This window comes from Taudactylus pleione, unplaced genomic scaffold (genome assembly GCF_031769625.1).
Source record: "Taudactylus pleione unplaced genomic scaffold, aTauple2 ptg000377l, whole genome shotgun sequence".
NCBI lineage: Eukaryota > Metazoa > Chordata > Amphibia > Anura > Myobatrachidae > Taudactylus > Taudactylus pleione.
In genome coordinates, this window is record NW_028284778.1 from 2,477,968 (window position 1) to 2,622,146 (window position 144,179).

Genomic DNA, 144,179 nt, shown 5'->3' on the forward strand with positions numbered 1-144,179 from the left:
TGGAAAATAGGGACAGCAATTTGTTGCAATAATTTGTTGAAATAGCCACTTTATTACTTATTATACATTCGTTTATTTAGCAACCTCATGATTGTGCAGCTGTGTTGATATTGCTAAAAACCATAGGCAAGATGGCCGCTGTTCAGACAGACACTAAAGTGTCAGTGACAATCTACTAACAGTAGGATGCAGTTCTAGAGATAGCCACAGGAGACCGCGCATGCGCAGTTACTATATGGGGACTCCTATGCACACTCCAGCGCTTGCTAATACATCAGCGCTGGTATATTGGACTAAAACCTATGACAAAATGGCTGCCGGAGACCGCACATGTTCGGCAAACATATGAGGACACCTATGCACACTCTAGTGCCAGGCATCACAGCAGCACTGATAGACTAGGACGCACGTGCGCGCATGCGCGCACGCATCCAGGAAGTGCACGCAGCACAGACAGAAGCGCCAGACACAGCCACAAATACAGAGCCTATATAAGGAGACTGAACAGGAGGGTGGGCACCCTTGAAAAAGTCCGCGAAAAACGGATGAAACGCGTTGGGACACGCCCCCTATTGACAAGAACTTTCCATGAGAGACTTTCCCTACACATTCCCAGTATTGGGCATGTTCTTAGCCTTATGTTTCCTATGTCAGGAAGCTTTTTTTAGATGTCAATACTGACTGGATTCCTTAATCAGTTATAATAAATCAGTTCAATTTAGACCGGAGTCTGTAGTTGTTTATAGCTTATATTAGTGTGCATCAGCAGTCCTTACCCACCGTAGCCCCTCATACACATCCATACAAGCACCGGGACGAGGAGAACCAGCAGGAGCAACACAGCATACAGGGTAAGTACGATTCCTTCTTACCTACCTGCATGATAGCGTTTTTCAAGATCCCTGATACTATGCCACTGTATTGTATTTGAGGTGGAGAGGAGGTAAAGGCGGTTCTGATACCTTGAAGCACACTGTAAGACCCCCCAGTGCCTTTTGAGGGCAGACAAACAGGATGCTGAGAATCATGTGGGTGGAAGAGAGCTTTCAGTCTAGGGGAGTGGGGGTATACTGGGAAGAGATAAGGAGGGAGGACAGAGGACAGAGGGGCGTAGAGAGTCATGCGGGGCCCTGGTAAAGAGGGGAGCGTGTCCTAATTTCAGAAGTCGTGGCCACGCCCCCTTGAAAAAAAAATATAGTTTTGCAGCGCCGCGAAGCCAGTGGGGGGCGCAATCAGTGTGATCGCTCCCCCCTTCAGGCATAGGAGATTGCTGTGGCTGCTACTTAGCAGCCGCAAGCAATCTCTGTGTGCTGGGCTGCTGCAGAGGGAGGGAGGGAGGAAGTGAGGGGGGGCGGCGCCAGACCCGGGCCCCCGCCGGGCCCCTCTGGAAGCCTGGGCCCGGGTAAACTGTACCCGCTCCCCCCCCCCTCTCGGCGCCCCTGATGACTGTGAGGAGGGATGATGGGCTTTGATGAAAATATGTATCAGGGCACATTTGAAGCCTGGCAGGTTGGCAGAGCAGTGCTGTGCGGTGAGGTAATTGGCTGGGGAGGCATTGGCTAGTATCAGAGACAGATTTACACATATGAACCCGAGGGTTCATGTGGGCATTATGTAAATGTGCAGCTGTATATAGAGCTGGAAACTTGGTGTGTTTAGATCAGGGATGTGCGGAAAAGCAGATAGGGGAGGCAGTGCCTCACCTGCCATACACTATTTACGCCAGAGTTTTGACTATAAATATGAATAGAATAATACAAAGAAGATATTTATAATACTTTCTATGAATTCCTATTAATCTATACACCCTAAATGTCACTATTTAGTGTTGTAAGTCGCACAAGAAATAATTGCTTTCCAGACTTTGAGTGTGATTCCACAGCACAAAAAGTTATTATTCATATAAAAAGCATTTAGTTACATGCTGTGATCTAAATACAATTAGCGCAAAAGATTATACATAAACAAAGTACAGTCGATACATACGCAGGCGCACTGGTCCCAGTTACAGTCATCAATCCTGAGGTCTGTGGTCATCCAAGAGAATGGCTACTAACTGGGACACAGGCTATATACCCTAATGGAGCATACACACGGTCAGATTTGTCAGACTTGTCAGATTTGTCAGATGAACGATTGAACGATTTGAACGATTTTACCAAAGTTTTGAACGATTTGAACGATTGAACGATTTTTGACTGCATTAAAATGAATGGAATCGTCCAAGTCTGACTGCAAACATATCAGATGTCAGATATCGTTATCTGACAAACGGGAACGCGCATTGTAGATCGTCCATCGTTCAGGCGTTTCAGATATGTCAGATTTTCCTTCAGATATGAACGACTGAACGATTTTTAAATCGTTATCGTGTGTCTACGTTCAGCATAAAAGGTGCAGTGTGTGTGTTTCTATTTATAATTGCAATTATATATATATATATGTGTGTGCACGCATTATGGATACCCATGTGATAATTTAAGTGTATATATATATATATATATATTCATATATATATATATTTATATACTTAGCTTCAAACTGGTTATTATTAATATTACTTCTGTGATACCCCATAAGGATCTCATGTATGTGGACTTTTATGTGCTGCCCTGTGCTTGGGGAATGTTCTGGATCTAGAGTGAGGAGGGACTCTAGGACCCAGGAACAGCCAACTGTGAGCAGCACTACACAGCCCAGGATTGAAAGTAAAACCAGGGGAAGAGAGAGAGGAGTGTAACAGGAGCCATAGTGTATGCTGAAGAGTGCTGTGACTGAGGACACAGAGAGCAGGGATCAGCAGCTGATCGGGGTAACTGTGAGGAGACCCCTTCCATGTAAGGCAGCAGGACAAGAGAATCTGACAGGACACAGATCTGTTGAAGCTGCTGCAGCCCAGGGGAGAGGAGAGAGTGTACATGCTGCAAAGACAAGTGCTGGCATCTGCACAGGTACCCCAAGCATTACAGCACATGTCATGTGAGAAGCACCACAGTAAAGATTGAGGGCCTGATTCAGAGCTGGACGCTCTGACCAGAGCATTCGCTCTGAATCAGGGCCCTCCTACCTCTTATTGGAGCGGCCTTTTGGACGCTTGCATAGCTGTGGGTTACCACCCACAGCTTATGCGAGCGTCCATGATGATGGTAGCGATGGTCAAGACCATCATGACCATCGGGCTTGCGACGAGACCCTGCGGTAGGGTCTCGCTGCTGCAAGCCCTGGAGTGATTTTGGCTCTATCAGAGCCAAAATCACTCCCACTGACATCACTAGTGATGTCAGTGGGGCCGGACCCAGACGGTAGGCGTTCCCATGGGTACGCCCCCGTCTGACAGCCACGCCCCCGGGACACCCACCAAAGGGGGCGTGCTGTCACTCACCATCGACAGCATGCCCCCTTTGGTGCGAGACCCATAACGACGGCTACCCCATCGTTATTCGGGTCTCGCGCATGCGCACGACGGAGCTCCCTCCATCGTGCGCATGCGTACTAGGGCACCAGCAACCCGCTTGTGAGCGCTCAGTGCTCGCGAGCGGGTCTGAATCAGGCCCTGAGATCAGTCAGCATACTACTGTATGGTGAGAGAAGCCTGCAGCAGGATATACAGCAGTAGTGTATAACACAGAACTGTGCAGTGGCCCCACAGGCAGAGACAGCAACGCCATTTTGGATACCAGTAGTACAGTTCAGTGTCATCTATAAAGTTTGTGCACCAACGAAAGGCTGTACAGTGAATTCTGAGTACTCCCAGGGACATTGTGCTCTCTATTGAATTTATAGTTGAACCATTAGAGATTCTGCCAACTACAACTGCAACTTGGTATATTTAGTTTAACTACCTCTAACACATAGAGGGAGCAGGTTGGCATTCATATGATTAGCATAAGGTTTTATTAGAAGTATACAGTATCTATAGAGTGAACCTAAGCTTATTAATGTGGTATCCTGTATGTGTACCTTTTGCATTGCAACAATATTGCATGTTCTAATGTTCATTTAGAATTGTCCTAGTAGAATAGTGATTCAGAGTAATAAACCACCATTTCTTTATATTGGTCTGGTTTCTGCGCTGGGTTCTGGGGGTTCTCCTGTCTCTCTGCTGTGATAGGAGGAGTCTGAAAGAGGAACTGCACTGATCCATGCCCAAGCAGGTTCCAGAAGAAAAGCAGGTACGATCCACTCAGTGACATCCCACCAAATTGGGGGTGTTACACTTCTGTCTGAACTAAAAGAATGACAGACAATGGAGTTTGTCCTGTTCATAGATGGAGCAAGCTTTGGCAAACAGTCTGATAATTTTAACAAAAAGCTCTCCTATGTTTATCCAGAATACAACTGTTAGTTCTACTTAACCACATCAGCATTGGATACAAAGCCCACAATTGTTAAACGATAGTTAAACATCTGACCATTGTTTCTAAATCCACTCTCTATGAGCATAACAGTGTCTATGTTATACTTCATTTGCCACAGACATACTGTTTCTATATGCAAAGTAAACACTCACAGTATCTTTGTGTATTCTTAATTATTTGTCACAAACATGTCCACAAGACATGTCTGCCATCACTGAATATATGAAGTCTTTAAAAATATATTTATATGTGTATTCGTGTGTATGGGGTATGATAGGATTTTAAACAGTATGCGATGGCAATGCGATCGCACGATGCTAATAATAGCATATTAGCATCACACACAATGGTTTCATGCTGACAACACAAGATGGCGTCGTCAGGGGCAATCTAAAATGGCGTCACTCGATATTAATTTTAAGATCTGGTCTCAGCCAATCATCCGGCTTTGACATTTCTTACATTTTTTTCTTATTATTTTTATAGTCAAAATTTTGGAGTATACCTAAGTATGACAGGAAAGGCTCTGCCTCACCTGCATCACCTGCCTGCACATCACTCTGGTAAAGAGTCTTATGTGGAACCAGAGAGAGTTCCAGAAAAGGGAGCAGCAATGTAAAAGGCTGGTATTCTGGGAAGGGAGGAGAGGATAAGCGCAGAGTTGAGGTGACAGAAAGAAGAAGAGCAGAGAGGGTGAGAGGGACTGTGGACTGAGATGAGGTCAGAGGTGTAGGAGTGCAGTGTTGGACTGGGGCATGAAAGGCCACCAGAGAAATGCAGTGGCAGGGGCATATGCTTAAGGTGTGTGGTCAGAACCAGAGAGGGTGTGACTGGAACTAGATGGAGTGTGGACAGAACAAGATGGGGTGTGTCTAGAACCAGAGGGAGTATGGCCAGCCACCACAGAGGCTTGGCTGACCCTTATAAAATGCATGGTCTGGGACCCTTTATAAATATATATTTTATATAGTGGCAGTATCACCAGAGATGGCACTGGTGAGCAGCAGATTCTGTGTGGGGCAGGGTAGATCCACCCACACAGAGAAGAAAAGGATTCTGTGAAGATGTTTAAGGGCTGCCTTGTGGAGAAAGCTCAGGTGTGGGCTGATGAGGAGGCAGACCTGTCAGGCTGCTGTTGGAGACAGTCTATGTGGGACTGTGGCAGCCAGAGAGCCCAGTGAAGCTGAGCAAGCCATTGTGGGGGGCCAGGAGGCCTGGATCTGTACCTGCAGGGGAGGACCCCAAACTGTCAGACTGTTTGGCAATAAAGCAGTGAAGCTGCAGACTGAGGAAGCCAGGGCCTATATCTGTAGGATACAGGGAAGGCCACCAAGACGGACTGTGTTTGTGGCTGTGGCAGCCAAGTCAGGCTGGAGCTGGCGATAGACCTGCAGAGAAACAGGCAGAGACTGTGTTGGCGGTGTTAGCTGCACTACGATAGAGAGGGTTCAAGAAGTGAGTTAGATGCCCTGAATAGGGGCTAGGTTGTTTATTATTTTCTTTTTCTGTTTCCTGATTTGCATGCTGGAAGTAAAAAGCACCATTTTCATTTATCTTACTGGAATGCCATGTGTGGATTCTAATTCTGCACCTAATCACTGCACTGCTGACTCCAATCTACCGAGCTGATTACCACAAGTTATCACATATGGTGGAGAATGCGGGCATTAAGATTATACGCGTAAAGATTCTATGCAAGAAGATTCTGCGCATAAAGGTCTATGCAAGACAGGTCTGTGAAAATAAAGTGGACTACAGCAAGTAAATGGACATAAGTAGACTCACTACACCTGCATGGTGGAATGCTCGTCAAGGTGGTGAGTGAAGATAAGTTTGTTGTGAAGTGTTGTTTAAAAAAAAAATTGTCTGCAAGTGTACATCTTTTCCTTGGAGAGGAAGAGAAGTTTGCCAGAAACAGAAGTATTCAAGTGTTTTGCAAAAGAGAAAAGTGCAGGTATATTGTCTGTGAAGAGAAATGTGCACTTCCTCAGCATTGGAAGGGTTAAAATAAATTGTGTGGTTTTTCCTGGTGAATTGCTCAAGCTCATTAAGTCAGGTGTGGCTAATCAAGTGTGGTGTGGAGCATAGATTCCTATTTAAAGGCTATTGAGACTGCTTGATACATGCTGATAATTGTAGTGCAACATGAAGAAAAATGTTTTTGCTGTGTTGAAAATACTTTTGAAGGCAAAATGGGACAAAGTGAAAACAAAACCAAGTTGTTCCTGTGTATTTTGTGCCAAGAATTATGGGAAGTAAAAATAAATATTCTAAAGATAGACCACCTACAAAGGTTCATTCTTGGTCTAGAGAGATGGAAAACCCGGGCTGGAGTTTACAGTCTGAATGTGAAGAAAGTCTGTTATATGGAAGTGATTTAAAGCTGTTTGAAATCCTCTGTGGTGAATCCTTTCAAATTGATGGGTTAAAAAGTGTTATTCCATACAAAGAGACAATGAAAGAGACAGTTAAAAAGCAGAATAAAGATGTCAGTGTGTGTGGTCAGTGTATGGTCCAAGGTTCACTAGGAGAGGACTATGGTCCTGATTCAGACCCACTCACGAGCACACAGCGCTTGCAAGCGGGTCGATGGTTAGGCAGTGCACACGCACGGCTTGCGCACTGCGCATGCGTGAGCCCCGGAGCGAGTGAGAACTTCATTCGCTCAGGGCTTGCAGCAAAACGGGGCAGCTGTTGATGTTGATCGACAGCTCGCCCCATTTTGTAGGTGGGTCAGGGGGGTGGCTGCACAAATGGAGGCATTCCCGAAGGAACACCTGCCATTTGTGGGTGGCCCTACTGACATCACATGTGATGTCAGTAGTGAACTTCCTGCTCTATTAGAGCAGGAAGTTCACTGGGGCTTGCGGTGGATGAGACCCTACCACAAGGGTCTCATCGCAAACCTGATGGTCGCGACAAATGCGACCATCGCCAGGCCACCCGCACAAGCTATTGGTGGCTACCCACAGCTATGCAAGCGGCCCGGAGGCAATTTTTTTTTTTTAAATAGCGAGCACCTCTGAATCAGGCCCTATGTCAGCATGGAAAAAGTTGACTCTGTGTGAAGTTTGGTGTGAAACACTTATGCACTATTGCAACCAGATAAGTGACCTGGAGGACAAGTCTACAAAAGAGACGCTTTTGCATGCGCAAATTGAAAAGACGTTACAAAGTGAGTTGTCATCTTTGAAAATAGCATTGGTGCAAGAAGAAAGAAAAAAGAGATGAAGTTCTTAAAGAGACAGACCTGAAATTAGTGGTTATGTCTTAACGCCTTGAGGAGGCTAATATGTTCCATTGTGTTACAAAGTATGAGAATGATGTGCTCCTAGCAAAGAATGTTGCATTAGACCAAGATATTGTTGAAGTGCAGCAAAAGTGTGTGGTACTTCAGCAGGAAGTAGAACAGTTGAAAGAATGTGTCCAGAGACATCAGAGTGATGCAGAGTGCACGCAAGTAAAAGTGGCGGATCTAGCTCTGGAGTTAAAGAAAAAGACTCTTTAATTGTGTCCACTCAAGTAAAGCTTAAAGATTGTGAATTGGAGAAAAATTCTCAGGCTGAAAAGTTTTCTGAAGTAAAAGGGAAATACAGTATCTCCAGATGCTGCAGACTCGCGCTCAGTGGGAAACTGACCATGAAGGAAAAGAGATGGAGATGGTCCATCTTAAAGTCAGCTATAAGGAGCAAGTACAAACTCTCCACTCCAATTTAGCTGCAGCTAGAGCAGTTTCAGAATGTCTGATGGAAAGAAATGTATTCCTGGAGGAAAGTCTGCATAAAGCCACCAAGGAAAGTGATTCTTTGGAGAGAGAGCTTAACCTTGCTCATGGCAGGGCTTGGAAGTTGCAAGAACAGAGGGCCTGATTCAGACCCGGTCTCAAGCGCTGAGCGCTCGCAACCGGGTCAATTGGTGGCCCACTGGACATGCGCACGACGGAGCCGGCTCCGTCGTGCACATGTGCGGGACCCGGATAGCGACGGGCACTGCGTTGCTCCGGGTCTCGCACCAAAGGGGGCAAGCTGTCAATGGTGAGTGACAGCTCGCCCCATTTGGTAGGCAGGCAGGGGGGGTGGCTGGCCAAACTGAGGCATTCCCGAAGTAACGCCTGCTGTTTGGGGGCGGCACCACTGACATCACCAGTGATGTCAGTGGTAGAGCTCCCGCTCTATTAGAGCTGGAAGCTCTCTGGGGCTTGCGGCCATGAGACCCTACCACAAGGGTCTCGTCGCAAGCCCGATGGTCGCGATGGTCTTGACCATCGCGACCATCATCCTGGCCGCTCGCAATAGCTGTGGGTGATCACCCACGAGCGGCCATGAGGCCGCACCATAAAAAAAAAAAAAAAATGCCCTGATTCATAGCGAGCGCTCTGTCAGAGCGATCGTCTCTGAATCAGGCCCAGAGTGAGAACCTTGAGAAGTGTCTGCTAAGTACACAGAACCAGTTGCAAAGATTCCAAGTGGAGAGGAATACCAAAGAACTGGAGTTGCACAGTGAATTAAACATGGCAGAGTCTGTACAATAATAGAATAATTGTACAAAAGTTGAGACTTGCTGAACATGAAGTTGTGGAGCGCAATCCACTGCAATCGGAGAGCAACTTCACCATGGTGAAAATTGCCCAGCTAGAAGAGCAGCTGTCTGCGGCTCAGAAAAAGTTCCATATGGTAGTGGGAAAATCACAAGAGGAAAAGAAGTTAAATAACATTCTGAAGTTGGATTCTGAACCTAAAATGGCATCCGATATCTTTGCTGAACCCAGTGTGGCAGAAGTACATAAACCCAAGCAGCAATTGTTACAGATTGATCCTGAAAAGGCTGGCACGCAGAGTGATATGCTACCGGTACAGAGTGTCTTGTATGATGAGCAATGGACAAACAGTGAATTGCGGGAACTAAGTAAGATGTTCCAGAATTATGCCTTTCAGCAGCATTAGGACCACAGAGATGTCCCCATTAATGATACCAGTGTACAAGAAGGGACCAAAGTATCAGAGTTGGGAAATTCCCTAAAGGTCTGTCTTGGAAAAGTGGATGAGATTCCTTGCAGTGACTTTCAGCTCACAGTGATAGCGAAGGGTATGAAGTCTTCCAGAAGGGGCACAGGTCCAGATTGTAAAACTGTGTCCGAAGTTGATAATAAAGATTGGACGTATACAGATGGAGATCGCATGACCTGTGAAGTAAACGTACAGGATGTACAGAAGTCTATGGAGATAGTGATGGCTTCAAAGGATGAGACTCTCTTATTGTTGTGTGTTCAGAGTGATGAGAATGTGACTCAATCACACAGTTTTTCAGGGCAAAGCAGAACCTTGGAGAAAGTTAATTCTGAGAGTCTTGTGAAGAATAATACTCATGTATGTGAAACAATGCCTTCATGCAAGCAGGATGGAATTTGCAGTGCTGCTGGATTTATCTATGAGGAAGAGGAGGGGCCTCACATGATAAAGCTTGAAGCAAGTAGTCCAGCTAGACAGTATTTAAAAATGAAGAACTGTGGAGAGTGAACTTCAACCTGTGCTGGTGGAACATGTTAAAATTGTTCATCAGATTTTCAAGGCTCAAAAATCGGGAGCAAAAGAAAGTCCAATAGATCTATGCCTTAATGAAGTGGCAGATAGCCATCAAAAAAGTGAGATAAATTCTGTGGATCAATGGAGTAAATACTCAAGTATCTTATGTGGACATGAGAGACTGGAATCTGAGGGTGGCAGTGCCAGTACATGGTCAGTTGACATAAAGCCAAGGTCCAGAAGTTGTGATGCTGCTGACTCTCAGGATACTGCTGACATCTTGAAAGAAGAGGAGGTATCGGTTAAATATGCCAGTAGCCAATACAGGGTTTTAAGGCTGAAGGTTAAAGATATGACAAGCAGAAGTTGGCCAAAAAGTGTGCCTTTTAGAGGTTTGAGCAACAGGAACCTTTGTTCTATGAAAAATAAACAAAGAAAAAGCTGTTCTCGGTCTGAATCAGAAGATTCTCAGGAAACAACTTGCTGGATTTTGATGTAGGTGGCAAAAGTAAAGATGAAGTATGTCCCTTTGGGAAAAGTAATTTCAAGTTCTTGATGCCTGATGTGGTACCTAGGGATGACCCTCAAGTACTGCATAGAGAAAGCAAGAAGTACCATTGTTACCATAAAATGAGAAAAAAAGTTGGGAGGAAAAAAAATTCTGTAATCTGGAGGATGAGACCCCAGAGATCACAAGAGTTTATATGACCGTGGAATGCGGTGGATTTCCCTCATGATGAGAGTGAAGAGGGACATCATCATGAGAATGCCTCGTCCCATGTCGCTGAACCCAGGGGTTTCAAGCTGGGAAGGGGGATATGTGGCAGTATCACCAGAGATGGCACTGGTGAGCAGCAGATTCTGTGTGGGGCAGGGGAGATCTGCCCACACAGAGAAGAAAAGGATTCTGGAAAGATGTGTAAGGGCTGTCTTGTGGTGAGAGCTCAGGTGTGGTCTGATGAGGAGGCAGACCACTCAGGCTGCTGTTGTAGACAGTCTATGTGAGACTGTGGCAGACAGAGAGCCCAGTGAAGCTGAGCAAGCCATTGGGGGGGCCAGGAGGCCTGGGTCTGTACCTGCAGGAGGCAGGGGGGACCCCAAACTCTCAGAGCATTTTAATAGACTCACTGTTATTTGGAAGAACGGAGTCCTACAATCTTGCTCGCAGACCCCCAAAGCCACAGCACGAATGACATGCTGCAGCATTCGGGGGGCAGAAGGGGTCATGCCTGGGTGCTGTGCCCAGAAACAGGGGCATGTTGCTTCCATATTCTGGGAGGGACGAGGCCAGGGTCTTCATCGGCGATGCAGATTTCTGGTCTCTTGCATGAACAGGCACTGGCTAGGCTGCGGTAAGCTTCAGCTCCCACAGCCTGGCCAAAGGAGAAACCATCACGACCATTATGCATGCACAGACTGCCTAATGACAGTCATCTTTGTAATGTAGAAATGCTTCATGTATAGAGCATCATGGAAGCAGTGCAATATCACAATTCATATGGCAAATACACCCTCACTGCACCCTCACTCCATGTTACAAAAACATATTCATGGCTTATTTGCAGCAACCTGAAAGAAGTAAGAGTTAAACATGTAATATCATAATATATCAATCTTTTCAAGTATAATCAAGTCCACATTTCTGTCGAAAGAAGCCTAACAACTGTGATGTAAGTCCTTTATTCAGCAGTATTATCTTCACTTGCTATATGGACCACAGTAACAGATTCATTTGCAACAAGCTCACAAATAAACTGCTGCCTGATTTCAATGTGTTTGGATCGTCCATGGTTCTTGGTGCTATAGGACACATTCCATGTTGAAGGTGCCATTCTTGCTCACAACAGAGTTCACATAAAGTTTCTTTAGGATGTAATGCTTCCTTGGCTGATTCTGTAAGTGACATATATTCTACCTCAGTGGTAGATAGGGCTACAGTGGGTTGTTTGCTACTTCACCAGTTTACTGCTAAGCCTACCAGTGTAATTATATATACTGTATAAGAATGACAGCCATCCTTATCTGTTCCCCATCGCATAATGATTAGAGTGTAGAATTTACAGACTTTGTAAATTCAAACTTCAAGGATGATTAACCTTTGAAGTTAAGATTTTCTTAACTGCTTTTCAGTGCTGTCTACCAGGATTAATGGCAAATTTACTCTGCTTACTGCATGTGTGATGTCCGGGCGAGTTCCAACACTTGCGTACATAAAATGCTCAATAGCGTCTTGGCTAGGAATGTCTTACAGTACATGTTTTCTGTTTACTCTTCACTCATTAGTGACATAACTTTAGCTAGTTTAATGCATTTGTCAAGGTGAGTGCCTATTGGTTTAGCATCTGGCATGCTATACTTGGTAAGTATATTTTCAATGTAGGTTTGCTGATTTGTGTATATGATCCCAGTCTCTAAACCCTGGGTGATTCTCAGATCTAGCAAGTATCAGGCAGGACCTAGATCCTTCATCTTGAAGTTTTGCTACTTGACATTTGGTGCTGTTCTTGGCCTGCTAGTAACATAATCCACATACACAACAACAATAAAACGTTTCTCTTTTATGTATATGTGGTAGAGAGAATGGGCTTGATTTAGTCTTGTACACAAAAAACATTCTTGTAATACAGCATCCAATTTGATGAACCAATTTTCTGGGCTTTGCATCTTTAGTGTGTAATGCAGTATTCTCAGCATTTTATTCAACTGCTATACATTCTTGGAACTGCAGCAGTTCTGTCCTACTGATAACTATTGCTAGCCTGGCTGTATTAGCTTCTAGAGCTACCAATAGGAAACCAAATTCAGATGCTAAGTTCTGTAGCATTGCCATAGCAACCTACTCATCATAACCTTGGACTACTATAAACAATAACTGCTGAGTTATGGACATCAATGTAGTCACTCATACTTGTTCATTTGCTCAACTTAGCATTATACAGTATGCAGTATTGAAGTAAGTATGGTCAATATTTATAATGTTACTGTGGGATAACAACTTGTAATAGCTAGATGGTCCACTATAGATCTAAAGGTGTGTGAAAAGACAATGGAAATTCAGTGACTAAACACTATAAGATGATCGAGATGATTGGTTACCTAAAGCCCAAGGCCAAAAATTGTGGCCCGTATAGGTCTATATGTGATCGCAGCTGAGAATGTGAAGATATGTATAATGACTGGTGGGCAAAAACTTGAGGCTGGGTGTTCGGGACTGATGTCCAGTATAGTTAGGAAAAATTCAATACAAGTCAACAATGTGCATTCATCCAGATGGAATATGCCCAATGTGAATAATAATGTCCAAATAAAGGTAAGTGTCCCAGGTTGGCAAAAACTGTTGGCAGGGTCTTGTATAGGTGTGTGTAGACCTTGTCCAGAAACTGATTTAAATAGCCACCTCCTCCACTGCTCGCACCACCTCAGGAAAGGAACGCAGTACCAGCGTGATAGGGACATTAGAATGCAGTATCTTAGGTGAGGAATATTGCTTACCTGACCATGATGTCTGCTTGCCCTCCATGTTCCTGCATCTGCATTCACTGTGTGTAAGTGTAAGTAAGGGGCCTATAATGAATTGTCTGATGACTGGACACTTAAATCAAGTAAACCAACTATTTAATGTACAAAAATAAAGTACTGAAGTACCTTTCAAATAGGGATTAATATTTAAAAGTACATGGGTGACAATAGTAATGTTCCAACGCGTTTCATCTCACTTTGAGACTTTTTCAAGGGCAAATGTTGCTTGCAGTGTTCCTTGCAGCTTATATACTGAAACTCCTCATTAATCAGTCCCCGAAAGTGAAGGCGCCGCACTTCCAGTTGTTATTTTTGGATTTCGCAGGTCGCGCACGTGTAGTGGATGTTAGACATTGGGGCTCCTAGTGTCTGGTCTCCGTCCATAGACATCGCTGTCCAATATGCAGCAAGTCAGATCTGTGCGTAGCCTTGTATTGACAGTGGGCTAGGATCATCTCTCTGCTTTTCCCTCTGTCTTCACTAGTGGCAGCGGCCATCTTTGGTTAGATTTAGTAGTGTCTATTATGCAATCCAATTGCTGTCAGTTCATTCTTTACAGCAGCGGCCATAATTGAGTACTATGTATATTAAATATATTAAAGTAATTGATGGTGCGTGACTGGCTATAATTCATCCTAACACATATCTAAAACTTGTAATGCTCATGATATATATCTAAAATACTAATAAGTGAAGTAATAAGAGATATTATAAATTAATTTGAATTAGAGGAATGGAACATATGATTAATACTGGATAATAATCAATGATCATAAGTGAATGATACTAATTCAATATAAAACAGGAATTTGGGATTTTGAAGGCGGATAACTAGCTCAGTGGATTCCAGGGTCATGGGCTAACGCTTGGAAATAATTGTGGTGAAAAATTTGGATATACTAAATGAAAATGGGCATAAATAATTAATTGTTTAGTAATATTGTGATATGGACCCATATAAAATGTGCAACGCATTCTAGAAATTAAACTGCCTAAGGCATAAAGTGGGATTTAATGTATAATATCATAAATATTCTCTAGGCAGGGTATATAGAGATATATATAAAAACTCCTAATGATTAAGGAGTATGGTCAATAGCTAAAAATAATTAGACTCAGGAGTGTGGTATAGGTTGCAATGACAGTGATGGTAGTTTAAGGGTCTATGTTGAGACCTTCAGGATGTAAAGTTTGTAAGTCATATCTCCATCTACTCTCTGCATGGTCTATGCTATCTATCTTATTACCTCCCCTCCAGTTGTAAGTGATTTTTTCAATCCCCGTGAATTTCAAGCCTAGAGTGTTGCAATGATGAATAGTCCTAAAGTGCTCAGAAACACTGTGGTTCTCAAAACCTTTGAGGATATTTCTACAGTGTTTATAAATCCTTAATTTGAGGGCTCTAGTTGTGCATCCCACATATTGTAGCCCACACGGGAATTCTAGAAGGTATATAAAATTGTCACTGTCGCAGGTCATCGCACCTCTGATCCTATACTCCTTATTAGTTTGGTTTGATGTAATTGTGAATGTGGGTCTTGTACTTGTGTAACCCAATTTTTTGCAGTTTGAGCACCTACCACAATGGTAAAATCCTTCTCTAACGTCATTCTCTTCTATAGTTTTTTGTCTCGCTCCCTTATTTACTTTAAGGTGATTGTGTACTAATTTTTTCTTTATGTCAGGGGCTTTACGGAATACCACATCTGGCTTGTCAAGTATTATGTTTTTTAGACTATTATCCAAACCCAGGATATGCCAATTTTTATTGAGTATATTATTCACTTTGTGTGAAGCACCTGTGTATTTGGTTATGAAGTGAACTTTATGAATACCATAATGTCATTACCCCTAAATAATTGCAAGAAGCTATTTTGCGTTACCTGTCGCATAAGGAATAATTGCTTTCCAGCCCAACTGTGTTACCAAAGCACAAAAAGTTCTTATTGCAACAAAAAGTAAGTTACATGCTTTGATCTATCACAATTAGTGCAAAGACAATTAAATACAAATGGTACAGTTTGATACATATGCATGCGCACTGGTCCTAGTAAACAGCCTTCACTCCAGAAGCCTGTGGTCATCCAAGAAGAATGGCTGCTGACTGGGACCGGTGCGCAGGTTATATACCCTACAGATCATGATAACAACAATGTAGACAGACAAACATAATTCCATTGGTGCTTGCTTTTGGTCTTTGCAGTACGCTATAGTTCATAGGATAGTTCACTAGGGGTATGTCCCAATTCTCCACAGTCTCTTGAGATTACATGGTCTTTCTTTAATTGGTTTAAACTAGCTAAAGGCTCTACATTACAGAGTATACATTCTAACCAATAATTTCCTATAATCCATAACCATCGAACGCAAGATGCGACTCCCTCGCTGATATATTCGGATATCTGGAAATAAACAGTGTGTCAGTATAGTACCAAACATGCCATGTCTACCATGTTGTGTACCTCAAAAATATCATATACTTACATTTCACAACATACCGTATATACTCGAGTATAAGTCGACCCGAATATAAGCCGAGGTACCTACTTTTACCCAAAAAAACTGGGAAAACTTACTGACTCGAGTATAAGCCTAGTGTGGGAAATGGCAGCAGCTGGTAGTGCCCCCAGTAGTAATTCCCCCTGGTTGTGCCCCCCAGTAGTAATCCCTCCTGGTAGTGCCCTCTGTGGTAATCCCCCCTTTCAGTGCCTCCAGTAGTAATCCCCCCCTGGTAGTGCCCCCTGTAGTAATCGCCCCCTGATAATGCCCCCTGGTAGTGCCCCCTGTAGTCATTGCCCCCTGGTAGTGCCCCCTGTAGTCCCCCCCCCTAGTAGAGAGAGACGTGAAAAGAATAAAAAAAAAATAAACACTTACCTGAAACTCCCGCTCCTGGTCCCGCCGCTGTCCGCTCCTCCGGCCGCTTTGCATGGGAGAGACGTCGTCATGACGACGTGTCTACCATCACCCACTGCGGGAGCCGGAAGATGGCTCCCGCAGTGGGAGCAGCAGCAGCCGCTGAGAGTCTGACAGACTCTCAGCGGCTGCTGATTACAGCAAACACATAGCTGCCGGCTCCGTCCGGTCAGCGCTACACTTCACTCGAGTATAAGCCGAGGGGGTACTTTTTCAGCACATTTTTTGTGCTGAAAAACTCGGCTTATACTCGAGTATATACGGTAATTATATGCTACTAAAACCTCTAATATTACATTTAATGTGAAGGAACCTATTATGAGTGAGTGTATATTTATGATTATATGTAAGTATGCGTTGTGCGTCTACACGCAGCATAAAATGGTGCACTGTGTGCAGGGGTTGTGTACAGCGCAACTAGCAACTGTGTATATGTGTGCACGCATTGTGGATACACATGCGATCGTTTAAGTGTATGTATATATATATACATATATATGTGTGCAAATGTGCATCAGTGTCATGGATTTATATATATATATATATATATATATATATATATAGCTTTATCCAGTAACTGGTATAATTGATATTACCTAAGTTCAAAAATGACAGACACTGGAGTTGTCCTGATCAGAGATGGCCAGCAGATACTTGATGGAATCACAAAGTGATCAAAGGCCTCTCCAGCCTATTTGGAATGTAAATGCTAGTTCCTTTAGGCATACAATGATAGTCAGACTTAAAGACAATGGTTCATTCAAAACACTCGTCTGCACCTCACAGTATGTGTGTGTTTTTCAATTATCTGCCACAGACATACACAAAACTTGTCTCCTATACACTGGCTAAACTTTGTATTTTTAAATATATATAAAGTCTTTAAATATGTGTATCCGTGCGCATTTATTATGTAAAGACTTTAACAGTGTGCAGTAACACGGCAGATGTACACAGCGCTAAAATAGCGCCGTACACAATGATATTATACTGACTACGCCAGATGGCCTCATGCAGACAACGCAAACATGGCATCTTCAGATATTTTCAAAGATCTCATCTCAGCCAATCATTCAGCTTCGACAACTTTCTCATGTTTTTTGTTGATGGTTGATGGTTCTGTCTTATGAAGTAGTGTGTCTCTAGGTCTCATTTCTTGTTATTTGAAAGCTCCTTCTACTGACTCCATGTTGTAATTCTTTTCTTTAAATTTCTGTTTCAAATTTATACCCTGTTCGATATAGTCTTCTAGTTTAGTACAAATACGTCTTAAACGTGTAAACTGACCTTTGGGAATCCCACTTATCCAACTCGGGTGGTGATTACTCTGTACCAGGATGTAGCTTATGATGAGTCAGTGTGGAGTTTAGTGTCTTGGATGAAAATCTCCAAGTCTAGGAAATTTATCCTCGTCTTGCTGTATGTTGAAGTAAACTTCAGATTCCTATAATTGTCATTAATATATGTCAGCAATTGTTGTAAAGATGTCTCATTCCCTTGCCAGATGCACAGCACATCATCTATGTACCATTTCCAGAGGACCAAGTTCACCCCGAGCCCCGCATTGGACCAGATCTTGTTGTCCTCCCAATGGCTCATGAAGAGATTAGCATAACTCGGAGCGAACCTGGTCCCCATAGCTGTCCATCTACATTGTAAATAAAAGTCACCACCAAACCACATATAATTGTGTGTCAAAATATGTTCCATACCCTGGAGTATGAAGTATGAAATCTCCTTGTTCCTTAGCTATATTTCCGTCTTGATCCAAGAAATATTTGATACAGGCCAGGCCCTGGTTGTGGTTGATTACACTATAGAGTGAAGTGACATCACTGGTTAAGAGCCAGAGATTGTCACTCCACTCTATCTCCTATAATGTGAGGAGTGCTTCAGTCGTGTCTCTGAGGTAGGCTGGTTGTTTTTTTAACATAATCCTGTAGGAAGTAGTCAATGTACTGAGAAAGGGGGGAGGTGATGGAGTTGATGCCAGATGTAATAGGTCTTCCAGGGGGATGGGTGGGGCTTTTATGGATTTTGGGGAGATAATAAAAAACTAGGATTACTGGGTTTGATGTAGTCAGGAAGTTATATTAGTGCTTATTGAGTATCCCTCTTGTTTTTCCTTCATCTAGAAATACATGAAGTTCTTTTTGGAATGTAATAGTGGGGTACCCCTTCAATTTCTGGTAGGTTGTTATGTCATTGAGAATGTTATATGCCTATTCCTCATAGTCCTGCCTATTAAGAATGACTATTCCACCACCTTTTTCGACAGGTTTCACCACTATCTCCTTGTCCCTCTCCAGTGATCTTAAAACCTCCCATTCATCTTTAGATAAATTTCGTCTGTTGCATCCTACCTTGGGGTCTAGTGTCTTAATATCATCTAAGAACGCTTTTTCAAATGTTAGGATGTAACACCCTTTCAGGTGATTTGGATTGAATGTAATTATAGGCATTTGGGGTTTCACAGTGCTGTCATTTTTATTTTTCTTGATCATCTGGGTTTGGGCTGTCATCTAGGTTAATATTAACCTTTTATAGCTTTTCATGCTTAAGTTGCTTTTCCATTGTAAACTTCAATGTGACATAGTTCTCTGAGCCGCTAAGCTTTGTGAAACTCATTAAGGATGCAGCTACTGTATGCATTCTGTGCACTGACATATTTTGCAGCTTCACTGTTAAGATTTTTGACATGCAGGTTCTAAAGCATCTGGGTTGTCTGGTTGCCTGGGCCCATAACCAGTTGACTTAACCAGTAGATTGAGTTTATTGCAGTAAACCAGTTTAGTACAGCTGTACTAACAGTTATTTATGCTTGCAGTGGAAATGAGCGGAGCATTCAGCAGACCATCTAGTTATGTATGTAGGCGGTATAGTGAGCAATAGCAGGTCCCCCACTGAGCTAAGTACTACAAGTCCACGTAGCACTGTGGCGCACAAACACAGTAACCCAAGATGGGGCCACACATATGCAGTCTAAGGTACAGATGCTTTAAATATGGAGTATATAGGAGGTAGCACAGTAGTGCACTCCATATACCAACAGAAGTTACAATAAAAAGCTGTATACACATCCATGTTAATACTGAACAGCAATCAGGAGGAGGCTGGGGGGAGGTTGGGTTGACCATCGAGGGGCTGACTGGATGGGCTGAGGTCAGAAGCTGCTGTAAGATTAGCTTCCAGCAGCCGCCAGCAGGCTCTTCTATTACTATTGCATCAGATGAGACTGTGTTATGGTAAACCAAGCTTGGCGTGGTAGCATCTCATGTGACCATGCCAGGCATTTAAAGGTCCGGCGTGGGGTACAGAGCCACCTGAATGAGATTACTAAATCCATTAACAACCTTACCATTAACACAAAAGTCTGTGTTATCTAGACACAATCCCACACACTGAGCTAGTAAACCAACACACTCAGAGTTACATTATTGCTCTAACTCAGTGATTCCCAAACTGGGTCCTCAAGGCATGCAAACAGTCCAGGTTTTAAGGATATCCATACAGCACAGGTGACTTAATTAGTACCTCAGTCAGGTCAATTAAACCATTATTCACAAGCATGGATATGGTTAATACCTGGACTGTTAAGATGCTTTGAGGAACGAGTTTGGGAAACTTTTCCCTAATTTAACATTGCCCACATTACAGTTGAAATAAGTTACAGCATTCACCATGGATTAGTAGTTTAGTTTTATTAATTGTATGAGTGTTTTATTCCTCTCTCACCCTTGTTGATACTTAGTGACTTATTTTATACAGTTTTGCATGTAATGGACTGTCTGCCTGGATACAGAACTTCATGTAACTGATACATTGGATGGTGGTGCAGAATATGACATCACCTCACCCGCAAGGTACAGATGTATGATACAATAACAGTTACTTGTTTCCTGTGTAATGTTCTTCTACTACACCCATCATGTACATATAATAAAATATGATTTCTTCAATTTCCTGCCTTGTGGTCTCTTTTTTTTACTTCTACAGTACTTAAATTGACCTCTTTATATTTTTCTTCACAGCAAAGTTTGTCAATCTGTCTGTTCTGGGAATCAAAACTTAAAATGAGGTATGCAGACAATGGAATTAATGTATAGAACAATAGGCTGTATAGATGGTTTGTATAACAAAGAAGATCTTACTCTAACATGGATACGAAACTTCAATATGTAGAAATGATTTACTTTTTTTCTTTTATGGTAATGTTCAAAGAGCATTTTAATAGACTCACTGTTATTTGGAAGAACGGGGTCCTACAATCTCGCTCGCAGACCCCCCAAGCTACAGCATGAATGACATGCTGCTGCATTCGGGATGCAGAAGGGGGCATGCCTGGTGCCGTGCCCAGAAAAGGGGGCATGTTGCTTCCATATTCTGGGAGGGACGAGGCCAGGGTCTTCATCGGTGGATGCAGATTCCTGGTCTCTTGCGTGAACAGGCACCGGCCAGGCTGCAGTAAGCTACAGCTCCCGCAGCCTGGCCAAAGGAGAAACCCTTACAACCATTATGAATGCGCAGACTGCCTAATGACAGCCATCTTTGTAATGTAGAAATGCTTCAAGTATAGAGCATCATGGAGGCAGCGCAGTATCGCACTTCATATGGCAAATACACCCTCACTGCACCCTCACTCTATGTTGCAAAAACATTAATGGCTTGTTTGCAGCAACCTGAAAGAAGTAAGAGTTAAACATGTAATAACATAATATATCAATCTTTTCAAGTATAATCAAGTCCACATTTCTGTCGAAAGAAGCCTAACAACTGTGATGTAAGTCCTTTTTTAAGCAGTTTTATCTTCACTTGCTATATGGACCACAGTAACAGATTTATTCGCAACAAGCTCACAAATAAACTGCTGCCTGATTTCAATGTGTTTGGATCGTCCATGGTTCTTGGTGCTATAGGACACATTCCATGTTGAAGGTGCCATTCTTGTTCACAAGAGAGTTCACATAAAGTTTATTTAAGATGTAATGCTTCCTTGGCTGATTCTGTAAGTGACATATATTCTACCTCAGTGGTAGATAGGGCTACTTGACCAGTTTACCGCTGAGCCTACCAGTGTAATTATATATACTGTATAAGAATGACAGCCATCCTCATCTGTTCCCCATCAAAGAATGATTAGAGTGTAGAATTTCCAGACTTCGTAAATTCAAACTTCAAGGATGATTGACCCTTGAAATTAAGATTTTTTTAACTGCTTTTCAGTGCTGTCTACCAGGATTAATGGCAAATTTACTCTGGTTACTGCATATGTGATGTCCGGGTGAGTTCCAACACTTGCGTGCATAAAATGCTCAATAGCGTCTTGGCTAGGAATGTCTTACATACTTTCTGTTTCCTCTTCGCTCATTAGTGACATGACTTTAGTTAGTTTAATGCATTTGTCAAGGTGAGTGCCTATTGGTTTAACATCTGACATGCTATACTTGGTATGTATATTTTCAATGTAGGTTTGCTGATTTGTGTATATGATTCCATTCTCTAAACCCTGGGTGATTCTCAGGCCTAGCAAGTAGTGTGCAGGACCTAGATCCATCATCTTGAACTTTTTGCTACTTGACATTTGGTGCTGTTCATGGCCTGCTATTAACATAATCCACATACACTACAACAACAAAATGTTTCTCTTCTATGTATATGTGGTAGAGAGAATGGGCTTGATTTAGTCTTCTACACAAACCCATTATTCTAGTACAGCATCTAATTTGATGAACCAATTTTCTGTGCTTTGCATTTTTAGAATGTAATGCAGTATTCTCAGCATTTTATTCAACCGTTATACATTCTTGGAACTGCAGAAGTTCTGTCCTACTGATAACTATTGCTATCCTGGCTTTATTAGCTTCTAAAGCTACCACTAGGAAACCAAATTCAGACGCTAAGTTCTGTAGCATCGCCATAGCGATCTTCTCATCATAACTTTGGACTGCTACAAACAATAACTGCTGAGTTATGGACATCAATGTAGTCACTCATACTTGTTCATTTACTCAATTTAGCGTTATACAGTATGCACCTTAGATTAATTGTTCTTATGAGACCCTTATCCTTATACGCCACCTGCAGGGCTGTCCATTTGTCATGCACTGACACTTTCCCATGCACAGTGTGAAAAAATAAACATGTTGCTCAACACATAGGCCTATAGTTCCCATGGCTTTATCTATATCATCTGGGTTTGGGCTGTCACCTGGGTTAATAGTAACCTTTTATAGCTTTTCATGCTTAAGTTGCTTTTCCATTGTGAACTTCAAAGTGATATGGGCCATCATTCAGAGCCACTCGCTATTTGCGGTCGTTTGTTCTAAAACAAGGGGTGGCTATTCAAATGAACCGTTCCCTGTTTGCGGTCTGTTCACGCCTCTAGGTCTGAACGAGCGAACAAAACTTGCGTTCGTTTTTTGAAAAAATATGCCCCCTGGCCGCTCGCATCCTACGTCATGTCTGCTATTTATTAGATTAATCGAGTACATCGACCAGGGTATGAACTGCTCGCTATTCTTGGGGTTGGTGTTTGCTACCACAATTTTGCGAGCAGTTCTGGCTATAAAATAACCCAGTGACATGGTCAATGACGCTGCTGTTTTAATTATCCACACCCATAAAATGCCCGTTTTGACCTTTAAGCACGCCTGCGTTCTGATTTCCACTCCCCGTTTTCAATCACCTTCCCCTGTTACCACCCACATACGCCTCTTTCTGTCAATCAAATTAGCAGGCATTCGCTATTTTGCGAGCACATGAATTTCGGCCGCACTGACTGGTTAGCGCATGCGTATAACGATCCGTACGCATGCGCAGTTGGGAAAACATCGCTCGGAACGAACGAGCGGCCGCTTACGAGCGGCTCTGAATCAGGCCCATAGTTCTCTGAGCCTCTAAGCTTTGTGAAACTCATTAAGGATATGCATGCTGTGCACTGACATATTTTGCAGCTTCACCATTTAGACTTTCTGACATGCAGTGTTTTAAGGCATCTGGGGTCTTTTGGTGCCTTGGCCCATAACTAGTTGACTTAACTAGTTTGAGTTTATTGCAGTAAACCAGTTTAGTACAGCTGTACTAACAGTTATTTATGCTTGCAGCAGAAATGAGAGGAGCATTCAGCAGACAATCTTGTCATGTATGTAGGCGGTATAGTGAGTAATAGCAGGTCCTCCACTGAGCTACTGTAAGTACTACAAGTCCACGTAGCACTGTGGCACACAAAAACAGTAACCCAAGATGGGGCAACACATACACAGACTAAGGTACAGATGCTTTAAATATAGAATATATAGGAGGAAGCACAGTAGTGCATTCCATATACCAACGGAAGCAGTATACACATCCGTGGTAATACTGAACAGCAATCCCAATTAATTATCATGCTGAATCTATACCTATCTGCAATATAAGTATTGTAAATTAAATTATGTAATCAATATAGGCGAGCAATGTGGTGACAGATGTCTTCTAACCAGGAAGTAATAACAAAAACAAAATAATATAATACCTTGAGGCACATATGCATCAGATAGGCAACTTACTGATACTAATCAAAACATGAATAATCTAGGGGGTAATTTACTAACATTTGTGTTTTGTCAAGATTGCAATCTCGGGTGAGTTTAGGCATTTTTTTCAACTCACAAATTTACTAAAGACAAACTCGGGATTTGGGAGAGATTTCTCTATTTACACTGAAAAACTCGGGTGAGATTGCAAACACTATTAAATACACCATTGGCCAAATTCAAAAGTACTTTAATGGAAAAAGATACAACTGAGGAATTTACCAAGAATTGTGATTCCAATTACGGTTGTAATTGTAGCAAACTCTGACCTAAATAGAAGTTTCTAATAGACCACCTAATGAGCTGCGGATTTGGCAGAAGCATACACAGATCTGTGTGATTTGAGTATGTTTCTGCCTGTAAACACTACTTAAAGTGTTAATTTAAAAGAAAATATGACATAGGATCCCCCCAAAAAGCATAACTAGCCTTGAGCGCCTCAGCCAGTCCTGGTTCCTAAAATTGTGGGGGAAAAAACCTGTAAGGTTGCTGGCTGCTGAGCCAGTCCTGGTTTTAAAAATAGGGGGAAAAAATTGTGTAGGGTTCCCCCTATTTTTAAAACCAACACCAGACTCAAATCTGGCTGAGGTGTAATGCTACAGCCAGGGGACCCTTTCACCGGGTCTCCCTGGCCAAAGCATTATCAACCCAAACCGGTCAGCCCATGCTTGGATCTCAGAGGAGGTGGGGACCCCCCCAATAAAGGGGTCCCCCTCTCCCAAACTCCCCAGGCTTAAGTGGAATCCTGGGGCTCTTCCCCGCACCCCTGGGCTGTGGGTGCAGGGGTAACAGTGTTGAAAATAGAATGAAACTATTGTTTTTTACTGTGGAACTACAGGTACCAACGTGCCTGCCCTTTGGCACTTGTGAAACTACAAGTGCCAGCAGGCGGCCAACACCCGTGCCACGCTGTAAATTTTTTTTAAAAAATCCACAAGACACACACACAGTAGTATGTAAAATTTTATTCCATACCTACCACACTCACACAAACTTACCTGCTGTCAGATGTTCTGTCACCTTCTTCAAGTAGAAATCCAATGGGTTACATGTAAAAAAAATCCTATACTCATCTCTGCTGGTCTTCGTAGCATCCAGGGATCTTCTGAAATTAACAAAACGAGACCCGGACCAGCATGGATAGTAGTGATGTATGTGTGACCACATACATCACTACCTGGCTAATGACTGCAAATCCCACATGGAAACTGTCAGCAGTCAGAGCCTCCAGCCAATCAGCGGCCACTCTACAGTTAGCCAATGCTAATTGGCTGGCGTCTCTGGAATCTAACAGTTTCCACGTGGGATCTGCAGTCATTAGCCGGGTACCGATGTATGTGGTCACACATACAGTACATCATTACAGTCCGTTCTAGTCAAGGTCTCGTTTTGTTAATTTTAGATGACCCCTGGAGACCAGCGGAGGTGACCAGCGGAGGTGACCAGCGGAGGTGAGTTTAGGATTTTTTTTACATGTAACCCATTGGATTTGTACTTGAAGAAGGTGACAGAACATCTGACAGCAGGTAAGTTTGTGTGAGTGGTATGGAAAAATGTTTTACGTACTATGGTGTGTGTGTGTGTGTTATTGATTTAAAAAAAAAAATTTCAGCGTGGTACAGGTGCCGGCCACCTGCTGGCACTTGTAGTTCCACAAGTGCCAAAGTAGTCATTAGCCGGGTAGCAATGTATGTGGTCACACATACATCACTACAGTCCGTTCTTGTCTGGGTCTCATTTTGTTATCTTGAGAAGACCGCTGGATGCAGGTACACCCGTGGATTTCTACTGGACAAGGGCAGGGCCAGCAACAGAAATCTTGGGGACCGGTATACTCATGTTTTTGGGGCCCCCTATCCCATCTCCTTGCCCTTATCCTAGCCTGTCACACACACCCCTCTTCGCCAGCCCCTGTGTCTGTTACACACCCCTCTTCCCCAGCCTGTGTCTGTCACACACCCCTCTTCCCCAGCCCGTGTTTCACACCTCCCCCTGATGTAGGGTCTCCCTGTACTCAGTACAACCAGCACTGGGCTATGGGAAGCAGGGCTGGTTCTGGATTTACAGGGAAAAATTTGTGTAGGGTCTCCCTGTAAATCTCAGAACCAGCCCTGGTCCCTTTGTAATGGTGGGCTGATGCCACAACCAGGGGAGCCCTATCACCGGGCTTCCCAGCCGCAGCATCAGCCCTACAGTTAGTCAGCCCAGGCCAGGGATCCCTGGGGAGTTGGAGACCCCTTCAAAAAAAGGCGTCTCCCTCTCCAGGGCACCCCTAGCCTGGGCTGATAGACCGGGGCTATCCCCGCCACCCCTGCGCGGTGGGTGGCGGGTTGATTGTGTCAGTGATGTGTAAAATTAGAAGTGAAAAAAACATTGTCTTTCCAGTAGAATTGCAGGTCCCAGCAAGCCTCCCCCACATGCTGGTACTTGGAGAACCACAAGTACCAGCATGTGGGGCATTAATGGCCCACTGGGACTTGTAGTTCACCTGTAAAGAAAGGTTACAAGAAACACACACACCTTACAAAGTATAAGTTTAATACATACATACACACTCACACATACTCACCTATATTACCTTGAATGGTCCCCTTGTCCAGTAGGCATCCATGGTTAAAATAATAAAATGAAAACCTGACCATCGCATTAAGGAGTAATCATTCGAACCAGAATGATTACTCCTTCCCGAATGAAGCACACAATCGCGGCTTCCTCCTTTGAAGCTCCGTGTATGTGCGTTCATTGGCTGAGAGGTCAGGCCCCGCCTCTCAGCCAATGAACGGCTCCCTCCATTGAAGTCAATGGTGGGAGCCGCAGGATAAACTTTTGTTACCCTGCGGCTCCCACCTTTGGGGCAGGCAAAAACCAAATCCATGATAAGAAGCCATTTTTCTCCCGATTGTGACAGTGAAAATACATAGCTCCGCAACTTTTCGCAGATCCTATGTGTTTTTGTGAGAAGGGTTAATACTTCTTAGCTGAACTTGCATTCCTACCTATCTATCTCACACTCTGCAGACTCTCCTGTGACTGTCTCTGAGTCTGTCCCAATAACCTCTTCCATCATGACCCTCTATCACTTGCTGGTATATCTTCATGCTAAAATGTCCCAATTGTGGGGTGAAACTACAGAGTGCTGACCCATGTTTGGTCACTCCCCTCCAAACAAGACATGCAGGCCCTGGAATTGCAGATCCAGGACTCTCTCCAGACCCAAAAATCCTGGAATTAGACCCCAATGATCCTATTGAATTCAACCACGCACATAGAGCTCTCCGTCCGAAGGGACTGGCGACTGTCCGTCCAAGAAACGTTATTTGCCGGGTTCATTATTTCTCGCAGAAAGAGGTGATTCTCCATAAAGTTCCCAACTTAGAAAGAGTGGAGTTCAATGAAACTCATCTACAGATTTTCCAAGACCACTCCTGGTTTACTTTCCAGCAGCGAAGGCTATTGAACCCCTTGACAGATTCCCTGTGCAAATGAGATCTTAAATATAGGTTTCTGCTCTGCACTGGGTTTGGAGCTTGTCACCCTTCCTGAATGGCAGACCTTTTCACTCCCACTTTCTGTGCCTTCTGGCCGACCAAAGAGAGACTGATGGCAACAAGTACAGCACCTTAAGAAGCCTAGGGGAGCTGACTCTCCGCTAGCACCTGACCTCACTTGATTCATGACCAGGTTATTATGGGGCTATTTCTGGTTGAGACTGTAATCATTATTTAGAGTTACCCTCAACTGGTCACAGAGATAACTAAGGTTCTTCATTAACGTCACCCAAGATTTGGTTTCTGGACAATTTGTTCAAGGTTAAATTATGGGTTGCCATTATGGATAAAGCGGGCTGCTTTTCATATATTTTATTGTTATTTGTTATTTTTAATTTTTCTTATTGTTTGCTCATACGGATACTATAGTTGTCTTTAACTTTTAGCCAGGAGTCATATAGTACTGTTTATTACTATTTGTATTGATGCTATTTTGTGTTTTCTGCTGTATTGTTATTTTTTCCAGGATGGTATGGTTACTACACAGGGGGTGTGCCCCCTACTGCTTAATTTTTTCCATGACATGGGCACCCCTTATTGTCCAGTAGTGGTATTCCAATTTTTCCATTGATGTACTATTGTATTAATGTAATTTATAAGGGGTTTTTTGTGCCTCTTCCCCCTCTCCTTTTCCTTTCCTTCCTCTTTTCTCTTTCTCCCCCAGCTTCTTGCTATCACTGCTCTCACTGCTCCTCCAGTTCCGATGTATATTGCTATGTAGCTTTGTCTCTTCCCCTCATTCATGGCCACTCCACTCTGTATTCTGTATATTAATGCTAGGGGGTTTACAAACCTGAGAAAAGGTATCAGGCCCTCTTCTCTTTTCATGCTGTTGTGGCGGATATAGTTTAAGTACAGGAAACTCATTTTTGCTACTCCTTTTCTGCCCCACGGTTAAGTAACCAATTTTATCCCACAGCATATTATTGTAACTATTCCCAATCGAAATCCAAGGAGTTGCTATTTTATTTGCTAAACATCTGCCGGTTCTGATTTCTGAAGTAGAGGAGGGGAGATGTCTGCTTGTCAAATGCTCTATTTTTAACCAACTTTTCACATTTGTTAATATTTATGCCCCAAACCAGGGTTATCCGACCTTTCTTAAGAGGGTTCTTGATAAAATTGATCTGCTCCAGCAGGGAATCTTGATAGTAGGTGGGGACTTCAATTGGGCCCTGGATCACTTCAGGATACCTCATCGGGTTCTTCAATGGTCCTTGCCGTACGTCGAGCAGGGAAAGATGCTTGCTACATATCCGATGTCTGGCGTATATTTCACCTCTTAGAGAGATTACTCATACTACTCCAGCTCCAACCAGTCATATTCCAGTATAGATTATATATTACTTGGTCATAGACATCTCCACTTGGTACAGGCAACTTCTATAGTAACAACTTGGTCCGACCATGCCCCAGTAAGTCTGGACTTATCCCTCAGGTTTACTGACCCACTATGTAGATCCAGTCCCTTTTGACCAACCTTTATTGTATATCTCAGATGAAAGAGGCTATTGACATCTCTCTAGACCAGTGGTTCTCAAACTCGGTCCTCAGGACCCCACACAGTTCACGTTTTGCAGGTCACCCAGCAGGTGCACAGGTGTATTCATTACACACTGACACATTTTAAAATATCCACAGGTGGAGCAAATATCTCACTTGTGATTCTGTGAGGAGACCTGGAAAACATGCACTGTTTGGGGTCCTGAGGACCAAGTTTGAGAACCTGTGCTCTAGACTGTAACGTCACTCCAGATGTATCTGGCCTCACTATATGGGAAGCTCATAAATGCATCATAAGGGGAGAATGCATTCAACTAGGTTCCTATTTAAAGAAACAATGGGTGGGACAGATAGAAGGCTTACTGCAGAAAATACAGGTTTTGGAGACTACCCACAATTCTTCTTTTTCCTGTGATGTTTATGTGGATCTAGTCCATGCCCGATCAGGATTAAAAAACCTCTTACTGGAACAGGTTAAACATTCTTTTAGGAAATGCCATAGTCATATTATCGTTGGGGTAACAAACTCAGAAATAAGCTGGCTATTGCTCTGCGGGTTCAAAGAGCTTGTTCCTTTATCCCCTCTAGTAAGGATGGGAAGGGTCGGGTATTCCATGACACCCATAAGATTGCAGAAGCTTTTTGCTCCTATTATTTATCACTGTACCTACTCCCTTGGCCTTCCCTGATGCTACTGGGAAACAAACTACTTCAAGCCTACCTTTGTAGAATCAGGTTCCCTAAGCTTGATGACCTTGCCAGTTAGAATTTAGAAAAGCCTTTTACTTTACCTGAACTGGAGGAGGCCATTAAATCTACCCCCTCTGGGAAAAGTCCTGGCCCTGACGGTTTCACTGTTCATTATTATAAGGCCTTCAGGGACAAACTGGCTCCTTTACTTTTAGAGGCCTTCAGTATTGTCTAAGATAAGACTCTATTTTACCACCAATCCTTAGAATCCCATATAACGGTTATTTCCAAAGATGGCAAGAATCCCTCCCTTTGTCCCAGCTACCGCCATATCTCCCTTCTCAACATAGATATAAAACTGCATACGAAGCTTCCCGCAAATAGATTGAGACATTTCCTGCCTTCTCTTATTCATAGCGACCAGGTAGGGTTTGTTCCGGGCCGTGAAGCTAGGGACAATACCTCCCCAGCTATTTTATTGTCTACTGATGATGAGAAGGCATTCAACAGGGTAAATGGACTTTACTGTATGTCTGGGGTACTGTGACACCTGGGACTGGGTCCTGTCTGCTTTCAGCATATCCTTGCCCTTTATCGTTCCTCCTCTGCCTGCATTAGAATCAACAGCTTCCTCTCTGACTCCTTCTCCATTAACAATGGGACTAGACAGTGTTGTCCTCTATCCCCCCTGATTTTTATTATATGTATGGAAGCTCTGGCAAGGTCAATTAGGTTAAATCCGGATGTATCAGGTTTTACGCTGCACAGTGGTGAATATAATCTGGCTCTTTGTTGATGATTTACTGGTCACGATTACAAATCTTGTCATCTCATTACCGAACCTAATAGAGGAATTCAAGAATTTTGGAGACCTCTCTAATTTGAAAGTTAATTACTCTAAGTTGGTTGCCTTGAATATTACAGCACCTCTTCAGATGGCAGCGGGCCTTAAATCAGCATTCTCCTTTACTTGGCACACCTCTCAACTAAAATATCTAGGTGTCATTCTTACTAGAGACCTTTCCTGCTTATTTGAGACCAATTTTACTCCTGTCATCTCATTACCGAACCTATTAGAGGAATTCAAGATTTTTGGAGACCTTTCTAATTTTAAAGTTAATTATTCTAAGTTGGTTGCCTTCAATATTACAGCACTTCCTCAGATCATAGCGGGCCTTAAATCAGCATTCTCCTTTACTTGGCACACCTCTCAACTAAAATATCTGGGAGTCATTCTTACTAGAGATCTTTCCCGTTTATTTGAGACCAATTTGACTCCCCTTTTAGACAAATTACGCTCAGATTTACAGTTGTGGAAGTCCAGACCCTTTTCATGGTTCGGGAGGCTAGGTATTCTCAAAATGAACTCTCTTCCCAAAATCCTTTATCTGTTGCAGATCCTATCAATTAGGTTACCTCCCAGATGGTTTCTGGATGTCCAGGCTCTAATTAGAGAATTTGTCTGGGGAGGTGGTAGACCCCATTTGAAGTTAGACCTTATGTTCCGTCACAAAGACAGACGTGGGTTGCGCCTCCCAAATATTCAGGGTTACTACCAGGCTTGTCTCCTTCACAGAATTTTGGCATGGTCCAGGACAGATACTCCCAAACAGTGGGTGCAAATTGAAAACCAGGCATTAGGGATCCCTATATCAATAGCTACATAGCTTCCCACCCTCCCTAATATCTCTCATTTTAATGAACGATTCTCTCCGGTTATGAATATTAAAGCTTTTCATTCCTGGCATGCGATGGCACTTTTTGAGGTTGGACAGCTGGTGAGTGGCAGTGGCTTTATACTTTTTGCTGAGGTACATGAGAAGTGGCACCTACCATCAAGGGAATATTGGCACTATCTTCAGGTGCATCATTTCCTGCAATCTCTCGGTCCTTCTAAGGCCCTTTATTTGGCTTATACTCCTATTGAACAACTATGTGCTAGCTCTACCTCCCCGATACATACTATGTCTCTGATTTATACCGTGAGCTTGGGGATGACCTAGGTGAAGATAAGTGGGGAAAAATATTTAAATTGAACCATGCCTGTTCCTCCAGTGTTGGTGACATAGAGATCCAATATAAGTTGCTCTCCTGTTGGTACAGATGTCCGGATAACCCTCTCTAAGATGGGGATTGGTGTACCAAATATTTGCTAGCATTCTAAGGCCTCGGGTAACCCATTCCACATCTGATGGCAATGCCCTATCCTCCAACCCTTTTGAAATGCGGTCCTCAACCTTTCTGCAAATATTTTAGATGAATCGGTCCCTATAGATCCTATGTTTTGGGTGTTTCATTTATCATCCAGACCCCTCTCGAAATATAAGAAATCTCTATCATGTCATTTGAACAATGTGGCTAAACCAGTTATCTCAGTAAGATGGTGCTCCTTCTCTCCTCCAATGGTAATGGATTGGTTCACCAGAATAGTTTTCTACATTATATATTCTGCTCTATTTCCATTTCTTCCTTTCTGCCCCCCCCTCTTACCCTACAGTCTCATTGTTTATTTGTTTTTATCTTAATATTTCATTTTTGTGAAACATTTTCATTACATTCGTGGGTCTTTTTACGGATTCATGAAGTCATTGGTGATATCTATTACAGAAATTTATATTTTTTCCAGTGTATTTGTATTTTGATGATGGCCCTGACACAGCTCTCAAATATATGTATTGTTTCTATATTTCCTTGACAAATTTAATAAATTACATTTTGCACTAAAAATCGGGGTTTAATTGGATAGCATGAAAAAACTATCGGCGAAAAAGACCCTAAAATTTGAGAAAAAACCCTGTTTTTTGCGTATGAAATTTTTTTGATGCTAATTAGATGCCGGCCTTAATCTCATGATTTAGCTTTTTGAGATATTTTTGACCCATGGTCTAAATGACCGCTAGAATAGTGTGAATAATTGTTCACCCCAACTTTTTTCATGTACTTTGAAGAACCAACTATACTATCTTGTATTGAGAACATGATATCAAGAAAATTGATAGTGTCATACAGAGGTGTCCTCATACACATTTCCTTTTTTGCATAATTTGGAACGAGATGCTGCCACAGCTAAGATGCACCACGATGAGTAGCAATTAGATAGATCTCAATTTTTTTTTGCCTGCAAAAGTATTCATATAAAGTATCAGATTAAAGTAGCAAATTTTAAGAAAAATCACAAGGCTTGGATAATATGCAGATTCAAAGGCATGGCACATTTGGCCATATGGCTCGATTTTAGGAAAGGTGTATGTGGACACATCTGTAATTAAAAGTGTGAGTAAACTTCAAAGCTATTAGTGTTTAAATAATTAACAAATTCATGTATAAGATCAAGATCTCCTGCCCAAATAATAAACAAATCATCTATGAAGCAGCCATATAGGACCAGGTACTTTCTATATGGGTTACTCCAGATGTCTTGATGTTGGAATCAGCCCATGCAGAGGTTGACAAAGCTAGGAGCAAACATGGTCCCCATGGCCATCCCAAGTGCCTGTAAATAATAAGTGTTAACAAACTAAAAATACTTGTAAGGATAAATAAAATTGCATAAAGTACAAAGTCACGACTGCTGTCTGAGATATTTGGATCTGCCATCAAATAGTATTTGACTGCCTCTATCTCATCTATATGTGGAATATTTATTCAAAGTGCCTTGACAAAGAGGGTCAGGAAACCCCAACCCTTTGTCTATTGTATCCCTAAGGTTTTTTTGTAATATATGTGTAGTAGCCTTAATGTATGAATCTAAACAGGTACCATAAAGTAAGGGTCTCTCAGAGTGTGACGTAAGTGCTTTGTGTATCTTAGGAAGGTGATACTTATATTTTTGTAGATAGGTATAGATTCAAGATAAGGATTAATTGGGATTGTTGTTCATTATTGGCACAGATGTGTATACTGTCTTTTGTGTAAGTAACTATGGACTAATTATGTGTATTGGAGCAAATGATTTAAAAGAATTTAGGACATTTGTGCAGAATGTACTGCAGTATGTTGAAAAAGACCTTAGAAATAGTCTTTTCTAAAAAAAAATATGAGAAAACATATATGCGATATATACACTGATCGCTATTGGATTTTTTTTCTAGATGAACTAATGATTAAAATGTTCATGTACATACTGTAGCATACTGTATATATTTTTGCATATACAGGTTGAGTCTCCCATATCCAAATATTCCGAAATACGGAATATTCCGAAATACGGAATATTTTTTCATGACTGAGATAGTGAAAACTTTGATTTTTGATGATTCAATGCACACAAACTTTGTTTAAGGCACAGAATTATTAAAAATAAAGTATAAAATGACCTATAGGCTGTGTGTTTAAGGTGTATATGACACATAAATTAATTTCATGTAAATACACAAACTTTGTTTGAGCCACAAAATTATTGAAAATATTGTATAAAATTACCTTCAGGCTGTGTGTATAATGTGGATATAAATCATAAATGCATTCTGTGTTTAGATTTGGGCCATATACCTAAGACATTTCAATATGGGATGCAATTATTCCAAAATACGGAATATTCCGATATCCAAAATACCTCTGGTCCCAAGCATTTTGGATATGGGAGACTCAACCTGTATCTATATTTTAATATGTTTATGAAACACGAGGCTCATTTATATAGTATGTGTATTTATTAACACCTAAAAAATAAAGTTGTTGCTTTGTAATGTAAATATATATGATGTTTATTGCAAGTATATAGAATTCAAATATAATTAATTAATTAAGAGACAGACCTTAGATGCAGGATAAATAAGGCACATATTAAGTTAGCCTCCAGTCTTGAAAATGTCTCAGTTACCAAGGAGTTAAAATGCATTGACATCAGTCACCTTGCCTCACAGCATGCAAGAGGCTCCCAGCACCATTGCATCCCTCCCCATGCATTTGGGCTAATTGGATTTATGTGGACATGGTGCCATTCATTGAACTCTGCATTCTGGCCAATATGGACATTTGTGTACCCAGCATTGGTATGAAAGATATTTGCTGTACGGCTCTCCACTAGAGAACCATTAATGGTATTACCACCTCTGCTGGGACACCAACACTCCTTTATTCACTCCTTCTTTGGAAGTTGTAGTGATTTGAACCCCAAGTGATGGACACTAGAGTTAATACAGTTTGAACACCAGAAGGCTGGGACTGAATATTGGGAGTGATCCCTGATTATGCCATAGGTTTTATCTGTGGAACCAACTGTACATATTTTATGGACTTTTGGAGAATTGCATCCATGCTATGACATTTGAAGTAATTTTATATAGAGAGGGCAGCATGATATGACCAGGATTATTGTCACTATGTTTTTATGATACTTTATAAGTTAATATTTCTGTGTTTTTTGACATTTTGAGCCTCAGTACTTGATTACAGTAGGGAGCAGACTTGGGCATTATTATTATTTTTGCTGTTGTTGTTTATTATTATTATTATTATTATTATTATTTTACTGTTGTTATTATTATTATTATTATTATTTTAACTATTATTGTTATTATTAATAGAAAAATTTTGTTCCATCAAGCGCAATGAACTTTTTTGGTTCTTACACAGTTAATGCTGACTAATAATTTTATTGTTTGTGAACTTATCCACCTGGCCATTATTTTTGGCTCCTGGTTAGAAGATATGCGGAGGCTCATTTGGTAACTTATCTTTCATCTACCCCTGACAGAGTGGTGTTGTGCATTCTCCACAGGGACTAACAGGTGACTAACTTCATAATACCTGTAACCATTACTCACTATGCCCTCCATCTCTTGATGTAGACCCTCCTATTGCCATCTCACTCTTATCATGATGGTCTTTTTGGTTTTATCAACAACATTTTTTTTGGCTTCTCTTTTTCTAAATTGGCTGAGTTATTGTAATGTCTGTTCATTGTGTGACCAAATGGCAATTAGACTTTTATTATCGTTTGCAATGCTTCCTTGTCTCTATATTGTTTTATGTGCAAAATTGCCACTGTAACTGTTATCCTTTATATTGAATGTGCAATATAGTGTTATGTACCTTTGCTGTATTTAATGGTGCTTACTGCAAAAATTAACTTTTATAAACGTTTATAAAAATGCATTCGGTCTCCCTTCCTGTTTAAGACTTATTTTGCTGGTACTGACAATTTTACATCCTGTGTTTTGAAGAAGGTGGTTTAATCATACGTATATAAATTATTGTTGGAGGACAGCAAATACAATTGCAACTAGAACAGAATATGTGGTATTAAAAACATTAATTTATACCAGGCAATGTGATATTTTTAATGTTAAAGTTTCAAACACATTTGTAGCCGGTTATAAAAACATTAGGTTTATCCTTTGTTCTGTATATATAAATGTTCCTTACGGGTGTTCTGTATATGTAAGTGTTCCTTTCGGGGGTGCAAAGTACTAATGTTTCTACACCTGCTTACTTCTATTATGTGGAAACTGATATTACAGATCCTGAGAGGAAAACTCATTTTTTGCTATGGCAAGAATACAAGAAAAAATAAATAAAACAACTATAGATTTTAATGCAATTATGTTTATGGTTTAATGTGTGCTATAAAAACCTGCAAGAAATGGAAGCTCACAATAATATGAGAGCCTGGCAGAATCCAAATTAGTCTACAGATTAGAGGGAGATGAGTGAAATTTGGCTCACTGAGTGGGTAGTGCAGAATGAGATATCTGTGTCTAAGTGGAGACTGCAGGATGTTAAGAGATAGAGGGCCTGATTCAGAGCCGCTCGCAAGCGGCCGCTCGTTCGCTCCGGCGATGTTCGCACATCCGCGCATGCGTATGGGTCGTAATGCGCATGCGCCAACCAGTCATTGCGGTCAAAAATCGTGCGCTCGTAAAACAGCGAGGGCCTGCTAATTTGAGTGACAGAATGAGGCGTTTGTGGGTGGTAACAGGGGAAGGTGCTTGAAAACGGGGTGTGGAGATCCGAACGCAGGCGTGCCAAACGGTCAAAACGGGCGTTTAATGGGTGTGCATAATTAACAAAGCAGCGTCATCGGCCACGTCACTTGGTTGTCTTTTAGCCTGAACTGTTCGCAGTGATTGCGGTAGGAAAATCCTACCACAAGAATTGCGAGCAGTTCAGACGCCTTTCGATGTACTCGATTAATCTAATAAATAGCGGAGATGACGTATGATGTGAGCGGCCAAGGGGCATCTTTACAAAATAGCGAGCGCATTTTTCGGACGCTCGCTCAGACATAGAGGCATCAACAGACCGCAAAGAGCGAGCGCTCAATTTAAATATCCGGCCCCTTTTTCTGAACGAACGTCCGCAAATAGCGTCCGGGTCTGAATCAGGCCCAGAGGTCAATCCAAATCTGTCGATGTGAAGATGCATTTCAGATCTTTGGCCTATTCATCAGGTAATATTGGAACGCATTAGAGCAGTCATTTATATAGTTTACAGTATTTCTAAGTATGTAAAACAATACTAGGTGATATAGGTGATATAAAATATGTAATAAATATGATATAAATAATAACAATTCAAATATATGAGGCCAAGAACTGAACAAATAATTTCCTGATACAATCATTGCTGATGTCTGACAGTGACAGCGGGAGCCCATTTCCATTTTGAAATTTGAACAAGGCATCTCTTCCACTCGTAAGTACAAAGGACAAAACTGTTTTGGTCCTACTGAGGCTCAGAAAGCCTGGAAGGCCGATTATAATTATACAGATATATGTATTGTCAGCCTACTTATACCTTTATCAAACTTCAAACACCACCTCAATATTCTTTTTATACCTGTCATAGGCCTCAATATTTTTTAAATGTCAGTTTTATATTAACATTTTATCACCACCTATAATTATGAAGCCCACCCCTTACTCCTATACAGAACCTATGGTGCAGGATTATTTTCACCATTAATAGCCGCCTTTCCTGGAACCACACTGCTCACTGGTACTCGGATGCCACCTGCACTTGATCCCAGAAGTGTATAGTTATTAATCAGCAGGCAGTGATCCAAAAGCAAGGGTCCAGTAATTGTAGCCAAGGATACACTGACAAAAGCAGTAGAAATAAACCAAATGTTCAGAAACAACAGTACAGAAGCTAGTCTAGGAAAACCACCAGCAAGTCAATAATGGCAATGAGTGTATTTATGTAGGTCCTGGCCATTCAGATGCTGGGTAGAAGTCATGTGATCAAAAAGCGTTGCCTGATCAGCTGCTAGGTAAGTGATGAGCCTTGCAAGAGCTGAGAAGTAAGCTGCAATGTGAACTCCTTATTAGCTCATAAAGCACAGAGAGAATAGCTGCTTAGCAACCTCCAGTGCACAGAAACACAAGCCAGCGGAATCTGGAATGGTTTTTGAGACAGACAGAAACACATAACATTATACCCCACTTAAGGAAGGTCACCAACTCTCAACAGGAAGGCTTAAGTGGATTATTTTTATGGAACAACCTCTTTAACTTCTCAACATGGAGATCTTTTAACCCAGGACCTTTCCTCTGGGAGATAATGCTTCCAGTGAACTAAACGTTGGAGCTGGTTTCTGACCCGACTAGCCAGAGGGAGCTTAAGAATATTTCTCTTGTAAAAGGTTTTGGACCAAAACCTGGGTTTCAGCAATAAGATAAGAAAGGCTCTGGGGACACTCACGAACAGAGGCAATCTGCCTCAAGTGCTGGAACAAGAGAAAATGAAAAGGCTTGAGGGTGACAGCCAGTAGTGTAACAGAAGGGACATCTTGGATGCTGAACGAGTGCAAGTATTGCAGGCAAACTCCAGCCTTGGAATGTGGTCAGCCCAGTTTTAATGGAATTTGGCGACATAGCAACAGAGGTACTGCTCCAATACTTGACTGACCCATTCAGTCTGGCCATTCTATCGTGGGTGATATACTGACAAAAATGAAAGCTCAGTTCCTAAGGCTTTATAGAAGGCTCTTCAAAAGGTAGATATGAACTGTGTACCTCTGTCCACCACTGTATTGAGCAGAGACCCATGAAGTCTGAAGACATGCAAAATAAATAGCTCAGAAAAAGTTTTAGCTGAATGAAGTGCCTCCAGAGGGTCAAAGTGAGCCTTTTTACTTAATTATCTACCACCACTGTGTTAAAACCCCTGGGCAAAAGGATATCGACTTTGAAATCCATGGTGTTATGAGTCCATGGAATTTCAGGGATAGGTAGTAGTTTAAAAAGACCCAGAGGTGCTTTTCATGGAGACTTCTCCTGTGCACAGACTGCAAAACCTTTGCAGATTTCTGACCACCAAAGCAATTAGGACACAATTTTTGAGGTCATGAGCTTCTTGAAGAACGTGAGACCTTAGATCCTTAGGTACAAAGGTTTTGGAACTAGGAGCCTGGGGTGGATCACGTCTTTGGTGATGTAGTCATATTACCGGCAGCCGGGATGCCAGCCAACGGAATCCGACCATTGGAAGCCTGACACGGGACTAAAGATAGGCGTCAAAATCCCGACGCCTATCTATAGCCCGACACCAAAAAACCAACAGTCGGTAAGTGGGGCTTCTTAGCTCTTAGCCACAGGGGGAGGGTTAGGTTTAAGAACCCCTGGGGGGAATTAGGGTTAGGCATCCCCCGGGAGGGTTAGGATTAGGGTGTGTGGAGGGGGGTTAGGGCTAGCCACCAAAGAAGGGGTTAGGGTTAGGGACCCCCCTGGAAGGGTTAGGTATAGGGTGCAGGGTTGGGGTTAGGGTTAGGCACCACCAGGGAAGGTTAGGGCTAGGCACAAAGGGGGAGGTTAGGGTTAGGCACCCCCCTGGGATGGTTAGGTATAGGGTGCGGGGAGGGGGGGTTAGGGTTAGGCACCACTGGGGAAGGTTATGGTTAGACACTAAGGAGGTTAGGGTTAGGCACCCCTCTGGGAGGGTTAGATATAGGGTGCGGGGAGGGGGGTTAGGGTTAGGCACCACCGGGGAAGGTTAGGGTTAGGCACTATGGGGACAGGTTAGGTTTAGGCACTACTTAGGGAAGGGAGAGGGGTAGGGATAGCGTACTTAATACCCCTGTCAGGATCTTCCTGTATCAGGATGCTGCTGCCTGGATTCAGCCGTCGTTATTCCATACCCAACCCAGTCTTTGTGCATGTTGTTATCATGTGGATAAATATCTAGACAAGACATCAATAATACTGAAGACAGGTACAATAGGATCCAGCAAATCCTGCTATAAATGACATGGCTTCAGAATGCCCACTATGTCTAAGCGTGTGGTGGCAGTGTGATCGCAAGCCAGTCTAATGATGCCCCCTTTCCCTTTGCAGCACACTTCATCTCCAGGAAGTGTATTTAACAATCGGTAACATCGAGAACCATCGGAGGCATACGCAGCACTTGTGGTTGACCCTACCCTACCGCAAACACTGTGAATGCTTCAGTCTAAAAAACAGCCAGGTAATGTGTAGAATGACGCTTCACTTTAATTATGCATGTAGCGACAAAGCGGATTTTGCATCTGCATGGGCATAACTGCACATGATATTGCATCAGCAGACCCATAACTTTCCCTAGTAAATGTATATGTAATTTTATTTGTGTATAGGAAATGACAAACCTTTGAAGATGGACAGAAAGGTTGAAAGAGAGGTTTAGTAAGTTCTGCGTTCCTGCCTCAGCCATAATTATGTCCAATTGTATATAGCATGTAAGAAAGATGTCCAGGAAAATTACATGACATCTGGCCAGATCCTTGATAACCAGTCATTAAGAACCCTTTGTTTTACTTAGGGTCAGAGATCAAAGAAGTATTGCTTATACCAGAGACACACAGGTATGTTTATTGATGCAAGTCTGTGATCCCAAAACCTCTCAGCTTCACAAAGTTGCAAAAACACATAAATTGGAAAACATGGCACTGTCATAAATGCAAATGTGACATCATACCATTACTATGTGGCATCTGAATTTAGATCAAACCTGTCACTATAGATAGATTCTTTGAAGATTATCTGTGTTCTTAACAGCCTGCATAGGATTTGCATTTAAAGATACAATGACCAATTATTAAAATCACAAATGGAAAACCTGGTATCGTTATAAACTAGCTATGTGTGAGTTCATCATAGGTTTTTGATTTCAGTGCATTTTGCCTCTGATATCTGTGGAATCACTTGTGATATCATTAACGGATATATATAATTTGCTCATGCAGAAAAATTTATGGTTGAGACCATTGCTCTTATATAAATGTATGTTGATTTATATACTGCATATTTATAGGCAGAACAATATCTGACACTATAATACTAACTGAGGTCATCTAATTTGTTACCAGGCTTGTTTTTGACTATATATGATTTTACTCTCTCTGGTTACCTGCGAAAATTGAAGATATATGCATTATATTTACCTTATCATATGTGCCTTTATTAAAATTGTATTAAGCACCTGCATTTTGAGTAGAGGTGCTATCTATACACAAAAAAACTTTCGCCCAATTATTAAAGACTACATTTTTGGGATATTTCCCTACTATCAATATAGATAGATATTTTTGTTTATCTGCAAAAAAGACAATATAGAAAAGTCCTTTGTCTTTATGCTCTTTTCTTGTATGTTTGTCTTCTGTCTTATGTGTATTTTTATGTGTTCATGCTAATATCCTTTTAATGCATATCTAATAAACAATTATTTTTTAAAAATTGCAATTATACAAGAGTGCCCCCAAAAAGAGTTTTTTTCTTCTTTGTTTTGTCCACTTGACAAAACCTCCACTTAAAATCGACTAATATAAGCCCTGGGGAGCACCACCAACACTTTAATACACAATTCAGCACCGTTCCAGTAAAAATTTAGATATGTTGGTAAGCAATATATTTAATAATCAGTACTGACCATATGGAAAATAAGAAGTTTGGTGCAGGTATTTTCTCCTTTTTTCACAGTACAGAAGTCACCAGGGACCTAATGCAGGCACCAAGTTGTATCTAGATAACAATTTCTCACATTACTAAATGTTTTATGGTATCCTGTACTGGTATGGAAGGACTTACACATAATTTTCTAGACCTTATTTTATGAATCATCTAACACTTGTCATGTATAATAAAGTATATTGTGCAATGTAACGTGTATATTTATATATAAAATTATATTTATGCCTGCACCTATTACTTTATATGTAACAGGTACGGTAAAGCCTTTTGTTACATATATATGTACTTATATAAGCTCAATGTAATGGCCACTGTGAGCAAAAGCTTCATACCCACAGCTACTATGGAGATAGATATTAAGCATATTGTGTATAATGTGTCAGCAAAGTAGCAATATTGACGATAAAAGCATAAACTAACAAAGTGATCACTGATCCCCAATATCGGTCTCTCAGCTTCATCAGGGAATAATCACAGAGATAAACAAGTAACTATTTGTGCAAGGGGTGCAAAGATCTATGATGTGTGACACAATGTGGTGGTGATCAATTCCCAACCTATTATGGTATGGGGAAGAAGATGAGTCACATGTGAGGGGACACTCTGATGTTATCTTATAACTTTACTTTTAATTGACATCTGAGGTCAGTATCAAACTTACATAAAAATCTATACAAAAAATTATACATTTAAAATGCACCCAATGTCAATTCCAATTACAGGATTAACGATCGTTAACTGGATGGCTAATCTGATTTGCCTGAATGTTTTTGTAACACTCAAATTTGACTTTAACACTCAATTGAATTCCCCTTTAATATAGCTGTAAAGTAACTGTATACTATAATACCTCAATGTCATGGTCACTGAATCAGGTGTGGAGACTGCAGGGGTGACCAGCTCAGCACTAAGGCAGGCACCACATAGGCTCTGATGTGTTTGGCCCTTTGGCTCTATAATAGAGATCAGATCACATTACTTCTGCATAGGTCTCTGTGTATAACAGGAGCCAAACAATGGGAGAGTTTGTTGTTTACAAAATTGAGGATTTGATCTTGGAAGTAACATTAGGTGTTTTTTAAATGTTATCATTTTTGTATATATTTATATATTCTCAGGGCCGGCCACTGGAGGGCTCCACTTGCCGCCCATAATGACGGGTATTTTACGAATAATGACCCCACTGTAAAGTCTGCATGGTGGTCGTGGCGCATCAGTGATTGAGACAGTGTTCAGCGACAGTGCTGTACACTGTCTCCTCACTCCCCGGCCCCTGCAGCCGCAGCATCTGCCGGGTTCAGACAGGCTGCTGACAGGTCTTCTCAAGGTGAGGGAAATAGAGATGGGTGGAGTTCACTGGTGTCAGCGGCGGTGCTTCCATGCGGTAAGTGTCCTCTTCATCGGCCCGGAGGTCTCCAGTGCTGCCGAGTCAGGGTCGGTGCTAGGTGAATTGGCACCCAGCGCTGTCCTGTGGACCACGTCCGCCCCTTCCCCTCACTGCGCCCTCTCCCATAATATTATTAGAGCCGCAGCCAGGTGGAGGACAGGGACATTTTCCGGCCAACCCCCGGTGCCCCTGTGTCAGGGCCAGCGCCAGGGGTTGGAGCATCCTGTGCTGGCCCTCTCCAGTGCGCCCTATCTTCGCGCGTGGCTAAGCCGTGTGCGACTGAAAATGGGGACGTGGCCTAATTACCATAGGCCATGTCCCTATGTGACGTTTTTAGGAGGCGTGTCCGCCTCCAAATAATGTCAGGCTGGGGGGAGCCTCACTAGCTGGGCTTCCCCCAGCCCCTCTCCCGTCACTGAATGGATGTTGAGCGCATGCACTCAACATCCATTCAGAGTCTCCAGGGTCCGACACTGCCGCACAGCTGTAGCGGTGGGGGTCCTCAACCTCCCGATTTGACCACCAGAGGGCCACGTGAAGGGTGGCACTCCTGTGCGACCGCACAGGTCGAACACCCCTAGAGCCGGCCCTGCCCTGTGTGACCGCACATTTGGAACATGCCAGGAGTCGGCCCTGCGCAGAGTCACAGTTGCTAGTGCACAGGGGCTCCAACCAGGGGCGCCAAGAGCGGGGGGAACCAGGTACTAATTACCCGGGCTTGCTGGAGGGGCCTGGTGGGGGCCCGGATCTGGCGCCACCCCTTCCTCCCTCTTATATCAAAGCAGCCCAGCACACATTGCTGTGTGGTGGGCAGCCACAGCAGTCTCCTTTGCCTGTGGGGAGAGCGATCACACTGATCGTGCCCCCCACTAGCTATGTGCTGGGCTGAGGGCTCACAGCGCCCTCCTCCCCAGCGGGCAGCACCACGCCCCCTTCCCCCTCCCGGGCCCGGCACTGCTCTCAGCGCCCCTGGCTCCAGCAGTTAGGACACGGCAGTGTAGCTTCTCATAGGCACATCCCTACTTCCTCGGATACAGTCCCAGTCACAGCAGCTGACCCCTCCTCTTCAGCGGGTCCTTCTCTTATATCCTTCTCCCTGACTTCGCCTCCGGGCTCCCATTTTCATTGGTCAGGGGCCCCTAGTGATGGGAGTATATAATATATTGTCTACAGCACCATTACACTTACTGGCACAACACACATTGGGGGGGAGCATTTCTCTGAAGTTCTGCCTATGGAGCCAGGAAACACTGCAGAGGCCCTGATTCTTCTTCCCTTTATATTCCCCGTTATGTTCTCATTGCCAGACTGCTCTCAGCCACAGGTACAGTAGGGATTTCCCAGTGTACATCACGAGTCTTTCAGCACATAATTCTCACTGATCTGTGTCTCTATTGTCATAACTTTGTATTGTTTTTCTGCATAATTGTTCTATAAGTAAGTTATACTGACCTTAGATATGTAAATTAAAAATTGTTTTAAGATAACATAGTGCCTCCTCTTCTTCCCCATACCATTATATTGTTCTAATCACTCTTTGAGGAGCACACATTTGAAAATATTTAGAATAACATTGGACCTCATTCAGACCCGGTCGCAAGCACTGAGCGCTTGCAACAGGGTCGATGTTTAGGGTCTGCGCACGCACAGCGGCCGCACTGTGCGTGCGCAAGCCCCGGGGCGAGAGAGAAATTTTGTCACTCCGGAGCTCACTAGAAAAGGGGCAGCTGTCGATGTTGATCAACAGCTCGCCCCATTTTGTAGGCGTGGCGGGGGGGTGGTTTCACGCCTGCCGTTTTGTGGGCGGCCGCACTGACATCAGCAGTGATGTCAGTGGGGAGCTTCCTGCTCGATCAGAGCAGGAAGCTCCTTGGGGCTTGCGGTTGCCGAGACCCAACCTTAGGGTCTCGTCGCAAGCCCCGATGGTCGCGATGGTCTTGACCATCGCGACCATCAACCTGGTCAGTCGCTAAAGCTGTCGGTGGTAACAGCTTAGCTAGCGACCAGGAGGCCGCACTTGAAAAATCAAGCGGCCGCCCTCATTCAGAGAGAGCGATCGCTTCTTGCGACCACCTCTGAATGAGGGCAATTGTCTTTAAAGTGGTTTACATAATAAGGCCTGTATCCAATTAGTTTTGCACCCGTGATATTTTTTCGCCTGCTGCACTTTTCGTCGACTTCACGTGTTTTGGACTCGAAAACTTTTTGTGCGCGGCCCCGCTATTCGCCGCATTCAAGTTAAAAACACGCGAAAATGGAACCCAGCCTATGTGAAACAGTCAAAAAGTGCTGTCAGAAATGGGGAAATCAGCCTGACACCACCCAAACGATGCACTAACATTGGGGATCAATATAGAAGTCCCCGAATAGTCCTAAGAAAGTTATTTGGGTTACTTAAGTTGTGTCAATAGCTTTTAAAATAGCGTCTTTGCACAAGTGGTGAAGAATGGCATTAAGCAGTATTTTTTGTGAAATTAATTATTCCTGTAAAATTTTGGTACTTCAAAATGGGTGCTAGCATATTATAAAGTTGCCAAAGTGATGTTTTAAAAAACGCACCTCAAGCAAGCACCTGCAATCAAAAAAACACCTCCCTCATACTTGCAGACCCCCAAAAAGGTGTATTTCACTACTTTTTAAATTTGTACCCCCACTTTGTACTTTTTTGCCACCATTTTCAATGTGCTTTTTATGGGGTGTACCTCACTTTTTTTCAGGTTTTATTTTACGCAGTCATCCTTTGGGGGGCTGTCCCAAGGGTACTGAGTGGTTTCCCCACCTTTGCACCCCAAAACCGCAACTCTGCACTTTTCTCCGCCTGCTATCTTTTTCGTACGCGAAAAGTCTTTGCAATTGAATATGGTGGAAAGTTTCCACCTGGTGAATTGACATCATCTGCGATACTTTTTCGCCGATCTCAGCTTTTCGCACCTAGTTGAATACGGGCCTAAATACGAAAAAAATGATTCCTTCAAAATGAGTCTCAACCTTTCTAAATACAATTTCCTGACTTGTACTCCTGGAAGAAGTTAAGCCAGGTATGTACTGTAATACAATGTGCAAACATATTAAAAAATTAAGTAAAGAATATTCTTCTGGTGCAGAGTGACATCTAGTGGACTTGGAGGGATAAGACAGCAGTCTATGATGTCACATAAACACGTTAATTAACTGGTCAGACTAGCATCAGTGATCACCAACAGCAGCAATTATCTTGGTCAGCTGTGACTGATGCTATTTTACTGTAGTTATTTACTGATGTCTCCTGGATGTACAACTGGGGCAAATCTACTGGGAATTGATTGCACCTGATGTAATAACAGATCATTTCCCAATACTGTTAGTTGGCTCCTGTGTCTGTAATGTGCAGATGCCCTGTTTTCTATCCAGTGCATCCCTGCACTCAGATAATGATGTCTGACATTGTACTGGCTGTTATATCATTAGTACTGTGAGAATAATAAAATATTGTTTAGATTAAAAATTAAAATGATAGCAAACGTCTTTCTAAGATGTCCATGTACAAATATACCTTTAAATGGTTAATATGCTGATGGATACTATTAAATAAAACTGTTGTGGTTTTACAATTCTCTGCATTTTACAATTCTCTGTTCCAATAAAATATGAAAATCGTGTGAAAATATTTAGAATCTAAATTATAGAGAAAATATAAAAAACTATAAACTTGGTGATAACAATATTTTCCCCTGTAAATAGTATATATGTATATGAAAACTATTTATTAATATTTGCTCTACATTACAATTTTTCCAAAAAAGGAAAGCAATGTACTTTTTATACCCTTGGCAGTACCCTTGGCAGTGCCCTTGGGAGTGCCCTTGGCAGCTCTCTTGGCAGTGTCATTGGGAGTGGCATTGGCAGCTCTTTTGGCAGTGCCCTTGGCAGCATCCTTGGCTGCACCCTTCACTGCACCCTTGGCAGTGCCCTTGGCAGTGCCCTTGTCAGCACCCTTGGAAGCGCCCTTGGCAGCTCCTTGGCAGTGCCCTTGGCAGCACCCTTGGCTACACCCTTGGGAGCATGCTTGACAGTAGCCGTAAGTGACATTTTGGGAAAATGTCCCCACTTTTCAGGCAGCAGCTCTTCTCCCTTCTGGATCTTCTCTAACATCTCCGCCTGCTGTCTGACCTCCTGCAGGGACCTGATTCTCTCCTGATATCCTGGTTTGACTTCTTGTTCCTCACTTTGTATCATCAGATCAATGTATTTGGTGGCTGATAGTGGGTTTGGTATGAGAGCGGTTTCAAAGAGGTGCTTCAGGCTCTGGGAGGACTTGATAATAAGACCAAACACTTCTTCTCTCACACAATGATATTCTACATTTGGTTGTATGAACAACATTTCTGCAGTCATTACTTTGCCAGAGGCTTCTTCATAAATTTTTTTCAACTATTAATTCAGGTATGTTGGACACTTCACAAGCTATCAGGGCCCACAGAGGCATTGCTCAACCAACAAAGAGAGCATGTAGGCCAAAGCCAAACCTTGGGTGCTCGAAGTTCCTCCACAGCTAGCAGCCATACCACTGTACCACACCACCAACCTCTGCAGCCAACACTCTCCCAAGGTGCAGTGCCGGAACATGTGGTGGTGTACGTAAAAGGCGAGGAAGGGACGCAGCACCCAACAAACAAAATAAGTAATTGTTCTACTACCTGTATGTTATGCTAAACATATTTTGCTGTCATTTGGTGTGTAAAGTAAAAGAGTTACCACAAACATGTGTCTGTTATCTTTCACACAGCTAAGGACATGTCTGTGTATATAATCCTCAGTTTTTATTTTTTTGCCCTGAAATTTGGCATGCAGCACCGAGCGACAATTCTACCCGTCCATGCCAATTTCCAGCTTGGTACGTCCAATATCTTTTGAGGTGTAGCCCCTTAAACACCATGCCCCCGTCAGGAATTCTCTCTCCCTGTATGTATATATATTTATATATTTCACAGTTGTGAAAACATTGCTCTGTGTCTTTAAAACGACTGCTGGGAAAGTCTAATATACAGTGAAAGCACCAGCTGTTTTTGAAAAAGAAAGGTCAGAGAGATTGTTCAACTGGGAACACGAAGCCTCATCACACCATGATATAAAACAGCAGACGTAACTTTTTATAGACAGCAAGAATCATATGTATGCAGAATGTTTGTTCGTCCAATCAGATAATAATAAACAATTCTTTACACAGAGCATATTTCTATCACTAAAATATTGCAACAATCTGTTCATTCTTTTTCTTTTTGCAAATAACTTTTCCCTTTAGGACTAGGGGGTAAATTTACTAACGGTCGAATTTTGGCTTTTTGGGCAATTTTCCGTCAATTTTGTAAACCAACCATACACTAAAGGCAAAAGTAATGGAACACCAGCTCAAAAGCTGACTTTTGAACACTTTAGAACATTGGACCAACAATTGTTTTTTTTACATAGACTAGAATAGGATCTGCAGATTAACTCATGGTCGGTTTTAAAAATGACCAAAAACCGAAGGCAAATCTGCCCAAACAATAGTCCTGCCCGTGGCCGGTGAGTTTGGGAGAGGTAAGGAAATAAATATGCATGTGCACTCACTACTCCTATGTGTGTATATGGAGGAGAGATGGGATAGTGCTGCATTTTGTACTAACGATCATTTTTATATAAACTTGAGGTGAAATTTGTATTCACCACTTATCAGTTCTCAGTGGAGGTATAAATTAAGGATAGTGTTTTATTATGTTCATGAGAGGATGCAAAACGTATAAAAAAGGCAAGTCGGTCATACTACAGTATGTTCACACAAGTCAGTATGCATAAATATATCTAAAAACATATGGAATCATATAGGGGTGAGCATAAAGCATAAAAACATGCAATTTCCATATATATTACATCATAAATGTATAAAAATACATAAATGATCAACAAAAAAGTTTCCTGTATCAAAGTATTAAAGTGTTTGAGTCCATAGTGACAATAAACAGGTCTTTCTAATTTTGTTAAAGTCTTTATTTAGGTACTACAGTACCAATTACATGCTTCTGGGGATGATGGGAGTTTCAGTGTTGAATAAGAAATGGAATGTGCAGTACGGTATATGCACCTCCTACCTTTGGAAGATGCACTGCACAGATCAGTATGATCTGTGCAGGCTTAATTGCTGTAAAATGTAAATAAAGGGTTACATTGAAAAAAAAATCTGCTTTTTAGTCTTATTCCCCCCAAGAGTGTGTGAGGTGCCCAGTCATAGTGATTGTGAGCTCTGTGACTCAGTAGGGGAGTCTTGCTGTGTGCCGTGGTGAAGCCGATTTTCCTAGGCCTTATACTGTAGGTCAGACGTTTCAAACTCGTGGCCTGCAGGCCACATGCGGCCCCTATTGCTTATTTTTACAGCCCCCTTTAGCTATACTAGTGAAAGCGCAATGCGGCCTGCCAGGTGAGTGCCAGCGGCCACGAATGGAGCTCAGCTTCGATTGGGTAGCATTAGCCGTTTTGCACATGTGCACTATGGCAGAAACGGGAAAATGTCTTCTGCGCATGCCCGGCTGCCTTGGCTGTTCCGCCTGCTCAGGAGCACTGAAAAAGTCAGTGCCCTCAGTGTGTGCCATCTGCCCAGTGTGTGCCATCTGCCCATGAAGAGCAGGAGCTGGAAGAGGAGCAAACGGCTGTGTATGATTAGGAAGAAGGTAAACTGGAAGTGGGGGACACGGAGCAAAAGGGGACACAAGGTGCATGTGGCTGGACTGGAGGAGGGGACCATACAGTGATATACAGTATAAGGAGGAATAACACAGCTCCCAGCACACACTGTTATGTAGTATTATTATTTAGGGGAGAGGGGACTGTACAGTGATATATGAGGAGGAATAACACAGCTCTCAGCTCACACTTATATGTGGTGTTATTATTATATAGGGGAGAGAGGGGACCAGCATGTGGCTGGACTGGTGGAGGGGACTATACAGTGATATATGAGGGGGATAACACAGCTCCCAGCACACACTGATATGTGGTATTATTATTATATAGAGGAGAGGGGACTGTACAGTGATATATGATGAGGGGATAACACAGCTCCCAACACACAATGATAGGTGGTGTTATTATTATATAGGGGAGAGGGGACTGTATAGTGATATATGAGGGGCAATAACACAGCTCCAAGCACACAATGATATGTGGTGTTATTATTATATAGGGGAGATAAGACCGGCATGTGGATGGACTGGAGGAGTGATATATGAGGGGGAAAAACACAGCTTTTTTTTCTTGCGGCCCACACACTCTTAGACCTTGAATATTCGGCCCGTTTGGGATTTTGAGTTTGACATGCCTGCTGTACAGTAGGTCTTCATTATCTTTATTTTTCCCTCCCACCACACCAAAACTTTAAAAGTGCTTGTAAGTCCTTTAAAAAATATATGATTACTTTACTCCACTTATTTTAGAATTATAAGTTTGTTATCGGTTATTCCTACAGTATGCCATGACAACACAAAGGCTTGTATGCTCTTCACCTTTAGTTAGTTATAATAAAAAAGTTAGTTGTTCCTTGTGATACTACAGGATTTTCAGATGTGGTGATGTTGAGTTACCCTGGGAGCTACTACCCAGAAATAGTAAAAAACAAAACTCGTCTACACTAATAAAATCATGGCAAATTCTAATCGCTACAATAGGGTCTTTAATGTGTGACTTATTAATTAATGCATCTCAAATCTTTGCAGATGTGTCGTAGAAGCTCTTTGTACAAGGCTGTTAGGGCGGAGGGGGGAGAAAAACACACTTCCTGTTAACAAATTTGGTAGGAGATAGTTTAAATATAGTACAGAAATGAATCTAAGAGGACTGCAATTACAAATTCACCTAGAACAGAATACGTGGTACTAAAAACATCACTTTATACCAGGTAATGTGCAATTTTTTATGTTTATATTTTTCTATACTTGTTCGTGGCCTGTGTTAAACTAAACTAGGTTTCATTTTTGTATAAGTAAATCTTCCATTATGGACTGCAGAGTTCTGATGTTTCTACTAGAGATGTGCAGTTCAGTTTTCCTGAAAAATGAATACACCCGAACTTAGGGGTTCCGAGTAGAACCGAGTCCCGGGTCTGCTGTAAGTTTGGAACTCGGATTTAAAAACTTTAATCCCGGTTTTGGGTTACATGTAAAAAGGTCCAAATGACATAATTGCAGCTGTTTATATCAATAGTAAAGAAATCCAAATCCAAAACCGAATCCAAACAATACACTTGAGGGTGGTTTTGCAAAAACCAAGACTAAAACCATGACATTTGAGGGTGGTTTCACTAAAACACGGGGATATCTATAGTTGTACTCTACACCTTCTCAGTTCTGTTATGTAGAAACTGATATTACCGACCGTAAAGAGAAACAACTTTTTTTTCTATAGTAAGAATACAACAATAAAAAGGACACAACCTCAGTCCTGGGTACAATAGTGCGTGGTATAAAAAAAAATGAAGGTTTCAATAATCATATAAGTATGGCAGAATCAAAATCAGTCCACAGATTAGCTAGAGATAAATGAAATGTCTGTGCCATGATTGGAAAGCACAAATTCGGCTCACTGAGTGCGTGGAGCAGGGAGAGATATCTGTGTCCACAGGGAGACCTCTGGGTCTCAAGAGGTAGTGGTCAATCCAAATCTGTCAATGTGACGCATTTCAGATCTTTGGCTCTTTCATTAGGGCGTTGTCACAATATATTAGATCGTCATTAAATAGTATATGTCCAAATAAATTGTTTATGTCTTATTAAGTGAAAAAATAAAATAATATGATATAATGATATATCATCAATGAAATAGATATTGCAATACAAACTTTTCATACATACATATAGTATTAGGAACTGAACATATAATTTCTTTGTACAATTTTTTCTGGAAAACAAATAGGACTTTGCAACCCCCCTTGCGCCCAGAACTGAGTGTGAGAAACAATGATTTCATTTTCGTATTCTTTATCAGGAAGAATGTTATCACAGAGGATGATTGCATAATAATCTGCTAATCAGCGTTACTGAGGGCTTTCTAGACAGAAATTTAGATGATGAAAGATATCATTATTTCTAAATTGAAACTGCAACGATTTGTATTATATACAAAATAAATTACATATCAGACAAAGAGTTCTGGGGCCCACCAAAAAAGAGGTTATTCTAAATCAAATTGTTATAAACCAGAAACACATGAAATCCTTTACATTTCCTTAGTATACACAATTTAGACATTTGGGAAATTTTAACAAGAGGGAAGATATAATATACTCCTCTTGTTTCTAAATGCTAATTGGTGTCACCAAGAGGCATGGAAAGATTAGAGAGTTGCTGGGTCTGTGCCTCTCCCGAGGATTAATGGAGTACAGTGCCTGCCAGGGAGACACCCCTATGACATTGTGGCTGTACTTCCTCAAACACACCATAGTTACATTTTCATTGCAGGGCATTGCCACGCCACCCAGATGTTTGCCAATGCCACTCATAAGTATGAGGGCTAACATTTTTTGGGGGCACCCTTGATTGGCACTACTGTGACTCGGAAGACTGTTTATTCTATACTTTTATCAAACACAGTGCCTGATCAACCAAAAGCTGATTAGGCTACAGCCTAGAGTGCCAGGACTTGGAGGGGAAGCTATGTTGGCAGCAGCCACTGAGCTTAATCAAAGAAGCTTGTTAATTATTCAGCAGTCCCAAGGTGTTGTGTAGAGGAATAGATGGCTATGACGATGTGACAGTGCAACTTACTGCTAAAGTCTTTACTTTATGTACGTTGTGATACAGTGTCATCTGGGAACAGGGCTGTAACTAGGGGAATGGCGCCCTGCAGCCAACATCGCTGCGGCAGTGCTGCCTGTAGCATCCCATGGACGCTACAGGCAGGTAGGCACCCTGCTATAATTCATTCAAAATCGAAGATTTTGCTCCAGGCACTGCTGCAGCTTCAGGTGCCGGGGCCCCTGTCCCCTTATGTGTAACATCATTACGTCATGCGCAAAGGAGGCGGGGCTGGCACAGGGCACTCAGAGCCCTAGTTACGGCTTTGTCTGGGAAGCTTGAAGAGTCTTCCTTGTATTCACCAGAAGCAAAAGTCTTCATTACACTCCACACACATCATTAGATAATTTGATCCCTAGATCAAACATATCAGTTGTATAACCTTTGTTACCTGCACATGTGCATTATGAATGGAGATTTACTGTGCCTGCATACGCCCTCTGCTCTGGGCTTCACATCATCACAGCAGGTGCTACAGGTGTATTAGTGGGATGTAGTCACCGTCCAGGCGGCTGGGATGCTGGTGCTCAGAATACTGGCACAGTAATCCTGACAGCAGTGAGAATCCCGGCTCCAGAATCAGGGTTAGGGGGAGGGCTAGGGGTTAGGGTTAGGCACTAGAGGGGGTTAGGGTTATGGTTAGTCTGTGGGTGGGGAGGGTTGGGCTGCAGGGGGGGTTAAGGTTAGGCTGCAGGGGAGAATTAGGGTTAGGCTGTGAGAAAGGTAGGTTAGGGTTAGAGGAAGAGTAAAGGGTTAGGGTTAGTCTGTGGGTGGGGAGGGTTAGGGTGCAGAGGGGTAAGGTTAGGCTGCAGGGGGAGAATTAGGGTTAGAGGGAGGGTTAGGGGTTTGGGTCAGGCTACTTACCTTCAAGCATCGGGATTCTGACTGTCAGGATGCCGCTGTTGGTATTCTGACCGCCGGCATCAAGGCCGCCGGGATCCCGTACCCAACCTGCATTAGCCTAGGGTTTCCAGAAACCCTTAATCAGGCCCTGATCAAATACCACCTCATTCTTTTATTACCTGTTTTTGACAACAATTTTTTTAAATATCCGTCATATTAACATTCTATATTCTACAGTATATGGACCTGATCCAGTTTAGCATGTATACATAAGCAACTATGGGTGATTCAGGGTTTTCTGCATCTCAGTCACATTTCCATTTGTGGCTGAATTATAATAACCGTGTGGGAACTGGGCATTTGCACATTGGATATAGTGGATCGAGGGCACGTCATGGGCTTAAAATTGTGGGTTATGCAGAGTAGTGTGTACTCAGAGATCCACCTGATTTTGAATGAATCTCTGAGTAGAATGCTCTCTGTATTGTATAGACTTAGGCAGAATTCTCTGTTTTGTACTGTATAGAGGTCACTAGATTGTCTGCTCTATAGTATAGAGATAACTGGCATGCACTACAAAGCTCTTTAATGCATAAAAGTAACAACAATGCTATCTGCATTATATATCAATGACTAGAATCCTCTCTGTATTTTATATTGGTCAAAAGAATATTCTCTGTATTGACTAGAATACTATCTTTACATTATTACTAGAATGTCAGCTGTATTGTATATATTCATTACAATGCTGTCTTTATTGTATAGTGGTTACTAGAATACTGTGTATCATATTATGGTCACTGGGCTTCTCTCCGTATTGTATAGCGGTTAGTGGACCTCTGTATTTTACACTAACATTCTCACTGCATTGTACAGAGATCACTACAATGCTCTCTATATGGTATAATGGTCACGAGAATATGCTTAATAATGTATATATCAGTCAAAATACTCTAGATTGCATATTGGTCAAGAGAATGTTGTATATAAGTCAGTAGAATGTTCTCTGTATTGTATAGTTATCACAATGATGGTCTATATATTATGAAGTCTTCACTAAAATGAAGCTCACTAGAATGATCACTAGAGGACACTAGAATACTATCTGTATTGTTTATCAATCATTAGAATTCTTTCTAGCATGGTGGCACAGTGACAGGGCGCTATCTCTGTGAAGTATGTTCTCCCTATGTGTAGATTGGTTTCCTATGGGTCCTAACGTCAGGGCCGTAACTGTGTAGGCAGTGCTATTGTCCAGGACGCAAAGCCCTGTTGCTTCCAGCTGCATGTAAGCCACCTTCCCTGGTGTTGGGTATTTCCTCAGTGCTGTATTATTTATTACCTGGTTCTGGAAGCCCCATCCCCTCAGTTAACTCTCTCAGTGCTAAAACAAACTGGTAGGTAACTCTACAGTGTGTGTTTGTGCATTAGAAAATTTAGACTGTAAACTTTAATGGGACAGGGACTGAGATGAATGATTAAATATTCACTGACTTTATATGTTATAATGTATATACTACATGGCCAATAATATGTGAGTAGTAATATGGAGTTGGTCCCCATTGTTGCTATAACAGTCTCCACCATCTGGGATGGCCTTCCACTAGTTGTTAAATCATGGTTGTGAGGTCTCACATTTATTCAGCAAGTGCATGAGAGAGGCTGAGATTGCTGCTGTTTTTTGTTTAAATTCTTTTATTTTCCAACAAAGTATTACCTCAGTCAGTGTGTGAGCGCTCTTTATGGTAATCATTCCTTTACAGTGGGACTATTGGTGCTAGCGTGCTCTTAATGTCTGGGCATGCTGGCATTTATTGTTCCACATGTACCTGCATGCAAGGGCATGCTTGCTGGGACTTGTAGTCCTGCTACAATTAACAAATATTATTGTCTATTATTTTACCATTTAACCCACACCTACCCTGAGAATAGCCCAGTTGGTTGTTCTTCAGGAGCAAGGACCCACTTTCCAAGGAATTCCAGCCCTGGGCTAACCTGTTTGGGACTGGATTTAGAATATGGAAGGGGGAACCCACACTGAGTTTCTCCCTGCTATCGCGTAAGGTTCATCCTGGTAATGGTTATTGAAAAAATGGGGGTCCCAATGCTCAGTTTTTCCCCTGATTTTCCAAAATCAGACAAGGGTAAGAGGTCCAGGTCTGATTATGGATTTAGGGGGGAAGGGAAGCAGGTTTTTATTTTTTACTTTAACACTTTCTTTTCTTTTTAACCAAATGAAGCCTGCAAAGATCATAGTTATCTGTGCAGTGCTTCTCCCAAACTCACGTGTCACAGGAAAGTTTAGGTGGGTTAGCACACATTTTTACGTCAGTTTTAAAACCGACCTTTAGTAAGTCTCCAAATCCATCTATATAAAAGTATTGATTGTTGGTCCGATGTTCTAAAGTGCCACAAAGTTGGGTTTTTGGACAATTTTGTCATCAGCTTTGACTTTAGTGAATTGCAAAACCGACAGGAAACCGCCCAAAACACAAAATTGCCCCAAAACTGACCTTTAGTAAATTTACCTCTAAGGGGTAAATTTACTAAAGTGAGAATTTTAGAAGTGAGTTTTAGAAGTGATATTGCCCATAGCAACCAATCAGATTCTACTTAATATTTAACTATCACCTTCTAGACGATAATAGCTAGAATCTAATTGGTTGCTAAGGGCAACATCACTTTTTAAACTCACTTCTAAAAACTCTCAGGGGTAAATTTACTAAGAATCGAGTCTGGGAGAGTTTTTCAACTCGATCACCTAGGGTAATTTGAAGCTCTTGAGACTCGCAAATTTACTAAGAAGTGAGTTTAGCTGAGAGTACCCAACACTCCATGGGTGCGGGGAAGAACCCCGGGCTTCAGACCAAGCCTGGGGTTTCGGGGTGGGGGACCCTTCCTTTGGGGCTTCCCCACCTCCCCTGAGATACCCAGCTTGGCCTGACCGGCTTGGGCTGATAATGCTTTGGGCCTGGAGAGGGTCTCCGGGCTGTGGCATTACAGCCTGGCCGTTTTGGGTCTGGTGCTGGTTTTAAATATAGGGGGGACCCTACGGAATTTTTTCCCCCTATATTTAAAACCAGGACTGGCCCGGAGCCTGGTGTTGGTTTCTTAATTACAGTGGAACCCTACACATTTTGTTCCCCGTAATTTTAGAAACGAAGACTGGCTGGCAAGCCTGGGGCTGTTTAGGCTTTTGGGGGTGGAAACCTATGTTATTTTTATCTGATATTTAATTTTTTTCTGTATTTACAGGCAGAAACATACATGGATCACAGTGATCTGTGTATGTTTCTGCCAAATTCTCAGATCACAGGTAGGTGTATTTTTTTCACAAGTTTTTACAGGAGAGTTTTTCCATCTCATGAGAGTTTAGAAACTCTCTGCTTGGTAAATTTCAGAATCCTATCTTCAGTGAAAAGGTTCTTGAGTTTTGCTGATGGTGAATTGAAGAGAGTTTGCCAACTCTCCAGTATTTTCCCGCAGCAAAGGAGATCTCTCTCCTGAGTTTGACATTAGTAAATCTGAGAGTGGGAAAAATGCCCAAACTCTCCAGAGTTTGCAAACTCTCTCAAACTCTCAGCTTAGTAAATGTATCCCTCACTTTAGTAAATTTACCCCTAAGACTGTTTAATTATACAATTATAAAATGTTATATAGTACAAATGTGAATATGGAAAAAATGGCAAACATGCATTTAATTAATCCAATTAATTTAAAAAAAAACTTTCTATAAAAGGACTATGGGGTGCAATCTTGCATTGAAATCATTGAATTCAGGCACTCAAGATATACCGCCATCAGATTCTATGGATCAAATTTACCACTATCTGACTTTATCTAATATGTATCATTTTTTACAGCTAACACCGACCGCCAGGAACTTCAGGGTGAGACGTTGTATTTCTGCACAATTTTTACAAGCAGTGCGCACTTCTTCAAAGCTGTGGCTCAAATATACTTGGGAGTTCCCAGAGAAAAAACCTCCACCTGACAAATACTGCAACCACACTGGAGGACTTGTACTCTCTAATTACTGAATTCTCCAGGTACCATATGGCTTTTATTACAATTATACGGGACTAGTGACAATCCATATAGCAAAATTACCACTACTCCCATGAGACAAAAATTAGTGAGCAGTATACTCTCCTGGAAACGACATTGTTGTAAAGATATTTAATGTATCTTACTAAGGAAAGGATGTACTAAGGTCAAAAATTCAGTTAAACCCCCAAAAATGGCATTTTTGGAGGGTTTTACCACATTTCTACGGAAACTACGGAATGAGAAACATACTTGGACCTGGTGGGTAACGCCATCTATAGAGTTACAATGCTAAAAATCACAAGCACAGAACAAGCTAGAAGCTGGTATTCTGAGAGGATAAAAAGTGTGTTTTATTCTGATACCAGCCATATGATCGTCAGAAGAAAATAGACATAAACTGTCTGATGAGACAGCAGTCCCATGACACGCGTAACAATTTTTATGCAGTTTATCACATACTGTACTAGGCAATCAAGATACGTTTGTATTAATGTGATACTACAAATCTTCAATAAACTATTTATTTAAAAGAAGTAGTACTCGTTACTCAATTGGGGGAACTTGTGCCAGAAAGGACATTGGCCCTGATTCAGACCCACTCGCAAGCGGGCGCACGTACGTTAGGCGTACGTACAAAATTATTTAAATTCAATGGCTCGCTCGTATTTTCGTTCGCATCTAAAAATCCTCCCTAAACTCTGACGACCCCTCCTCTAACTAACGAGCGTACGAAATAGCGAGCGTACATCCCCGAAATGGCTTGAAGGGAACGCACGCACAAGTATAAACAGGAAGTGGCCTTGTCAGATGTCGATTACCTGCTCCTTTATTCTGCCTACCTCCATCAATCGTATCATGCCAATCAATGTATCAATTAGCTTAATTGTTTTTTTTTTTCAACACAAGGCAAGAAACTTTACTCTTGTCCGTGTTTGTGTTTACCCGCAGAATACGTACGGATGAAACATTCGCTTTTATTGTTCAAAAAACATGTGAACCACAATTAAACAATTGTTCTATTGCTGTGTATCCCCGCATATTTCCCGGGGTTCATTTCTTTATTTAAATTTGTTTACGCATGTCACTGCATCAAGCCTATCATAACTCTCCAGAGATTTCTGGCCCTGTCGAACACATGACTCATACACTAACCAATAAAATTGCTCCTGTTAATTCCAAAATACATTAGCCAATCAGAAATTTTTTGCCCACTTTATCAAAAATGATTTTTAAGAAAAACACCATTGCCATCATGAGAGCCTCCGCATTCACCAGGCGCGAGCTGCTGGTGCTTACGGAGGTCATGGATCGCCGTATCACCAGCCAGCCTCCACCCATTACAAACCGGCAGAAGCGCTCCGCGTATGCGGAGGCACGGGCCCACCTGCGGTCCTTCGGGTCACGCCGCAACATCGGGCAGCTGGAGCGCAGGTGGTCAGACCTGCAACGGCGAACGCCCCGCTTGCTGGCATGCTTTCGCATGCAGATAGAGGAAAGTAAGTGTTATGTATTGTGGTTTTCATGTTTGTGTTTGTGGGGCAAACTGCGTGTGCATGTTTTCCTGTCTGTCCTATTTATTATTTGTACTCATATCTGCGTGTGCATGTTTTCCTGTCTGTCCTATTTATTATTTGTACTCATATCTGCGTGTGCATGTTTTCCTGTCTGTCCTATTTATTATTTGTACTCATATCTGCGTGTGCATGTTTTCCTGTCTGTCCTATTTATTATTTGTACTCATATCTGCGTGTGCATGTTTTCCTGTCTGTCCTATTTATTATTTGTACTCATATCTGCGTCTGCATGTTTTCCTGTCTGTCCTATTTATTATTTGTACTCATATCTGCGTGTGCATGTGTTCCTGTCTGTCCTATTTATTATTTGTACTCATATCTGCGTGTGCATGTGTTCCTGTCTGTCCTATTTATTATTTGTACTCATATCTGCGTGTGCATGTTTTCCTGTCTGTCCTATTTATTATTTGTACTCATATCTGCGTCTGCATGTTTTCCTGTCTGTACTATTTATTATTTGTACTCATATCTGCATGGCCATGTTTTCCCTCTATTTCTGATTTATTCATTCTACTCCTATTTGGCTTTTTTTTTTTGTTGTGTTTTTTATTTAGTTTTGGTCCCCGGATTTGGCCAGAAACTAACCGCAATTTCTTTTACATATTTTAGGGGGACAGCCAAGACTCCGCCGTCACCGTCCGTCCAGACGCCGTTCCCGGCCACTATCCCCAACCCCCAGCCAACACTCCACCCCAAATATTTCCCCTATTCCCCACTCCTCCCCATCCTTCCCAGACCCTCTCCCGGAACTGTCGGGCCTCCTTCCCCTCCGTCCCACTTCCCCCTCTCCTCCACCCACCCCTCTTCCAATTATCCCCTCCCCGGAGTCCATCATTACTCCTCCCCGTTCTTTGGGGAATGACGGCTCCTCTGAGGACGATCATGGAGGGACTTCCGGAGCTCCCGTTTTGGCTCCCGGTATGTTTTTATTTCGTTTTTTTTTAAAGCACAAACTGTTTGTATGTAATCATGTGTCGTGCCTTTATTCGTGTTTTTGTGGGTTGACTTTTGGTGATTTAGCAGTTTGCCTTTACCTCTTCCTGCTGATTTCAACATACACATATCACACCTGTGGGAATTTGTACATAGGCCTTGTATTTTTGGCAGCACCCCCTTTTTTTTATTTTAAATTTTTTTTTAGGTTTAGGATTGATTTCGTTGTGTTTTTGTTTTTTTAATGTGGATTCCCTATTGTTGTATTAATCCACACACTTTTCTCACCCACAGAGGAACAGAGGCGTCGGCATGTAATTGGCATTCTTGTGACCCTTGACCGGCTGTCTGGCCTCCTTCGCCAGTAGTTTTTTTTTTTTTGTTACATTTTCAAAATAAATATTTTATTTCAAATATACGTTCTGGCTCATTTTTTAAATCCAAAACAAAGATAGTTTAGCCTGACATAAGTAGACTGTTCCTGCAAGGATTTCCCTTTTTTAAAAGTTAGATTGAGTTTTGTCTTTGTATGTAAAACAGACACAAGAAACACATAACAGTAACAATGTCATTTCCCTTTTTGGGTGTAGTGTCAATTAGATATTTCTACATTTTACAGGTTCCTAGTTGGTGTGCAAGCTGCTTAGGCCAATCTTACAAATCCAAAGCTTGGGACAGGCTTCCTTTTGGTGTGGGTTGGGAAGCTGAAAACATATTTCAGTTTAGCTCAACTGGCGTCAGTACTGGATTACCCCTTAGTCAAATGTAACATGTGTTAACCTGGTTACACTTGCTGTTAACGTCCCAAAAAAGGAAGACCATTTCACTCTCCAAACATTTATTCACAACATAACAGAGAAAACAAAGTGGTCACTCCCAAAAAAAGAACACAGTGATAATTTCAAATACAACACATACCAAGAAATAATTAAAATAAAACAAACAATCAGGAACTGGTTGACGAAGGACCATGCCAACATGATTCCACAAACATGGCGTTGCGATATGGGTTCCAAAATATATGCCCAAAATGACCAGATCCAGGTTTGGTAAGGGTAGCAGGAAGTAGTGAGCGTTGGAGTGCCAAAGATTATGTGAACAAACAGAAGATGGTGATAAAAAAAACACAAAATTAGATGTTCGCAAACAAACACAAACACATTAGGTATAAACACTGTAGTTTTGTTACAACTTACCTAAAAAATCTGGCCACCACATCATCGCGTATGTCCCCCCCACATACTGACCTCCGACCAACCTCGGGGGGGCCATCCTCAGGTAAGGCATCCTCTGGCTGCATTGGGACACCACTCCTTATGGCAATGTTGTGAAATATCCCACACAGGACCACAATTTTCGACACCATATCCGGCAAATACATGAGCTCGCCACCAGAGCGGTGGAGGCATCGGAATCGGCCTTTTAAAAGGCCGATACAGCGCTCCACCACTTGCCTGGTGGCTGTAAGTGCGGAATTATACGCACTTTGTGGCCCTGGTGTGGGAGCCAAATAAGGAGTGAGCAGCCAGGACATGCAAGGGTATCCACTGTCTCCTGTGAAAAATAATAGACAACATCAGGAACACTGTGTATCAAGCTTAACATTGTTATGTACTAAAGGTCTCCACTTACCCAGAAGCCACGCATCACCAGCTTGTAGGTTGGTTAAATTCTGCCATATCCCTGATTGCCGGATGACGAAGGAGTCATGTGCACTTCCGGGTAATTTAGCATTCAGGGACAGGATCTGGAGGGAGGCATCACATACCACCATTACATTCAGGGAGTGATAGTGTTTCCTGTTGCGAAATATGGCCTCCAGCCGTGCTGGAGGCTGAAGTGGTATGTGACTACCATCCACAACCCCTATGATGTGTGGGAAGCCAGCTATTTGGTAAAAATTGGCCTTGGCCACACTAAGGGCACCCATATCCAAAGGCATTTTAATAAAATGATGGAGGTGCTTGAAAAGTGCCTCCATCACTGCCCTCAGGATCCGGGAAAAGGAGGATTGGGAGATGCCCGCCACTATTCCCACCGTTGTTTGAAACGATCCTGAGGCACAGAAATGTAACACCGCCATAAATTGCGTCAGTGGTGGTATTGCTGTTGGACTGTCAATTTGCCGCTCAAGATCACTTTCTATTAATGAGAGAGTGTCTATGATGATTTTGGGAGGTAGACGGTAGCGTCTTAAAACCTCATCATCGGGCATTCCAAAAAGGGTGACACGTGTTCGAAATATCTGGGGCCTTGCATGCCTACGATGCCTACGCCTGGGACGAGTTTGAGGTTGGTCGGCTTCCGGGAGCAGGGCCAGAACAATTCGACCCAGATCTACCTGAAATTCAAAGTTTACAATGTAAGGCTTTTGAGCCACCCCAGAAGTAACATAAAACAACTTAGCTTTATGATACCATCCCTAGCTGCTTACATGCCGGGGTATTGTCATGATACGTCAAAACTGTAAAAAAGCCAAAAATGAGACATCAAAAATTTAGAGGGTGATTTTATGTTTGTCAAATTGGTGCAAGCCAACACATAAAATAGGCGAAACACACATTTGGACATCGATGAAAATGACATTGCACACCGTACGTCAAATAGGGGTCAAATGGACCCCAAAAATGGAAAAGGGAAAACCAAAACTGGTTTACATGATGAATAAGCCTCGAAAAATGCGCTAATTAGTTCGCAAATGCAAGTCACTACACCAACAGTGAAAAATGCGCTAATTAGTTCGCAAATGCAAGTCACTACACCAACAGTGAAAAATGCGCTAATTAGTTCGCAAATGCAAGTCACTACACCAACAGTGAAAAATGCGCTAATTAGTTCGCAAATGCAAGTCACTACACCAACAGTGAAAAATGCGCTAATTAGTTCGCAAATGCAAGTCACTACACCAACAGTGAAAAATGCGCTAATTAGTTCGCAAATGCAAGAAAAATAATGGACTTACCAAAAACGAATATATAAGATTTCCCTCAAAAAGGTCTTTGGGTCCGCAAGCCACAAAACACTAAAAGAGATGAAATTAGTGTTAAGCTGAAAATATTAAATAAAAAACAACAAGTAGACAGCAATTGGCCACAAGTTAGCCTTCACCAAACTTACCAAATCAGGAAACGAGGACCAAAAAAAAGTACAAAAATGCGAACGGATCAAAAAATAAACTGTATCAAACAACAAAAAAGCCAAAATCCGCCAAAGCCACCAACCGTAAACCAAAAACTCCAAAACACTTAACCGCCAATAATCCAACCACGCCACCTCGAATCCACAAACACCAAGCCATAAATAGTGTTTATTATCCCGCACAAATTAAGGATGAATCATAGGGACGCACAATCAATGATGCGGCCGCAAACTAAGGACGCATGTATAAATACGTCACCAAATCACATTGAATTTCTGGTTGATTTCATGCTGGAAGCAGAGACATGGCTTCAGACCAGGGAAACAATGGCCAAAATTCCGGCGGTAAGGCCTTCATGCATTTTGTCTCAATGATTAGTTTCAAATATAATATTGTGCAAGTTGTGAAGTGGCTAAATCTGCATATTTACCCAAATAGGTGAGGACGATGACATGGAAGAGACTGCTGGCCCCAGTCAACCCGCCAAAGCTGCCAAAAAAAAAAGGCAGCCACATTTCACAAGAAAGGAGATGGAGGTTTTGATCCAGAAGTGTGTTGACATCCTGCCCCAGGCAGACAGGAATATGAGCCAAAGCCAGAAGTGGAGAATGTGGGAGGAGGTCGCCGTTGCTGTCAATAGGGTGGGTGATTATGTCCGTCTAGCCCGGGATGTCAAACGGCGGTAAGTAAACACTTTCCCACCCTATAAACAAACCCCATTGTAAACAAAAGGATAATGGTTCCAATTTCATTCCACAGATGGGCAGACTTCAAATATCGTCTCAAGCAAAAACTTGCCGACAGGGCTAGGCATGCAAGGGGGACAGGTGGGGGTCCCACCCCTGTGTCATTGGAGTTGACAGACTTAGAAGAGCTGGCACAGGGGTGTGTGCAGCCTGTGGAGGTGTTTGGCGTGTCCAACATGGATACGGACATGCCAGACTTTGCGGCTCCTCATGTTGTCCCAGGTAAATATTGTGATGTCACCAACTCTGAAATGCTATTGTGCCAATATGTAGATTCTAATGTGAGTCTTTTCTCATTTTTCCTAACAGAGACAGAGGCGGATGAGTCTGCTCCAGAGGGGAGCCTTGGCCGCAGAATTTCTGCTGGCTCTGCAGGGGAGGAACCAGTACATCCGGCTGAGGACCCTGCAGAAGCCAGTCCAGAGCGTGCCCCCTCGCAGGCAGTGGGCCTCCTCACAGAACTCAATTTTAAATCGGATTTCCATACGGAGATTCTGCAGAGGATGGACGCCAGTCTGATACGGGTGGCTGAGGCCCTGGAGCAAAATGCTGCGGCCAACGTGACCATTGGTCAGGCCCTGGCGGAAAATACCAGGGCCAACATCCGCATCGCCGATGCCCTGGAGCAGCTCGTTCGCCAGCACATGGTGGAGCCGACCTCCCTTCCTGCCGGAACATCCGGATCCTCCACCTCTGGCACAACATCAGCCAATCCTCCAAATGTGCCTAGCCCTGTGCCTAGTCCAGAGGCCACAACATCTGCCTCTGGACAGGCCAGCCCGATGGCATCCCGGACCCGGTCTGGCGCCCACCCTCCCCCATCCAAACGGGCGAAAAAACGGTGACAGCAATGGCGACTTTTCCCACACTCCTTCTGTGCTTGGCTCATATTCCTTTCTGGTCAAAACTTCCCTCTCCTTTCTTGTGAAATGTTTTTAATTTTTTTATTTACGTTTATGTTACCAGTTATGGCTTATTTATTTTTTTGAACAATTATCTTTGCCACAAAAAAAAGGCAACAAAATATTATGCCAATTTGTTTGTGTTTAAACAATAAATTTAATACAAAAAACTGACATTGTATTGTGACATTATTGTACAAATGGGTTACATTTAATCCTGGCCCTAAAGGCAAAAACTGTCCCAAAAAAAAATAAAAAAATAAAAAAAAAAGGCCTCTTTAAGGAACGTTTAAAAATTCACATAACGATGCAAATTCCACAGTAAACAAAAAAAAAGGGGAGCTAATTAAAACATGATGACATTATTGTTACAATAGGCCATAACCAACAAATTGTGGCCAAAATAAAACACCAAAAATGTACGCAAATTGATTGAGTAATCCTGACATTAGCAGGTATGATTTTCACCTGCGTACGCTTTTGTGCTATCCCAATAAACTGCTTTCCAAACACATACCAAGCCGGTTTTCAATCCAACACTAATTACTTTACTGACCCCCCGCGATTAATCGCTGCACCATCGTGGAGTCCCGGGACGGAGGAGAAGGCCATCGCCAATGTGGTCGAGTAATCCTGACCCTAAGCTGTGCGAGCATTTTGAAGGGAAAGCGGATGTTTCAGTGACGTATGAGACGGTCCGAACACATTTGACGTTCGCATCTGCTAATGTATGTACGCCCCAAAAACGCCTCGCCACGCCTGCGTTTTTCCATCTCCACCCCCGTCAACACCCAAAAACGCCCTGTTCTGTCAATCACATTTGACATGTCACTTCCTGTACGCTATTTTAGGAACGAGAGAAAAAAAGCTTGCAATCTGCCGTACGCACATGCGCAGTGTAACACCGACGCATGCGCGGTTAGTCGACATCGGAACGCAACGAGCGTACTGTTGTTAACGTGCGGCTCTGAATGAGGGCCATTGTTTGTAGTTACACACACTATGCCAATATTTATAGAAGTGGCTGATTTATTTTCTTCTGCACATGCATCAGAGTCGCACAATGTATTAATATTATTATTATTATTATTTTTACTATTATTACTGTTATTATTATTATCCTTTATTTATATGGCACCACAAGGGTTCCACAGCACCTTACAAAGTACATAAACAATTGAGCAGAACTAGAGAACGGTGACTTACTGCAGAAGACAATGCAGGACAAGTACATGGTATATACGCATTGCTGTAACAATGGTCATAACACTCACTTAAGTAGCACGGTGGCAGAAGTAAAGGGTTAGGAACCATACTGTAGATAATAGTAAGGAAAGGAGAAGCACATGAGGGAAGAGGGCCCTGCTCGTGAGAGCTTACTTTTTAGTGGGTAGGGGCAGACAGATGCATGTGTCCCGACTGTAACCATACAGAGACGCCAAACAGATATGGATGCGGGGTCTCTGGATTTCAGTGGGGGGTAGCTAAGCAGATGCAGGTGTATTGCTGTGAATGGCTGTGTCCATAGACACCATACTCAGATGGAGGAACTGGAGTGTTCAATGTTGTAGCACAGTCTTTGAGATGACAGTTAGAAGCTGATTGGTTGCTTTGGGCAACTACATTGCTTTTCTTCTCTCCGAGGCTAGATATATGGTACCCTTAATAACATTGCTTTCAGTGGCAGCGGCACGTGTTCCTCCCACATCCTCACACTGCCAGTGGGAAGTTTGCCCAGCTCCCAGTCCATCCTGGCGGCAGTACTTATGGACTATAGTTTAGCGCCTTATTTTTTGTGAGTCGCAGGAAGAGCTGAGAGTACCCAATGTATCCACACTGTGGCTTCAGGCACCATCTGCCAAATTCTAAAAATACATTTACGAGCAATTAGGAACATATAAATAAAATCCAGAGGCAATAAGTAAGATAACAAGATTAAATAAAAGAAGAGTAAAAAGTAGCAGCTTATCTGAGTGTATGAAAAAAGAAGTTTATTTCAGAGTTCATGAGGCAAGAGAAAACCACTCCCTGGTGCTCGTAAGTGTATTTTTAGAAAAAGCCTGAAATTGTATTAAGGCTTTTTTATTATTGTTTCTGAATAAATTGTGTATTATTTATATATTTATTTGCACTTTTTCACCTTTTCAAATATAGTTTTACACCATTTGAGATATTTACTTATTGAATGTTATAATTTGACAAACTAGTCACTCAAGTGTTACTTCACCCTTTTTCCATTGTCTTCTAATACTTATACCTGTATTATACTATTAACCTAGAGCTGACGCCTTAACATTACAGGCTTAGTTGCTGCAGTCTGACACCTTGGCCCTCATTCAGAGCCGCTCGTTAACAGCAGTACGCTCGTTGTGTCCCGATGTTGACTAACCGCGCATGCGTCGGTGTTACACTGCGCATGTGCGTACGGCAAATTGCGAGCTTTTTATGACTCGTTCTTAAAATAGCGTACAGGAAGTGACATGTCAAATGTGATTGACAGAACAGGGCGTTTTTGGGTGTTGACGGGGGTGGAGATGGAAAAACGCAGGCCTGGCGAGGCGTTTTTTGGGCGTACATACATTAGCAGATGCGAACGTCAAATGTGTTCGGACCGTCTCATACGTCACTGGAACATCCTCTTTCCCTTCAAAATGCTCGCACAGCTTAGGGTCTGGATTACTCGACCACATTGGCGATGGCCTTCTCCTCCGTTCCGGCACTCCACGATGTTGTTGCGATTAATCGCGGGTGGTCAGACAAGCAATTAGTGTTTGATTGAAAACCTGCTTGGTATGTGTTTGCAAATCAGTTTTTTGGGATAGCACAAAAGCGTACGCAGGTGGAAATCAGAGCTGCTAATGTCTGGATAACACAATCAATTTGCGTACATTTGTGGGGGTTTATTTTGGCCTCAATTTGTTGGTTATGGCCTATTGTAACAATAATGTCATCATGTTTTAATTTGATCACCTTTTTATTTTTTACTGTTGAATTTGCATCGTTATGTGATTTTTTAAACGTTCCTTAAAGAGCCCTTTTTTTTTTTTAAATGAAATTGTTGTTTTTGTCAGTTTTTGCCTTTAGGGCCAGGATTAAATGTAACCCATTTGTACAATAATGTCACAATACAATGTCAGATTTTTGCCGAAAATTTATTGTTTAAACCAAAACAAATTAGCAAAATATTTTTTTGCCTTTTTTTTGTGGCAAAGATCATTGAACCCCCAAAAAAAATTGCCATAACATAACTGTTAACATAAACGTACAAAAAAAAATTGAAAACATTTCACAAGAAAGGAGAGGGAAGTTTTGACCAGAAAGGAATATGAGCCAAGCACAGAAGGAGTGTGGGAAAAGTCGCCATTGCTGTCACCGTTTTTTCGCCCGTTTGGATGGGGGAGGGTGGGCGCCAGACCGGGTCCGGGATGTCATCGAGCTGGCCTGTCCAGAGGCAGATGTTGTGGCCTCTGGACTAGGCACAGGGCTAGGCACATTTGGAGGATTGGCTGATGTTGTGCCAGAGGTGGAGGATCCTGATGTTCCGGCAGGAAGGGAGGTCGGCTCCACCATGTGCTGGCGAACGAGCTGCTCCAGGGCATTGGCGATGCGGATGTTGGCCCTGGTATTTTCCGCCAGGGCCTGACCAATGGTCACGTTGGCCGCAGCATTTTGCTCCAGGGCCTCAGCCACCCGTATCAGACTGGTGTCCATCCTCTGCAGAATCTCTGTATGGAAATCCGATTTTAAATTGAGTTCTGGGAGGAGGCCCACTGCCTGCGAGGGGGCACGCCCTGGACTGGCTTCTGCAGAGTCCTCAGCCGGATGTACTGGTTCCTCCCCTGCAGAGCCACCAGAAATTCTGCGGCCAAGGCTCCCCTCTGGAGCAGACTCATCCGCCTCTGTCTCTGTTAGGAAAAATGAGAAAAGACTCACGTTAGAATCTACATATCGGCACAATAGCATTTCAGAGTTGGTGACATCACAAGACTTACCTTCGACAACATGAGGAGCCGCAAAGTCTGGCATGTCCGTATCCATGTTGGACACGCCAAACACCTCCACAGGCTGCACACACCCCTGTGCCAGCTCTTCTAAATCTGTCAACTCCAATGACACAGGGGTGGGACCCCCACCTGTCCCCCTTGCATGCCTAGCCCTGTCGGCAAGTTTTTGCTTGAGACGATATTTGAAGTCTTGCCATCTGTGGAATGAAATTGGAACCATTATCCTTTTGTTTAAAATGGGGTTTGTTTATAGGGTGGAAAAGTGTTTACTTACCGCCGTTTGACATCCCGGGCTAGACGGACATAATCACCCACCCTATTGACAGCAACGGCGACCTCCTCCCACATTCTCCACTTCTGGCTTTGACTCATATTCCTGTCTGCCTGGGGCAGGATGTCAACACACTTCTGGATCAAAACCTCCATCTCCTTTCTTGTGAAATGTGGCTGCCTTTTTTTTTTGGCAGCTTTGGCGGGTTGACTGGGGCCAGCAGTCTCTTCCATGTCATCCTCCTCACCTATTTGGGTAAATATGCAGATTTAGCCACTTCACAACTTGCACAATATTATGTTTGAAAATAATCATTGAGACAAAATGCATGAACCCCTTACCGCCTGAATGTTGGCCATTGTTTCCCTGGTCTGAAGCCATGTCTCTGCTTCCAGCATGAAATCAACCAGAAATTAAATGTGATTTTGTGACGTATTTATACATGCGTCCTTAGTTTGCGGCCGCATCATTGATTGTGCGTCCCTATGATTCATCCTTAATTTGTGCGGGAAAATAAACACTATTTATGGCTTGGTGTGTGTGGAGTCGAGGTTGCGTTGTTGGATTGTTGGAGGTTACGTTGGTTGGAGTTTGTTGTTTGCGGTTGGAGGATTTGGCGGTGTTTGTATTTTTTTGGGTTTGCTACAGTTGTTTTGGTTTTCCGTTCGCATTTTTTGGGGGGGGGTTTTGGCATCGTTTCCTGATTTGGTAAGTTTTGTGAAGTCTAACTTGTGGCCAATTGGTGTCTACTTCTGATTTTTTTTTTAATATTTTTAGTTTAACACTAATTTCATCTCTTTTAGTTTTTTGTGGCTTGCGGACCCAAAGACCTTTTTGAGGGAAATCTTATATATTAGCTCTTGGTAAGTCCATTATTTTACTTGCATTTGCGAACTAATTAGCGCATTTTTCTCTGTTGGTCTAGTGACTTGCATTTGCGAACTAATTAGCGCATTTTTCTCTGTTGGTCTAGTGACTTGCATTTGCGAACTAATTAGCGCATTTTTCTCTGTTGGTCTAGTGACTTGCATTTGCGAACTAATTAGCGCATTTTTCTCTGTTGGTCTAGTGACTTGCATTTGCGAACTAATTAGCGCATTTTTCTATGCTTATTCATCATGTAAAAATGTTTGTGTTTTCCCTTTACCATTTTTGGCTTACATTTGACCCCAATTTGACGTACGGTGTGCAATGTCGTTTTGATCGCTGCCCAAATGTGTGTTTCGCCTATTTTATGTTTTGTCTTGCACCAATTTTACAAACATAAAAGCACCGTCTAAATTTTTGATGTATAATTTTTGGATTATTTTCAGTTTGGACGTATCATGACAATACCCCGGCATGTAAGCAGCAATGGATGGTATCATAAAGCTAAGTTGTTTTAATTTACTTTTGGGGTGGGTCAAAAGCCTTACATTGAAATCTTTGAATTTCAGGTAGATCTGGGGCGGATTGTTCTGGCCATGCTCCCGGAAGCCGACCAACCTCAATCTCGTCCCAGGCATAGGCATCGTAGGCATGCAAGGCCCCAGATATTTCGAACACGTGTCACCCTTTTTGGAATGCCCGATGATGAGGTTTTAAGCCGCTACCGTCTACCTCCCAAAATCATCATAGACACTTTCTCATTAATAGAAAGTGATCTTGAGCGGCAAATTGACAGTCCAACAGCAATACCACCACTGACGCAATTTATGGCGGTGTTACATTTCTGTGCCTCAGGATCGTTTCAAACAACGGTGGGAATAGTGGCGGGCATCTCCCAATCCTCCTTTTCCCGGATCCTGAGGGCAGTGATGGAGGCACTTTTCAAGCACCTCCATCATTTTATTAAAATGCCTTTGGATATGGGTGCCCTTAGTGTGGCCAAGGCCAATTTTTACCAAATAGCTGGCTTCCCACACATCATAGGGGTTGTGGATGGTAGTCACATACCACTTCAGCCTCCAGCACGGCTGGAGGCCATATTTCGCAACAGGAAACACTATCACTCCCTGAATGTAATGGTGGTATGTGATGCCTCCCTCCAGATCCTGTCCCTGAATGCTAAATTACCAGGAAGTGCACTTGACTCCTTCGTCATCCGGCAATCAGGGATATGGCCCAAATTAACCAACCTACAAGCTGGTGATGCGTGGCTTCTGGGTAAGTGGAGACCTTTAGTACATAACAATGTTAAGCTTGATACACAGTGTTCCTGATGTTGTCTATTATTTTTCACAGGAGACAGTGGATATCCTTGCATGTCCTGGCTGCTCACTCCTTATTTGGCTCCCACACCAGGCCCACAAAGTGCGTATAATTCCGCACTTACAGCCACCAGGCAAGTGGTGGAGCGCTGTATCGGCCTTTTAAAAGGCCGATTCCGATGCCTCCACCGCTCTGGTGGCGAGCTCATGTATTTGCCGGATATGGTGTCGAAAATTGTGGTCCTGTGTGGGATATTTCACAACATCGCCATAAGGAGTGGTGTCCCAATGCAGCCAGAGGATGCCTTACCTGAGGATGGCCCCCCCGAGGTTGGTCGGAGGTCAGTATGTGGGGGGGCCATACGCGATGATGTGGTGGCCAGATTTTTTAGGTAAGTTGTAACAAAACTACAGTGTTTATACCTAATGTGTTTGTGTTTGTTTGCGAACATCTAATTTTGTGTTTTTTTTATCACCATCTTCTGTTTGTTCACATAATCTTTGGCAGTCCAACGCTCACTACTTCCTGCTACCCTTACCAAACCTGGATCTGGTCATTTTGGGCATATATTCTGGAACCCATATCGCAACGCCATGTTTGTGGAATCATGTTGGCATGGTCCTTCGTCAACCAGTTCTTGATTGTTTGTTTTATTTTAATTATTTCTTGGTATGTGTTGTATTTGAAATTATCACTGTGTTCTTTTTTTGGGAGTGACCACTTTGTTTTCTCTGTTATGTTGTGAATAAATGTTTGGAGAGTGAAATGTTCTTCCTTTTTTTGGACGTTACCAGCAAGTGTAACCAGGTTAACACACCTTACATTTGACTAAGGGGTAATCCAGTACTGACGCCAGTTGAGCTAAAATGAAATATGTTTTCAGGTTCCCAACCCACACCAAAAGGAAGCCTGTACAATCATTTGGCTTTGTAAGATTGGCCTAAGCAGCTTGCACACCAACTAGGAACCTGTAAAATGTAGAAATATCTAATTGACACTACACCCAAAAAGGGAAATGACATTGTTACTGTTATGTGTTTCTTGTGGCTGTTTTACATACAAATACAAAACACAATCTTACTTTAAAAAAATGGAAATCCTTGCAGGAACAGTCTACTTATGTCAGGGTAAACAATCTTTGGTTTTGAAAAAACGAATGAGCCAGAACGTATATTAGAAATAAACAATTTATTTAGAAAAAGAAAAACCCAAAAAAAAACTACTGCCGAAGGATGCCAGACAGACGGTCAAGGGCCACGAGAACCCCAATTATATGTTGGCGCATCTGGGCCACACAGTCTGTGACTTCTTGCCGACGCCTCTGTTCCTCTGTGGGTGATAAAAGTGTGTGGATTAATACAACAATAGGGAAACCACATTAAAAAATCAAAAACACAACGAAATCACTCCAAAAAAAATAAAAATAAAAAATAAACAAAAAAAAAAAATGTTAATGGGGGCTGCAACAAATACAATGCCTATGTACAAATTCCCACAGGTGTGATATGTGTATGTTGAAATCAGCAGGAACAGGTAAAGGCAATCTGCTAAATCACCAAAAGTCAACCCAAAAAGCACGAATAAAGGAACGACACATGATTACATACAAACAGTTTGTGCTTAAAAAAAACGCGAAAGAAAAACATACCGGTAGACAAAACGGCAGCTCCGGAAGTCCCTCCATCTTCCTCCACGGAGGAGCCTTCATTCCCCAAAGATCGGGGCGGGGTTATAACGGACTCCGGGGAGGGGGTAATTGGAAGAGGGGTGGTTGGAGGAGAGGGGGAAGTGGGACGGAGGGGAAGGAGGCCCGACATTTCCGGGAGAGGGTCTTGGAAGGCTGGGGAGGAGTGGGGAATAGGGGAATTATTTGGGGTGGAGTGTTGGCTGGGGGTTGGGGAGAGTGGGCGTGACCGCCGTCTGGCCGGACGGTGACGGCGTAGTCTTGGCTGTCCCCCTAAAAGATGTCAAACAAATTGTGCTTAGTTTCTGCACAAATCCTGGCCAAAAAACAATTTAAAATCACCCCCCACCAACAAAAAACATGCAAATATGAGTAGAATGAATAAATATGAAATAGAGGGAAAACATGGCCATGCAGATATGAGGAGAATGAATAAATATGAAATACAGGGAAAACATGGCCATGCAGATATGAGGAGAATTAATAAATAGGACAGACATGAAAACATGCACACGCAGATATGAGGAGAATGAATAAATAGGACAGACATGAAAACATGCACACGCAGATATGAGGAGAATGAATAAATAGGACAGACATGAAAACATGCACATGCAGTTTGGCCCACAAAGACAAACATGAAAACCACAATACGTAACACTTACTTTCAGATATCTGCATGCGAAAGCATGCCAGCAAGCGGGGCGTTCGCCGTTGCAGGTCCTGACCACCTGCGCTCCAGCTGGCCGATGTTGCGGCGTGAACCGAAGGAGCGCAGGCGGGCCCGTGCCTCCGCATACGCGGAACGCTTCTGCCGGTTGGTGATGGGTGGAGGCTGGCTGGTGATACGCCGATCCATCACCTCCGTTAGCACCAGCAGCTCGCGCCTGGTGAATGCGGAGGCTCTCATGATGGCAATGGTGTTTTTCTTAAAAATCATTTTTGATAAAGTGGGCAAAAAATTTCTGATTGGCTAATGTATTTGGGAAATTAACAGGAGCAATTCTATTGGTTAGTGTATGAGTCATGTGTTCGACAGGGCCAGAAATCTCTGGAGAGTTATGATAGGCTTGATGCAGTGACATGCGTAAGCAAATTTAAATAAAGAAATGAACCCCGGGAAATATGCGGGGATACACAGCAATAGAACAATTGTTTAATTGTGGCTAACATGTTTTTCGAGCAATAAAAGCGAATGTTTAAGCTGTACGTATTCTGCGGGAAAACACAAACACGGACAAGAGTAAAGTTTCTTGCATTGTGTTGAAAAAAAACAAACAATTAAGCTAATTGATACATTGATTGGCATGATACGATTGATGGAGGTAGGCAGAATAAAGGAGCAGGTAATCGACATCTGACAAGGCCACTTCCGGTTTATACTTGTGCGTGCGTTCCCTTCAAGCCATTTCGGGGATGTACGCTCGCTATTTCGCACGCTCGTTAGTTAGAGGAGGGGTCGTCTGAGTTTGGGGAGGATTTTTAGATGCGAACGAAAATACGAGCGAGCCCTTGAATTTAAATATTTTTGTACGTACGCCTAACGTACGTTCGCCCGCTTGCAAGTGGGTCTGAATCAGGGCCCATATACACTAGATTCTTCACTCCATTACTAAAAAGTATTGGCACCATACCCACCTATGTTTGTGACATATATATATATATATATATATATATATTTACTTTTCAAAATGTTCTAAAGATTTGGTTTTATCTCAGAGTGTACCGTACCTAATGAGTGTGAATTTGCATTTTAGGTGCTTGAACTGGCCATGGGTTCAAAACAGTCAGATGGAACATTGGACACAAGAACCATACAAATACCAGCCCTAGGCCGTCCATTCTCCCTTGGAGCGCTGTATGATTGTCGCGATGATAAGCTCATTCCAGGTAAATACAGATTTTACATTCTAGTCAAGAAAGAATGACTAAAAAAATCCTTGATTTTATTGGTGAATAAGATGAGTACATTGGGAAATACTCAGTCTCACTATATGCCTGATGTATCGGGGGCTACCTCTACCATTAACTTTGTATAGAGGTCTGGAACCTTAATATAAAGTAAATAGGACTGGATTTAATATATTCAATAATAAATAAAGCCACAAAGGTACTTATTATCTGCACTATTTTACACCCACTGCCCACATCTGTGGGGTCCTCTACCTTCACCTCTTTTGTCAGACTTGATGATCGTTCAGACGGTGGGGTGGGCATCCCCCTATCCCCCAACTGCACCTTTCATGTTACTACAATGAGCCCTCACTTTCATTCTCCTCCTCCATTATATCCAAATCGTCTGCCCCATCTATCTCTTTGTCTCAGTCATCTACATCTACAACCACTCTGGCCCCAACTCCCAATTTCTTGATAATTTTGATGCCTGGTTTCCCTACTACCTTTCCTAAGACCTCCCCTCCATCAACCTAGGTGATTTTGATGACCCTACTGTAAGAACTCGGCAGTTGGCTCCCCGTCACTTACCTGTGAGATGGGTGACTTTCCTCTAGCAGGGGTCCTGGCATTTCTGCAGCTCTATGGCAGCTGCACAGTGCTCCAGAGTTTAGGTCTGCTCTGTTTCCAGCACATTTCTCTCCATTTCTATGCACTGGGTGCAGCCATCTTGGATTAGGTCAGCTGACTGTCGGACACCCAATCATGCAGCAGGACCCAGTTATGTGATCCAGGCTATCAATACCAGTTCAGCAAGTAGTATAAAAGGCCTTCCTGGTGCACTCAAAAGTTGCCAGTGTAACAATGGACATAGCCTGCATCCTGTGGCTCCACATCACATGTCTATTCTTATGGAATAGCTCTCTCTGGTCCCATTCCTTCTGCTGCTGGTCTGTTCTTTTGGACTTGGATCAGTTTTATCTGCCTCAGTGGCACCTGTGAATTCTCCTCAGCTGCCTGCATACCCAGTGGGACCTAATTAGTGTCTAGTGGCATTGGTACCAGAGTGTTAGATGGTCCCAGCCCTGTATCCATATTGTTAACTGGTTCCAGCCCAGTACCAGTGAGTATTAGCCAGTCCCCGTTTGGAATCCATATTGATACTGGTCCCAGCCCAGTACATGTGAGTGTTGCCATACTCAGCCCAGAATCCATATTGTTACTGGTCCCAGCCCAGTACGTGTGAGTGTTAGACATACTCAGCCCAGAATTCATATTGTTAACTGGTCCAAGCCTGGTAACTGTGAGCATTAGACAGTCCAAGCCCGGCATTCATATAGTTAGCAAGTCCCAGCCTGTTACATGTGAATGTTATCTGGTCACAGCATCCACATTGTTACTAGTCCCAGCCCAGTGCCTGTGAGGATTAGCCAGTTCCAGCCCAGCATCCATATTGTTAGCCGGTCCCAGCCCGGCATCCATATTACTTTATCAGTTCTAGCCTGGTCACTTCCCATACTTACCCACCTCAGTTACTGCAACTCTATACTGCAACTCTAGACCATGGTTCCAGATCGAGACCTCTACTCAATGTTGTTCACCATCTCATCTCCGGCACAGCTCATGAGTAAAACCTAGATTCCTAGCTAGTGTCTATTGGCATTGGTTCCAGATTGTTAGCTGGTCCCAGCCCTGTATCAATACTGGTAGTTCCACCACTGATCCAACTTTAGCATCATCTCCAGGTACAAAGTAATATGTAAATCTGACACCCACTGACCCAGTGTCCACCAAACTTTCTGTCCTTTCTTCCTCAGTTGGCCTCACTGTCACAAATATTTTGGCCGATCTGCCAGTATCCAGCTTGCAACTCTGATTTCTGGCCTGAGTTCTGAGTTCCTATGTACCAGTACTCAGCTACTCTGAGTTCCAGGGTCACTCTTGTCACTAGAGCATATCCCTGGTCTGGTTGCCCTCCTGAGGTCACAAGGCAAGGGGTTGCCCTGAGGCCTGGGTAATTGCCTCGGCTCCAGTCTAGCATGCTTGCATAACCTTGCATATCACAAGTCCATGGTTCCTACACTAGCAATAGTGTCCAGCCTTCTGTTCATACTCATGAGCCAGAGTTGGATCAAGCCATCTCATTTCATATGTATGTCGGCTAGACCCAAGGGTCCCGAGCAAGATCTACAAAATAATCAGTCCATGACACTCACAATGGACCTCTTCCCACACCCACAGTCTCAGTCTCTCCCTTGACCTTCCTAATATACAGTATGTGCTCTCTCTGACTTATCCAACACTCCCTTCCCATACTCTGACCACCATCGACCTTTCCTCATCTCCTGCTTACCTCCCTACACCCAAATCTACACTTACTAGATGCAATCTCAATGCTTTTTATCCCACTACTTTCTTCTCATCGCTTAAAACTCTACTCTTCCCTCTATCGACCATGGCCTGCTCCAACCAGATGGCCTCCTTCTACAACCACACAATCACAACCTCTTCACTCTACTGCCCCCACCTCTTCTGTCCACTTTCGCTATTCTAAATTCTAACCTTGGCACTCAAAATGTATCCAATTGCTCCAAAAATGTACAAGTGCCTTCGAATGTCACTGGAGAAAATCTTGTTCCTTAGCAGACTTCCTCCATTTCAAGATCATCCTCAAATCTTACAGTTCCACCCTCTTTCAATAATCCTTCTTCAAGTCTCTCATCTCCGCTAATCCCTGCCACCTTTTAGCAACCATCAGTACACACCTTTGCTCCCTCTTCCTTTCCCATCCTCCCTTTCTGTCACTGACTTTGTCTCCTTTTCCACTTCTAAAATTGAATCCATCAGACATAAAATATCCTCCTCCGAACTCTGTTTTGCCACCCAGACCATGATACCATTTCTCTTCTTCCAACCACCTCCTCTTGTGCTCCTTCTGCTCTAGCATGGTTGACAAAGTCTATTCTCCTATATTATCCTCTCCCCACTCTACCTGCACCCTGGATCCCATCCCCTCTAACTTCATTCACTCCTTCAATCCCCAGCACGCTCCCACCCTGCTCACCTTTTCAATATATCTTTCTCCATGTGCATCTTCCCCTCATCCTTTAAGTCTTAGTCAAGACCTCACCTCACTCTCTAACTACCATCACATTTGTATTCACTCCTTTGCCTCCAAAATACATTAGCCGTCTCCGGGGATGCTACGGCGACCGATGCCAGGAAGGAGGTGAGTATTGTTTTGGTTTTTTCAGGTACTCCAAGTGGATTCTATGGGACAAAGGGACCAACCAGCTGGCAGCAGGTAAGTACGTGTGAGTTAGGTAGGTATGTAATAAAGTTGTACTTTAGACGGTGTGTGTACTGTGTTTTTTTAACCATTTATTTTACAGTGGGGGCACGGGTGCAGCCCGCCTGCTGGCACTTGTAGTTCCACAAGTGCCAAATGGCAAGCATGCTGGCACCTGTAGTTCCACTGTAAAATACAATAGTTTTGAACTATTTCCACCATTATTACCCCTCGTAGCCACAGGCCAAGGGTGCGGGGAAGAGCACGGGCTACAGCCAAAGCCTGGGGTTCTAGGAGAGGGGGGTCCCCACCTCCCAGGAGATCCCCAGCTTGGGCTGAGCGGCTTGAGGTGTTAATGTTTTGGCCATGGAGACCCGGTGATATGGTCTCCTGGCTGTGGCATTACACACCAGTTCATTTGGGTCTGGTGCTTGTTTTAAATATAGGGGGACCCCTACGCATTTTTTTCCCCTATATTTAAAAGGACTGGCCCTACAGCCAGATGCTGGTTCCTAAATTACGGTAGAACCCTACACATTTTTTCCCCATAATTTTAAGAACCAGGACTGACTGAGCAGTCTGTGGCTGGTTATGGTTTTGGGGTGGACCCTAAGTCATTTTTTTTTAAATTAACCCTTCGTTTACTATTTACACTCAGAAACATACATGGATCACACTTATTTGTGTATGTTTCTGCTGAACTAGCAGGTCAAAGGTGAATTGATTTCACAAATTTGGACAGAGGTTTTGTCCGTTCTCATGAGAGTTTAGAAACTCTCATCTTGGTAAATTCCCGAATCCTACTGTATTTCCACTAGTGAAAAGTTACTCGAGTTTGGCCGATGGTAAAGTGAAGAGCGTTTGCTAACTTTCTCTCCCAAGTTTGACATTAGTAACTAACTTTGCGAGTGGAAAAAAATGCCCAAATTCTCTAGAGAATGCTAACTCGACCAAACTCGAATATTAGTAAATTTACCCCCAAGTTTAAAGTAGGCAAATACATTGTAACATCAGTCTAACAATAGAAATCACAACTATTTCTGACTATCATTATCAGTGGCGTCCCTCCCCGCGGTGACATCCGGTGCGGGGAGGGACACCATGCGCGTCGCAACCGCCAAAATGGGGGCGTGGTCTTCGGGAGGGGGTGTTTCAGGGCGTGGTCTCGCATGTCGGATCTTCGGGAGGGGCGTGGCCTCGTGGCGCTTACCCTGCCGTGGCCGCGGTAAAAAAAAATGTATGATTCATTATGTATCAATGGGGTGGGGGGTGCAGGAGGTGCGGGCATGGACAGTGCCTCACTGACAGGAGCCGAGCGCTGCACTTAATGCTATAGTGCAGCACCCGGCTCCCGTCACTGAGGGGGAGCCTACACCTTGGTGTCACCCCTCGGCGGGTGACACCCGGGTGCGTGCCGCACCCCCCGCACCCACCTTGTGACGCCACTGATCATTATATAATTATTATATAAAGCAGCCTGTTGAACTGTTTGGAGTGACAGCAGCTGCAGCAATTAAAGGAGCACCCAGCAGCAGCCTTTGTTTAGAGGATATGTCACCATGTACAGTTGTTCATCTCACCCTGTTTCATCCTTCATCTTTCCCACAGTTGCTTTGTACCCTCAGTCCCCTTCCTTCTCCTTGTGCCATTTTTTTTGTCTCCCCCTTCCCTTTATATGTTAAGCTCCTATTAGCAGGACGGTCTTCCATCCAGTTCTCATGATGCGACTCTGGAGGTCCTCAGCCAGAGGGTTAGAAGTCAGAGAACTAGGGTGTAGAAAGCAGCAACCGAGAAGACTGGGAGTTAAGTCTTCTTCAACAGCTCGTATCAGATGTTGACTAGACCTGGCCAAAGGTGCATAGTCTAACCTACTGGGAGGTCTTCGCCAGTGACACCTCCAATTGGCATTTGGGCTTCAGCTGCACCCAGCAAGCAGGTCACGGCCCTTTGGTCAGGTATCCTATACTAGAAGTCAGAAGAACAATAGGGAAGGAAGACGCAGGAGTTTGATCATTTGGAATTATCACTGAGGGTTAGTGTGCTATGTAGCTCTGGTCATACTAAAATCTGGATGCAGAAAAGCACCGGAGTCTAGCTGGGAGACCATGACCCAGGAAAAACAGTGAAGGAATATACTAGAAATCAGTACTGGGATGATGTACTGAATACACAATGGTGGACCAAAGACAGGATGAGCTTTGGAGTAATTCACTGAAAACCAGTACTTGGATGATGCACTGAGTACACAATAGAGATCCAGATGCAGGATGATAAACTGAGTACACAGTTGTGATCCAGACACAGGATGATGTACTGAGTGCACAATGGAGATCTAGACACAGGATGTGGAACTAAGTACAGAATGGTGATGCAGACGCAGAATAAGCTCTGGAGTAGTGCACTGGAAATCAGTACAGGATAACGTACTGAGGGCCTGATTCAGAGCCGGATGCTCTGACCAGAGCGCTCGCTCTGAATCAGGGCCGGCCTAGCTGAAAATGGTGCGGCCTCCTGGCCGCTCGCATAGCTGTGGGTGATCTCCCACAGCTTATGCGAGCGGCCAAAAAGATGGTCGCGATGGTCAAGACCATCATGACCATCGGGCTTGCGATGAGACCCTTGTGGTAGGGTCTCGTTTGCCGCAAGCCCGGAGTGCTTTTGGCTCTATCAGAGCCAAAAGCACTCCCACTGACATCACTAGTGATGTCAGTGGGGCCGGACCCAGACGGTAGGCGTTGCCATGGGTACGCCTCCGTCTGGGCAGCCACGCCCCCGGCACAATCACCATTGACAGCATGCCCCCTTTGGTGCGAGACCCCAAGCGACGGCTTCCCCGTCGCTCGCCGGGTCTCACGCATGCGCACGACGGAGCCACCTCTGTCGTGCGCATGCGCATTTTTGTAACATCGACCCGCTTGCGAGCGTACAGCGCTCACGAGCGGGTCTGAATGAGACCCTGAGTACCAACTGATAATCTTAGTGCAGAATAATCACTGGAATAGGTCACTAGGATTCAGTACTCGGATGTTGTACTTACATTTAGGATGATCCAAACGTGGGACAAACACTGTAATGAGATACTAGGATTCAGTACTCAGGTGATGTACTCCGGAGAGATCCAGATGCAGGGTGAGCACCGGAGTAGTGTCCTGGAAATCTGTACTGGATGACATTCTGAGAACAGACTGAAGATCCAAGCACAGGACAAACACTGGAATGAGAAACTGGGATCAGTACTCGGGTGATGTACTGAGTACACACTGGTGAATAACGCTGGGAATAATCACTGGAAGATTGCAAGTGAAGCCTGGAATGATGCAACAGTAACCATCAGGGAAATAGTGAAGTTGAACATGCAACTTCCTGTTACCTGGAGTCCTGCTTAATACAACCAGGTAGCTGTCTATTGGAGGAGAAAGTCAGCTGAGAACTGACAAGGCTACCATTAGATAAGGATCTTATCAGGTGATACAGCCAAGATGGCTGCACCCATGACCACCGCCGCGGGAACTCCAGTAAAGAGGATTGCGTGGAAGTCACCTGGGCCCCGGATAGAATACTCAGAGCGTCATCCACCGCTGCACCTCACGTCTCACCGCACTCACAAATGAGGGTAAGCCGGCACTGTGGTAAGTAACAGTCAATCCCAGTCCAAATCCAGACACTACGTACGTACACATCAGCTACACTGTCAGAATTGGAGGAATTTGTGTTCCCAGACTAGTACTCTGGGTTGGAGCTGGTGTTACAATTGAATGCAGGAAACTGGGAGGTCTTATGAAGGTCCTACGCATGAAAGGGCCACTGAAGAGGAGGAGTCTAGATAATGAGAGCGGATTACTGGACTGGGGCCAGTAATACAGAATGTTAGACTGGAGTTGAGTTGGTTACTGGGATGGGATAGGCAATGCTGGTTGCCGGTTTGGAACTGGCTACACCGGATGTCAGGCTAGGACCAACTATTCTGGATGCCGGGTTAATACCAGCTATGCTTGTTCCCCGGCTGGAACTGGCTATACTGGATGTTGAGCCAGAACCAACTATGCTGGGTGACATTCTGGGACCAGATATGCTGGATGCTGGGCTGGGACTTGATATGCTGAATACCAGGCTGGTACCAGCTATGCTAGATGCCGGGCTGGGACCAGATATACTGGTTTACCAGACTAGAACTGGTAATGCTGGTAACTGGACTAGAACCAGTATGGTAGGTAATATCATAGAACCACAAACAGGATTGCAGGACTCAGTAGTTTTGCAGGAAAGATCAGAGCTGTGAGTTGTATTAATCAGACTGAAGCTGGAATTGCTGGAAGTAGTAGTGCTGCAAAACAGATTAGAGCTGGAAACTGTATTGACCAGGCTGAAACTGGTATTGCTGGAAGTAGTAGTCAGTATAGCAGAAGCTAGAGACTGATCTGAGTAACCAGGAGCCAAGACATGCTGGAGTATAGCAACGTTGCACTGGCAATTGGCTGGTGAGTCAGGAAGCTCTTTTTTAGGAACTGCTGAGCTGTAATTGGAGGCTCGAGTCATGGTATTTGAGCAAAGTTTAAAAATTGACTGAGATGCAGTCAGGTGACATTTCAAAGATGGCGGCTCCCAGTAACTGGAGCCGTCGGGAGAATGAGCATGGACAACGGATCAACATGCAGCATCACCACAGGAGCATTATGGAGCATCAGAAATACAGTGGACCCTCTGGAATCCCCTGAGGCGGCATGCAGACCAGTGGAGTGGTAAGTGATAGGGACAGTGGCACTAGGACCTAACACACACTACCTACTTTACTTGCACTCCAATTACACTACACACCTCCTTCTTGGGCTCTTGGCCCCTAGACTCCTCTACTTTATTATTTCACACCTGTATCAGTGACTCTAATGCATTTAGTTGCACCCACCCTATTGGGTACATAATTCAAGGGGGTTTAGCTATGTCATAGGTGACTGTCCATATTGTTATTTTCAGGTATGACTTTATGGAACCATCAGGCATTGGGAGAGCATGTGGCATCAACAAGTCAAGAGAATACATCTTTGTATTTTAAATCTTCTGACAAAGTTTCTGATAAATTATCAGCTCTGGATATCACAGGATCTTTAAAACCCAGTTTCCTCTGTGGCCTGATAGATATTGGCATATCTGGGGGATATCTAAATGACACTAAGAAATCTATGAACCAAGCCAGAGTCGCTCTATTGTACTCAAGGACCACAAGGTTTGATCAGCTCGGCATGGACCATTTAGGTGCCCAGAACATGACTTACCATGATGTGTTTGACCAAGGGACAGCCACCCATGTGGTCACTGGTATTTTGTATGGTGCTCGAGCCATCTTTATATTTGACCGTAAGGTGTCTACATCAGAGAAGACTCGGGATATACAAAGTAAATTAGAGTTCATGATTAAAAAAATACCCAAAATTTCAGTTGGAGTAGAGACGAATGGAACAAAGGATGAAACAGAAAAGGAAGATGATAAAAAATGTAGCTGTATGTTCCATGGAGATTTTGCTCTGGAGAGAAATCCAGTCACATATGAAGATGCCATAAAAATATATTCTGACCTCCCAAAGCTACTAGGAGAGAATGGGGAAAAGGCTGTACCTGTGAAAGTCTGGTTGTATCCACTGAGGAAACTGGACAGAAGAGCTGCCCGATTAGTTAGAGAACTTAGTGCTGATCTTGTATTTAGGACAGAGAAGGTGATACAGGAAATGATAGACGTTACCATACAGTGTAATGATCTGATGAGACATCCGGCTGCAGAGACCTTTCCAGACATCAAGAGTAACATCAGTCAGTTCAGAGAGCAGTGTGATCAATTTACACTCACATTTAAGAAGCAAGTTGCACAGATCTTACCCTCTATCCGTGGTGGGGGATTAGACCAAGCTGCACTTCATGATATTTTACTTAAAATAAAACAATCTCCATTTGAAAATCTTCACATTACACAGTTTTTGAACAGAAAACAACAAGAGATGGATACTGTGAGCTCCTATCTGAAAGTGTTGCCCAGTATCAAAGTATTACCATCTGAGACTGAAATAAATGGACTAATATCTGACCCTATGATTGAATATGTTGTGAGTTACAATTTGACATCATTAAATGAGGAAGAGACATATATTTCTGATATGTGTAATTGGCTCCAAACTCCTAAATGCAAAGTCTATATCAATAAAAAAATATCTCCGTGGTTTAAGGACAAAGATGTCACTAAGAGGGCCAGGATATATGTGAGAGTGTTTCAGGAATTTGCTGAGGCCAATGCATCCAGTGAGAAAACTCGTTTCATTATCTCATCTGTCCCAGACAAGAGAAATCCTGGAGTCTCCATTTACCTGTATGAAGGTGGGGATTTGGTGAGTGCAAAGTTTGAGCCTCCAACTAAACCTAAACCTCTCATTATCAGTGGTAGGACCCATGATAGTATGGATCTCATCCCCAGTCCAGCAGATTTTGGGAAAAAGTTCAAAGAGGGATACAGCATACAGTATAGATCTGCTGAGGAGGAGAACTGGACATCTTTTATAACAAAGGGTAAAGGTCAGAAGATCACAGTTACAGAACTAAAAGCTAATACTACGTATCAGCTCAGATACTCTGCAGTGTGTAAGCCAGGACTCAGTGCTGCCAGTGATGTTACAGAAGCTGAGAGAACCCTTCCCACTAGTCCACCTGAACTCATACTTATCCATGCTGATCTGAAGGATATTACATTACAGTTGACAAAACCAATTATAATCGGAGAAGGAGCCACAATAACTGAGTATAAAGTTGAATACAAAGCAAAAGCAAAAAAGCAAGCAGGGGGCTGGCTGGAATATAGGAAGAAATATATGTCATACAAGAAAGAAGAACTCTGTTTAATTGAGGAGCTAAATCCAAAGACATCCTACATAATACGTGCGTCGGCCATATGCGGTGACTCTGGGGACAGTGCTCCAAGTAACGAAATTGTAGTTTCGAAAAAAAGATATAAATATCCTGATCTAGCAGTGTCTACAATAGACTAGAAAATAACAGGAATAAAATAAAGTTATCTATATATAGATAACTAGATATTTGTGAATCTTGATATTAAAAAAGGATATTTAGTCCGTACAGGATTAATATTAAATCTTCAATTATCTATTCCCCACTTAAAAAGATCATTTTCAAACTCATGTCTATAATGTGTGTGTTATGCTGACCATAATAGAATATAGTTTATGCACACAAAAAGGAATGCAATTGTATTTTGTTTAGGGGCACCCTTATGGCAATTTTAAAGATTACCCCGTTTTACAAAGAGTGCAGCAGACCAAGAAACTATTCTTAACAATTGGATCAGTAGAGGACCCGGATCTACAGTGTGTTTTTGATTAGGAAAAAAATGAGCCTCATTTCCCAGATGGATTGGATGGAAGAACACAACATGGGCAAAGGAAATGTGATGTGACCGTATCATCTAGGTATGGGCAAGTTACATAGATACAAATGTATAATCATCTGCATCATAGCAGCTGGCACCAACTCTGAATATTAATGGACGATTCACCTATTCATCTGATTGTTCTGTGATGTTATTTAGGTCATTGATCACCCCCTATGCCTTTGCATACCCTCTTCTGTACTATACATGGTTGGCTTTACTTTCTGCATATTACCTGACTATACTGTTACATATGGAGTAACTGTTGATCCATGTTACTAAGTATTTGTATTTACACTTGATATGAAGTTATTTGTGTTTTCCTGATACAATTCACTTCAATAAAAATATATTTAAAGAATATAACCATTGTATTGCTCACATCATTTACAATACAGATAAGAGCAAGCTAATAAGTGCTGCTGGTGGTGGTATTATTTTAAAATGTTTTTTAAAAGTATATAATACAAATAAATGACAGACAATCTGTTTTAACTGGAAGCTGCACACTGGAGTAAAGAAATTAATGTTTTATTAAATGGTAATAACATCCACCCTATCAGCTCCCATAAAGATCTTACCACATAACACCCATTAACCTATTCACCCATTACCATATCTGCTCAGCACCTAATAACTTCCCCCCCACCCCACACACATACAGACATACAGTATACACACCAGGGGCATATCTATAATGGGTGCAGGGTGTGCGGGGAACACGGGCCCCTGGGTCCAGGGGGGCCCCGCACCGCACACCCTGCACCCATAATATTACTTACCTCTCCGGAGTCCCACATCTGCGTGGGGGTCCGGCGCTGTAAAACAACTGGAAAATGGCCGCGGCAGCCATTTTCCCGGTGACCTGTGCATACACTATTGACTCTGGGCACACTCTAGTGCCCAGAGTCTATAACTCCGGCGCTGGCAGCGCACAGCTCAGTGCGCTGCCGGCCGCCGGGCGGAGAGGAGGCGGCCTGTGTCGGAGACTGCACACAGGCCCCCTCCTCTCTAGAAACGTCCCTGATACACACACATCAATGCTCCTCAGCATGGAGAAGCCATTCAGCAGCAGCTAGTGTCAGTAAACTCACAGTTCACATTCTAGGATCAAATTGTAAATGGGTGAACTGGCAAGAATGTAGCACAATATTCAGTACCAACCCCAAAAAGATTCAAAATGAGTGAGGCTAAAAGACTGACAATTCAGGTAAAGTCAGGATTAGTTGGACTTTTTTCTGCTTATAGTGTGGAACCTGTCTGTCAACCCTAGATGATAAGGAGGGGATTGAGGTATGATCTTGTTATAGAAAACATAAAGGAAGTGCAGTGTTATGCTGGGTACACACTAGCCAACATATCGGCCATTCAATTGAACGGTCGATATATCGTGTGCACATTGGCCAGTGTGTACAGACGATATGTCTGTGAACTACGTCATTCACAGAGATATTGCGGCGACTGTGCAGCACAGAAGTTGGCAGATATATCTGTTCATTGTGCCGACCGCCCAAAGACTTGCTGCAGAGGCTGGCATGGAGGGGGCATCACACGTCCTCCAGCCAGCAGGACCCACGGCCAGAGGCAGCGACGGTTGTTCCAGTGTGTACCCAACTTAAGAGTTATGTGCAAGAAACTAGAAAGAAAGATATGGTGGCACTGCTACTAGCCATGGGGTACAAAGATGTAGACCAATTGCCATTTTACAAACACATTATAGAGGGTAATACAGAAGTACAAGAAAATGATGATGAGAATACCTCCGTTGTTTATAATGACTGATTATCATTGTGTTCATTGTGCAAAGAAAAAAACATGTACTAACAGAAAAGTGACCTTTCTTTTAACTTACAAATGAACTCTATAAAAGGGAATACTTGCTATTAATTAAAATAATAAATAATACTTAAAGTCAAACGTTGTTTGTGGTGTAATGGAACTACTTCTACTGTACATGTATTTTAAATTGAAGATTCCTGCCAAAATGCACCAAAATCCAATGTCTTTCCAAAAGTTACCAAATCCAATTTTCTATATAATAATTGTCCATATTCCAGTCCCAGTCATTATGATGCCAGTGTAGCCATCTCCTCGTCAGCCTCAACCACATAGAAAAAAGAGAGAAGGGCGTACCTCATAAGTAAAAAGTAAATGGCAATTTTACTGCATTATATGCTCACATACATCAGCAGTTTAAAACTGTCGGACTCACGATCAACCACTGGTGCTTCTGGATTGCACCCGGTACATAATCCTCAGGCTTGTAACAGTCGCGACTCCCGTTTGGTTCTCCGCAAGCTGGATCCCTGCTTGTGACATCACTGCGTTGCACGTCTGCTCAACCATGGCCCTCATTCAGAGCCGTACGCTCTGAGCAGAGCGCGCGCTCTGAATGAGGGCCGTCCTCCATAACTATGGAGCGTCCTCCTGGACGCTCGTATAGCTGTGGGTCACCACCCACAGCCTATATGAGTGTGCAGTTTGATGGCCGCGATGGTCTTGACCATCGCGACCATCGAAACTGCGTACAAAAGCCTGCGGTTGAGTTTCTCAACCGCAAGGCTCGGAGTGATTTTGGCTCTATCAGAGCCAAAATCACTCCCACTGACATCACTAGTGATGTCAGTGGGCCGGCTTTTGACGGGAGGCGTTCCCTTGGGAACGCCCCAGTCAGGGAGGCACGCCCCCGGCACGCCCAGCAAAGGGGGCATGCTGTCAGTCACCATCGACAGCACGCCCCCTTTGAAGAGACACTACGAGCGAAGGAAAATCCTTCGCTCATCGTGTCTGGCGCATGCGCACGACGGAGCTCCCTCCGTCGTGCGCATGCTCAGTTCAGAACATCGACCCACTTGCGAGCGGACAGCCGCTCGCGAGTAGGTCTGAATCAGGCCCCATGTCCAACGCATTTTGTCAGCAAGAACTTTGCCGGGGACCAGTCTGTGTGAAGTGCCGGCTCCCTCACTACAGTATGTCAGGAGCCTGACACTGTAAACATTTTTTGGAAGATGAGGACTTGAAAGAAATACTGGATGAAAAGCCGAATATAGTATTACGAAGAGCACCAAATATTAAAAAAGATCTGGAACAGAGCTACAGTCCAATGACCAAGAAATGAATAAACACCACTCAGAACTGAATGAAAAATGAGACACCAGGGTCTCAAATGTTTAGCCTGTAGAACCAGTGAAATTAGAAACACTAAACCAATTCATTTGCTATGAATGAAAGCTTCCATATTAAGAGTAAACTCACATGTGATAGCAAATCGGTGATATATTGTCACAAGCTGTCGTGCTGCCAATACTGTGCGGGGTGAATGCCGGGCAAGCGTTCGCTGAAGTCTCCTCCTTCCTCCTGTTTAGATCTGTGGTTAGCAGCATATTGTTTGCAGTTCCAGTCTTGGTTGCTGCTGAAGTTCTACACTAATTACTGCCTGTCTGTGTGCAGTATCAGGAGCACACTACTTGATTCTCCTGTCTGTGCACAGCCCAGGTGCTCACTAGTCTGTCATTAGGGAGGCTTGCTCTGGTTGGGCCCTGTTTCTGTTAAATTCCAGCCAGTCCTTCACTCCATGCTGGTGATAACATTTCACGTGTTTCCGGTTTCTGTTGGTCTCCTGTTCACAGTCGAGTTCCAGTATCCAGCCAGCTCCACTGTTCCTGCCGTTTGTGTCATCTAGGCGGTACGGTCCACATCTGCCTTACCTGCCGTTGGTGTCATCTTGGCGGCACGGTCTCCATTCCTGCCTTTGTTGTTTGTATCATCTAGGCAGCACAGGCTGCACTCAGAGTCCAAAGTGCGCAACCTAGCGTCCTGAGTGTGAAATCCTGTGTACAACCGCTTGTGTAATCCCAGCGGCATTAATCACACCTGGGCGTCCCGAGTACTCAATCCTGTGTACAACTGTTTGTGTCATCCTGTCGTCATTAAGCACACCTGGGCATCCTGAGTACGCAATTGTGATTTCAGGAGGGAATCAACTGCGTTTATGTAGAGCTGACTGATGACAGCCTTGAGGGCTGGAATGTATTTACTAGTCATGGCCGAGGGTTAAAGATATGATGCAGCTATTAGACTGTTGATGCCGCCTTGGGGCTGATTTGCTTCGACTAGTTGTGGCTGAGGGCTGGAGATGTGATGCAGCCTGTGGCTGTTGGAGCAGCCTTGAGGGCTGGTTGTGGCCTTTATAGTCAAGGCCAAGGGGCTGGAGATGTGATGCAGCCTTTGGGCTGTTGTAGCAGCCTTGTGGGATGATAGTAATCTTTATAGTCATGGCCAAGGGACTAGAGATGTGATGCAGCCTTTGGGCTGTTGTAGCAGCCTTGGGGGGCTGATAGTGACCTGGGGCCCCAGGACAGATGCAGCCTTTGGACTGATGAGTCTAAGGTGAAATATACACAAGAATGTGGAGCTGCTACCAATGATACTGAGCTGACACTGGCGACGGTGTGCTAGATTGCACACTTGGAATGCAGAGTTGCTACCAGTGCCGCCGGAATGACGCTGGCGATAGTGTGCTAAATTGCGCACCAGTGTCACTAAATTGCAATCAGTGCCCCCGGCTTGACACAAGCCACCGGATGGCGACAGATGCTTCTGAGGTAGGAAGCTTTATCGCAAGCTCTGTCCCTGCAAGGGTTCTTTAGAAAATCCCTGTGATATTGGCTGATTTCGCAATGCAAATTCAGTCGGTAATATCACACTACAATCTGCATTCCAAATGTGGATTGTAGTAAATAGAGGCCAGAGACGTGTTTGTAACTTTAGTTATTAGTGCTCAGTAAGGCTGCATAGACATAGGCTGCATTAGTCAGCGTTAGATTCAAAGTGTTAGATTATAAGTGTAATTACAATTTGATAACTACGACAGAGTTACGCCGGAGTTAAACTGGAGGAAAACATCCTCAAAATCAGAACACTTTCTGAATGACAACAAGCAACATATTTATGTGAATTACCAAATTCACCATCTTCTGCTTTATTAATATCCAGGAAACTTTTTACTGCACTCACTGCTTGGACTTTGCAAATACTTCCTTATCTGCTGCTCTTGTTGATTGATCTTTGTTGAACATAACACTTCAGACTGGATCTGCTCTGTACATTGTAATTTTTGCCTTCATACTGCACAAAATCTTGTTTGTACTGTATTGCTTTTTCCCATTGTGTCACATCTATCCACTTTAATCATTTGTTTAATAACTAATTCCTGTACCCACTACTCACACACCTCTCTTTATATATCACTTTTGGAGCTGCACTGTTCTTTTATCTGTATTTTTGAACATTTAACAACTTTAATCCACACTGTCTCTATATCACACAGCCTCCACTCCAGTTTTCATCTCATTTATTACCTTGCCCACAGCATGAACACTCTTACTTCAAACACCCCCTTATTCAGTGCCCACATAATCCTCTACTTTATCCATCCTTATCCTCCCCCACTTGTCTTCTCCACTTGCTGTTCCCCCTTTTTTCTCTCATCAGTCTGCTTTCCAACCCTCTGCTTCTTTCACCCGCCTTTCCTATTCCTCCACTCTCAACCACCTCCCTCCCTCCATGGCCTTACTACCTCACCACTAAGCCCTATGCCCTCCTGGCTCTGCCTGTCACCTCCAGGGCTTCCAAGAAAAATTCTGGGCCTGGGTACAGCAACATCCTGTGGGACCACAGCATGTTGGGCATGGCTGCACCCATTTGTGGGTGGGTCTTAAAGCTGGGATTAAAGTAGTCACTACTGTATTAGGATGGCGGGACAGTCCCATAATATATCCATTTTTTATCAGGATGTATTTAGATGCTAAAATGTAACACACAATAATTAAAGTGCTACGACTTTATTTTGTACATCTCTCATGTAAGTAACACATAATCAAAATCTATTTTCTGTCATAGAGATAGATGAATGAAGGACTTAATTTTGACATAACATCAGGTCATCTTATACACACACATTCCGCAGCACATATCCTAACCCACTGCTCCATGCTCCTTCCTCACTATCTACCCCATCTGTATCGCCCCTGTCTTTCTACCCCTCCCCTTTAGAATGTAAGCTCTCATGAGCAGGGCCCTCGTCCCTCACGTGCTTCTCCTCCCCCTACTTATAGTATCATTTACTCCTAACTCCCCAAGTGGCACCTAACACTTGGTTGCTCATGTCCTGCTGCTTGTGCTATGCAGCTATGTTTATAAACCATGTCCTTGTCCTGCATTGTTTTGTGTTACTGTTAACTGTTTTTCTTGTGTGCTCATTTACGTACTGTGTAAGGCGCTGCGGAACCTTTGTGGCGCCATATAAATAAAGCATAATAATAATAAAAATAATAATAAGTGCAACATCCAAAAAGTTAATAGAAGTGGAATCAAACGTGCATGTGAATTTGAAACCAAATGTGTTATTATTTAAACCTTCAGTGAAGGTATGCAAAAAAGTAAGTGAACATCCCAATTAAAGAAAGGGTAATTTATATATCTCGAATAGAGGACTTAGTTCCCCCTGAACTCACCACCTCAAAATATGTCACTTTTCAAAGAGATCCTATAGAGGTAGGCAAAGATCGGGGCAAGCCCCCCATGGCAGTCCACAGTGTCTCTCAGTAAAATTTGTGAATAATAAAAAAAAGTAATTGTGAGATCATATAAATCTGATAGATCTCAATACAAAGTCACATAGAGAGTCAGACATATTTTCACCTTTTTTAAGATAATATTCAACTGCTTCCAGACCTAGTTTGTGAAGTATATTTGAGTAAAGAGCTTCCACATCACACGTAAGTAAATAATATTCAGGTTTCCAAGATACTATATTTACCAAGTTTAGGAAATGTTGGTGTCTTTATTATAGGACATTAGCAATAATCCTTGACTTTGTAAATAGTGATCAAGAAAAAACAATAAATTATTAATTAAAGATCCAATCCCTGAAATAATAGGATGACCCGGTGGTGAGGTGAGTGATATGTAAATTTTTGGTAAATAATTAAACGAGGGAACAACAGGGTGAAGATTAAATAAAAAGTGCCTAATGTCCTTTGAAATCGTACCGTCGGCAAGTGCATGGTCTCTCAACTCATTTCGGAACAGGGTGATGGGATTGTGAGCTAACTTCCTATAAAAATTATTGTTATCTAGTTGTCTGTAGTGTTCCTTTATATAGTCAGCAACATCTAAAATAACAATCCCACCACCCTTATCTGCAGGTTTGATAATAGTATTGTTATATGTATACAAACATTTAATGGCTTTGCATTCTCCTGGGCTAAGATTATCTTTAAAATATTTGATATCAGCTTTTTCACACATTTCTCAGAATTGTTTCAATGTGGTTTGGTAAAAACTGTCTACAAAGGGACATTTATATTGAAATGAATAAAAGTCTGATTTTTAAAAAACATATCACGTCTGGTATCGAATATTCTAACAGGTTTTTCCTTTTCATTTGATCTTTCATCTGATTCATTATGTAGAGATTGCAAGATCATTAAGGGTTCATCATCCACTTTGTTTAAGACAATTAGAAAGCCCACTAAACTAGTACTTTTCATTGTTTTTAAAGCAAAGTACAATTTCCTGCATAAAGCTCTTACATATCAATTTAAATTCACAAATAAATAAATTCGGTTTTGTAACTGGAGCAAAGTTGAGACCCTTCTCTAAAAGTTTTGTCTCTTCTACTGTAAATTGTTTAGAGGAAATATTAATTACTCCTCTTCCTGTGACATTTATCTTACACACATGCTTTTTGTTCAATTTTCTCCTCTCTCTTCTAGATCCTCTGTTTCTCTTATTCTTCCTCTGTAGTGTCACCTTTGGGGTTTCTCTGAAGGGTCTGTTTATAGACCTGAGATTGTCTAAAAACTTTGTTTTGTAAAGGCTACAAAAATTCATTCTCCATTTCAGATAGTCCTTGTTTCTGTCTCATTTTCCACTCTAGTGTGTGATGTCTAGGTCTAGGTGAAATGTATCCATCAAGTATTTCATATATATTATTGCGAATAAATCCTTTATAACTAGTATATTTTGTAGTTTTTTTTCCTTGAATAAATGTGTTTGCATCTCTAAAGGAATTATCATATCTTGCATATTTATGTGTGTTCTCATGGAAGCTAGCATTTTTTCTCCCTCTTTTAAACAGACAAAATAGGGCGAGATCCCATATTTCTATTTCTATTGAAGCTATGTATTTCTCCCTTTTCATAGTTTTTCAAATCTCTATCCATTTTATGTTCTTTACGTGAGATCAATAACTGTTCATATTCTTCAAATTTTTATTTACCTTATCATCTCTCTTTGAACTCCTGACTACCCTCAAAGGCTTTCAGAAGAATACGAGTCTTCTCAATTTCATCCTGTAATTCTTTAACTTTTCCCTCTCTGTGTTTAATAAGTAACCTCATTAGATTTTTACAACATGAGTCTATAATATTATTATTCCAAATCTCTGTTCTGTAAATTCATTATCTTCACTGAAGAATTCTTAGTGCTCTTTGGGATCAGGTCACCATCCAGATATTTCTGTAGGGTGACCTGATCCCACCAATTTCTTGTTTCTGTGACACATAGGTTTTCTAGATTGTTAAACAACCGATGCACGTCAGTGGAATCACTGTTGTTCCCCTCAGCACAAATAAGTAATTTATTCCTTTATACATTTCTCCTCTCCATACGATCAGATATCCATTTGAGTGATGACATAGTGTGTGGACAGTAAGCAGCCTGGTTGGAGTAAAAAATCAAGGTGAAAAGTCACCATCAACCAAGTCGACTCTTTGTCACTTCCTTACTAATCCTTTAGTGACGTGTTCAGCAAAGCTGCAGAGACCTTACCTGCCCAAAGAGAATGGGATTGCTCCATTGATTTATTACTTGGGAAAATGCCTCCTTAAGGACAAGATTTTCCTTTGTCACTTCCTGAGACTCAAGCAGTAACGGAGCATATACAAGACAATCTTAAATGGGGCTTCATCAGAGAATCTAAGTGACCTACAGGAGCTGGGATGGGAGATTCAGACCCTGCATTAATTGATGGAGATTAAATGCTGTTACGGTCAAAGATCTGTATCCCCTACCATTGGTCTCCGAGCTCTTTGATCACATAAAGTAGGCCAGGGTTTTTTTCTAAGTTGGATCAAGTTGAGGCCTACAATTTGATAAGAATTGGATCTGAGGATGAGTGAGAGATGGCATTTAAATCCATGATGGGCATTTGGAATATTTGTTCATGCCATTCAGATTGAGTAATGCATCAGCAGTCTACCAAATATATATATATGCTAATGTCTAGTTTTGACCCCCTTAGTAGTTTTTGTCTCCAAATTTAACAATTCGTTGGGTAGCAAAGATTATGAAAAATAATTATTCCTTGCTTCTATTGGATCCACTTTCGAAAGAAAATCTTAAAACAGAATACTCAACCATTTAAAAAAAAACCTGCAAACCACTTGGCCCACGGTATGTTTTTTTTTTCAGATACACTACATGAGCCTATGTGGTTGCAATCTAAACTGGGGGGAAACTTCCATTGCAACTACACTAGGTGCTTAACCCATCCAGTTTTGCAGACTAGAGCTAAAATCTGTGTTTCCATAGTAACAAAAGAACCACATCCTCTTACATGTTTTATTAATTGTACAACGTCTTTTCTAATTTATGTTTTACAGTGTGACTGTGGATTACAAAGGTTATATCTCAAAGCTTCTCAAGGCTTTTTAGAGACATACATAAAGGGGACTCTTCTGGATTAAAATTATGGGGTATAGAACACATAGCTAGTACCTTTAGGGAGGGCAACAGATTTAGAAGATTATGTGTGCGGGAAGTGCACTGGATCCATATTATGGAGAACCTACAGTATATACAGATGGCCTCAATGAAACAGTTGACCTGGAATTTTTTTATGTTGATCAATTATACACGTTGATTTTTTTTCCCCTTTATAAAGGTAGAATCTATGGCTTGTTGGTACCTGTAGTTCCACTGTGAAAAACAATATAATTTAACCCATTAGCCGAGTGCTGGTTAATGCTCGGGAGGGGGAACCCCATTAAATTTTTTGGGGTCCCCACTTTCTGAGGATCACCTACCAGTTTGGGGCTGGTTTAATACTTTGGCAGGAGGACCCAACGCTGCGTGTCCTCCTGCTGTGGCATTACCTATTGATTGACAGCAAGGTCACTCGCTGCAAATTACTATAGTAGTGGTCGCTGGTTTGTTGGCGGCCCTACAAGTACAGGAAACCTTGTGGGTCCTGTCACTTGCGGAGAAGATCTGTATATGTATGCACATACAGCTCTTATGTTCTTCTGTATCAAGAATTGCTTGGCAGTTTGCGGTTTGCTAATTTTTATGGTCGGTGATGCTACTGAAGAAGAAGAGCAACCTGCACCAAGGGTTAGGTGAGTATTTTTATTTTGTTTATCATCTAAATAGCGTGTCTACTATACACGAGGACTGAACACAGGGGACAAGGCGAGTGTAGTGTCAGTGTATGTATTAAAGCTTTACTTTCAATGGTGTGTATGTACAGTACTGTGTTTGTTTTAATATTTTCTTTACATGAGGACTAAAGGTACCAGCAGGCCCTTAATGCCTTGAAAGCTGGTACTTGTAGTTCCACAAGCAACAAAATGTGGGGGAGGCTTGCTGAGGCCTGTAGACCCCATCTAAAAGGCAATAATAGTTTAAATCTATTATTTAACACGTTCAACCCAGCACCTGCCACCCAGGGGTGCAGAGGATAGATGCAAAAAAAAACATGCAGTAAGCTGTGGTGCTCAGAAATAATAACAAGTCATATTTCAATTAATAACATATATTTAGTAAAAAATGTTTCACAGGTTGAGTAAATCCCGGCAGTACATATAAATAACAATGTGTGCAACATTCATATTAAAACATGAACATGGGGAATAAATGTGCAATAACTCCTTCACATATTGCAAAAAGTTACACTGTTGTTGTTAAATGTGTTGATATTTTGTAACCATGAAGCATAAAGCACACAAATAGCGGTGTCTCTGATATCAATCCAGGAGAACTAAGAGGTAAATAAAAGTCAGTCTTTTCCTAATCTTTCATGACAAATGCTGAACCTGATTTAAAAGACATAAAGTTGCATGTGCTAATAGACTCCAATAAGTTTCTAATCTTCTGTCCAGTTGGATTAGAAATGTGGGGATAACAATTACACAAATGTGAGAAAAATCATGACATCCAATGTCCTCACTTATACTCACAGTCCTTAAGTACCAAGCTCACAGTGTCACAGCTGGCGGCAAGCGGGAGACATTGGCTTCAGCCTGGCCTGGGTAACCTGGAAAGGTGGACCCTTTTGAGGGGTCCCCACTTCCACAAAAATCCTTGGCCTGGGCTGACTAGTTAGGAGGGTTAATGCTTTGGCCGGGGGACTCCATCAAGTGTGTCCCCTGGCTGTGGCATTACCCCCTGCTTGTAACAGCCTGGTGCTGGTTGAAGAAAATATGGGGGAACCCTAAACATTTTTTCCCCCGTATTTCCTCAACCAGAACCGGATCAAAAGCCCGGTGCTGGTTCATTAAAATATGGGGGGACCCCAATGCCATTTCCCCTCCCCCCCGTATTTCCTGAACCAGGACTGGCTCTAATAGCCTGGTGATGGTTAAGCTTAGTAGGGGGGACCCTACATCATTGATTTTCAAGTTTTGAACACTTTTTTTTTTACACTATACACACATACAGCCTGAATATACAGTATCTCATGTGTGTGCAGGCTGAATGTTTGGGTGTGCGGTGTTTGGGTGAGCGGTCAGACACAGGGAACACGGGAAGAAAACATAATCTCATTTACAAACAGAAAACAATATTCGGCAAAACATGATTCTTTTACTAGTCTATTAGTCTACTTACTAACCCTTGGATGGAGATAAAGTGAACAGAGATAAATTGCCAGCCAATCAGCTCCTAACTGCCATGTCACAGGCTGTGTTTTAAAAATGAAAGTTAGGAGATGGTTGGCTGGTACCTTATCTCCGTTGACTTAATTTCCATTCAAAGCTTAGTAAATAGACTCCTCAATCTGCAGCATATGATCCAAATAGTATATCCACTAGCTGCAATGATCCAGTATAATAACATCAGACACTCCAAGGGGTAACTTTACTAAAGTGCAGAAGCGGAGCTGTTGCCCATAACAACCAATCAGATTCTAGCTATTATCTTCTAGAAGGTGCTAGATAAATGATATGTTGAATCTGATTGGTTGCTACTATGGGCAATAGTTCCACTTCTGTAAACCTGCAAATATATCTCCAAGTATCTTTTAAAAAGAAAGACTTTAGTTGCCATCTTTCAACACAGCTAAAGGTGAAAATACTGTAAGTGCACAGATATATGGCATAAAAGTTTCCTTATGCTCGGGTGATCTTTGGAACCGTTAGCATATTTTCACAGCTGCATTCTGTGCAGAATTGCAGCTGCGATCACAGATCTCAATATTCACAGATTCAGAATGCACAGTACTGTAACTGTGTAGGCCCATTCAGGGCCGTAGCTAGGCTAGTGCGGCCGGTGCCATCGCACAGGGCACCACAGGTCAGGGGGCGCTGTTTGGGCCTGTCAAATTTCTGTTTATTATCATTCTCGCTTGTAGCTTCCTCTTATTTCATCCCCAGCATCTCCTGGCCTCCCCTATCTCTTCCCTGGCCATTCCCCTTTTTTGGGTGCATTATGTCCCATTGAAAAATAAGTGGGGTGCCAATGCTCTTTCTGGCACAGGGCACCAAAAGTCTAGTTGCGGTTCTGGGCCCATTCCTTTCTAACATCATCATCTTCACTTAAAGTTAAACACGTCATGCAAGCGCCATCTTGTGGTGTCATAATATAATGCAACTATAAACAAGATAGATTTGATCTGACAAACAATCAACCTATCCTGTTAAATAGATTTTGACAAGTTTGTTTTTGAATACTATGAGGACTTCCTAATATCAGCATAAAAATCACAATCAACATGTTCTTTAGATCATTTGCTTATTACAGTAATAATAAAGCATTTATAACATAGCTTATCTAAACAATGAAATAGTTATATATCTGTCCTTTTACCTGAAACTAAAAACACTATTATTATACTAATATCTACAAATGGAATCGGTATGAAATACCACTGGTCAGAAGACCGACCACGGCATCCCGATCTTCACTATATTGACAGGGGCTGGTAAGTACCCTAATCCTCCCCCTGACCCTCCCTAACCCTACCCCGTTGTCGCCTAACCCTAGTCTCCCCCCTAGTGCCTAACTCTAACATTCCCCTGGTGGTGTATAACCCTCACCCCCCTACCCGCACCCTAAACCTAACCCTCCTGAGGGGGTGCCTAACCCTAACCTCCCCCCTTTGGTGCCTAACCCCTCCTCTCCACAGCCTAACCCACCCCTAACTCTAACACACCCTTGAAGTCCCCTAAATCTAACCCCCCCATCACCTGGCGAGCGTATGTATACCTACCTTCAGCATGCCGGAGTCTGGGATGCCGGCGTCGGTATGTTGATCCCTTCAGGATCGCAGCGTCGGCTTCCTGACAGACGTCAGGATTTCAGCATCGGTCTTCCAACATCCGGCATCTCGTCCGCCGATATGTTAACTGCATCCCCTACAAACATACCTTCAAAACTAACATGTACCTGTTTTATGATGATTACAGATATTGGTGTACTATTTTCAGTATCTCAAAATAGATGGACATAGGGCTCTATTTACTACAATCCGCATATTGAATGCGGATTGTAGTGTGATATTACCGAGTGAATTCGCATTGCGAATTCAGGCAATATCACAGGGATTTACTATAAATCCTTTGCAGGGACAGAGCTTGCGATAAAGCTCTGTCTCTGCGGATCCCATCCACACTCTAGTCGCGGTATTTTTGGAAAAAATACCGCAACTAAGAGCCCGCGCATGCGCCGTCCCACCATCGCTGCTACCCCCCACCGATGCTAAGCCCCACCCCCCGCGATCGCGGACCCCCGCGACCCCCCCCTCCCTTCATTACACTTACCTGCATCCTCCTGGCCTCCGGTGATCTTCTCTGGGCTTCCCGATCAGGTGATCTCCCATACTGCACTGGGACCCGATCATCTGATGACCAGGCAGCAGTGCACTGTGGGAGACCAGCTGACCAGAGAGGAGCCTTCACCGGAGGCCCGATCACCGGTCCCTGGATTCAGGTAAGTAAAAAAAAAATGTTTCAATATTTTTCTTCTTTTTTTTACAGCAATCAGCTTGCGGTCTGTTTAGACCACACAGCTGATTACTGGTACCAGCTCCTGCCTCTGCTCTCCCTGTTAGAGCAGAGTGGGAGCCTGGTAACCGGGGGAGACCCTGGATAACGCCACCTCCAGGTGGCGTTATTATCACAGGGCTTCCCCCGGTATTTTTTTACAATTTATTTTTAGTAACTCTGGTCAGATCACATTTCCCATTACAATTATGGGAAATGCGATCTGCTTTACTAAAAATAAGTGATAGGGGTTGGAGTAGAATTTTACTAATTCTACTCCAATTGCCCTGTAATAATTACAGGTGAAACTAAAATAATGTGAAAAGGGTGTGAAAACACCCTTTTTCACTTTATTTTAGTAAAAATAATGTTAATAAATAGAGCCCATAGTGTTTATATTATGTACACATGCAACCCTAACAAAAAAACAAAATATTACAATCATTACCCTTTTCTGTAATTTTGGAAGCACACAAGTCTTTCAGTAGTCCACATTTGTTCCTAATCTAAAGTGGTGTTTTGACTCCTATTTAAATCATGGCACATCCTCAACTGATGGTCCAATATCACACACTGACTCTGTCCAATATTTCTTAATACAGTAAGTGCTCCAATACAAATGTATACTTGAGAGACACCTTCTTGAATGGAGGAACGTGTTTCTTATTCATTTGTGCATGGAGTTTAGCATATGTATTTTCATAGAGTGCCTCCTACCCATTCAGTAAAAGCAAATAAAGCAAAACATACTGCAGTTTAATCAACTCACAGTAATCAAAATGCACAGTCTTAAAACTACAATAAATATATTTTTCCACAATATACTATTGCCTATAGTTTGTACAATATCAAACTAACTCAAATATACATAATTTTCCTTAACATGTCTGACATAATATTGTTAAATAACAAATTAATCAATTTATCAAGTACGATTAGTACGTGCTGGCGAAAATATATTTACTACTTTTTATAGTAATAAAAAGATAAGATCTACAGCTTCAAAATTGCTATTAAAATAAATATAACTAGAAGAGCTAAAAAAATAGATTCAAAATGGTCCAATAGCAAACTTTTTAAAAGCCCCCCCCACCCCAGCTCAAGTCTCAACCAGAGTGGATATGGCTAGTGCTGCACAATGTTGCCTATGATTTTATTGCATTAACATGCTTAGTCTATCACCGGGAAACTCTGGGGGTCAGTCAGTCAGACCCCCAGAGCAACACAACATACCATTCAAAACAAACATCAAGAATCGGGAGGGTAAGGGCCAAATTAAAGCAAGCCTATGCCAACAGGGAAGGGTACACCCAAGATCCCCAGGTACCGATGCCAGCTGTGCCCCAAATGTAATTTCCCAACTAACCGCTAAACCCTTTGCTAATCCGCACTGCTCTGAGATTGAAGCAGTGGCCATGGACAACAGCACAAAGCAGTCACTTGGCCAAACGATGCTTAATGGCTTAGTGCCCTAAAGTGCCATAACCAAGTAACTAATGTTGGGGAACAACAGACTTGAGTTGATGGACGTGCTGAGACACCATGCTATCCAAAGAGAAAAGGTTGATCCCCAGCCCAGCTGCAACTTTACAAAGCGCTTACCTGAGGACCCCCGAAGTTGGCTCCAAAGGAGGAGAACAGGACAACTCTTCATGCAGCTGGATACCAAACATGCCACCGTGATCCTCAGTGAAAAGGAAGAAACAGAAAAGACACCCCCGGAACCCAGAGCCAAAGCCCTAGTGACCGGAACAAACACACGACTAGGAGAGGGTCCAATGACAGAGAAGAAGAAGAAGCAGTATAGGGAATGACACAGTGAAATCAGAAAACCCACCAAAATGTGTCTGCACAAACCGTGAACCTACAACTGCACCACTCATCCACTGGAGCACCACTGCAACCTCAAGTACATCAGGTGCCAAGACCCTCACAGGATGGCATGCCCCCCAATCCTGATGGCCTGAGCCTCCAGGGGCACTGGGGCCGGCAACACCCTCAAAGAGGCCCTCAAGTCATGGAATCCTGAACCAGAAACCAGTACTGCAATTCCAATTAGTGACATAGATACCCTTCACATGGGAAGATAAGGGAATGTCATTCCCCAAGCAAAGTGGGCCCATGTGTAAAACTTTCAGTTTTTGGAGTTTGCTGAATATCAGGTGGTCCTATTTGGACCCCTGGTGATGAAAGGCCCGGTAACCTAAAAATGCAGAAACTAGCATTTCCGAATGGTTAACGGGACATTTGTCATATGGTAACTAGGCCACCGTGTGCCTGGGGAAAAGGGGCATGGCCTCATGGCAAGGGGCATGGTCTCACTGCTGGGGGTGGGGTCACGCACCCAAACCCCGGTTTTACTCTCTCTGGGGGGTCCCGGAGTAGTGGGCTGACTCTGGGGACCAGTGTGCCAATAGTGCTGGCTCCCTCACTGTGACAGAATTCTACAGTGCAGCACCCGGCTCCTGTCACTGAAGGGGGTGACACCCGAATGCAGCCCGCACCCCCTTGTCTCTAAAATTCCTTTGAGAACTTGAAAGTCAGTATACCTTTAACTACAGTATGTGTTTAGTAATCTGGGCTCAGTATTCTCAGTGAGAATGTGTTATACAATTTAATGCCTTAAGGGCCTGAGATTATGCACGCAGGTGGTCGATTGTTGCATTCTCTGTGATTGCAGTGACCCATTGCAGAGTGATTGACAGGAAGTGAGCATTTGGGGGTGTTGATGGGGGGGTGTAACGCAGACGTGTCACACAGCATGGGTAAAACCAGCCCCAAACTGGTCAGCCTAGTTTTGAAAATCCTCAGAAGGTGGGACCCCCTCTCAATCACAGTATGTGCAGTATGAAGTGTCCACCAGGGGAATGCAGTTATGGGGGCCCTTGCTTGAGGTGTGTGACCAGCCACCAGAGGGGGTGTGGACAGAGGCTTGGCTGACCATTAGAGAATGCATGGTCTGGGCTCCTTTATAAATATATTTAGTAAATACTGATAGTGCATGCAAGATAAAGTACATGATTGATAACAGTAATGCACTAGTCCCATGACTGCAGTATAATATAACATATGTATAATAATTAAGCATACAGTATGAAGGTGATCCTGTTTATTTATACCACATTAATGCACCACATATGTGATAGAGGACCCCAATACTGACCGGCCAGTGTCTAAAACTCAATGAGAATGGCATTAGGTCAAGTAAAAGTGGAATACCTGCCATTGTAAAAAAAACTATCTAAGATCTTAACTCTGGGATGGTTACAATGCCATTCCAATCACTGGCCTGATTCAGACCCGGACGCTAAGCTGTATTTGCTCACTATGGGTGATTGTCGCCCATCTGCCCATGCGTATGCAATGCAGTGTGCGTGCACGAGCCAGTCACTGCGATCGAGAATTGTGCGCTCGTAGCACAAAGACTGAGCGCTACCTTGAGCGACAGATAGTGCCATTTGTGGGTGGTAACAGGGGAAGGTGCTTGTGAATGGGGGAGTGGTGCTGTGAACGCAGGCGTGTCTGGGCGTCAAAACAGAGTTTTATGGGTGTGCATAATTAGCATGGAGGCGTCATTGTACACGTCACTTGGTTGTATTTCAGCCTGCAGTGATCGCAGTGCTTGCGGTGTGGTAGGGTCTACCTCAAGCGCTGCGTGCAGCTCCAATGGCTCTCGATGTTACAGATTAATCACGCACTTCCTGGAGATGACGTTTGTTAAGAAAGGAAAGTGGGCGTCTTTATACAGCCAAAATAAAGAGAAAGAAGATATGTCATTGGGTGATGCACTGAAATTTAAACATAACCTTTATTAAACACATGTAAAATACATCAATATTAAATGTTGAAACAGTGAATATAAAATATAGAATTGTGTTAGTAAGAAGGAAAATATTGTGAATTAAAAAATTCTTTAAATATGTTTAATAGTATCCACAGCAACATCTGATAATTTCTTCAATAATACACACATACATATGTGATAATAAGATTTGTGTCTGCTTTTGTGTCACAATATGGGTCTGTATTTAATATTATAACATAATCAATTAGGTCACCAGGAGAGCTTCCAGCGGCCGGCATTTTTTAATTCACAATATTTTCCTTCTTAAATTAGAGCAGAGGGCCTGATTCAGAGGCGCTCACAAAAAGCGAGCGCTCGCTCTGAATCAGGGCGGGCGCTGGTTTTTTTAGTTGCGGCCTCTTGGCCGATCGCATAGCTGTGGGTTACCACCCACAGCTATTGCGAGCGGCCAGGATGATGGTCCATCGGGCTTGCGACGAGACCCTTGTGGTAGGGTCTCGTGGCCGCAAGCCCCAGAGAGCTTCTGGCTCTAATAGAGCTGGAAGCTCTCCCACTGACATCACTGGTGATGTCAGTGGGGCTGCCCACAAACGGCAGGTGTTCGCTTTGGAACGCCTCCGTTTGTGAAACCACCCCCCCGCCACGCCTACAAAATGGTGCGAGCTGTCGATCAACATCGACAGCCGCCCCTTTTGAAGTGAGTCCCGGAGCGAGTCCTTTTTGCGCTCGCTCCGGGGCGCACTTGGCCACCATCGACCCGCTTGCGAGCGCTATGCGCTTGCGAGCGGGTCTGAATCAGGCCCAGAGTCCAGCAATTGTTAGTACTTAAATGATGACGGGATCCAATATTAGTTATTACTTTGCATTACAACATAGTCCAGCAATAGTTGATACTGTGCATTGATGTCCAAATAGATTTGTGATCAACCAAAGTCCAGACAGGTACAGATGGGTCCAGCTAGTTTGTTGCTCATGGCGCACCATTCAGGCCTCTGTGTCGCACCATGGAACGTTATGTGATGGCTGTACTTTGGCGTATCGTGGTATTCTTCAATGAAGGATACGCTACGGCATGTAATACAGCGCTTACCTGCTGGGTGGCGAGGGCTCCACTGTTGTAATTTGTACTGAATACCATACTGTTAAATTGGATGGATATCACATTCACGCAGTGTATTTGCATATTGCATGTTCGCACAATCAATCTTTTTAATATCACATAAGCTCTTAGAACAGGACACAAATCAGTACACATACTGTACATACTGTACGGTAGTGTAGTTGCTGTGTTATGATGGTATAACCGATACTGTGAATTAATGAGATGCACGCACAGCTTTCAATGAGAAGAGATGAATTATTATCTAATGGTGGGGTACTGTGTATATTATGTACTAATATAATATTTTGAAAGGAATAATTTTATTATTAAAAACAGCAGCAGGTGGGTGGAGTGCACAAGGATGAGCCCACTATGTGTGGTTCCTGATATAGCTGGCTTGTGGGCTAGTGGTTAGGTGATCGCTTTGCAACAGTGCTTGTCCCGAGTTTGAGCCCTGGAAAAGAATAATTTTTTTTTGCCACTGTTGGCTCTGGACATTATAGTGAAACTAGTAATGGACTGTTTAAAAGTGAGGCATTACAAACTGATTTAAAACTGCAAACTTGTGGCAATGTCAACACGTTGGCGCTGTGGTGGCTGTCAGATCAGGGGGTTGCAATGGGATCTCTGGCACATGCCCAGTGAAGCCGCTCCAGAGCCGCTACGGAGGATCATAGTACTGGCGCATGCCCAGTGGAGGAGTTGCAATGAAAGCCGCTCCATATGCCGCTCCATACGCCAGTTTGCGCTATGCCATGGCGTATGGAAGATCATAGCACTGTACATGCCCAGTGGGTCCGGAGTTGCACACAGCGAAAGTGGGAAGTGTGTATGACATACTGACTGTGCGGTTGAAGTTGGCACTGTCAGCACTGTCTCAGACTTAGACATCATATTGATTTCATGACTTTAGACACTAGTAGTGGGCTTTGTTTAAGAGAGAGGTCTCTGTATTACAAACTGATTGTGCGTTTAAAAATGCAAACTTGCACCAATATCGGCACGTCAGCGCTGTGGTGGCTGGCCGCTCTGAGGGGTTACAATGGGATCTCTGGCACATGCCCAGTGGAGGGGTTGCAATGGGATCTCTGGCGCATGCCCAGTGGAGCCGCTCCATATAGCATGTAGTGTTATGCCATGGCGTATGGAAGATCATAGCACTGCGCATGCCCAGTGGGTCAGGAGTCACACACAGCGAAAGTGGGATGTCTGTATTACATACTGACTGTGCGGGTGAAGTTGCACACTTGTGCTACTGTCAGCGCTGTCCCAGACTTCGACACTATACTGATGTCATGACTTCAGAAACTGGTATTGGGCTCTGTTTGAGAGAGAGGTCTCTGTATTACAAACTGATTGTGCACTTAAAACCGCAAACTTGTGGCAATGTTGGCATGTCGGCACTGTGGTGGCTGTCAGCTCCGAGGTATTACATTGGGATCCCTGGCGCATGCCCAGTGGAGAGGTTGCAATGGGATCTCTGGGGGGAGTGGTTGCAATGGGATCTATCACTGCGCATGCCCAGTGTGTCAGGAGTCACACACAGTGGAGCCACTCCATACGCCAGTCGAGCTATGGAGGCTCACAGTACTTGTAATTCGCAGATGTCAAATCACATACACAACAGGTGCAGCTCTTAATAGGACAGGCTTGTGGGCAAGGGGTTAGGTGATCTGCCTTGATACACTGCCTGTCCCGCCTATTCGAGACCTTGACATTTTTTTTTTTAAATCTTCACTAGTTCAGTATTGTTATCCAACACTTACTGAACTCAATACATTATATATACTAGATGTGCCCAGCTACTGTAGTTTGTTGCTCCATACACCATGTAGCACCCTGCTAGTCATGCTGCGCTGTGGCGTATTGAGTCTCATAGTACTGTGCATGCCTAGTGGAGCTGATCTGGATTGATAGGGCAATCAGCACTACACTTATGCACTGCTAGTTGTATACAAGTGCTACTGTGGGTTAGAGGTTGTTACGATCCTCTAGCAATAGCTAGGACCGAGATGGAGGTATTGGAGATATGTGGCACATAGAAGAACAGTCACAAGAGGAATATTAGAATAATGGCAGTTTACTTAATAAATGATATGGTGGACCAGGAGGGCCAGTACAAACAACATGTCCATGATGTAATAAGGAGCTGAAACAATAGGACAGTCAATAGAACATACTGTAAACTTACAGTCCAAACTAAAGTTGTTAAATGGCCAGGAGGCCTAGTTGACAGCGATGCTTGAAACGTGGTGTTGAAGCAGGATTGCTGTATGGCCTGGAGGGCCTAGTAGACAGCGATGCTTGAAACGTGGTGTTGAAGCAGGATTGCTGTATGGCTTGGAGGGCCTAGTAGACAGCGATGCTTGAAACGTGGTGTTGAAGCAGGATTGCTGTACGGCCTGGAGGGCCTAGTTCACAGCGGTGCTTGAAACGTGGTGTAGAAGCAGGATTGCTGGATGGCCTGGAGGGCCTAGTAGACAGTGATGCTTAAAACGTGGTGTTGAAGCAGGATTGCTGTATGGCCTGGAGGGCCTAGTAGACAGCGATGCTTGAAACGTGGTGTTGAAGCAGGATTGCTGTATGGCTTGGAGGGCCTAGTAGACAGCGATGCTTGAAACGTGGTGTTGAAGCAGGATTGCTGTACGGCCTGGAGGGCCTAGTTCACAGCGGTGCTTGAAACGTGGTGTAGAAGCAGGATTGCTGTATGGCCTGGAGGGCCTAGTAGACAGTAATGCTAGAAATGTGGTGTAGAAGCAGGATAGCTGTATGGCCTGGAGGGCCCTGCAGACAGCGTTGCCTGAAGCGTGGTATAGAAGCAGGGTAGCTGTATGGCCTGGAGGGCTCTGCAGACAGCGATGCTTGAACCCAGGTTGCTTAGGTCACTTAGAAGCCGGTGAGCAGAATACACGCAGCATGTACAAATTATAGCTGGAAGTCTGGATGCACAGAGAGCAGGTTGCATAACCAAAAGTTCCACATGAAAACTCTATAGCCGACAGGGCGGCGACAGTCCAGGAAGTTCAAATAGGATCAGCTGCCAATCGGGCAACACTAGGAGGAAACATGTGAAATCCTCTGACGTCTGGGTCTCCTAGCAACCGGCAACCTAGAAGCATGGTCAGGAGCAGGAGGAATACAGGCAGGAGACAAGTCCTGGACTGGACTTGTAACAGAGGTTTAGTAATCGGCTTGCAAGAGTGGCCGTCACGGGTTTGAAACCTGGTAAGGGACACTTTTTTTATTTTAATAAATCTTCACTACAGGATTGTGGTGTGTGAGTTGTGTCATTTATACATGTACAGTATCTGAGCTGACCCAGTATTGCATATATTGTACACTGTAAACCGAGCAATTGAAGTTCAGTATTTTTATCAAAGCCAACTGAACTCAATACATTGTCTACTGTACAACTTCATACCACCTGGCATTTCTATGCTACTTTATGCCACTGTACTGCTGATGCACTGTGTGCGCAAAAAAGTGGTGTACGGCGTTCCATACAGTACCCACGTAGCACCCTGTGAGTTGCGCTATGGTGTTTAGAGTCTCATAGCACTGCGCATGCCCAGTAGAGTCGGTCTGGAGTCACACACAGTGCATCCCAGACTTAGACACTATAGTGATTTCATGACTTTAGAAACTAGTACTGGGCTCTGTTTGAAAGAGGGGTCTCTGGAATATGCATCTGTGCAGGGGTGTATCTAGGTGCCCGAGCACCCCTGGCAAACTAAGGGACTGCTGCCCCCCTCCAATGATTGCTCCCACTGGAAATAAAATAACACACTGAGGAAGATGTAAGAAGCTTTGGAAAATTGATAAAGAGCAGAGTGGTAAACAACCAACCAATCAGCTCCCAACTGTCATGTTACAGGCTGTGTTTGAAAAATGACAATTGGGAGCTGATTGGTTGGTCATTTATCACTTTGCACTTTATCACTTTCTAGAGCTTCATACATCTGCCCCACTGACTCATTGCCCCCACAGCCAGAAGATAAATAAAAACAAACATAAATTCCCTCCAGCCCCATACATAAGACTGAGTACCCCACTTGCTGGGCTATCACAGATAGCTGCAGAGCTAATTGCAGGAGACCAGCCTCCAGTCACTTTAGTAGGTCCAGACCAGTGAGTGTCTCCCTCCAGAGAGTCCAGACTAGGCCAGTGAGTTGGAATTTGGTCCCACACCCTTCCTCAGCCCCCCATCGCCTTCCTCAGTCCACAGCCCCCATCACTTTCCTCAGCCAGCCCCCATCACCTTCCTAAACCAGCAAACCATCACCTTTCTCAGCCAGCCCCCATCACCCCATCACAGATGGATCCCAACTTCCCCGGCCCAAGTCCTCACGCTGCTGTACACTCCTCCTGCCTGCTCAGTCCTCACCCCTGCAGGTCCTGGCCGATGGAGTCAGCAGTGCAGCATGTGCCCTGACCGCTCCCTGACCCCTGCTGTGAAGGACATCTAGATGCTGCCATTAGGCGTGTGTCCTCTCTATCAAAGCACACATGGTGTGTGCTGTCACACTTCACTACTGGGTCACGTAGCGCCCAGTGCTGCAAGATCCAGTCTGAGTCTGTCACTCTGTAGTGATTGTGACAGACTCAGTGTGTATGTGTATACTAAGACATATTTATCTTTTCTTTTTTTGCTCTCTGCAAAAATATCTTTGTACTGTTTGCCCACCCTAGCCATGCCTCCCCTCCTCGTTCTCTGCCCTTGACTTTGCTATCTACTTTACATCTAAAATTGACTCCATACGTCAGGACATCATATCCCACCAGACCCTCAGCACTCCACCCTCTCTTTTCCTAGACCACCCCTTTCCCCTTCCCATCTATCTTACCGACTCTGACATCTTTCTCTCCTGTATCTGGAGAGGAAGTCATGGCCCTCATCTGCCACCCCCCTCCACCTCCTCCCTTATCTCCTTCACTGCCTCTCTCCTTGGGCGAGATGTACATAATAGGGTCCGAGTTTTGGGTGGGAGACAAACTCGGATCTTCTCGCACATTTAATGGTCCAAGTTTGTCTCATAACTCCCCAAGAGGTCTATTTACTAAGCCTTGGATGGAGTCAACGGTGATAAGGTGCCAGCCAATCAGCTCCTAACTGTCATGTCACAGGATGTGTTTGAAAATTACAGTTAGGAGCTGGTTGGCTGGCACCTTATCACTGTCGACTTAATCTCCATCAAGGCTTAGTAAATAGACCCCCAAATGTAATAGCCTGCGACAGAGCCTTAACTATGGCTCGCGCCGACAGATGCAGGCCATGCCCCCTCTATGTGATGTCATATGGAGGGGGAGTGGCTTCGAACACCAAGCATTACAGAAATGCCTGGAGCATCCTCAGGATCCTCAGGATTAGGGATGCCCCAGGCACCCTGCTAGCCAGTTACAGGAGTCATGGGTGAGCGGCGGTGCCGCCCACAGGGGTCTGTGTGGCCGCACCGCTTGCACACCTATAGTTACGACCCTGTCCTGCAAACTTGTGAGTTCAAGGCTATTATATTATGCAAGTCCGGGTTAATTTTTTCTTATGAAAACTCAGACCTTTTAATGCAACTAGCAACTGGATAAGTGGACATGAATGGCTACAGGGATTATAGGTGAGTAAGTGTGAATGTGAGTGTGTATATATGCTTTAATACAACTTTACTTTCATGGTGTGTGTATTTTGTGGTTATTTTAATATTTCTTTTGCAGATGACCCACATGCTGGTACTTGTGGTTCTCCAAGCCAAGTACCAGCATGTGGGGGAGGCTTGCTGGAACCTGTAGTTTGCCAGCAAACAACAATATTATTAAATCTATTTTTTGCACCACACTTTTATACACAATCAACCCGGAACGCATCGGCCAGGATTGACTAGCGGCCCTGGCCGGTGGGTAATGCTTTGGCTGGGGGACCTGGTGAAAGGATTTTCTGGCTGTGGCATTACACCCCAGCAAGAAGAGTTTGGTGCTGGTGATAGAAAATACAGGGGACCCCTACTAATTTTGTCCCCTGTATTTCCACAACCAGGACCGGCTCAATAGAGCCTTGTGCTGGTTCATAAAATACAGTGAAACCCTATGCATTTTCCCCCTGTGTTTTAAGAATCAGGACAGGCTCAACAGAGTCTGGGGCTGGTTATGCTTGTGTGTGTGTGGGGGGGGGAGCGTAATTTAGATTTTTTTATTATATTTAATGTTTCCTTATTTTAAACACACAGAAATATGCATATATCTCACAGATCTGCATCTTTCTGTGTTACTCGGACCTGCTCAGGCTAGACTCGCTATCCTGAAGCAGGTCTGGAGTTTTCAGAAGTAATAGTGTGCGAGTGAAACACTCAAACTCTGGGCCTGATTGAGACCCGGTCGCAAGCGCTGAGCGCTCGCAACCGGGTCGATGGTGGCCCACTGGGCATGTGCACGACGGAGCCGGCAAAGGAACACCTGCCGTTTGGGGGTGACCCCACTGACATCACCAGTGATGTCAGTGGGAGAGCTTCCGGCTCTAATAGAGCTGGAAGCTCTCTGGGGCTTGCGGCCACGAGACCCTACCACAAGGGTCTTGTCGCAAGCCCAATGGTCACGATGGTCTTGACCATCGCGATCATCATCCTGGCCGCTCGCAATAGCTGTGGGTGGTCACCCACAGCTATGCGAGCGGCCAGGAGGCCGCTCCATTAAAAAAAAAAAAAAAACGCCCTGATTCAGAGCGAGCGCTCTGTCAGAGCGTCCGGCTCTGAATCAGGCCCTCTATTACATAGCCCGAGTTGTATGCTCACAATGGCAAAACATCTGGATGCATGTTTTGCCATTGGGAGTTGCAGGGGGTGTGAGAATCATGCGAGTTTGCATGTTCTCACACCCTATTACATAGGGTGAGTTCTGAAAATGTGCAGGTATAGCTCTATATTTGCACATTTTCAAAACTCAGACTCTATTACATCTCGATCCTTCTGTCTCTTCCCATCTTCCCTACCTCTTCAATCTCTCTCTCATATGCTACTGTCCCTTCTGCATTCAAACATTCCTTTGTTTCCCACATTCTTAAAAAAACCTTCCCTTGATCCTAATACTCCTTGTAACTACTGATTCATCTCTCTCCTCCCTCTTCCCTCCAAACTCCTTGAACGTATTGTTTATAACCGCCTTACCACCTTTCTTTCCTCCTACTCCCTCCATGACCAATTTGAGTCTGGCTTCTGTTTTCTCCACTCCACTGAAACTGCCCATCATGAAAGTCAGCAATGACCTCCTTGCTGCCAAAACCAGGAGCCATTAATCTCTGCTCATTCTCCTCTACCTCTCTGCTGCTATTTCCATGGTGGACCACCCTCTCCTCCTGCAAATTCTTCACTCCCTTGGTCTACGTGACACTGCCCTCTCCTGACTGTCCTCCTACCTCTCTGGAAATTCCTTCTCTATCTCCTCTCATGGCTCCTCTCCCCCCCCCCACCTACTTCCACTTACAGTAGGTGATCCCCCAGGTTCTGTTCTTGCTCCTCTCCAATCCCCCCTCTATATGTCCTCTCTAGTTGAACTCAGTTCTTTTGATCTCCAATATCATCTCTATGCTGATGATACTGAGATCTACCTTTCTTCTCCTGACCTCTCCCCCTCTGTCACTTATTTGTATCTCCAAACTGTCTTTCTGCTTTCTCTTCCTGGATGTCCCAGCACTTTCTTAAACTTAATATGTCTAATACTGAGCTGATTATCCTCCCACCCTCCCAAATAACCTTACTTCCCACAATTTCTATATTAATCGACAGCATAGCTATCTCCTCTAGCCCAAAGTTCGCTGTCTTGGAGTTATCCTGGACCCCTCCCTCTCCTTCAAACCACACATTCAGCAGCTCTCACAGTCCTACTATTTCCATCTCAAAAACATTTCCAAGATCAGACCCTTTCTCACCCGGGATGCTATGAAAACCCTCATCCACTCACTGGTCATCTCCAGATTGGACTACTGTAACCTCCTCCTATCTGGCCTCCCTGACTACCACCTCTGTCCACTCCAATCTGTCCTCAATGCTGCTCAACTCATCTTCTTCTCCAAATGTTTTACATCTGCCTCCCATCTCCTACAAGCCCTCTGCAGGCTCCCCTTCCCCTTCAGAACCCAGTTCAGGGTTCTTACACTCACCTACAAAGCCCTCACCCATTCCTCTCCCATTTACATCTCTCTTCCAAAGGGATGCCACCTATCCTATCAACTGATTACTTCCTCCCACTTCCCCCTTCAAGATTTTGCTCATGCTGCTCCCTACCTCTGGAACTCTCTTCCTCTCCCCATCAGATTCTCCTCCTCTCTACAAATCTTCAAATGGGCTCTCAAGACCCACTACTTTATCACAACCTTCCAGCTCTCATCCTAACCTGCTACTATATGCACTTTCCTCCCTATATACCCTATCTGTGTCATGCCTGTTTGTCTGCCCCTCCCCATTAGACTGTTAGCTCTCATGAGCAGAGCCCTCTACCCTCTTGTGCTTCTTACTTATACTTTCATCTACTCCTCACTCCCCACTAGGGCAGCTAACACTTGGCTCCTTATGCCCTGCTGCTCATTTGAGTGTTAAGAACGCTAATGCAGCAATGTATATAAAACTTGTCCTTGTTCTGCATTGTATTGCACTGTAAGTCACTGGTTTCTTGTTCACTTAATTATGTACTTTGTAAGGTGCTGATGAACACTTGTGATGCCATATAAATAAAGGAAAATATTGGTAATAATAATAATAATAATAATAATAATAATAATAATAATAGTAATAATAATAAAGATGATGCTATGACAATCCTTAGGTCGACAGGGAAAAAAAGGGTGACGTACAAAAGGTTGACCCAAAAATTGGAGACATTTTTCAAACCCTAATCTTCACCCTAACTCTCTCTTTGGTGCCTAACCCTAACCATCCCTCCTGGTGCCTAATTCTAACCATCAGGGTAAGTGCCAAACCCTAACCGTCCCTACTGGTACCTAAACCTAACCATCAGAGTACGTGCCGAACCTTAACCATCCCTCTTGGTGCCTAAACCTAACCAGGGGCGGATTTAGACTTTTTATTTGGGGGGGGGGGCGATTTAATGATTCCTCCTCTTTCTTGTATTGGCACCTCCCCTTTCTGTTTGTCACCTGGGGCAAGACAGAAATTTGGTGCCCGCCATGGTTATTCCCGCATAGTAATGCCCCCTGCAGCAGTGCCCTTATAGTAATGCCCCTTTCAGCAGTGCTCCTATAGTAATGCCCCCTGAGGTAATGCCCCTGTAGTAGTGTCCCTGTAGTAGTGCCCATATGGTAATGCCCCCATAGTAATGCCCCAGTAGTAGTGCCCATTTAGTAATGCCTCTGTAGTGTTACCCATATAGTAATGCCCCCATAGTAATGCTCCTGTAGTAGTGCCCATAAAGTAATGCCTCTGTAGTAGTGCCCATATGGTAATGCCCCCATAGTAATGCCCCTGTTGCAGTGCCCATACAGTAATGCCCCCATAGTAATGCCCCAGTAGTAGTGCCCATATGTTAATGCCCCCACAGTGCCGTTTACACAAAAAAAATACTTATCTTAAACCCCGCTCCTGCATCTGCCACCATCCTTTCCGCCCGGCTGTTCCTCGGAACTATGGGAGAGACATCATGACGTCTCTTTCCCATAGTGCCTGTGGGGAGAGCAGAAAGCTGGAGTTCAGGAGAGAACTCCAGCCTCCGACTACCGCGGTGCTGCAGAGAAGGAACCGGGTGCCCGCTGGTAATAACATCTCAGCGGGCATCTGGCTTGGAGCCTCCCCGCGGCGCCGGCCTGGAGGACACTGGCGGCGGGTGCAGCAGCGCACCTACTGCACAGACATCTGATGCATGTGTGCTGCTATAGACAGGAATTTTGTTTTCTTTCTACAGCAGAACTGACAGTGGCCATCCTGCGCCCCACTCGGCGGCACACCCCCCCTCCCTCTCTCCTCCCTGGCGCTGGTGTATGACCAAAAGCCTCCAGCAGCATACACTGCATGAAAATTATGGTGGCATGCAGTGAAGGGCTGGGCTTTACTAGACTTTTCAGCGCTGATAACACTCAGTGACATGGCAGCTGCGCCACCTTCGCATCACGTGACTTCAACGTGTGTGAGGTCATAAGGGAGCCACCTGCTGCCACTATTGCACCCTCAAGCAGCAACTATGTCTACCAGCACCAGCAACATAGACACAGCAGCTCTGTGAAGGCAGCCTGGCAGCAGCATCAGGGCGTCTGATCTTCTGAGTCTCCTGAAGTGAGATGGCTGGATTGCCAGTCCTGCTGCTGGACAGACTGCTGCTTTATAGTAGTAGTAGTAGTAGTATAAATTAGTTATATAATGCAGGGGGAGGCTGAGAGCATATATATATATATTAGAGATGAGCGGGTTCGGATTCCAGAGTTCCAAACCCACCCGAATTTAGCATAACAGAGTCGGATCCAAGCAGGCTTGGAGTTTCCCGCCTTACTCGGATCTTGAAACTGAGGCGAAACGATAGAGTCTGAAATCTCGTGGTTCGCGAGCTTTCGTCTCTATGATCAATGTAGTATATAAGGGACCACGCACCGGACGCCATTTCACTTCGGCTGTGGAGACTTAACAGGGAGGGTGTGTAGTGTAGGGCTGGGAGAGGAACTGGTGGGAGAGGTACTGTTGTGTACTGGGCTGGTGCTGATCCATTCTGGTCTCTGGTCACGGTGCTGTCACTATCACTGTGCTGTCTGTTGATCCATTCTGGTCTCTGGTCATGGTGCTGTCACTGTCACTGTGCTGTCTGCTGATCCATCTGGGCTGTCTGCTGTGTCCTGGGCTTGTGCTGTGTCCATCTCTGGGCCCAAGTTCTGGACCAAAAAAAAAAGTAAAAAAAAAATTAAGGTGTCTTTTATATTTTTCTGTGTGCTCGTGGGTGTTAGGCTTAACCGCAGCAGCGCACAAGAGCCAGCCAGCAACACACGTTGCAACAACCTTGTGCTGTCTGACTCCAGTTGTGATCAATTGTTGCTCTGGGCCCAAGTTCTTCTGGAGCTGACAAAAAAATATAAAATCATCATTTGTCTTTTTTTCTAATATTTTTGTGTGTGCGCACGACTGCGTGTGTGAATTTTGTAACCGCACGTTGGCTACACTATTGGTGATTGTGACACTGCTTCAAGACTACAGAAAATATGGAGGGCTGTCACATGACAGGAGAGCAAGGCCAAGAACCACATGTTGTAGCTTCCACCAGCAGTGGAAGGCCGTCAACATCCTCGTCCTCTAGGAAGGCCCATGCCCCAGGGCTTAAGTCTCACCATCGATATGGTAAAGCAAGTTTTACTGAAGTTAAGAAATAACAATTGAAAGGCTATTTGCCTTTAGATAAACAAAAAAATGGCAATATGCCATTCACTACACGAAGTGGAAAGGAAAGGATAAGGCCTTGGTCTTTCTTTATGAAGACTGCTGATAGCCCTTCTGCTTGTAGTAGTAGTGGTGGTGGTCCAATTAAAAATGTGAAAGTTGTTAAGATAGCTCCGGGAAAACGAACTGTGTGCCCTGAGAAATCAAAGTCACAAATCCCTGAGGAGAGTGCAAGTGTGTCCGCGGTTGCCATTTGTGAGCCCAACCTAAATACTAGTGTACTGGAGGATCCTCCAACTTCCAACATTTGTGTGCCCTCTGTAAATGTGGGGAAGGGCAGTCATCATCAATATATATATATATATATATATATATATATATATATATATTTATTAGGGGAGTGCACCGGCCACTTTTCGTGTTTTGGTTTTGGATCTGGATCTTTCTTCGTGTTTTGGATCTGGATTGGTTTTGCCAAAACCACCCTTCCGGGTTTTGGTTTTGGATCTGTATTTTTTTGGAAAAAAGCATAAAAACAGTTAAAAATCACAGAGTTTGGGTATTGTTTGTTCCTATGCTATTATTAACCTCAATAGCATTCATTTCCACTCATTTCCAGTCTATTCTGAACACCTCATACCTCACAATGTTGTTTTTAGGCCAAAAGGTTGCACCGAGGTAGCTGGATGACTATGCTAAGCGACACGAGTGGGCAGCACAAACACGTGGCCCATCTAGGAGTGACACTGCAGTGGCAGACAGGATGGCAGTTTGAAAAACTAGGCCCCAAATAGTACATAATGCAAAGAAAAAAAAGAGGTGCAAGATGGAATTGTCCTTGGGCCCTCCCACCCACCCTTATGTTGTATAAACAGGACATGCACACTTTAACAAACCAATAATTTCAGCGCCAGGGTCTGCCACATGACTGTGGCTGATATGATTGGTTCGTTTGGGCCCCCACACAACAAGCTGGCAATTAATCTGTCCCTGCACAAACTGGCTCTACAGAGGCAAGATGTCGTCCTCATCCTCCTCATCCACCGATTCCTCACCCTCTTCAGTGTTGTGTTCATCCTCATCCTCACAGAGTATTAATTCGTCCCCGCTGGAATCCACCACCACAGGTCCCTCTGTAGTTTCCGGAGGCTGGTCTTCCTGGAAGAATTGATAATTAATTTTTATGAACATCATCTTCTCCACATATTGTGGAAGCAACCTCCTACGCCTTTCGCTGACAAGGTTCCCGGCTCCACTAAACACTCTTTCGGAGTACACACTGGAGGGGGGGCAACTTAGGTAAAATAGAGCCAGTTTGTACAGGGGCCTCCAAATTGCCTCTTTTTCCTGCCAGTACAGGTCTGACATGCCTACTTGGATGCTATCACTGATGTAATCCTTCACCATTCTGTCATTGGTGACAGTATCATATGCAGTGACAGTAGACATGCCAGAAATTGTTGGCAGGTCCTTCAATCGGGACCAGATGTACAAACTTGGTCCTGCCTGCCCTGCATCACCGCCAGCGGGTTGGTTAGGATATCTAAGTTGTTTCCTGGCAGCCCCAGTTGTGGGAGAAAATTAAGAAGGAGCTGTTGCCGTGTCATGTTTCCGCTTCAGCTGACAGTGTTTTCACCAGCAGGTCTTTGCACCTTTGCAGGCTTGTGTCCGCCGGAAAGAGAGACACCATGTAGGCTTTAAACCTAGGATCGAGCACGGTGGCCAAAATGTAGTGGTCTGATTTCAACAGATTGACCACCCTCGAATTCTGGCAAAGCGAATGAAGGGCTTCATCCACAAGTCCCACATACCAAGCGGAATTGCTCCATCTTAGCACCTCCTTCACTTTCTCTAGCTGCATCTGCAAAAGCCTGATTAGGGGAATTACCTGACTGAAGCTGGCAGTGTCTGAACTGACTTCACGTTTGGCAAGTTCAATGGGCTGGAGAACCTTGCACAACATGGAAATCATTCTTCCCTGCACTTGAGTCAGGTACACACCCCCTCCTTTGCCTATGTCATAGGTGGATGTATAGGCTTGAATGGCCTTTTGCTGCTCCTCCATCCTCTAAAGCATATAGAGGGTTAAGTTCCACCGTGTTACAACCTCTTGCTTCAGATGATGGCAGGGCAGGTTCAAGAGTGTTTGCTGATGCTCCAGTCTTTGGCACGCAGTCGCTGAATGCCGAAAGTGGAATGAAATTTTTCAGTCCACCGAAAGCATCTCTTGCACGCCCCTGTCATTTTTCAAAAAATTCTGCACCACCAAATTTATTGTGTGAGGTAAACATGGGACGTGATGGAATTTGCCCAGATGTAATGCCCAGGAGAGTGGGCTAAGTCATTGGGCAATGATTTCCCTCAGTTTCTCTAAGAGCTTGTTGGCGGTGTGCCTCTTACTGAAACCAGTGATACACAGCGTAGCCTGCCTTGGAACAAGCTGGCGCTTCTGAGATGTCGCTACTGTTGACGCTGCTGTTGTTGCTGCATGAGGTGATACATCTACCAAGTGAGCTGTCACAGTCATATAGTCCTTAGTCTGCCCTATTCCACTTGTCCACATGTCCGTGGTTAAGTGGGTACAACCGCATTTTTAGGGCACTGAGGACACTTTTTTTGACGTCTCTGTACATTCTCTGTATCACCTGCCTAGTGAAGTGGAATCTAGATGGCATTTGGTACCAGGAACACACAACCTCCATCAATTGTATAAATCCAACTGCACTAATGGTGGATACTGAACGCATGTCTAACACCAACATAGCTGTCAAGGCCTCAGTTATCCGTTTTGCAACAGGATGACTGCTGTCATACTTCATCCTCCTAGCAAAGGACTGTTGGATGGTCAATTGCTTAGTAAAATAAGTAGTGGTGTTCCAACTTCCTCTCTGGGATGATGAGCAACTCCCAGCAGCAACAGCAGCAGCACGCGTAGCAATGCAGGATCCTCCGGAGGAATCCTGGATAAGAGAGTAGTCAGTCATGCTAGTGACATGGCCTGCAGGACTACTTACACAAGTCTGGCAGTTCAAATCCCGACAGCGGGACATCTTCAATTTGAATATCAGCAACTGAACTGTGGGTGCTCCTTCCAGCACTTGCAGAGGGTGTGCAAATGGTGGAAGGAGCCACCTCTTCCCGTCCAGTGTTGGGAAGGTCAGGCATCGCAACTGCCGACACACTTGGACTCTCCTTGATTTGTGATATCTTCTTAGAACGCACAGTTCTTTGCTGTGCTTTTGCCAGCTTAACTCTTTTCATTTTTCTAGCAGAAGGAGGAGGGCTTCCATTGTCATGTGAAGCTGAACCACTAGTCATGAACATAGACCAGGGCCTTAGCCGTTCCTTGTCACTCCGTGTCTTAAATGGCATACTGGCAAGTTTACGTTTCTCCTCAGATGATTTTAATTAATTTTTTTGGGTCATTTTACTGAACTTTGGCTTTTTGGATTTTACATTCCCTCTACTACAAGGGTCAGGGCACTTTTTACCTTTTACCCCAAAATATATTTAGATACGCTGACGTTACCCCCTTGATTTGAAAGGAAGGAAATCCTATAGTAGTGCCCCCATATAATGTCTCTGTAGTAGTGCCCCCATAGTTATGCCCCTGTAGCAGTGCCTCCATAGTTATTCCCCTGTAGTAGTGCCTCCATAGTTATGCCCCTGTAGTAGTGCCCCCATAGTTACGCCCCTGTAGTAGTGCCCCAATAGTTATGCCCCTGTAGTAGTGCCCCCATAGTTATGCCTCTGTAGCAGTGCCTCCATAGTTATTCCCCTGTAGTAGTGCCCCCATAGTTATGCCACTGTAGCAGTGCCCCCATAGTTATGCCCGTGTAACAATGTCCCCATAGTTATGCCCCTGTAGTAGTGCCCCCATAGTTATGCCCCTGTAGTAGTGTCCCCTTAGTTATGCCCCTGTAGTAGTGCCCCCATAGTTATGCCCCTGTAGCAGTGCCTCCATAGTTATTCCCCTGTAGTAGTGCCCCCATAGTTATGCCCCTGTAACAGTGCCCCCATAGTTATGCCACTGTAGCAGTGCCCCCATATTTATGCCCCTGTAGCAGTGCCCTCATAGTTATGCCCCTGTAGTGCCCTCATAGTTATGCCCCTGTAGTGCCGCTTGTACAAAAAAAAAACGTACCTTAATCCTTAATCCCCGCTCCTACATCCGCCGGCGTCCTATCCGCCCGGCTGCACCTCGGAACTATGGGAAAGACGTCATGCGCATGGAGAGAGCCGGAAGCTGGAGTTTAGAAGAGAACTGGTAATAACATCACAGCGGGCATCCGGTTTAGAGCCTCCCTGCGGCGCCGGGCTGGAGGTTACTGACGCCCGGTGCAGAGGGTGATCTGCTGCACTCGGCGCCAGTGACCTCCATTCCTGGGGGTAAAGGACGGTCACCCGGGCATGCAATGATCCATATGCATGCCCGGCTGTCCGTCCATTACCCCCAGGAATTTCAGTTTTACCCCAAATGGGGTAATTTACCCCTGTTCCCTGACCACTGCTCTACTATGACATTGGGCATCGGCCTTGGTAGACAACGTTGATGGCATTTCATCGTCTATGTCATGACTAGTGGCAGCAGCTTCAGCACTAGGAGGAAGTGGTTCTTCATCTTTCCCTATTTTATCCTCCAAGTTTTTCTCCTCCATTATTTTTATGGAGTGCATTATTTTTACGGAGTGAATCACCCCTGTCAAAATTATTTGGATTAATTAAATCACCCCTTTTTATTTGGAGTGAATATACACAGGGCACAGGGCAGCATACCCCTACACCACACTGGGCAACCCCTGTAAAAAATATTTGGACTGATTTAAATTACCCCTTTTTATTTGGAGTGAATATACACAGGGCACAGGGCAGCATACCCCTACACCACACAGCGCAGTCCCTGTAAAAATTATTTGGACTGATTTAAATCACCCTTTTTATTTGGAGTGAATATACACAGGGCAAAGAGCAGCATACCCTACACCACACAGGGCAGCCCCTATAAAAATTAATTGGATGAATTAAATCACCCCTTTTTATTTGGAGTGAATATACACAGGGCACAGGGCAGTGAAAACCTACACCACACAGGGCAGCACCTGTAAAAATTATTTGGATGAATTAAATAACCCCTTTTTATTTGGAGTGAATATACACAGGGCACAGGGCAGCGTACCCCTACACCACACTGCGCAGCCCCTTTAAAAATTATTTGGAATAATTTAAATCACCCCTTTTTATTTGGAGTGAATATACACAGGGCATAGGGCAGTGTACCCTACATCACACAGTGCAGCCCCTGTAAAAATTATTTGGACTAATTTAAATCACTCTTTTTATTTGTAGTGAATATACACGGGCCAAAGGGCAACTTACCCCTACACCACACAGGGCAGGCCCTGCAAAAATTATTTGGATGATTTAAATCACCCCTTTTTATTTGGAGTGAATATACACAGGGCAAAGGGCAGCATACCCCTACACCACACAGGGCAGACCCTTTAAAATTAATTTGGATGAATTAAATCACCTCTTTTTATTTGGAGTGAATATACACAGGGCACAGGGCAGCATACCCCTACAACACACAGGGTAGCCCCTGTAAAAAATATTTGGATTGACTTAAATAACCCCTTTTTATTTGGGAGTGAATATGCATAGGGCAGTGTACCATACACCACACAGCACAGCCCCTGTAAAAATTATTTAGACTGATTTAAATCACTCTTTGGATTGACTTAAATCACCCCTTTTTATTTGGAGTGAATATACACAGGGCACAGGACAGCATACCCCTACACCACACAGCGCATCCCCTATAAAAAAATTTGGGACAGATTTAAATCAACCCTTTATATTTGGAGTAAATATACACAAGGCACTGGGCAGCATACCCCTACAACACACAGGGCAGCCCCTGTAAAAAATATTTGGACTGATTTAAATCACCCCTTTATATTTGGAGTAAATACACACAGGGCAGCGTACCACTACACCACACAGCGCAGCCCCTGTAAAAATTATTTGGACAGATTTAAATCACCCCTTTTTATTTGGAGTGAATATACACGGGCAAAAGGGCAGCTTACCCCTACACCACACAGGGCAGCCCCGACAAAAATTATTTGGATGATTTAAATCACCCCTTTTTATTTGGAGTGAATATACACAGGGCATAGGGCAGTGTAACCTACACCACACAGCGCAGCCCCTGTAAAAATTATTTGGAATGATTTAAATCACTCTTTTTATTTGTAGTGAATATACACGGGCCAAAGGGCAGCTTACCCCTACACCACACAGGGCAGACCCTGCAAAAATTATTTGGATGAATTAAATAACCCCTTTTTATTTGGAGAGAATATACACAGGGCATAGGGCAGTGTACCCTACACCACACAGCACAGCCCCTGTAAAAATAATTTGGATGAATTAAATAGCCCCTTTTTATTTGGAGTTAATATACACAGGGCATAGGACAGTGTACCCTACACCACACAGGGCAGCCCCTGTAAAAATAATTTGGATGAATTAAATAACCCCTTTTTATTTGGAGTGAATATACACAGGGCATAGGGCAGTGTACCCTACACCACACAGGGCAGCCCCTGTAAAAATTATTTAGACTGATTTAAATCACTCTTTTTATTTGGAATGAATATACACGGGCCAAAGGGCAGCTTACCCCTACACCACACAGGGCAGCCCCTGTAAAAATTATTTGGATAAATTAAATCACCCCTTTTTATTTGGAGTGAATATACACAGGGCACAGGGCAACATACCCCTACAACACACAGGGTAGCCCCTGTAAAAAATATTTGGATTGACTTAAATCACCCCTTTTTATTTGGAGTGAATATACACAGGGCACAGGACAGCATACCCCTACAACACAAAGCGCAGCCCCTATAAAAAAAATTTGGACAGATTTAAATCAACCCTTTATATTTGGAGTAAATATACACAGGGCACAGGGCAGCATACCCCTACAACACACAGGGCAGCCCCTGTAAAAAATATTTGGACTGATTTAAATCACCCATTTTTATTTGGAGTGAATATACACGGGACAAAGGGCAGCTTACCCCTACACCACACAGGGCAGCCCCTGCAAAAATTATTTGGATGATTTAAATCACCCCTTTTTATTTGGAGTGAATAAACACAGGGCATAGGGCAGCGTACCCCTACACCACACAGCGCAGCCCCTGTAAAAATTATTTGGAATAATTTAAATCACCCCTTTTTATTTGGAGTGAATATACACAGGGCACAGGACAGCTTACCCCTACACCACACAGGGCAGCCCCTGCTAAAATTATTTGGATGATTTAAATCACCCTTTTTTATTTGGAGTGAATATACACAGGGCATAGGGCAGTGTACCCTACACCACACAGCGCAGCCCATGTAAAAATTATTTGGACTGATTTAAATCACTCTTTTTATTTGTAGTGAATATACACGGGCCAAAGGGCAGCTTACCCCTACACCACACAGGGCAGGCCCTGCAAAAATTATTTGGATGATTTAAATCACCCCTTTTTATTTGGAGTGAATATACACAGGGCAAAGGGCAGCATAACCCTACACCACACAGGGCAGCCCCTGTAAAAATAATTTGGATGAATATAATAACCCCTTTTTATTTGGAGTGAATATACACAGGTCATAGGGCAGTGTACCCTACACCACACAGCACAGCCCCTGTAAAAATAATTTGGATGAATTAAATAACCCCTTTTTATTTGGAGTGAATATACACAGGGCATAGGGCAGTGTACCCTACACCACACAGGGCAGCCCCTGTAAAAATTATTTAGACTGATTTAAATCACTCTTTTTATTTGGAATGAATATACACGGGCCAAAGGGTAGCTTACCCCTACACCACACAGGGCAGCCCCTGTAAAAATTATTTGGATGAATTAAATCACCCCTTTTTATTTGGAGTGAATATACACAGGGAACAGGGCAGCATACCCCTACAAAACACACAGGGTAGCCCCTGTTAAAAATATTTGGATTGACTTAAATCACCTGTGCAGAGGGTGATCTGCTGCACTCGGCACCAGTGACCTCCATTCCTGGGGGTAATGGACGGTCACCCGGGCATGCAATGATCCATATGCATGCCCGGCTGTCCATCCATTACCCCCAGGAATTTCAGTTTTACCCCAAATGGGGTAATTTACCCCTGTTTCCTGACCACTGCTCTACTATGACATTGGGCATCGGCCTTGGTAGACAACGTTGATGGCATTTCATCGCCTACGTCATGACTAGTGGCAGCAGCTTCAGCACTAGGAGGAAGTGGTTCTTCATCTTTCCCTATTTTATCCTCCAAGTTTCTGTCCTCCATTATTTTTATGGAGTGCATTATTTTTACGGAGTGAATCACCCCTGTAAAAATTATTTGGGCACAGGGCAGCATACCCCTACACCACACTGCGCAGCCCCTGTAAAAATTATTTGGAATAATTTAAATCACCCCTTTTTATTTGGAGTGAATATACACAGGGCACAGGACAGCATACCCCTACACCACACAGCTCAGGCCCTATAAAAAAAATTTGGGACAGATTTAAATCAACCCTTTATATTTGGAGTAAATATACACAGGGCACAGGGCAGCATACCCCTACAACACACAGGGCAGCCCCTGTCAAAAATATTTGGACTGATTTAAATCACCCCTTTATATTTGGAGTAAATACACACAGGGCAGCGTACCACTACACCACACAGCGCAGCCCCTGTAAAAATTATTTGGACTGATTTAAATCACCCCTTTTTATTTGGAGGGAATATACACGGGCCAAAGGGCAGCTTACCCCTACACCACACAGGGCAGCCCATGCAAAAATTATTTGGATGATTTAAATCACCCCTTTTTATTTGGAGTGAATATACACAGGGCATAGGGCAGTGTAACCTACACCACACAGCGCAGCCCCTGTAAAAATTATTTGGACTGATTTAAATCACTCTTTTTATTTGTAGTGAATATACACGGGCCATAGGGCAGCTTACCCCTACACCACACAGGGCAGGCCCTACAAAAATTATTTGGATGAATTAAATAACCCCTTTTTATTTGGAGAGAATATACACAGGGCATAGGGCAGTGTACCCTACACCACACAGCACAGCCCCTGTAAAAATAATTTGGATGAATTAAATAACCCCTTTTTATTTGGAGTGAATATACACAGGGCATAGGGCAGTGAACCCTACACCACACAGGGCAGCCCCTGTAAAAATAATTTGGATGAATTAAATCAACCCTTTTTATTTGGAGTGAATATACACAGGGCACAGGGCAGCATACCCCTACAACACACAGGGTAGCCCCTGTAAAAAATATTTGGATTGACTTAAATCACCCCTTTTTATTTGGAGTGAATATACACAGGGCACAGGACAGCATACCCCTACACCACACAGCGCAGCCCCTATAAAAAAAATTTGGACAGATTTAAATCAACCCTTTATATTTGGATTAAATATACACAGGGCACAGGGCAGCATACCCCTACAACGCACAGGGCAGCCCTGTAAAAAATATTTGGACTGATTTAAATCACCCCTTTATATTTGGAGTAAATACACACAGGGCAGCGTACCACTATGCCACATAGCGCAGCCCCTGTAAAAATTATTTTGACTGATTTAAATCACCCATTTTTATTTGGAGTGAATATACATGGGTCAAAGGGCAGCAAACCCCTACACCACACAGGGCAGCCCCTGCTAAAATTATTTGGATGATTAAATCACCCCTTTTTATTTGGAGTGAATATAAACAGAGCATAGGGCAGGGTACCCTACACCACACAGCGCAGCCCCTGTAAAAATTATTTGGACTGATTTAAATCACTCTTTTTATTTGTAGTGAATATACTCGGGCCAAAGGGCAGCTTACCCCTACACCACACAGGGCAGGCCCTGCAAAAATTATTTGGATGATTTAAATCACCCCTTTTTATTTGGAGTGAATATACACAGGGCAAAGGGCAGCATACCCCTACACCACACAGGGCAGCCCCTGTAAAAATTATTTGGATGAATATAATAACCCCTTTTTATTTGGAGTGAATATACACAGGGCATAGGGCAGTGTACCCTACACCACACAGCACAGCCCCTGTAAAATTAATTTGGATGAATTAAATAACCCCTTTTTTTTGGAGTGAATATACACAGGGTACAGGGCAGTGTACCCTACACTACACAGGGCAGCCCCTGTAAAAATAATTTGGATTAATTAAATAACTGCTTTTTATTTGGAGTGAATATACACAGGGCATAGGGCAGTGTACCCTACACCACACAGGCAGCCCCTGTAAAAATTATTTAGACTGATTTAAATCACTCTTTTTATTTGGAATGAATATACACGGGCCAAAGGGCTGCTTACCCCTACACCACACAGGGCAGGCCCTGCAAAAATTATTTGGATGATTTAAATCACCCCTTTATTTGGAGTGAATATACACAGGGCATAGGGCAGTGTACCCTACACCACACAGCGCAGCCCCTGTAAAAATTATTTGGACTAATTTAAATCACTCTTTTTATTTGTAGTGAATATAGACGGGCCAAAGGGCAGCTTACCCCTACACCACACAGGGCAGGCCCTGCAAAAATTATTTGGATGATTTAAATCACCCCTTTTTATTTTGAGTGAATATACACAGGGCAAAGGGCAGCATGCCCCTACACCACACAGGCAGCCCCTGTAAAAATAATTTGGATGAATTAAATAACCCCTTTTTATTTGGAGTGAATATACACAGGGCATAGGGCAGTATACCCTACACCACACAGGGCAGCCCCTGTAAAAATAATTTGGATGAATTAAATAACCCCTTTTTATTTGAAGTGAATATACACAGGGCATAGGGCAGTGTACCTTACACCACACAGCACAGCCCCTGTAAAAATTATTTAGACTGATTTAAATCACTCTTTGGATTGACTTAAATCACCCCTTTTTATTTGGAGTGAATATACACAGGGCACAGGACAGCATACCCCTACACCACACAGCGCATCCGTTATAAAAAAATTTGGGACAGATTTAAATCAACCCTTTATATTTGGAGTAAATATACACAGGGCACAGGGCAGCATACCCCTACAACACACAGGGCAGCCCCTGTAAAAAATATTTGGACTGATTTAAATCACCCTTTTATATTTGGAGTAAATACACACAGGGCAGCGAACCACTACACCACACAGCGCAGCCCCTGTAAAAATTATTTGGACTGATTTAAATCACCCCTTTTTATTTAGAGTGAATATACACGGGCCAAAGGGCAGCTTACCCCTACACCACACAGGGCAGCCCCTGCAAAAATTATTTGGATAATTTAAATCACCCCTTTTTATTTGGAGTGAATATACACAGGGCATAGGGCAGTGTACCCTACACCACACAGCGCAGCCCCTGTAAAAATTATTTGGACTGATTTAAATCACTCTTTTTATTTGTAGTGAATATACACGGGCCAAAGGGCAGCTTACCCCTACACCACACAGGGCAGGCCCTGCAAAAATTATTTGGATGATTTAAATCACCCCTTTTTATTTGGAGTGAATATACACAGGGCAAAGGGCAGCATACCCCTACACCACACAGGGTAGCCCCTGTAAAAATAATTTGGATGAATATAATAACCCCTTTTTATTTGGAGTGAATATACAAAGGGCATAGGGCAGTGTACCCTACACCACACAGCACAGCCCCTGTAAAATTAATTTGGATGAATTAAATAACACCTTTTTTTTTGGAGTGAATATACACAGGGTACAGGGCAGTGTACCCTACACTACACAGGGCAGCCCTTGTAAAAATAATTTGGATTAATTAAATAACCGCTTTTTATTTGGAGTGAATATACACAGGGCATAGGGCAGTGTACCCTACACCACACAGGCAGCCCCTGTAAAAATTATTTAGACTGATTTAAATCACTCTTTTTATTTGGAATGAATATACACGGGCCAAAGGGCAGCTTACCCCTACACCACACAGGGCAGCCCCTTTAAAAATTATTTGGATAAATTAAATCACCCCTTTTTATTTGGAGTGAATATACACAGGGAACAGGGAAGCATACCCCTACAACACACAGGGTAGCCCCTGTAAAAAATAATTGCATTGACTTAAATCACCCCTGTGCAGAGGGTGATCTGCTGCACTCGGCGCCAGTGACCTCCATTCCTGGGGGTAATGGACGGTCACCCGGGCATGCAATGATCCATATGCATGCCCGGGTGTCCGTCCATTACACCCAGGAATTTCAGTTTTACCCCAAATGGGGTAATTTACCTCTGTTCCCTGACCACTGCTCTACTATGACATTGGGCATCGGCCTTGGTAGACGTTGATGGCATTTCATCGTCTATGTCATGACTAGTGGCAGCAGCTTCAGCACTAGGAGGAAGTGGTTCTTCATCTTTCCCTATTTTATCCTCCAAGTTTTTGTCCTCCATTATTTTCATGGAGTGCATTATTTTTACGGAGTGAATCACCCCTGTAAAAATTATTTGGGCACATGGCAGCATACCCCTACACCACACAGGGTAGCCCCTGTAAAAAATATTTGGATTGACTTAAATCACCCCTTTTTATTTGGAGTGAATATACACAGGGCACAGGACAGCATACCCCTACACCACACAGCGCAGCCCCTATAAAAAAATTTGGGACAGATTTAAATCAACCCTTCATATTTGGAGTAAATATACACAGGGCACAGGGCAGCATACCCCTACAACACACAGGGCAGCCCCTGTAAAAAATATTTGGACTGATTTAAATCACCCCTTTATATTTGGAGTAAATACACACAGGGCAGCGTACCACTACACCACACAGCGCAGCCCCTGTAAAAATTATTTGGACTGATTTAAATCACCCCTTTTTATTTGGAGTGAATATACACGGGCCAAAGGGTAGCTTACCCCTACACCACACAGGGCAGCCCCTGCAAAAATTATTTGGATGATTTAAATCACCCCTTTTTATTTGGAGTGAATATACACAGGGCACAGGGCAGCATACCCCTACACCACACTGGGCAACCCCTGTAAAAAATATTTGGACTGATTTAAATTACCCCTTTTTATTTGGAGTGAATAAACACAGGGCACAGGGCAGCATACCCCTATACCACACAGCGCAGTCCCTGTAAAAATTATTTGGACTGATTTAAATCACCCTTTTTATTTGGAGTGAATATACACAGGGCAAAGGGCAGCATACCCCTACACCACACAGGGCAGCCCCTATAAAAATTATTTGGATGAATTACATCACCCCTTTTTATTTGGAGTGAATATACACAGGGCACAGGGCAGTGAAAACCTACACCACACAGGGCAGCACCTGTAAAAATTATTTGGATTAAGTAAATCTCCCCTTTTTATATGGCGTGAATATACACTGGGTACAGGGCAGCATACCCATGCACCACACAGGGCATCCCCAGTAAAAAAAATTTGGATGAATTAAATCACCCCTTTTTAATTGGATTTAATATACATAGGGTAGCATACCCCTACACCACACAGGGCAGCCCCTGTAAAACATATTTGGACTGATTTAAATCAACCCTTTTTATTTGGATTAAATATACACAGGGCACAGGGCAGCGTACCCTTGCACCACACAGGGTAGACCCTGTAAAAATTATTTGGACTAATTTAAATCACCCCTATTTATTTGGAGTGAATATACACAGGGCACAGGGCAGCGTACCCCTACACCACACAGCGCAGCCCCTGTAAAAATTATTTGGACTAATTTAAATCACTCTTTTTATTTGTAGTGAATATACACGGGCCAAAGGGCAGCTTACCCCTACACCACACAGGGCAGGCCCTGCAAAAATTATTTGGATGATTTAAATCACCCCTTTTTATTTGGAGTGAATATACACAGGGCAAAGGGCAGCATGCCCCTACACCACACAGGCAGCCCATGTAAAAATAATTTGGATGAATTAAATAACCCCTTTTTATTTGGAGTGAATATACACAGGGCATAGGGCAGTGTACCCTACACCACACAGCACAGCACCTCTAAAAATAATTTGGATGAATTAAATAACCCCTTTTTATTTGGAGTGAATATACACAGGGCATAGGGCAGTATACCCTACACCACACAGGGCAGCCCCTGTAAAAATAATTTGGATAAATTAAATAACCCCTTTTTATTTGAAGTGAATATACACAGGGCATAGGGCAGTGTACCATACACCACACAGCACAGCCCCTGTAAAAAATATTTAGACTGATTTAAATCACTCTTTGGATTGACTTAAATCACCCCTTTTTATTTGGAGTGAATATACACAGGGCACAGGATAGCATACCCCTACACCACACAGCGCATCCGCTATAAAAAAATTTGGGACAGATTTAAATCAACCCTTTATATTTGGAGTGAATATACACAGGGCACAGGGCAGCATACTCCACAACACACAGGGCAGCCCCTGTAAAAAAAATTTGGACTGATTTAAATCACCCCTTTATATTTGGAGTAAATACACACAGGGCAGCGTACCACTACACCACACAGCGCAGCCCCTGTAAAAATTATTTGGACTGATTTAAATCACCCCTTTTTAGTTAGAGTGAATATACACGGGCCAAAGGGCAGCTTACCCCTACACCACACAGGGCAGCCCCTGCAAAAATTATTTGGATGATTTAAATCACCCCTTTTTATTTGGAGTGAATATACACAGGGCATAGGGCAGTGTACCCTACACCACACAGCGCAGCCCCTGTAAAAATTATTTGGACTGATTTAAATCACTCTTTTTATTTGTAGTGAATATACACGGGCCAAAAGACAGCTTACCCCTACACCACACAGGGCAGGCCAAACAAAAATTATTTGGATGAATTAAATAACCCCTTTTTATTTGGAGTGAATATACACAGGGCATAGGGCAGTGTTGTAAAAATAATTTGGATGAATTAAATAACCCCTTTTTATTTGGAGTGAATATACACAGGGCATAGGGCAGTGTACCCTACACCACACAGGGCAGCCCCTGTAAAAAATATTTGGACTGATTTAAATCACCCCTTTATATTTGGAGTAAATACACACAGGGCAGCGTACCACTACACCACACAGCGCAGCCCCTGTAAAAATTATTTGGACTGATTTAAATCACCCCTTTTTATTTGGAGTGAATATACACAGGGCATAGGGCAGCGTACCCCTACACCACACAGCGCAGCCCCTGTAAAAATTATTTGGAATAATTTAAATCACCCCTTTTTATTTGGAGTGAATATACACAGGGCATTGGACAGCATACCCCTACACCACACAGCTCAGGCCCTATAAAAAAATTTGGGACAGATTTAAATCAACCCTTTATATTTGGAGTAAATATACACAGGGCACAGGGCAGCATACGCCTACAACACACAGGGCAGCCCCTGTAAAAAATATTTGGACTGATTTAAATCACCCCTTTATATTTGGAGTAAATACACACAGGGCAGCGTACCACTACACCACACAGCGCAGCCCCTGTAAAAATTATTTGGACTGATTTAAATCACCCCTTTATATTTGGAGTAAATACACACAGGGCAGCGTACCACTACACCACACAGCGCAGCCCCTGTAAAAATTATTTGGACTGATTTAAATCACCCCTTTTTATTTGGAGTGAATATACACGAGCCAAAGGGCAGCTACCCCCTACACCACACAGGGCAGCCCCTGCAAAAATTATTTGGATGATTTAAATCACCCCTTTTTATTTGGAGTGAATATACACAGGGCATAGGGCAGCGTACCCCTACACCACACAGCGCAGCCCCTGTAAAAATTATTTGGAATAATTTAAATCACCCCTTTTTATTTGGAGTGAATATACACAGGGCATAGGACAGCATACCCCTACACCACACAGCTCAGGCCCTATAAAAAAATTTGGGACAGATTTAAATCAACCCTTTATATTTGGAGTAAATATACACAGGGCACAGGGCAGCATACGCCTACAACACACAGGGCAGCCCCTGTAAAAAATATTTGGACTGATTTAAATCACCCCTTTATATTTGGAGTAAATACACACAGGGCAGCGTAGTACTACACCACACAGCGCAGCCCCTGTAAAAATTATTTGGACTGATTTAAATCACCCCTTTTTATTTGGAGTGAATATACACGGGCCAAAGGGCAGCTTACCCCTACACCACACAGGGCAGCCCCTGCAAAAATTATTTGGATGATTTCAATCACCCCTTTTTATTTGGAGTGAATATACACAGGGCATAGGGCAGTGTACCCTACACCACACAGCGCAGCCCCTGTAAAAATTATTTGGACTGATTTAAATCACTCTTTTTATTTGTAGTGAATATACACGGGCCAAAGGGCAGCTTACCCCTACACCACACAGGGCAGGCCCTGCAAAAATTATTTGGATGATTTAAATCACCCCTTTTTATTTGGAATGAATATACACAGGGCAAAGGGCAGCATACCCCTACACCACACAGGGCAGCTCCTGTAAAAATAATTTGGATGAATTAAATAACCCCTTTTTATTTATAGTGAATATACACAGGGCATAGGGCAGTGTACCCTACACCACACAGCACAGCCCCTGTAAAAATAATTTGGATGAATTAAATAACCACTTTTTATTTGGAGTGAATATACACAGGGCATAGCGCAGTGTACCCTACACCACACAGGGCAGCCCCTGTAAAAATAATTTGGATGAATTAAATAACCCCTTTTTATTTGGAGTGAATATACACAGGGCATAGGGCAGTGTACCCTACACCACACAGGGAGCCCCTGTAAAAATTATTTAGACTGATTTAAATCACTCTTTTTATTTGGAATGAATATACACGGGCCAAAGGGCAGCTTACCCCTACACCACACAGGGCAGCCCCTGTAAAAATTATTTGGATGAATAAAATCACCCCTTTTTATTTGGAGTGAATATACACAGGGCACAGGACAGCATACCCCTATACCACACAGCGCAGCCCCTATAAAAATTAATTGGATGAATTAAATCACCCCTTTTTATTTGGAGTGAATATACACAGGGCACAGGGCAGTGAAAACCTACACCACACAGGGCAGCACCTGTAAAAATTATTTGGATTAAGTAAATCTCCCCTTTTTATATGGCGTGAATATACACTGGGTACAGGGCAGCATACCCATGCACCACACAGGGCAGCCCCAGTAAAAAAAATTTGGATGAATTAAATCACCCCTTTTTAATTGGAGTTAATATACATAGGGTAGCATACCCTTACACCACACAGGGCAGCCCCTGTAAAACATATTTGGACTGATTTAAATCAACCCTTTTTATTTGGATTAAATATACACAGGGCACAGGGCAGCGTACCCTTGCACCACACAGGGTAGACCCTGTAAAAATTATTTGGACTAATTTAAATCACCCCTATTTATTTGGAGTGAATATACACAGGGCACAGGGCAGCGTACCCCTACACCACACTGCGCAGCCCCTGTAAAAATTATTTGGAATAATTTAAATCACCCCTTTTTATTTGGAGTGAATATACACAGGACATAGGGCAGTGTACCCTACACCACACAGCGCAGCCCCTGTAAAAATTATTTGGACTAATTTAAATCACTCTTTTTTTTTGTAGTGAATATACACGGGCCAAAGGGCAGCTTACCCCTACACCACACAGGGCAGGCCCTGCAAAAATTATTTGGATGATTTAAATCACCCCTTTTTATTTGGAGTGAATATACACAGGGCAAAGGGCAGCATGCCCCTACACCACACAGGGCAGCCCCTGTAAAAATAATTTGGATGAATTAAATAACCCCTTTTTATTTGGAGTGAATATACACAGGGCATAGGGCAGTGTACCCTACACCACACAGGGCAGCCCCTGTAAAAATAATTTGGATGAATTAAATAACCCCTTTTTATTTGGAGTGAATATACACAGGGCATAGGGCAGTGTACCCTACACCACACAGGGCAGCCCCTGTAAAAAATATTTGGACAGATTTAAATCACCCCTTTATATTTGGAGTAAATACACACAGGGCAGCGTACCCCTACACCACACAGCGCAGCCCCTGTAAAAATTATTTGGAATAATTTAAATCACCCCTTTTTATTTGGAGTGAATATACACAGGGCACAGGACAGCATACCCCTACACCACACAGCGCAGCCCCTTTAAAAAAAATTGGGACAGATTTAAATCAACCCTTTATATTTGGAGTAAATATACACAGGGCACAGGGCAGCATACGCCTACAACACACAGGGCAGCCCCTGTAAAAAATATTTGGACTGATTTAAATCACCCCTTTATATTTGGAGTAAATACACACAGGGCAGCGTACCACTACACCACACAGCGCAGCCCCTGTAAAAATTATTTGGACTGATTTAAATCACCCCTTTTTATTTGGAGTGAATATACACAGGGCATAGGGCAGTGTACCCTACACCACACAGCGCAGACCCTGTAAAAATTATTTGGACTGATTTAAATCACTCTTTTTATTTGTAGTGAATATACACGGGCCAAAGGGCAGCATACCCCTACACCACACAGGGCAGGCCCTGCAAAAATTATTTGGATGATTTAAATCACCCCTTTTTATTTGGAGTGAATATACACAGGGCAAAGGGCAGCATACCCCTGCACCACACAGGGCAGCTCCTGTAAAAATAATTTGGATGAATTAAATAACCCCTTTTTATTTATAGTGAATATACACAGGGCATAGGGCAGTGTACCCTACACCACACAGGGCAGCCCCTGTAAAAATAATTTGGATGAATTAAATAACCCCTTTTTATTTGGAGTGAATATACACAGGACATAGGGCAGTGTACCCTACACCACACAGGGAGCCCCTGTAAAAATTATTTAGACTGATTTAAATCACTCTTTTTATTTGGAATGAATATACACGGGCCAAAGGGCAGCTTACCCCTACACCACACAGGGCAGCCCCTGTAAAAATTATTTGGATGAATAAAATCACCCCTTTTTATTTGGAGTGAATATACACAGGGCACAGGGCAGCATACCCCTACAACACACAGGGTAGCCCCTGTAAAAAATATTTGGATTGACTTAAATCACCCCTTTTTATTTGGAGTGAATATACACAGGGTACAGGACAGCATACCCCTACACCATACAGCGCAGCCCCTATAAAAATTAATTGGATGAATTAAATCACCCCTTTTTATTTGGAGTGAATATACACAGGGCACAGGGCAGTGAAAACCTACACCACACAGGGCAGCACCTGTAAAAATTATTTGGATTAAGTAAATCTCCCCTTTTTATATGGCGTGAATATACACTGGGTACAGGGCAGCATACCCATGCACCACACAGGGCAGCCCCAGTAAAAAAAATTTGGATGAATTAAATCACCCCTTTTTAATTGGAGTTAATATACATAGGGTAGCATACCCTTACACCACACAGGGCAGCCCCTGTAAAACATATTTGGACTGATTTAAATCAACCCTTTTTATTTGGATTAAATATACACAGGGCACAGGGCAGCGTACCCTTGCACCACACAGGGTAGACCCTGTAAAAATTATTTGGACTAATTTAAATCACCCCTATTTATTTGGAGTGAATATACACAGGGCACAGGGCAGCGTACCCCTACACCACTCTGCGCAGCCCCTGTAAAAATTATTTGGAATAATTTAAATCACCCCTTTTTATGTGGAGTGAATATACACAGGACATAGGGCAGTGTACCCTACACCACACAGCGCAGCCACTGTAAAAATTATTTGGACTAATTTAAATCACTCTTTTTTTTTGTAGTGAATATACACGGGCCAAAGGGCAGCTTACCCCTACACCACACAGGGCAGGCCCTGCAAAAATTATTTGGATGATTTAAATCACCCCTTTTTATTTGGAGTGAATATACACAGGGCAAAGGGCAGCATGCCCCTACACCACACAGGGCAGCCCCTGTAAAAATAATTTGGATGAATTAAATAACCCCTTTTTATTTGGAGAGAATATACACAGGGCATAGGGAAGTGTACCCTACACCACACAGCACAGCACCTGTAAAAATAATTTGGATGAATTAAATAACCCCTTTTTATTTGGAGTGAATATACACAGGGCATAGGGCAGTATACCCTACACCACACAGGGCAGCCCCTGTAAAAATAATTTGGATGAATTAAATAACCCCTTTTTATTTGGAGTGAATATACACAGGGCATAGGGCAGTGTACCATACACCACACAGCACAGCCCCTGTAAAAATTATTTAGACTGATTTAAATCACTCTTTGGATTGACTTAAATCACCCCTTTTTATTTGGAGTGAATATACACAGGGCACAGGATAGCACACCCCTACACCACACAGCGCATCCGCTATAAAAAAATTTGGGACAGATTTAAATCAACCCTTTATATTTGGAGTAAATATACACAGGGCACAGGGCAGCATACGCCTACAACACACAGGGCAGCCCCTGTAAAAAATATTTGGACTGATTTAAATCACCCCTTTATATTTGGAGTAAATACACACAGGGCAGCATACCCCTACAACACACAGGGCAGCCCCTGTAAAAAATATTTAGTCTGATTTAAATCACCCCTTTATATTTGAAGTAAATACACACAGGGCAGCGTACCACTACACCACATAGCGCAGCCCCTGTAAAAATTATTTGGACTGATTTAAATCACCCCTTTTTATTTAGAGTGAATATACACGGGCCAAAGGGCAGCTTACCCCTACACCACACAGGGCAGCCCCTGCAAAAATTATTTGGATGATTTAAATCACCCCTTTTTATTTGGAGTGAATATACACAGGGCATAGGGCAGTGTACCCTACACCATACAGCGCAGCCCCTGTAAAAATTATTTGGACTGATTTAAATCACTCTTTTTATTTGTAGTGAATATACACGGGCCAAAAGGCAGCTTACCCCTACACCACACAGGGCAGGCCCTACAAAATTTATTTGGATGAATTAAATAACCCCTTTTTATTTGGAGTGAATATACACAGGGCATAGGGCAGTGTACCCTACACCCCACAGCAAAGCCCCTGTAAAAATAATTTGGATGAATTAAATAACCCCTTTTTATTTGGAGTGAATATACACAGGGCATAGGGCAGTGTACCCTACACCACACAGGGCAGCCCCTGTAAAAAATATTTGGACTGATTTAAATCACCCCTTTATATTTGGAGTAAATACACACAGGGCAGCGTACCCCTACACCACACAGCGCAGCCCCTGTAAAAATTATTTGGAATAATTTAAATCACCCCTTTCTATTTGGAGTGAATATACACAGGGCACAGGACAGCATACCCCTACACCACACAGCGCAGCCCCTATAAAAAAATTTGGGACAGATTTAAATCAACCCTTTATATTTGGAGTAAATATACACAGGGCACAGGGCAGCATACGCCTACAACACACAGGGCAGCCCCTGTAAAAAATATTTGGACTGATTTAAATCACCCCTTTATATTTGGAGTAAATACACACAGGGCAGCGTACCACTACACCACACAGCGCAGCCCCTGTAAAAATTATTTGGACTGATTTAAATCACCCCTTTTTATTTGGAGTGAATATACACGGGCCAAAGGGCAGCTTACCCCTACACCACACAGGGCAGCCCCTGCAAAAATTCTTTGGATGATTTAAATCACCCCTTTTTAATTGGAGTGAATATACACAGGGCATAGGGCAGTGTACCCTACACCACACCGCCCAGCCCCTGTAAAACTTATTTGGACTGATTTAAATCACTATTTTTATTTGGAGTGAATATACATGGGCCAAAGGGCAGCTTACCCCTACACCACACAGGGCATGCCCGGCAAAAATTATTTGGATGATTTAAATCACCCCTTTTTATTTGTAGTGAATATACACAGGGCAAAGGGCAGCATGCCCCTACACCACACAGGGCAGCCCCTGTAAAAATAATTTGGATGAATTAAATAACCCCTTTTTATTTGGAGTGAATATACACAGGGCATAGGGCAGTGTACCCTACACCACACAGGGCAGCCCCTGTAAAAATAATTTGGATGAATTAAATAACCCCTTTTTATTTGGAGTGAATATACACAGGGCATAGGGCAGTGTACCATACACCACACAGCACAGCCCCTGTAAAAATTATTTAGACTGATTTAAATCACTCTTTGGATTGACTTAAATCACCCCTTTTTATTTGGAGTGAATATACACAGGGCACAGGACAGCATACCCCTACACCACACAGCGCAGCCCCTTTAAAAAAATTTGGGACAGATTTAAATCAACCCTTTATATTTGGAGTAAATATACACAGGGCACAGGGCAGCATACGCTTACAACACACAGGGCAGCCCCTGTAAAAAATATTTGGACTGATTTAAATCACCCCTTTATATTTGGAGTAAATACACACAGGGCAGCGTACCACTACACCACACAGCGCAGCCCCTGTAAAAATTATTTGGACTGATTTAAATCACCCCTTTTTATTTGGAGTGAATATACACAGGGCATAGGGCAGTGTACCCTACACCACACAGCGCAGACCCTGTAAAAATTATTTGGACTGATTTAAATCACTCTTTTTATTTGTAGTGAATATACACGGGCCAAAGGGCAGCATACCCCTACACCACACAGGGCAGGCCCTGAAAAATTATTTGGATGATTTAAATCACCCCTTTTTATTTGGAGTGAATATACACAGGGCAAAGGGCAGCATACCCCTACACCACACAGGGCAGCTCCTGTAAAAATAATTTGGATGAATTAAATAACCCCTTTTTATTTATAGTGAATATACACAGGGCATAGGGCAGTGTACCCTACACCACACAGGGCAGCCCCTGTAAAAAATATTTGGACTGATTTAAATCACCCCTTTATATTTGGAGTAAATACACACAGGGCACAGGGCAGCATACGCCTACAACACACAGGGCAGCCCCTGTAAAAAATATTTGGACTTATTTAAATCACCCCTTTATATTTGGAGTAAATACACACAGGGCAGCGTACCACTACACCACACAGCGCAGCCCCTGTAAAAATTATTTGGACTGATTTAAATCACCCCTTTTTATTTGGAGTGAATATACACAGGGCATAGGGCAGTGTACCCTACACCACACAGCGCAGACCCTGTAAAAATTATTTGGACTGATTTAAATCACTCTTTTTATTTGTAGTGAATATACACGGGCCAAAAGGCAGCTTACCCCTACACCACACAGGGCAGGCCCTACAAAAATTATTTGGATGAATTAAATAACCCCTTTTTATTTGGAGTGAATATACACAGGGCATAGGGCAGTATACCCTACACCACACAGCAAAGCCCCTGTAAAAATAATTTGGATGAATTAAATAACCCCTTTTTATTTGGAGTGAATATACACAGGGCATAGGGCAGTGTACCCTACACCACACAGGGCAGCCCCTGTAAAAAATATTTGCACTGATTTAAATCACCCCTTTATATTTGGAGTAAATACACACAGGGCAGCGTACCCCTACACCACACAGCGCAGCCCCTGTAAAAATTATTTGGAATAATTTAAATCACCCCTTTTTATTTGGAGTGAATATACACAGGGCACAGGACAGCATACCCCTACACCACACAGCGCAGCCCCTTTAAAAAAATTTGGGACAGATTTAAATCAACCCTTTATATTTGGAGTAAATATACACAGGGCACAGGGCAGCATACGCCTACAACACACAGGGCAGCCCCTGTAAAAAATATTTGGACTGATTTAAATCACCCCTTTATATTTGGAGTAAATACACACAGGGCAGCGTACCACTACACCACACAGCGCAGCCCCTGTAAAAATTATTTGGACTGATTTAAATCACCCCTTTTTATTTGGAGTGAATATACACAGGGCATAGGGCAGTGTACCCTACACCACACAGCGCAGACCCTGTAAAAATTATTTGGACTGATTTAAATCACTCTTTTTATTTGTAGTGAATATACACGGGCCAAAGGGCAGCATACCCCTACACCACACAGGGCAGGCCCTGCAAAAATTATTTGGATGATTTAAATCACCCCTTTTTATTTGGAGTGAATATACACAGGGCAAAGGGCAGCATACCCCTACACCACACAGGGCAGCTCCTGTAAAAATAATTTGGATGAATTAAATAACCCCTTTTTATTTATAGTGAATATACACAGGGCATAGGGCAGTGTACCCTACACCACACAGGGCAGCCCCTGTAAAAAATATTTGGACTGATTTAAATCACCCCTTTATATTTGGAGTAAATACACACAGGGCACAGGGCAGCATACGCCTACAACACACAGGGCAGCCCCTGTAAAAAATATTTGGACTTATTTAAATCACCCCTTTATATTTGGAGTATATACACACAGGGCAGCGTACCACTACACCACACAGCGCAGCCCCTGTAAAAATTATTTGGACTGATTTAAATCACCCCTTTTTATTTGGAGTGAATATACACAGGGCATAGGGCAGTGTACCCTACACCACACAGCGCAGACCCTGTAAAAATTATTTGGACTGATTTAAATCACTCTTTTTATTTGTAGTGAATATACACGGGCCAAAGGGCAGCATACCCCTACACCACACAGGGCAGGCCCTGCAAAAATTATTTGGATGATTTAAATCACCCCTTTTTATTTGGAGTGAATATACACAGGGCAAAGGGCAACATACCCCTACACCACACAGGGCAGCTCCTGTAAAAATAATTTGGATGAATTAAATAACCCCTTTTTATTTATAGTGAATATACACAGGGCATAGGGCAGTGTACCCTACACCACACAGCGCAGCCCCTGTAAAAATAATTTGGATGAATTAAATAACCCCTTTTTATTTGGAGTGAATATACACAGGGCATAGGGCAGTGTACCCTACACCACACAGGGAGCCCCTGTAAAAATTATTTAGACTGATTTAAATCACTCTTTTTATTTGGAATGAATATACACGGGCCAAAGGGCAGCTTACCCCTACACCACACAGGGCAGCCCCTGTAAAAATTATTTGGATGAATAAAATCACCCCTTTTTATTTGTAGTGAATATACACAGGGCACAGGGCAGCATACCCCTACAACACACAGGGTAGCCCCTGTAAAAAATATTTGGATTGACTTAAATCACCCCTTTTTATTTGGAGTGAATATACACAGGGCACAGGACAGCATACCCCTACACCACACAGCGCAGCCCCTATAAAAATTAATTGGATGAATTAAATCACCCCTTTTTATTTGGAGTGAATATACACAGGGCACAGGGCAGTGAAAACCTACACCACACAGGGCAGCACCTGTAAAAATTATTTGGATTAAGTAAATCTCCCCTTTTTATATGGCGTGAATATACACTGGGTACAGGGCAGCATACCCATGCACCACACAGGGCAGCCCCAGTAAAAAAAATTTGGATGAATTAAATCACCCCTTTTTAATTGGAGTTAATATACATAGGGTAGCATACCCTTACACCACACAGGGCAGCCCCTGTAAAACATATTTGGACTGATTTAAATCAAGCCTTTTTATTTGGATTAAATATACACAGGGCACAGGGCAGCGTACCCTTGCACCACACAGGGTAGACCCTGTAAAAATTATTTGGACTAATTTAAATCACCCCTATTTATTTGGAGTGAATATACACAGGGCACAGGGCAGCGTACCCCTACACCACTCTGCGCTGCCCCTGTAAAAATTATTTGGAATAATTTAAATCACCCCTTTTTATGTGGAGTGAATATACACAGGACATAGGGCAGTGTACCCTACACCACACAGCGCAGCCCCTGTAAAAATTATTTGGACTAATTTAAATCACTCTTTTTTTTTGTAGTGAATATACACGGGCCAAAGGGCAGCTTACCCCTACACCACACAGGGCAGGCCCTGCAAGAATTATTTGGATGATTTAAATCACCCCTTTTTATTTGGAGTGAATATACACAGGGCAAAGGGCAGCATGCCCCTACACCACACAGGGCAGCCCCTGTAAAAATAATTTGGATGAATTAAATAACCCCTTTTTATTTGGAGAGAATATACACAGGGCATAGGGCAGTGTACCCTACACCACACAGCACAGCACCTGTAAAAATAATTTGGATGAATTAAATAACCCCTTTTTATTTGGAGTGAATATACACAGGGCATAGGGCAGTATACCCTACACCACACAGGGCAGCCCCTGTAAAAATAATTTGGATTAATTAAATAACCCCTTTTTATTTGGAGTGAATATACACAGGGCATAGGGCAGTGTACCATACACCACACAGCACAGCCCCTGTAAAAATTATTTAGACTGATTTAAATCACTCTTTGGATTGACTTAAATCACCCCTTTTTATTTGGAGTGAATATACACAGGGCACAGGATAGCATACCCCTAAACCACACAGCGCATCCGCTATAAAAAAATTTGGGACAGATTTAAATCAACCCTTTATATTTGGAGTAAATATACACAGGGCACAGGGCAGCATACGCCTACAACACACAGGGCAGCCCCTGTAAAAAATATTTGGACTGATTTAAATCACCCCTTTATATTTGGAGTAAATACACACAGGGCAGCATACCCCTACAACACACAGGGCAGCCCCTGTAAAAAATATTTAGTCTGATTTAAATCACCCCTTTATATTTGGAGTAAATACACACAGGGCAGCGTACCACTACACCACATAGCGCAGCCCCTGTAAAAATTATTTGTACTGATTTAAATCACCCCTTTTTATTTAGAGTGAATATACACGGGCCAAAAGGCAGCTTACCCCTACACCACACAGGGCAGGCCCTGCAAAAATTATTTGGATGAATTAAAATAACCCCTTTTTATTTGGAGTGAATATACACAGGGCATAGGGCAGTGTACCCTACACCCCACAGCAAAGCCCCTGTAAAAATAATTTGGATGAATTAAATAACCCCTTTTTATTTGGAGTGAATATACACAGGGCATAGGGCAGTGTACCCTACACCACACAGGGCAGCCCCTGTAAAAAATATTTGGACTGATTTAAATCACCCCTTTATATTTGGAGTAAATACACACAGGGCAGCGTACCCCTACACCACACAGCGCAGCCCCTGTAAAAATTATTTGGAATAATTTAAATCACCCCTTTCTATTTGGAGTGAATATACACAGGGCACAGGACAGCATACCCCTACACCACACAGCGCAGCCCCTATAAAAAAATTTGGGACAGCTTTAAATCAACCCTTTATATTTGGAGTAAATATACACAGGGCACAGGGCAGCATACGCCTACAACACACAGGGCAGCCCCTGTAAAAAATATTTGGACTGATTTAAATTAGGGATGTGCAGGCTCGGATAGGTTCGAGTTTGCACGTGGAGTTCGGATTTTTCCCTCCAAAAAAACGGAACTCAGAACGAGGCAAAACGTCATCTTACATGGACGAACATCATCATTCCTGGTCTTTTGTCCAGGAATGATGATGTTCGTCCATGTAAGATGACGTTTTGCCTCGTTCTGAGTTCCGTTTTTTTGGAGGGAAAAATCCGAACTCCACGTGCAAACTCGAACCTATCCGAGCCTGCACATCCCTAATTTAAATCACCCCTTTATATTTGGAGTAAATACACACAGGGCAGCGTACCACTACACCACACAGCGCAGCCCCTGTAAAAATTATTTGGAATAATTTAAATCACCCCTTTTTATTTGGAGTGAATATACACAGGGCACAGGACAGCATACCCCTACACCACACAGCGCAGCCCCTTTAAAAAAATTTGGGATAGATTTAAATCAACCCTTTATATTTGGAGTAAATATACACAGGGCACAGGGCAGCATACGCCTACAACACACAGGGCAGCCCCTGTAAAAAATATTTGGACTGATTTAAATCACCC

The 144,179-nt window shown here is 43.3% G+C and overlaps 1 protein-coding gene across 1 annotated transcript; it reads left to right on the top strand.

Moving 5' to 3' along the window:
• The first annotated feature begins 57,546 nt into the window (after nt 1–57,546).
• LOC148508015 (verrucotoxin subunit beta-like) lies at nt 57,547–85,245 on the top strand. The gene is made up of 3 exons (XM_088445063.1): nt 57,547–57,594; nt 74,796–74,928; nt 83,192–85,245. The coding sequence occupies exons 2-3, from the start codon at nt 74,811–74,813 to the stop codon at nt 85,243–85,245; spliced, it is 2,172 nt and encodes a 723-aa protein (XP_088301189.1). The 5' UTR covers nt 57,547–57,594; nt 74,796–74,810.
• Nucleotides 85,246–144,179: the final 58,934 nt, after the last annotated feature.

Excerpts from the sequence above, each read along its gene's own strand:
- LOC148508015 (XM_088445063.1), top strand. The coding sequence starts at position 74,811 with ATGGGTTCAAAACAGTCAGATGGAACATTGGACACAAGAACCATACAA. Across the intron at positions 74,929-83,191 it reads CGATGATAAGCTCATTCCAG|GTATGACTTTATGGAACCAT; the intron begins GTAAATACAGAT and ends TGTTATTTTCAG.